General features: G+C 46.0%; 8 protein-coding genes across 24 annotated transcripts; 2 read left to right on the forward strand and 6 right to left on the reverse strand.

The window, feature by feature from the left end:
• Positions 1–1121: 1121 nt before the first annotated feature.
• Positions 1122–37469, reverse strand: LOC141925482 (UDP-glucuronosyltransferase 1A1-like). Of its 6 annotated transcripts, none has more exons than XM_074829829.1 (5): positions 36585–37469; positions 4931–5062; positions 4581–4668; positions 3553–3772; positions 1122–2163 (listed from the first exon to the last, which is right to left on the reverse strand). In XM_074829829.1, the coding sequence occupies exons 1-5, from the start codon at positions 37428–37430 to the stop codon at positions 1866–1868; spliced, it is 1584 nt and encodes a 527-aa protein (XP_074685930.1). In that variant the 5' UTR covers positions 37431–37469; the 3' UTR covers positions 1122–1865. The 6 variants fall into 6 exon arrangements, with proteins under 6 accessions (XP_074685930.1, XP_074685931.1, XP_074685935.1 ...); XM_074829830.1 differs by lacking the exon at positions 36585–37469 and adding an exon at positions 30475–31323; XM_074829834.1 differs by lacking the exon at positions 36585–37469 and adding an exon at positions 19439–20332.
• Positions 20650–22144, reverse strand: LOC141925011 (UDP-glucuronosyltransferase 1A1-like). Its single transcript, XM_074828343.1, has 2 exons — positions 21196–22144; positions 20650–20792 (listed from the first exon to the last, which is right to left on the reverse strand). Exons 1-2 carry the CDS (start codon positions 22109–22111, stop codon positions 20650–20652), a joined length of 1059 nt encoding a protein of 352 aa, XP_074684444.1. The 5' UTR covers positions 22112–22144.
• On the reverse strand, positions 22297–23951 carry LOC141925012 (UDP-glucuronosyltransferase 1A1-like). Its single transcript, XM_074828344.1, has 2 exons — positions 22960–23951; positions 22297–22564 (listed from the first exon to the last, which is right to left on the reverse strand). Exons 1-2 carry the CDS (start codon positions 23916–23918, stop codon positions 22297–22299), a joined length of 1227 nt encoding a protein of 408 aa, XP_074684445.1. The 5' UTR covers positions 23919–23951.
• LOC141925013 (UDP-glucuronosyltransferase 1A1-like) lies at positions 24280–25764 on the reverse strand. Its single transcript, XM_074828345.1, has 2 exons — positions 24868–25764; positions 24280–24375 (listed from the first exon to the last, which is right to left on the reverse strand). Exons 1-2 carry the CDS (start codon positions 25726–25728, stop codon positions 24280–24282), a joined length of 957 nt encoding a protein of 318 aa, XP_074684446.1. The 5' UTR covers positions 25729–25764.
• Positions 26954–28030, reverse strand: LOC141925014 (UDP-glucuronosyltransferase 1A1-like). The gene is made up of 2 exons (XM_074828346.1): positions 27167–28030; positions 26954–26983 (listed from the first exon to the last, which is right to left on the reverse strand). The coding sequence occupies exons 1-2, from the start codon at positions 28028–28030 to the stop codon at positions 26954–26956; spliced, it is 894 nt and encodes a 297-aa protein (XP_074684447.1).
• Positions 37470–41549: 4080 nt separating the features above from the next.
• USP40 (ubiquitin specific peptidase 40) lies at positions 41550–81780 on the forward strand. 8 transcript variants are annotated; one of them, XM_074829839.1, is made up of 32 exons: positions 41550–41691; positions 44572–44788; positions 45328–45395; positions 46413–46526; positions 47094–47258; positions 47839–47985; positions 53000–53143; positions 54090–54218; positions 54733–54834; positions 55185–55292; positions 57029–57350; positions 57872–57953; positions 58982–59153; positions 59966–60050; positions 61222–61292; positions 62447–62766; positions 63710–63836; positions 64587–64644; positions 65322–65375; positions 66873–66961; positions 67625–67711; positions 68500–68536; positions 70151–70215; positions 70807–70881; positions 74105–74231; positions 75340–75434; positions 76652–76770; positions 77163–77228; positions 77471–77681; positions 77821–77916; positions 78756–78850; positions 79256–81780. In XM_074829839.1, the coding sequence occupies exons 2-32, from the start codon at positions 44590–44592 to the stop codon at positions 79362–79364; spliced, it is 3738 nt and encodes a 1245-aa protein (XP_074685940.1). In that variant the 5' UTR covers positions 41550–41691; positions 44572–44589; the 3' UTR covers positions 79365–81780. The 8 variants fall into 8 exon arrangements, 5 of the variants coding, with proteins under 5 accessions (XP_074685940.1, XP_074685936.1, XP_074685937.1 ...); XR_012623874.1 differs by having other exon boundaries at positions 41562–42013; positions 78756–79141; positions 79256–79341; XM_074829835.1 differs by having other exon boundaries at positions 41562–42013.
• A 2563-nt stretch (positions 81781–84343) lies between these two features.
• On the forward strand, positions 84344–98710 carry LOC141925484 (fas-binding factor 1 homolog). 5 transcript variants are annotated; one of them, XM_074829840.1, is made up of 27 exons: positions 84344–84563; positions 84878–84905; positions 85488–85921; positions 86354–86414; positions 86951–87001; positions 87140–87227; positions 87789–87869; positions 88581–88694; positions 89566–89719; positions 89942–90078; positions 90444–90543; positions 90661–91056; positions 91727–91804; positions 92060–92154; positions 92861–92919; positions 93662–93796; positions 93999–94099; positions 94509–94682; positions 95194–95301; positions 95585–95724; positions 96024–96142; positions 96273–96395; positions 96743–96919; positions 97110–97247; positions 97353–97485; positions 97854–97963; positions 98562–98710. In XM_074829840.1, the coding sequence occupies exons 3-27, from the start codon at positions 85743–85745 to the stop codon at positions 98643–98645; spliced, it is 3135 nt and encodes a 1044-aa protein (XP_074685941.1). In that variant the 5' UTR covers positions 84344–84563; positions 84878–84905; positions 85488–85742; the 3' UTR covers positions 98646–98710. The 5 variants fall into 5 exon arrangements, with proteins under 5 accessions (XP_074685941.1, XP_074685943.1, XP_074685945.1 ...); XM_074829842.1 differs by having other exon boundaries at positions 90664–91056; XM_074829844.1 differs by lacking the exon at positions 92861–92919 and having other exon boundaries at positions 85488–85532; positions 85852–85921; positions 91989–92154.
• A 4342-nt stretch (positions 98711–103052) lies between these two features.
• LOC141924997 (anterior gradient protein 3-like) lies at positions 103053–109202 on the reverse strand. Its single transcript, XM_074828325.1, has 7 exons — positions 109073–109202; positions 107862–107925; positions 106820–106872; positions 105574–105650; positions 105017–105080; positions 104195–104278; positions 103053–103102 (listed from the first exon to the last, which is right to left on the reverse strand). Exons 1-7 carry the CDS (start codon positions 109200–109202, stop codon positions 103053–103055), a joined length of 522 nt encoding a protein of 173 aa, XP_074684426.1.
• Positions 109203–111976: the final 2774 nt, after the last annotated feature.

Below are 111976 nucleotides of genomic sequence, written 5' to 3' on the forward strand. Positions count from 1 at the left end.
GTGAGAGCTGCGTTTTAAAAGAAGGTCAGCTCTTATGCACCATGGGGACTCTGCATGTCCCAAAGCAGGGTTTCCTTCTATTTACCAGGGGCAGGAGGAGGGGAGGGAAAGGCAGAGGATGAAAAGCAACAGTCAGCATCGGTCCTGGACGGGTTGCAAGTGGAGTGCATGCCCATGAGAATCAGGCACTGCATGGGGACAGGCTGAGGAGAGGGACCGTCTTCTTGAACTTTCACTAAAGTACCCACCTTTTCAAACAGCAGTACAGAATAACAGCACCAGGTACTCAGAAGGACACCTGACGTACCCAAATGCCCCAGGCTGTTCTGAGCTCTGAAAATTAACTGAATCACAGAATCATCTCGGTTGGCAGAGACCTTGAAGCTCCTCCAGTCCAACCATGAACCTCACCCTGACCGTTCCCAACTCCACCAGATCTCTCAGCGCTGGGTCAACCCGACTCTTCAACCCCTCCAGGGATGGGGACTCCCCCCCTGCCCTGGGCAGCCCATTCCAACGCCCAACAACCCCTTCTGCAAAGAAATCCTTCCTAAGAGCCAGTCTGACCCTGCCCTGGCGCAGCTTGAGGCCATTCCCTCTTGTCCTGGCGCTTGTTCCTTGGCTCAAGAGACTCATCCCCCCTCTCTGCACCCTCCTTTCAGGGAGTTGTAGAGGGCGATGAGGTCTCCCCTCAGCCTCCTCTTCTCCAGACTAAACCCCCCCAGTTCCCTCAGCCGCTCCCCATCAGACCTGTGCTCCAGACCCTGCACCAGCTCCGTTGCCCTTCTCTGGACACGCTCGAGTCATTCAATGGCCTTTTTGGAGTGAGGGGCCCAAAACTGAACCCACTCATCGAGGGGCGGCCTCACCAGTGTAATGTTAAAGGCCTTTTCGTTCTTTTTCCATACGCAGTAGTGGGGCCTGTGGCAGCATCAGGATGTAACCTCTCAGCATGGACCAAGTCACCAAGCAGTGAGACAGTAATGCTTGAGAAATGGCTTTTGTGCATTGAGGTGGCTTTCACACCGTGGGGTACTGAATCTTCCCCTTCTCCAGCTGTCTCTCCATGATGGAGTAAGGGTCCAGCCCTGTATGTCTCAAGTCAGAAAACACAAGAGCCATTATTCTTAGTATCAGGGATTTATTTATAGGACTGGGGTTTGGGTCTTTCCCTGAACATCACTTACAGAGTAAATCAGTTGGGTTTTATAAACTTTGCTCACAAAGGTCTTATCACCTAATAGGTAAGCTCCAGATACAGCACTCTGCCTGATGGGGAACTTGGGTGAAACAGCAGTGGCTCTACAACCACTTCCCTGCTGAAACCTTAATTTTGTTCAGGGTATTGTATACACACACACAAAACCCATTTAAGATGTGCATCTAGCTTGGTTTATGTGACACGTGTTGTCAGTGAATAACATTTGCCTCTTCTATAACAACGGCTATACGAGGATTTCAAAGTGCTTGATAAACCTGACTGTCTTACACTGGAGCAAATGATTTTCCTAAAGCCCTTGAAGCAAAGGCTTATGAAATCCCCGTGTATCTCTATTGCATATAGAGGTAAAAAAAAAGTCACCATGAGTACTCCGTACACCAAGACATGGAAGCCAGGAGCCTTGGACTTCACACTAATATCTTCCCAAGTGACTGAAGCACTGCTATACAAATTATTTTAACAACCGATTCTTAATTAAAGGCAAAAATCATGTCAGTGAAACAATTCCTCCCATGGTGCTAGTTTAAAGGAATGCTATTATTTCTTGACTGAAAGTTGGCAATTGTTTTAGTGAAATGTGAGATGTTCTCTGATCCTTCTGGGCTGGAGCAGAGGCCTTATCTCCTACCACCGGTTTCATCTGCTAGTGGGACTTTGATTTGGTTGGCTTTTTTGTTCTTCCCTTCTTACAGCAGAGCCTGCGGCAGCAGAACAGGCAGCACTTCAGAGAAATGAAGAGGGAGAGGAGCACCACAGCGAGGAGGAAGGCGATGACATCCAGGGAGTGGTACTGGATCCAGTTCAGGTCATGGGCAGCGGGTCGCAGGTGTGGGGCCCCTTTGTGTCTCATTACAAACTCCACCCAGTGCACAGCCAGGTCCAGGGGGTGGATGGGTCTGTCGAGGTGAAGGTCTGAGAGACGCTTGATGTTCTCTTTGTACCTGTCAAGAAAAGTTGTTGGGTGTTTTCAATGACTTGTGCTTCTGAGACTGAGTCCCCAGAAAAAAAAAAGGATGCAGTGTCAGTTATCTGATGGCCCACTGGGGGCTTCTCTGGTGATGTTTCACCACCACCACCACCCCATGAGAGGGATAATGGCAAAGTTACAGGCCCAGAAAAGTGCCGTTTTCAATGAAAAAAAAAAAAAAAAAAAAGAAGGAAAACTATTAGAAAAGAATAAATAGAAAAAGCTTAGTTTGAGCTGTCAGCAAAATCTCTGGGGTGAAGGTATCTGGCTGAAATGTGAGACTGGGTGTAGAAAAGCTGTCCAGCTTTTCAAGATCAAGATGCATTATTATTATTATTATTAATGTTGTTATTATTACTGCTGTAAGAACAGTGGTTAAGAAACAATGGCTATAAGGTGCCATTTCTCAGAAACAGGATGGGGAAGAAGATGCCAAGGACTGAGAAGCCCTACTGACAACACAGAACGGGAGTGGGGAAGAGGAGGGTATGTCTTAAAGCTCCCCTTTGCTGTGATACCTTAAAACACCTTGGGCACGCTGACTGCAATACTGTGATGTCTAGTGTGGTTCCCTGTACTGCCTCAGCGTACGTCTGCATGTTCATCCTGCTCTGTGCTGGAATTGTCCAGCCTTGCTGAGCCAGCACAGCAGCTGACTGTGCTCATGTAGCTCCTTATGAGCGCTAGGGAGGAGGGAAATGACTGAGAAAATTAGTCTGTAAAATAAATGAGTGATAACAGCTATGTTTAGTAAACCCTGCCAGCTGGGAGGCAGTTCCTCCTGATGCACTACAGCCTCTGGACCATACTGAGGCACTGCCACTTGCTGCTGCGCAGACAGCATCTCTGGGCAACCCTCACGCAAAGAAAATCAGCCAGGCAGCTGAGCCTTTCAACCTTTTGTGGGTCCCCACTGATTCATGTCACCACTGATTTGGGGAACAAAAGCAGTTTGCCACATCTCCCTTCACCAATTGCCTTTTCTACCACATTGTGTCAAAGCCCTCAACATCACTGCCTGGTAAATTTGGTTTTGAGCAGGTGGCACATCTTTTGTCAATTTAATTTCTTCCATTGCACTTATACCCCATCTTCTGTGATACCTGCATCCTCTCCTATCAACCAGTTCTTGTCACCCTGGATTATAACCTTGTTTTTGACACCCTGGATTATAATCCCAGGCAGTGAGAAGGACGGTGCTGCTACAGGGACAGGATGAAGTTAACCCAGGGCAAGCTTCTCCATGAGGTAACTTTGATATAAGAAGGCATATAAGAACAGATTAGTATTCTGCTAAGATGGAAGCTAGAGTGCTGGCATTACACAACAGTAGAAGGAGAAAGGCTGTGCTTCTATTACTAACTTTTTATCATTAATAACTGCTTTCAGGGCAGTGGATATGTCCTTCGAAGTCATTTCGAGTATATTCAGTGTCAGTCCTGCTCCCCGTGACTCCACTCGCTTGGCGTTGTCCATCTGGTCTCCAAATAAAGGCATTAGTACCATTGGCACCGCATTGCATATGCCCTCGTAAACACCGTGTGAGCCTCCGTGGGTAATAAAGGCACGAGTCTTAGGGTGAGCTGTGGAGGAAAGCAAGACTTGCTTAGCTATTTGATTTCTTTAGTAACACAGCCCTGGGGAAAAACTTGCACAAAAATGGCACTGGTAGGTATAAATTGAGAACTTTGGACTGTCATGTGCATCACTACTTATGGACAGACTTAGGGCTGCAGAGAACAGGACATTACAGGGGATTGAACAAACTTTGAGTTGCAGAGCTCTGTCTTGGTTTGGGGCATCTCTGGAAAGCTTTGGATAATCCTCCAAAGCTTCTCAGATTTTAGGATGAAATCAGAGCCAAGGGAGGTTAAAGAGGATGTTACCATTGCTTACTTTTCTACCCTGTCTTCCATTTGCTGGTTTTGCAAATCTCCCACAGCTGAGCCCTGATGTCTAACTAACAAATTCACTCCTGGCAATAGCATGTACAATTTTACCACTTGAAAAGCTCAACGACCTCTCTGGAAATGATCACTTGAGGACCTCAAATTTTCTTTTCAGTCCAGTAGACAAAAACGTGACAAAAACCTATGGCTGGGTGTTGAGACTGGCTAGTGAGAGCTAAAGACACCCATCTGTGACAGTAAGGGTAGTCAAGTGTTGGAACACCTTTCCAAACAGAGTTGTTTCATAGTTCAGCAATTTTGAAGTTGCAATCAGATAAGTTTCTAAAAGACAAGCTCTGGTTCAAACAGCAAAGGCTGTAAGGAAGTTCTGTGACCCACAGTGACACAGCGAGTCAGCACAGATGGTGCTAATGGGGCCATACAGCAGCAGTATCAGATTAAAAGAAACACGCTGGTATCACTCAAGGTATCTCAGACCTACCTAGAAGATCATTCTGTGGCAGCCATTTGACAAGCTTTACGTTTTTCGGCAGGTTGGGGGGTGCCTCTCCCGTGTATCGCCACAAAACCTTTCAAAAGGAAACACAATGTCATTTCTCAGCAACCAGCCTCTTGCTGCTCCTCAGTGGGTTTGAAAAGCACAGCTAAAAACATCCATGGTGCACAAAACCTGCTTCCTCGTGCAGAGCCGCTGGAGTGATAGTTTCATCTGGCGTCAGGGAGAAGGAGAAAGAAGGGAGGACCAAGCACACTGAAAGCCGAAGGTAATCATGTACTGTATTTGAAAACAGTCTTGAATTGCTGTGCTGGAAGGGAAGAGGGAGACCATACCGTTTGAGGGACGGATCCCAAGGCATCTGCAATTTCTGTGGCTTTCTTCATAGGAATCTCAGAGACCATGGAGCCCAGCGAGAAGACAACAATGCCGTGTTCTCCAGAGGCATTCACAATAGCTTCAAATTCCTGCCAACACAAAGCACATCCTTAGTCAAAGTCCCTTCCACGTCATACGCTGTAATTTCTGTCACGTTCCCACAAAACTGTCTGGAAAGGCAATAAAACAAACAGTCAACACAACAAAATTATGATTAGGAAAATTAGTTACCTATATGAACATGAGTCCCAAAGGAAAAAAATGGGCACAGGTGGATGAACAAAGTTATGAAGGTGCATGAGTGCAGAATCGAAGCCCAAACCAAGATTCAGTATGAACATGAGAAAAAATTTACTTTAAAAACAGTCACGTAGCAAAGCCTGCCTGCTCAAAGACATCAGTTTCTGTGCAGCAAAAAAGATGCTGTACCAATTGAGATCAATTCATCATCACACTTTTCCTGGCAACCAATCCCCAGGTGAATACATTATGGTTTATTTTCACATTTATTGCAAGTCAGATGCTTTAGAGTTGATACTCTTCTTTCAAACTATGCAGCTGCAAGAGAGAATTAAGATTCTGAAAAGTGTTCTGACAGCAGTGTCTCTAATTTCTAATATCTGGATTTATTTGGTCTGCTTTGAGTATGATAATATTGAACCACTGCCAATTTTTATATGTATTGTTTGTTTGATTTAAATAAAAAGACTAGGAGATCTGTCACTGGAATCCAAGAACAAAAGGGTTCTGAAGAAGCATAAAACCAGCTGAAGGCTGGAGCAAAAATCCTGTGTGACAGGAAAATATTTGGTAAAGCCGGGGAAGGAAAGACAAAGCTGGAGGGAATTGCTGCGGACATCAGAGTTAAACGAGTGGAATAAAATGAACTAAATGTTCCTGTAAGTCTGGCAATTGAAATGTTATCTCTAGGGTCTGAGGGGATAACCAAGACTGACTCTCTCAGTTTATGCTCTGTTACGTCTTTGTGTGACTGACCAGAGTGCCATGGCCCTTCTCTTGGACTGGATCCCAAACAGAAGGAGCCACTGAAGGTTTGTGATAGCTGCACAATGAATAGCAGACCTGGTTCTCCTGGGGGCAAACAAGGTGAAACGTAACTGTCATTTCAGGGCTTGGTTCTGTCTTACCAGGTTTCTCTGAAGACGTGCTCTTCATTCAGGTGTCATAGATGTCTGGCTGGGAACTCGGGGCTCAGCTCTGTACAAACTCACAGACACCTGGTAGCTGCAAAATCCTCCCCAAATTACAAATGTGCTTTTGGTACAAAATTCTTCAGCAGTTTCTGATGCAGTGGAAGAGATACGGCTATTTTGGGGTGCATTTAGCCCTATTTATTTTCTAGTAAATGGGTCTAGTCACATCAGTTTTACTCTGTTCTTTAAATGGTTTTTTGTGCCAACATCTGACTCCCTGCTCAGAAATGCCACTACCATTATGAAACCATTATTTGCAGTCCTGCTTTGGGAATAGGTAGGTAGCATAAGAAACACATGGACCTGCTCGAGGGGGTCCAGAGGAGGCCACGAAGATGCTCAGGGGGCTGGAGCACCTCCCCTGTGAGGACAGGCTGAGAGAGTTGGGGGTGTTCAGCTGGAGAAGAGAAGGCTCTGGGGAGACCTTAGAGCAGCCTCCCAGGACTGAAAGGGGCTACAAGAAAGGTGGGGAGGGACTCTTGATCAGGGAATGTAGGGATATGACAAGGTGTAACAGGTTTAAACTGAAAGAGGGGAGATTTGGATTAGCTATAAGGAAGAAATTCTTCCCTGTGAGGGGGGTGAGGCCCTGGCACAGGTTGCCCAGAGAAGCTGTGGCTGCCCCCTCCCTGGAAGGGTTCAAGGCCAGGTTGGACGGGGCTTTGGGCAACCTGGGCTAGTGCAAGGTGTCCCTGCCCATGGCAGTGGGGTTGGAACTAGATGATCTTTAAGGTCCCTTCCAACCCAAACCATTCTGTGATTCTATGATTTTATTAAAGCCTTTTTAACCAGCAGCTGCTTGTATCGATGGGTGCTACACACGACCTTTATGAAATACCTGCAGTGGTCACTCACTGAAAAATAAGAGAAAGCGCTAAGAATTAAGAGGATTTCCTAGTGGAAAGTGGCAGATATCCCCTATTTAGGAAGTCTGGCATAGTTCAAGCAAAATACAGTTGCAGTCCAGATCTGGGACAGGGTATTTTACACAAAAGAAGCAGATCTCTTGCTGCTTCACTGAGTGGTGGGAATTTCATTCAGTTCTGCCACTGTCTGAAATTCCTGCAGAAATGGTCCTCTGCTCAAGGGCAGAGGACTAGGACGATTTGGCCTGCTGCATTACCCTAGCTTGCACCAAGTCTTGTAAACCGGTGTACAAAACAAAATTACTGGAAATAGGCAGCCAGAAGATACCTGGGGGAAGAAAATGGAAAAGCCCAGCTTTGTATGCATGCTTGTCTGGGAATCCGGAGTTATCCCACAAAGTAATGTACTCCTCGATGCACAAGGGATGGAAAGGGCAAAGTGCTTTCCTAGCCTTTCCCCTGGTATTATTTGTTACTGCCAGCAGCTCCATCTCCTGGTGAGAGCAAACAGTGCAGCCGTAGCTAAACTAAGGGAAAAAAAGGTTAACTAACCTGTGATAATGCTTTTTCCTGAGTGCAGCTTATGCCTCCGATCAAGACCATATTAGGCATTAGGGGCCTGGGGTACTCAAACACAAAGTCGTATTTCATGAGCCAAATAGACGTGTGGCTGAACAGCTCAAGCACTGTTGCCTCTTGTTGGAGGAATTCTTTGATCAAACCATCATATGGTGAATAAAGAAAGCTGCAAGCCAGGGAACTGCTCAGGCTAGCTATGAGATTGCCCACACGCTGGAGGAACGTCATGCGGTCCGTGTAGCGAGTGAAGAACCTCGGAATGTAAGAAGGAGGATTTGGACAGAGGGTAGCGTGGAAGTCTAGGCTGCACGGCAGTCCCCGTACGAGGTACACAGAAGGTAGGGAGAGATGTTCAGCCACTATTTGTCCACATGGAAAAAAAGGATCCATAAAGACAGCATCAAATTTGCTTTCTTCAAGGTATTTGATCAGCTCTTTGTTAGACAGAAGACGTTTGCAGGAATCAAAGAACATGGTTGTAATGTTTGCCAATTTTGAGAATTTTTCCAAGAAGGGCTGAGGTGTGAAACTCCTGTAGCCCATCTTTTTAAATTCTGCCTCCACATACTCCCTGGTGTAAGGCACAGAGTATGTTTTTATGGTATAATGCACAGACAAACCTATCCGCAAATTTATCTCTGGCGCAACCACCACGATTTCATGTCCCTTCTGTCTGAGCCGCTCCACAACCGGGCGCATGCTGAGCCAGTGACTGCCATCAATAGGTACAACCAAAAGCTTTCCACTTTCAGAAAAGGTCCACAGGAGCAGGAAAAACACAACCCAATAGGCAAGAGAATTCAATCCTGGATTTGAAGAAGCCATTTCCCTTGTGCTGTCAGCAAAGTTTTAAACAGCCGCAAAACTCTTGCAGGGGGCGAGGAGTGAATCATGGGGTACTTTGCACTTTAATCCTAACTAAGGTTAAGTGTTTAATTTTTAACGGACTGTATGTTTGTGGGCAGAAATGAGGGTAATTTTTAACTGTGGGTAACAGTTGGGTTTATCATTTGTGCACACGGTGAAGGGTTTAAGCAACTGGGTGCTGCAAGGTAAAGATGAATGCTTGAGTTAACATTAGAGGATTCAACTGCTTGAGGAAAAGTGTCATGCAATTGGCCATGTGTCGCACTGAAAGGCTGAACACAGTTATGAATGGGAGGTTCAACACCTGGCCAAGCAATCACTATCTTACTAACATCCAGTTAATGATGAACTCTCTGCCTTGAGTCTGCTCAGCTGATTGGACACAAAACTCAGAACAAAATCTGACCTTTGGATTACCTTGTGCTCTCAGAGCCTAAACAAGAAGCAATGATCGACAGAGATTTGATACACAGCCAGTTGATACAGTTTATCTTCAGATTTGTTTCTATATCATCGCAGTTATCAAAGAGAAAGCCCTGAGTCTACAGTAGTAAATGTGATGTAAGCTCAGTGATAACTTCTGCTATTGCACCACCGCCGTCTGAAAAACAGAATAAACTGACACCTGCACTATTTGCATTGCCCACTAGGGAGATTCAAACAAGCTGGGGGGGGGGGGGGTAGATAGTTATAAACCTGAAGGCTTCTTTTTTCTAATCATCCTCTTATATGCTATCTCACATTGCTTCTTACACAAATTCAGAGACAAAAGACCTCCCTCTACCATCTTTGATTGCATAGCCCTGGTTCTGGGGTATTCATCTGCATTACCAGTCTCTGTGGCACACTGTAAGTGCCTGGGCATATACAGAGTTAGTTTCACATTTCCATTTTTCATCCAATCAAGTCTCCTGCAATTAATCAGTATTTCACAAATGTTAGGGATATTAAATTGTATGACCTAGAATTATTTTGTCATTTATCTAGCTACAGCATATGTGCCACGACTGTCTAATATTATGGTGATATGCTTGCAACAAGCTAAGCTATACCTAGGCAGTTACATAGCTTAGACGACTTCACCTAAGGTCTTCCAGGGAGAAGCCCTTCAGCTGCTTGGAGTGCAGGTCTTGTGATCATCTCTAAGAGCCTGAGATTCCTACTTTCCCAATCATTCCATCCCGTATTGCCTCAAGCACAAATACTACTATAGGAAGCACTTAAAAAAGCAAATCTTAAATGTTAAATTGTTAAACAATGACAAACCTCCGATAATGGCTTCTTCTGCTCACAGTTGATGCCTCCAATATAGACCATATTTGGCATGATTGGGCGCGGATACTCAAAAACAAAGTCATATCTCATCAGCCAAATTGATGCTTTGCTAAATAGTTCCAGTACTGTTACTTCTCTGTGAAGCAACTCAGAAGCTAAGTTCTCGTATTTTAAATAAAACAGATAGCAAAGCAAAGGCTCTGAAAACCCAACCAGGAGGTTCTTCACACGCTCCATAAATGTCATGTGATCTGAAATGGATGTGAATGTCCTCGGCACATAAGAAAAAGGACTGGGACACTGGGTAGCTTTGTAGTCTAAGGTACATGGAAGACCACGCATGAAGTACACTGAAGGGAGAGAGAGATATTCAGCAACAATTGGTCCACAGGGCAACACAGGATCCATCATGATGGCATCAAATTTGCTGTCCTGGAGGTACTTCATTAGTTCTTCGTCATGTAAGAGATGCCGACAAGCAGAAGAGAACATGGTGGTCACTTCTGATATATTGCTGAATAAAATGGTAATTTTTTCTAGAAAGGGAGGGTTATCAAAACTTTTTTCACCAATGGACTGGTAGTGCCTATCCAAAAACTCCTGTGTGTAAGGCACAGAGTATTTTTTGATGGTGAAAGATTGTGAGCTTTTCATGAGCAAAGTGGCATCAGGAATCACTGCAACAATTTCATGCCCCCTCTCCCAGAGTTTCTCCAGAACCACACGCATGCTCAGCCAGTGACTTCCATCCTGAGGCAAGACCAAGAGCTTCCCACCTTCTGCAAAACTCCAGAAAGAAAGAAAAAGAACAAGCCCAGCATACATCTGGTACCTCCACATAACTGTCATGGGGCTGTCAGCAGGAAAATAAATTAACTGTTCCTCCGTATTTCTTCCAGGCAGCATATGAAAGCAACAAAGAGTTGTACCTTATTTATAACCTGACGGTCTTTAACCTTTACCTCTACAAAATGTTCACTAAGACAGGTTATTGGAGTTCAAAGATCATGTTTTAAACGGTGATAAAAACATTGATAAAGTGCTATCAAAGGATCTAAAGCAATAAGCATTTCCATGCATTTAAGTTATCTTAAATGATTCAGAACAATTAGCAGGGTCTTTGATTAGCAGAGGTAGCAGTTGTTTGCAGAGGGATTTTTCTGGGTCAGGGTTGTTTGCACTTGACTGTCCTGTGCCAGATTCGAGTCAGGAATCAAGTTTTATGGCCACTGAGCTTCTCCAGAGAGCTTATAATACAAGAAGCGTGTTGCACTATTGACATGAAAGACCTAAACCTCCAACTTTCTCTCTTATACCTTTGCCCAGAAAGGTACCTGGAGCTCACACAGGACATTTCTGCATGGTAAGCAGGAGCTGGCACACCAAGCAGCGGTGTCACCAAAGTTTGGGTAACATATTAACCAAACACCTTTTTATGTAAACAGTGATGCATCAGAATACGCAGCTCCTGCTCAAGAGAGGCCATAAGAGTTCATAGGTGGCTGGCTTGAGGCCAGATGTCCTTTTTAAAGCAATGATGCAGCAGAATATGCGGTTCTTGCTCAAGAGGGGCCATAAGAGTTCATAGGTGAGAGGCTACGGGTGAAACGTTTTTGAAAGAAGTTAGTAAGGCTTGGCTGTTGTATGAGCCAAGGGAAGGCCACACTTGTGTCCTATGCTTACCAGAAGAAGGGGAGAACAGTTTCTGAGCTGCTCTGCATGTGCTATGATAAGATTTTTAAGGCAAAAAAAGCTCAAAACTATGTTGGAAGTCCTGTTCTTTATAACACTTGACCACAGCTAATTGATGGGGAGTAACATTGATGATGGAGCCGAATTTTTCTGGGTAGCAGTAAATAGCATAATCAGGGCCACAAAGGGTAGTCTGAGAGATTTGGACTGAACATTTGGAAAAAGCTTTTTACCTCTGAGGTTTTGAAGGTTTGCCTGTCTAACATGGCTGACATGATCTGAGGTGGAAGACAGTCCCACTCCAAGGACTTGTTTAGATACCCAAATCAGGTTGATCTGAATGGGATTTAAGTGCCTAATTATTCTTGAGAACCTGGGTTGAAGCTGCAGCAAATGATGCAATGGAAACCCAGTTGAATCCAGATGAATGAAATAGGCACCTATAAACAAACTAATGACCTTAGACAGGGAGAACATGCAAAGGCACATGAAAATGTTTGAGATAAACTTAGAAAAGCAGATACCTGCAGTTTGTGTTTAAAAGAAGTGCCTGACCAAGCAGATATCATCTGCCATTATGGCATATTTCATGGAAAAGGAAAGGTGGATGCCAAAAGTTTGCGAGTTTATGAAAGCAAAACAAACTATAGGAATGGTAACTGAACAAGAGCAATTTTTTAGACCCCCCCCCCCAACCAAGCACACCTCATCAGAGAGAGCTCTGAACAATTTCTTCATGCTGTGCAGCAGCCTGGAAAGGTTGTCTTGGAGCAGGTAGGAGTGATGGGAAATCTGGTTCATGAAATGGCTACCTTTGCCAAAGTTACCTGGGGGTGATAAGCACATTCCAAGGCTAATACTAAGCGTTTCCTAAAAAGTTTATTTTGATAGGAGGTTCTCCATGTGGCATGTTAAAAAAAGTGATTCTCATAAGCCAGCAAGAGGGACTGTAATGTCTAAGGAACCTGCATTAAAGAGGAAGGGGTTTCAGACCCATACAGTCCCATTCTGCAGCCTGTTTAAGCAAAACTTTCTCTCTAGGTGACAGTCAGGTGATATTAAAAGACCAAAAACTAAAGGAGGTGGACAGAAGGCATTCTCATGTGCCAGAGAGTTAGTGGCAGTACCTATGTGTGCATTTTCACGTTTTCCTGATAAAGAGGAAAAGATGTCACCTAACAAGGCGATGCAGCATTACATATGCCCTAAGGTGGCAGTATACACTCAGGTAGTTAAGTTGCAGACGTACTGTTACCCAATGCTAACATATAACAGGACCTCAGATCTCATATTTGATAGAGTCACCTCCATGTAGTCTCTAAATTCTTCTAACACTTCAGTCAAACACGTATTATCTGTGTAACACTAATGCAAAATGCTATAAAACAACATTAAAGAGGTAAAAAACCCCAAACCAAACCCTAAAGTCTAACAGCATGTTCATAAGAGTTTAAAAGTTGTGTCACTGGATTTTGAGCAACACACAAACACCCTTTCACCTGTATATGAGTCCAGAGACTGAAGTCCACAAGTTTCAGCCCATTCCAAAGGCAAGGGTGAAAAGAGATATCAGGAGAAAGTAAAGCCAAAGTACAGAGTTGAGTGCAAAGGTTGAATGCTGGAAACAGTACAGTGAATATCCCCAGTTAGGGGAATCCATGATTACCTCTTTTGTAAGCCTACAAATCCTGGCAGTCAGAAAGTACCTCTTATTAACCCCCCAAATCCTTTTTAAGTTCATAGGTTTTGTCTACCAAAAAAATCTGGTGTTGAAAGGCAGATTTTCTATATTTTTGTGAATGGTGTGAAAAAATACTCCCTTTTGTTTGCTTTAAGCTTCCTGCCACCTCATTTCAGTGTTAGTCATAGGTCAAGTATTAGAAGAAACTGCATATCGGTTCCTCTTTCACCTTCACTGCATTTTCCAGGATTTTATAGACCTCTGTCGCAGTCCCTCTGTCATAGTTCTTTTCATAGGTTTAGCTATATGGTTTATTCCATCTCTGCTTTCCTAGACTGGGTGCCAAGTTTGAAACCTCTTAAAAATGCTTCATTTTTACTACATGAGATTCAGCTTTTTCTGAAAAATAAGCCCTATTTCACTGTTTTGCAAAGTCAATATCTGAAAAACTTACTTAACAGGAGTAGTTATTTCTAAAAGTAGAAGCTATGGTGTTATTCTGCAAACCACAAAATATATTTGAATATACATTTTTAAAAATCTTAAATAAATCCAACATTCATTTTATAAGAAAAAAGTAACCTAACTTACACTTTATTTTTATTATGCCAGTTGATACTTTAAATGAGGAGCATCACTGTCCTGGGATATGCAAGAAGAATGCCACAAGCTGGAGAAATGGGCCTACAGGAGCATCATGAATGTCAGCAAAGGCAGAAGCAAAGTTCTGCTGCTGGGATGGGATAACCCCAAGGCACAGGACAGGCTGCACTCCAGCTGGACAGACAGCAGCTCTGCAGAGAATGACCCAGGGTCCTGGCGGACAAAAAGCTGAGTATGAGTCAGCAGCGTGCCCTTGCAGCCACAGAGGCAATAGCATCCAGGGCTATAGGAGTAAGAGTGCAGCCAGCAGATTGAGAGAAGTGATCCTTCTCCTCTGTTTAGCACTTGGGATACATTTGAAAACATGTACACAGTTTGGGGCTCTCCAGTACAAGACAGACATTGATGTGCTGGAGCTCCAGCAAAAGTCAAGGGGTGGTTAGGAGCTGGGGAGCATGATGTACAAAAAAGGGGCTGAGAAAGATGAGCTTGCTCAGGATTCAGAAGAGAAGGCCATCAGGAGATCTTATCACTGTCTTTAAGTACCTTAATGGAAGGGCATAAAGAAGACAAAGCTGTACTCTTGCAAGAGCTTGACAGTGGCAGGACAAGAGGCAACAGACACAAGCTGCACATGGAAAATTCAAATTGGAGATAATAATAAATTGGATACAATAAAATGTTTTCACTATAAGGGTCATAGGAGATATTTGAAACTTGACAAGACATAGAATGGAACAACCTGAACTAACTGGACCTGCTTTGACTAGCAGGTTGGCTAAGAGGCCTGCAAATGCCCTTCCGACCTTAGTATTTTGAAGTCTATGACAATTCAAAACATAGAGAATCCTTCTTTAAAGATATAAAGACAGGAACGTAGAGGAAGTCAGTAGCAATAAGGCAGACCACAGGATGAGCAAAGGTCTCCTCAAATGAAACTCTGCCTTGCACCACATCAACAGTCCAGTGAAAAAAAAGGCTCTGAGCAACCTGCTCTAATGTCAAAACTGGCTTTGAGCAGAGTCACATGACCAATGGGAAGTTTCCCAGAGCTAAATTCACTTACAACATTTTCTCCACTTTTATACTGTGATATTTGGATGCCTTCACTGAAAGGAGTACTGGCACCTCTTTCCAAAGTAAAAGCAGGTTGAAATCCTTTTACCCACAGAAAAAGACATTTCTAACAAAACCTGTGTTACAACATTTCGGAGTATGTAAAAGCCTGCAAGAATGACAAGAAAAAGAGAGTATGACCCACCTGAGTTAGCTTCTTGTGTGCACAGTTTACTCCACTAACCATAATCATGTTGGGCATCAATGGTCTCGGGTAGTGTAAAACAAAGTCTAGCTTTATGAGCCAAATGGAAACCTGGCGTAAGAGATCCGGTACAGTCACGTCCCGCTGGAGAAACTCAGAAGCCAGTTTTGCATATGGTTGAAAGACAAAATCACAGAGAAAATAATGTGGGATGTCAAAGATTAGATTCTTCACCCGCTGGAAAAAGTTCATGCGGTCCGTAAGGTCTGTAAATGTCCTGGGGACATAAGAAGGGGGATTGGGACATTGAGTGGCTTCAAATTCTAAACCACATGGCATTTGCTGCAAAAAAACCACAGAAGGGACTGAAAGATGTTCAGCCAGTATCTGCCCGCAGGGTAGTATTGGATCTGTAAAGACAGCATCAAACTTACTCTCCTCAAGATATCTGACAAGCTCTTTGTTGTACAGTAAGTGTGCACAGGTAGACAGGTACATGGCAGAAATATTTTCCACTCTTTCATATGTTTTAAGAAATCTTTCCAGAAAAGATCCTTCTTCAAATACATCCTGGCTAGTTCTCCAGAAAGCTTGATGCACCTCTTCCTTTGTGAAAGGGATGGGATACATTTTCATAAGAAAACTCTTTGTTGGCTTTATGTGCAAACTGACTTCAGGTGCAACAACGACTATTTCATGTCCCTTCTGACTGAGAACCTCCAACACTTCCCGCATGCTGAGCCAATGACTCCCATCCACCGGCACCACCAGCAGCTTCCCACCAGCAGCCAAACTGAGCACGGACAGGAGCAGAACCAGCGCTGTCGTGACTTGTGGATGAGCACTGAGCACCGGGGCCATTTCTGATGAAATCTGGTGAGTGCTGCCCAGAAAGAAAACCACTGGTGGCACTGAAGCAACAGCTCCAGCTCCGTGCTTTTAAGCAATCTGTGCTACCACACAACTTTTGACCCTTGGAGCTATTTGCAGTGTGGTCAATATATAATCATTCAGTTGATAAAAGGCTGGATAACAAGTACTAAGTTCAACTAACTTCACAGGCTGGTGGTGTGTGGTGAATGCACCAGATAAGCTTCAACTGCTTCAATCAGAGGAACAGTAAAGAGTGTCCTAAGAAGGAGGCAGGGGTAGTTCTGGGTGGGACTGCATTTCAGATAGTCTCCCTCTGGCTGAACCTTTTGCAAGTGCAGGAGATTATGTCACATCCACATCTCCATTCAGCCTAGCTGAGGCTGCTCCCTTCCCCCAGGCAAAACCTGCCCCCTCCCACCCATCTCTCTGAACACTCATCTCTAGGAGGCTTATGGCCCCATAGCAGATATGGGAGAGCTGTTTGAGATTGTTTCTGGAGTGAGAAGACTGATGAAGATGGAAGTGTGACAAGAATTGTATGTTAAGCGTCAGTGAAATACTACAAGTTCCTGCAAAGGCAGGATTGAATGAGGATTTTAAGTTCCCCCATGAGATGTGTGACAGCCTGAAGAGCTGGACTCAGAATAACCCCTTGAGGCTGGTGCAGAAGTTGTGCTCTTTTGTTATACAATGACTGTGTCCACCCCCACCATGAAAGCTGGTGGAGTTGGAGGATAGAGCTGTTCCCTCCTCAGCCTGTTAAGACTTCTGGAATGACTTTTCCTCTGAGACCTCCTAGATGGGAAAGATCCATCAATGTCTTATTTTGGGACTACTGCTGGGTCCAACTCCTTCCTTTTCTCCCTGACGTTTAGTCGGAGACCTGTTCTTGCAGATGCAGGGCCAGCTATTTCACATCACTTCTTCCTGCACTCATCTGCAAGCACACAGAGCCACTGACTCCTACCTAGCTGCACCATCAAGCAGCTCCCGGTGTGGGACAAGGAGCCTCAAAGCGAATCGGGAATCGGCCCTGCAGTGATTTGAGTTTAGGGAAGAAAGTGGCACCTCCTCGACCAAATTGTGCTGAGGCATGCATAGATAAGCTCTTGTCAGTTCTTACTGTCAAGAAGTTAAGACCATTTATACTACAGTGACATAGCAGTGTTAATGCTTCCACTGAGGAGATTACTGGCCTAGGATAGGCAAAAAAAGGTAACATTTCCTCAGCCAAATAGAGGAATGACTGAAAAGCTGTGCATTGCCAAATCTGATAGAATTCATAAGATACACCGCTAACCTGTGACTATATCTATCTGCAAATCAAGCATTCTGGTTATTGATGACGCCTTTCCAACTAATGTATTTTTTGGGTCTACCAGATTCCAAACCACAGAAAAACCCTCTTAAAAGAAAAAAAAAATGCTGAGGAACGTGAGGAAATTCTGCAGGGATTGATCCATAAGGCAGAACAAAAGATCAGTAAAGGACTTCTCAAATGAATCTCTCTCTTGCAGAAGATGTTATCAAAAAGGCCCTGAGCAACCTGCTGCAATGGCAAACTTGCCCTGGTTTTGGGCAGAGAGTTTGGCCACATGCCCTCTTGAAGGCCCTTCTGGTATGAACTATTTGGTGTCTAATAAAACAAGAAAGTTCTTCATGTGCTGTCGTGCCTTCCCCAGAGTGGAAACTATCAAATGTACCTTAACCAACAGCCTGGAATTGCACATTCAGATCTCCCTGTATCCTGAGCTGTTACTGATTCTTCGCTCACTGGTGCCTGATGGTATTCTCATGAGAAAATTGTTCTCTGGCAGAAGATCAAGCGTTTCATGTCCCTTCAGGATGAGCAGCTCCACTGCCTGACTCATGCTGGGCCAGGGAATCCCATCCACTGGGTTTTGTAACAGGCTTCTCCATCCTTGGGAATGCTGAAGGAGTCCTGGTGCAACTGGGTCCCAAGGCTGAGAGAAAAAAACCTTCTCATCCATACCAGTGAAAACTAAGGATCTGCCATAAAGCAATAGAAAAACTGATTTTTCTGGAGGGTACTTGGCAGTGAAAGGTTACTACTTCAAAAGAAGATGTTTGCTGAAGCTCAGACACTCATCAGCTCCAGCAAGGCAAAATGCATTGTAAAAGTTAATGAGGATGCCACAGCTGAGACATAGCGGGTTCTGTCAAGGTGCTGTAAACCCGATAATGGAATTAAATGCCAGCACAGAACTTGTAGCTTAGATCCCAGAAACTAGATGCATGTCCATGGGCAATTCACACAAAGCAGAAACACAGTATGAGAAGCAAGTGTCCACAAGATCAGTGAGAGGAGGAGAACGTTCACAAAGCAAATGTTGCCATGGAGTCTTGCTGCTGCAGCAAGCAAAGAGAAGAATCTGCTGTAGGAAATTGGTTGTTCTCCTACCAGCAGACACTGAGAGAAAGCCCACAAGCACAGAGTTATCTTATAAGTAAAGACAAATGTGAAAGAGCAAACTCCAAGTTTCGTACGTGACTATAAACAGTGCTCTCAGGGATACCAAAATATCTTACGTCCTTCCCACCATCTTTTGTTTCTTCTAGCAATCTGTGCTACCACACACCTTTAGATCCTTGGAGCTATTTGCTGTGTGGTCAATGTATAATCATTCAGTTGATAAAAGGCTGGATAACAAGCACTGGAGTTCAGAAATCTACACAGGCAGTTGGTAAAGGTGCTGGATGCTCCAGATAAGCCCCATCTGTTTCTATTGGAAGTGCATAGGCAGCTCTATTGCCTTTGAGAAGGATCTGCCAAGCCAACATACCCCCTTAAGGCTCATGGAGATTGATTTTGTTCTCTGATGTCACATAGCCATCACCAAGGCAAAAATCTTCTGAGGCCTGCCTGTACACAGAGACGGTGCTTCTTAGCCTGAGCATCCACAGCCTGTGGCATTCCTCCCGATTCCAGCTTTGGAAAGAGCGTGTGGAGAAGCAGACAAATTCACTGACAAAGAAAGAAGTGGTAGGGCAGCACGGGTGCACCTGGACAGAAGTCTAACGTGCATTTCTCAGTAAATACCAGAGCCTACTACAACCATTTGCAAAGGTGTATGGATTACACCTCACTGCAAGGCTTTGACAGCCCCTAGACCTGCCTGCTGCTCTTCCATCACTCACTAACTGAGAAAGAGGGTACCAACTTACACAATGTTACACCTAATGGCTTCGAATATGCGTAATGGAAAAGGCATCCATGGAGCATACTTTATCAGTGAGAAGGTATAGCTGCTTACACAGAAAATGGAAAGTGAGGAAAAAAGTGAGAGAAAAATAATTTCTTTCATGAGTATTCATCTAGGTTGGAAAAGACCTTGAAGACCACCTAGTCCAAACATTAACCTAACATTGACATTTCTGAACTACACCATATCCCTAAGCGCACTGTCAACCCGCTAAGCGATGTGCCTAACCCATCCTAAATGGGAACTGGATTCCTCTTGACAACACAAAATTCCACCTTTGTGAACACAGAAATCTACCAGAGCATGACTTAAAAACAGAGCGTGACCCACCTGAGGTAGCTTCTTGTGAGCACAGTTTACGCCTCCAATTAAAATGATGTTGGGCATCAAAGGTCTTGGATAATCTAGCACAAAATCTAACCTCATGAGCCAAATGGAACCCTGGCGTAAGAGATCCTGCACAGTCACGTCCCGCTGGAGGAACTCAGAAGCCAGTTTCGCATATGGTTGAAAGGCAAAATCACAGAGAAAATAATTTGGGATGTCAACGATTAGATTCTTCACCCTCTGGAAAAAGTTCATGTGGTCCGTAAGGTCTGTAAATGCCCTGGGGACATAAGAAGGAGGATTGGGACATTGAGTGGCTTCAAAATCCAAACCACATGGTATTCCTCTTAAAAAAAACACAGAAGGAATTGAAAGATGCTCAGCCAGTATCTGCCCACAGGGTAGTACAGGGTCTGTAAGGACAGCGTCAAACCTGCCCTCCTCAAGGTATCTGACAAGCTCTTTGTTGTACAGTAAGTGTGTACAGCTGGAGATCGCCAAATCAGAGAGTCTTTTCATACCCTGATACACTTTAATAAATCTTTCCAGAAAAGATCCTTCTTGAAGTACATCTCGTAAAAATGCCTGTAAATTTTCCTCCATCTCTTCCTGTGTGAGAGGGCCTGGGTATATTTTCATAACAAAATTCTCTGTTGGCTTTAAGTACAAACTGGCTTCAGGTGCAACAACGACTATTTCATGTCCCTTCTGACTGAGAACGTCCAACACTTCCCGCATGCTGAGCCAATGACTCCCATCCACCGGCACCACCAGCAGCTTCCCACCAGCAGCCAAACTGAGCACGGACAGGAGCAGAACCAGCGCTGTCGTGACTTGCGGATGAGCACTGAGCACCGGGGCCATTTCTGATGAAATCTGGTGAGTGCTGCCCAGAAAGAAAACCACTGGTGGCACTGAAGCAACAGCTCCAGCTCCGTGCTTTTAAGCAATCTGTGCTACCACACAACTTTTGACCCTTGGAGCTATTTGCTGTGTGGTCAATGTATAATCATTCAGTTGATAAAAGGCTGGATAACAAGCACTGGAGTTCAGAAATCTACACTGGCAGTTGGTAAAGGTGCTGGATGCTCCCTCCAGATAAGCCCCACCTGTTTCTATCAGAAAAGCTTTGGCAAATCTATTGCCTTTGAGAAGGATCTGCCAAGCTCCCATAGCCCCTTCAGGTTCATGGAGATTGATTTTGTTCTCTGATCTCACATAGCCATCACCAAGGCAAAAATCTTCTGAAGCCTGCCTGTACACAGAGACGGTGCTTCTTGGCCTGAGCATCCACAGCCTGTGGCATTCCTCCCGATTCCAGCTTTGGAAAGAGCGTGTGGAGAAGCAGACAAATTCACTGACAAAGAAAGAAGTGGTAGGGCAGCACGGGTGCACCTGGACAGAAGTCTGACGTGCTTTTCTCAGTAAATACCAGAGCCTACTACAACCATTTGCAAAGGTGTATGGATTACACCTCACTGCAAGGCTTTGACAGCCCCTAGACCTGCCTGCTGCTCTTCCATCACTCACTAACTGAGAAAGAGGGTACCAAGTTACACAATGTTACACCAAATAGCTTCCAATACGCATAATGAAAAAGGCAAGCACGGAGCATACTTTATCAGTGAGAAGGTATAAGCTGCTTACACAGAAAATGGAAAGTGAGGAAAAAAGTGAGAGAAAAATAATTTCTTTCATGAGTATTTGCCTAACCCACCCTAAACGGGAACTGCATTCCTCTTGACAACACAAAATTCCACCTTTGTGAACACAGAAATCTACCAGAGCATGACTTAAAAACAGAGCGTGACCCACCTGAGGTAGCTTCTTGTGAGCACAGTTTACGCCTCCAATTGAAATGATGTTGGGCATCAAAGGTCTTGGATAATCTAGCACAAAATCTAACCTCATGAGCCAAATGGAACCCTGGCGTAAGAGATCCGGTACAGTCACGTCCCGCTGGAGGAACTTAGAAGCCAGTTTTGCGAATGGTTGAAAGGCAAAATCACAGAGAAAATAATTTGGGATGTCAACGATTATATTCTTCACCCTCTGGAAAAAGTTCATGCGATCTGAATGCTCTGTAAATGCCCTGGGGACATAAGAAGGAGGATTGGGACATTGAGTGGCTTCAAAATCCAAACCACATGGTATTCCTCTTAAAAAAAACACAGAAGGAATTGAAAGATGCTCAGCCAGTATCTGCCCACAGGGTAGTACAGGGTCTGTAAGGACAGCGTCAAACCTGCCCTCCTCAAGGTATCTGACAAGCTCTTTGTTGTACAGTAAGTGTGTACAGCTGGAGATCGCCAACTCAGAGATTCTTTTCGTACCTTGGTATGCTTTAAGAAATCTTTCCAGAAAAGATCCTTCTTGAAGTACATCTCGTACAAATGACTGGAAAATTTCCTCCATCTCTTCCTGTGTGAAAGGGATGGGGTACGTTTTCATAACAAAATTCTTTGTTGGCTTTATGTGCAAACTGACTTCAGGTGCAACAACGACTATTTCATGTCCCTTCTGACTGAGAACGTCCAACACTTCCCGCAGGCTGAGCCAAGGACTCCCATCCAACCCTACCACCAGCAGCTTCCCACCAGCAGCCAAACTGAGCACGGACAGGAGCAGAACCAGCGCTGTCGTGACTTGCGGATGAGCACTGAGCACCGGGGCCATTTCTGATGAAATCTGGTGAGTGCTGCCCAGAAAGAAAACCACTGGTGGCACTGAAGCAACAGCTCCAGCTCCGTGCTTTTAAGCAATCTGTGCTACCACACAACTTTTGACCCTTGGAGCTATTTGCTGTGTGGTCAATGTATAATCATTCAGTTGATAAAAGGCTGGATAACAAGCACTGGAGTTCAGAAATCTACACTGGCAGTTGGTAAAGGTGCTGGATGCTCCAGATAAGCCCCATCTGTTTCTATCAGAAAAGCTTTGGCAGTTCTATTGCCTTTGAGAAGGATCTGCCAAGCTCCCATAGCCCCTTCAGGCTCATGGAGATTGATTTTATTCTCTGATGTCACATAGCCATCACCAAGGCAAAAATCTTCTGAAGCCTGCCTGTACACAGAGACGGTGCTTCTTGGCCTGAGCATCCACAGCCTGTGGCATTCCTCCCGATTCCAGCTTTGGAAAGAGCGTGTGGAGAAGCAGACAAATTCACTGACAAAGAAAGAAGTGGTAAGGCAGCACGGGTGCACCTGGACAGAAGTCTGACGTGCTTTTCTCAGTAAATACCAGAGCCTACTACAACTATTTGCAAAGGTGTATGGATTACACCTCACTGCAAGGCTTTGACAGCCCCTAGACCTGCCTGCTGCTCTTCCATCACTCACTAACTGAGAAAGAGGGTACCAAGTTACACAATGTTACACCAAATAGCTTCCAATACGCATAATGAAAAAGGCAAGCACGGAGCATACTTTATCAGTGAGAAGGTATAGCTGCTTACACAGAAAATGGAAAGTGAGGAAAAAAGTGAGAGAAAAATAATTTCTTTCATGAGTATTTGCCTAACCCACCCTAAACGGGAACTGCATTCCTCTTGACAACACAAAATTCCACCTTTGTGAACACAGAAATCTACCAGAGCATGACTTAAAAACAGAGCGTGACCCACCTGAGGTAGCTTCTTGTGAGCACAGTTTACGCCTCCAATTGAAATGATGTTGGGCATCAAAGGTCTTGGATAATCTAGCACAAAATCTAACCTCATGAGCCAAATGGAACCCTGGCGTAAGAGATCCGGTACAGTCACGTCCCGCTGGAGGAACTCAGAAGCCAGTTTTCCATATGGTTGAAAGGCAAAATCACAGAGAAAATAATTTGGGATGTCAACGATTAAATTCTTCACCCGTTGGAAAAAGTTCATGCGATCTGAATGCTCTGTAAATGCCCTGGGGACATAAGAAGGAGGATTGGGACATTGAGTGGCTTCAAAATCCAAACCACATGGTATTCCTCTTAAAAAAAACACAGAAGGAATTGAAAGATGCTCAGCCAGTATCTGCCCACAGGGTAGTACAGGGTCTGTAAGGACAGCATCAAACCTGCCCTCCTCAAGGTATCTGACAAGCTCTTTGTTGTACAGTAAATGTGTACAGCTGGAGATCGCCAACTCAGAGGCTCTTTTCATACCTTGGTACACTTTAAGAAATCTTTCCAGAAAAGATCCTTCTTGAAGTACATCTCGTACAAATGACTGGAAAATTTCCTCCATCTCTTCCTGTGTGAAAGGGATGGGGTACGTTTTCATAATAAAATTCTTTGTTGGCTTTATGTGCAAACTGACTTCAGGTGCAACAACGACTATTTCATGTCCCTTCTGACTGAGAACGTCCAACACTTCCCGCATGCTGAGCCAATGACTCCCATCCACCGGCACCACCAGCAGCTTCCCACCAGCAGCCAAACTGAGCATGGACAGGAGCAGAACCAGCGCTGTCGTGACTTGCGGATGAGCACTGAGCACCGGGGCCATTTCTGATGAAATCTGGTGAGTGCTGCCCAGAAAGAAAACCATTGGTGGCACTGAAGCAACAGCTCCAGCTCCGTGCTTTTAAGCAATCTGTGCTACCACACAACTTTTGACCCTTGGAGCTATTTGCTGTGTGGTCAATGTATAATCATTCAGTTGATAAAAGGCTGGATAACAAGCACTGGAGTTCAGAAATCTACACTGGCAGTTGGTAAAGGTGCTGGATGCTCCCTCCAGATAAGCCCCACCTGTTTCTATCAGAAAAGCTTTGGCAAATCTATTGCCTTTGAGAAGGATCTGCCAAGCTCCCATAGCCCATTCAGGTTCATGGAGATTGATTTTGTTCTCTGATGTCACATAGCCATCACCAAGGCAAAAATCTTCTGAAGCCTGCCTGTACACAGAGATGGTGCTTCTTGGCCTGAGCATCCACAGCCCGTGGCATTCCTCCCGATTCCAGCTTTGGAAAGAGCGTGTGGAGAAGCAGACAAATTCACTGACAAAGAAAGAAGTGGTAGGGCAGCACGGGTGCACCTGGACAGAAGTCTGACATGCTTTTCTCAGTAAATACCAGAGCCTACTACAACCATTTGCAAAGGTGTATGGATTACACCTCACTGCAAGGCTTTGACAGCCCCTAGACCTGCCTGCTGCTCTTCCATCACTCACTAACTGAGAAAGAGGGTACCAAGTTACACAATGTTACACCAAATAGCTTCCAATACGCATAATGAAAAAGGCAAGCACGGAGCATACTTTATCAGTGAGAAGGTATAGCTGCTTACACAGAAAATGGAAAGTGAGGAAAAAAGTGAGAGAAAAATAATTTCTTTCATGAGTATTTGCCTAACCACCCTAAACAGGAACTGCATTCCTCTTGACAACACAAAATTCCACCTTTGTGAACACAGAAATCTACCAGAGCATGACTTAAAAACAGAGCGTGACCCACCTGAGGTAGCTTCTTGTGAGCACAGTTTACGCCTCCAATTAAAATGATGTTGGGCATCAAAGGTCTTGGATAATCTAGCACAAAATCTAACCTCATGAGCCAAATGGAACCCTGGCGTAAGAGATCCTGCACAGTCACGTCCCGCTGGAGGAACTCAGAAGCCAGTTTCGCATATGGTTGAAAGACAAAATCACAGAGAAAATAATTTGGGATGTCAACGATTAGATTCTTCACCCTCTGGAAAAAGTTCATGTGGTCCGTAAGGTCTGTAAATGCCCTGGGGACATAAGAAGGAGGATTGGGACATTGAGTGGCTTCAAAATCCAAACCACATGGTATTCCTCTTAAAAAAAACACAGAAGGAATTGAAAGATGCTCAGCCAGTATCTGCCCACAGGGTAGTACAGGGTCTGTAAGGACAGCGTCAAACCTGCCCTCCTCAAGGTATCTGACAAGCTCTTTGTTGTACAGTAAGTGTGCACACATGGAGATCACCAAATCGGAGACTCTTTTCATACCCTGGTACACTTTAATAAATCTTTCCAGAAAAGATCCTTCTTGAAGCACATCTCGTAAAAATGACTGGAAATTTGTATCCATCTCTTCCTGTTTGAAAGGGACTGAGTATATTTTCATAACAAAATTCTTTGTTGGCTTTATGTGCAGACTGACTTCAGGTGCAACAACGACTATTTCATGTCCCTTCTGACTGAGAACGTCCAACACTTCCCGCAGGCTGAGCCAAGGACTCCCATCCGCCGGCACCACCAGCAGCTTCCCACCAGCAGCCAAACTGAGCACGGACAGGAGCAGAACCAGCGCTGTCGTGACTTGCGGATGAGCACTGAGCACCGGGGCCATTTCTGATGAAATCTGGTGAGTGCTGCCCAGAAAGAATATCCCCAGCTCCACAGTTTTAAGCAATCCGTGCTGTGGTTCTCCTGGTGATCTTTAGACTTATTTGCTCTGTGGTAAATCTATAATGATGGGTATGGCAAAACTGGATAAGAGGTGTTAAAGTTCAGCTAATTTGGCAAATAGTAATCAGAGCAACAGCTAGACTGGGAAACACCCACCTCTCTATTAGGGGAATACTGGGTTTTAAGGAAATGAGGGATCCTTCAACAAGTGGTCTGCTCAAAAGTGCAGATTAACAGATCATTCATTTTCCATACAAGAATTTTGAGTATAAGAAATTTCCTCCCCTCCCTACAGTCCAAATCATTTTCTATTTGTAAAAGATTAGAAAAATATTAATGCTTCCCATGGGAAATCATCTGGTTTCTTTACCAGTTTTATATCTTGACACTGCAATGAAAATGGAAAATTGGCTATGAAAGTTCATTTCACTGAAAGGCCTCTTTTTGGAAGGATGAAGTAGGGGCTGGAAGAAGGAAAGAGAAGGGCATGTTTTTTGCCACATATATTTAAACTGGATTAACAACTCAGAAATACTGTTCTGGATCAATCAGAGAAGAGCACGCCCCAGGGCCATGAAACAAAACAACACTAATGCATACACAAGATTCGCAGTCAGCCCTAATTTTGAAAATTATTGCATAGAAGTAGTTTTGACCATACAGTAATTTACTATGGAGGTTGATATCATGCACCAGAATTTTTTAAAGGACATTTAACGAACTACTGAATTTCTAGGTACACCCTTTGTAGGGAAACTTTTCAGATGGCAGCTTAAGCTGTTGCAGACAGCTGAGTGCTAGCTAGCAGCTACAAAAACCCCCATCAGTTTTGCAGAAAATTGTGTAAAGAATCCATCCAGTGAAAGGATAAGCCTAGACTGAAAAAGCAACCAGCACATTACCTACCAACTGATGAGTTACAATATTTTATTTCTACATTATGAAAGGATGATTCTATTAACTGAAAAGATTCATTATTTTTAAAAATAAATTGTGACAGTAAAACAAATCGTTTCAGGTAATAATACCGATCTGGCAAATATCAGCAGCAGATCTGCCTGCTAAGATGGGGATCACCCTCACTGGTAGCTGTGTGCCTCGTTAGCAAGAGTACAGTGATAAACCACTTCTACTTAGCCCAAAGAAAACTGTGTAAGCAAAAATGCTTAGATCCTGCTAATGCTGTAGAAGAGTACCTGCAGGAGTGGGTGAGAATTAAAATCAGCCCAATTTTTCACCTATTTTCTTTGTCTTTACAGTACACCTTACTGCACATATAAATCCCACAAACTCATGTATACAATTATATGCACACAAAGCATTTGCAAACAGCATTCTCCCTTCAAACATTAATATATTTTATCAAGGAAATCACTGACCTGAGATAATGGCTTTTTCTTTCCACAGTTTATACCTCCAATGAAAACTATGTTGGGCATCACTGGCATGGGATATTCAAAAACAAAATCCATTCTTTTAAGCCAAATGGATCCATGGCTTAAGAGCTCCTTCATTGTTACTGGTCTGTGGAGAACATCTGAGGCCATAAGTTCAAATGGCAAATAGGCAAAATTGCAAAGAAAGGATTCTGATGACTTGAGAAATAAGTTTTCCACACGTTGGATAAATGTCATGTGGTCTGAGTTGTCTGTAAATGTTCTTGGGATGTAGGAAGGCGGGTCTGGACACTGGGTAGCCTGCAAATCAAAACTGCAGGGGAGTCCCCGTAAAAAGAAAACAGATGGGACAGAGAGATGCAGAGCCAGTATTTGTCCGCATGGTACAACAGGATCTGTGAGAACAGCATCAAATTTACTCCCTTCGAGATACTGCATCAGATCCTTATTGTGCAGTAAACTGGTACAGGAGGAGGCGTAGAGACCAGAGATGACTTGAACTTTTTCATAAAGCGCAGCAATTCTTTGAAGAAAAGGTCTTCTCTCAAAAAGATCATTTGCAAATGAATGCATACTTGCTCCCAGTTCTTCCCTCGTTAAAGGTACTGGATATGTTTTCAAAGTGTAATATTCAGATGCCTTCACGTTCAAGTTTACTTCTGGTGCGACAACAACAATTTCGTGCTCTTTCTGGCTGAGGGCTGCCAGCAGCAAGCGCATGCTGAGCCAGTGACTCCCATCCATTGGCACCACCAACAGCTTTCCACCATCAGCCAAACAAAACAGAGACAGGAAAACCAAAACCCCCGCAGAAACTAAGTAATTGTATTTACTTACATAAGCCATGTTCCTAGAAATCCAAGGTCTGTTCATCTGCCCAGACCCAACAGATTTTAAGTAGTACCACAGCCCCCTGCCAGATTCTCACATTCCCCCTTAACGATCCAGCTTTTCCAGCAAAACCAGTCACCAGTAACCATTCAAGGCATTGATGAATCATTTAAGGAATGTGATAAATCAACTTGGGTTGGGCAGAACTGGGCTTGGTATCTGAGTCTCCCTTCAGATGGGTCCTTTCTGGTTGATCCCCTGTGCTGATTAACGTTAGACTGAAAATAAAATCAGACTTTGCAAAAACAAAATCCCAAGTCTCTGAATAGTGCTGGCACTTGGAAGTAACTGGGCTTGCTGAAAGCAGGTACTAAAATGCTTTCTTGCTTTCCTTCTTTTCATTCTTTCTTTCTTCTTGATAAGCTGTTCTGAAATGCTTGTCCAGTTTATGTTTAAAAAGGTAGAATTATGCCACGATACAGCACAACATCTGTGCAATTCCTAAGGAGAAGGCTCTGTGATTTACATATAGCTCAGCACTGGGGCCAGGTACAACACCAGGTACAAATTTATTACAATAAGCAGCACTGCGTCAGGGGCTTGCATCAGTGAAGGAAAAACCACCAAATCTGTGCTGCCATGCACAACACTTCTTTGTTCTGATCCTGACCTATTTCTCTGTGCATTTCTCAATCATTTTCTTCTTCCAGGAGCAATAGGAAGGAAAAGTCTGTAACAGCCATCTGGTTTCAGGCCAGGAATTTATTTTAAATGATAAGAGGTGGTGTTATTACTTCAGATGAAACACTAGAAGTAAGATACCATGTCTGAGCAGTTAACAAGTACTTGTGATAAGCTTGCCAACCTTTATATTATATATATATTTTGCCGTTAGATGTAACTGTGTGATTCAGAGGCATAGTCAGAAAAGAAGAAATCAGACTGAAGAATTAGTACTTTTGCAATAAATATTGCTGCTGAACTATGATCTTTAGCCCCTGAGCAAGATGAGCGTGAGAGTGAGATTTGTCTTCAGAGGCAAGTCTGATTTTAAGCTGGAGCTGCCACATGGCCTTGCCTCCAGGCAGGTTCGCTTGCTGCCTTCCCAGAGGATCTGCCTGGCTTTGTCCCTGAGGAGCCATTAAGCAACTCTGATGGACAGAACAGATAGGAAAAAGCACTGCCCTAATAAAAGGGGCCATGTGGAGGGCTGACAGCAATTTGAAAGAGACTTTTGGGAAAAAATAGTTCTGAACACTAGCAGCTCAACAGAAATAAACAGTACTTTCAAGGGGAAGCATCAGGTGAAGTACCGGAAGGAGTAAAGCAAAGCCTGAGGGCAGTTAAGGTTGGCCCTGGGGAAGATGTGCCAGGCTTCTAAAATGCAAACCCATTTTCTTGTTAAGTTTCACTCATTCGTGTTCACAAAGGCCTATGAATTTGAGGGAAGAATAAGAGTGGTGATAGGCAGGAGGAATCCATTCCCTAAGACTGGGGAAAGCTGGCAAGTGAAAAAAAGTTAAAAGGAAGAATAGAGGAGAGTGTTTATTTTTAAGTAACATTCACAAAGGATAAAACTTTATCCTTTCTAGGAAACAATGTGATTTATTACTGAAACAGCTGGATGACACTAACTACAGATTCATCATCTGCTGAGGAGAGCTGTCTCCTCCTGTAGCTCCCTTTCCACTTAATCTCTGGCTTCACATGAGGCTGTTCTACTTAACAGCACAAGCAAGCAAGAATATACATCACACACAGCAACAAGCTAATGTACGTCATGAGCACCAACAAGCTAACATACATCACATGCATGCCTTTATCAAGTACTTTTTAGATCACAGATGCTCAAGCAACCACCCATCATCATTTCCCAATCCAAACTGGATGTCTCCTGAAAATGCAGTTGAGAATTCAGCTGTCTAGTTTTTGTGATGGAAGATGTTGTTAGATGAAAACCTTCACCATAAAATATTAGCTTTCGACTCAAACACAAGACTGCTGTTACAGAAAAGAGCACATGATGCTACTGCATGAGTTATTTTTCTAACTGGATAAGTAGCTAATGCTCTTGAAGAAATACTCTACTGCCTCTTATGCGAGGCAAAGAATTTTTGGAAGAGCCGTTTATAATTCACTTGCCCTTTTTGCATTAATTCCTTGGCAAGATGATGTTTGTGTACCTGACTTCAGCTGGAATTAAACACAGCATAGCACATGATCCCCTCACCAAACAAAATCCCCATGTTGGGCAGACCCAAGGAAAGGAGGTAGAGTCACATCTTGTTCTCCTGGTCTGTTTTTCATGTGGATTAGCTATACAGAAATTGCTAATCTAAATTATGTCTTTAGGTAAGAAACACCCATATCAAACATGCTATTAAACCTCACCCAGATCATGCAGGTGTATGACTGCCAGAACTTTTCCCTTGTTACACCTTTCCCAGCCCATCACTGACCTGAGATAATGGTTTCTTCTGTCCACAGTTTATGCCTCCAATGAAAATCATATTGGGCATTACAGGCATGGGGTAGTCAAAGACAAAGTCGAGTCTCTTCAGCCAAATGGATCCATGACTTAAAAGCTGTGTCATTGTCATTGGCTTTTGGAGAAAGTCTGAGGCCAAGCTTTCAAATGGTGAAAAGATTATACTGCAGGTAAAATACTCTGAAATGCTAATCAGGAAGTTTTTCACTCTCTGAGAGAACGTCATATGATCTGTATTGACTGAGAGCATTCGTGGGACGTAGGATGGTGGGTCTGGACTCTGAGCAGCGTGAATGTCTATAGCGCATGGGACACCCCGCAAGAAGAAAACAGTAGGGATAGAAAAGTGCAAAGCAATGATCTGACCACAGGGTGTCAGAGGATCTGTGAAGATGGCATCAAATTTGCTTTCTTCAATGTATTTCATCATCTCTTTGTTGTACAGTAAGGAGCTGCAGGAAGATTGAAACATGGCAGAACTCTTTCGGAAATTATCCCAAATATTCAAAAATCGGACCAGGAAAGACTCTTCGCTAAAACAGTCTGCACTAAGTGAGTGTATAAGTTCTTGCATCTCTTCCTTTTTGAAAGGTACAGGATACGTTTTCATTTCATATATCCCTGAAGAATCTATCACCATTTTGCTGTCTGGTGCGATAACAACTATTTCATGGCCTCTCTTGCTCAGCTCAGCCAGCACTTCCTTCATACTCAGCCAGTGACTGCCTTCCATCGGGATCACCAGCAGTTTCCCAGCAGCGGCAGGACTCAGGCAGCACAAGAAGAGGAGCAGCACCGCCACCAGCATGTTGCGAGCTGGACAGACAGAAACCCATGCACAAGAGAGGCCAGGGGTGGTTCACAAGCTTTTGTAGCTTTGCTCCACCTATGCAAACACACCACTTGGCAATGCTTTCTTATGATACCTCTGCCCTTTTGACTCACCTCACATTTCAGGCAGTCACAAGTTTGCACGCAATGGAGTCATGGTAGATGATTAATGATTATGTTTGTACTTCAAAAGCGGGTCTGCACGAGCACAAGAAAGGGGTTGTTGTTTCCTATCATACACTTTGCCTGCCCAAGCTGAGACTACAACTCAATGCTTCACCCTCTCTTCTTCTTCCTACAGTAGGACCACAGCCTCATGACACTTCTAACCATCAGCAACCCAGCAACTTTTGCTGACATTTACTGACAACACGCTCTAAGTTGCACAGGAATCCACGAAAGACATGTATACAGAGTGGATGGACAGAATCACTGCTGACCCCACATGGTAGTACTGGGTCTGTAACGAGCACACTAAAATCACTCTTTTCCATCTGCTGTTGGAGTTCTTTATGCCACTGAAGGCTGACAGAGTTGTCACAGAGTGCAGTAATTTGGTATTTTTTTATAAGTATTTTATTTTCCCATTAAGCTGAGGCAAGCTGTGCAGTGGAACATAACTTACAGTAAAGTTAAATATGAGAAATCAATGTTAAAGTACCTGGGGTTTGTTTTTTGCTTTTTTTTTTTTTTAGATAACCAAATTCTGTTGGTACAACTGAGAAAAATTAATTCTTTTTTTCATTGATGCAAACATGCATTTTTTTTGAAGATAAGTAGCCAACAGAAAATCTTTCCCTGTCTCCACATTTAACTTCCATCTAACCTCTTACCCCATCAGGTGTAAAACTAAGTTACAAAACAGCAATTCACCGTTGTACCTCAGATAACATAAACCAGCAAACATTTCTAATTCATGAACTCACGAGTTCACGGCCAATGTCAGTTCAGTTCATGACTGTAACAGTTCATCAACTCTGTGGGTCCAGGTCCTTCTTGGTTGTACATTGCTGGGTTTTTCAATATTGGTGTTTTAATTTGCAATAAACTGCAATAAATGGTGTTCAATTTGCAATAAACTGCTTATCTCTGAGTTGGACTGGTTGTGATGTGTGGATTTCTTCTAACCTGGGTAGCAAACAGTGAGAGAAGAGGATAGCAAATGGGTACCTCAGCAGCTACTTGTTATATGAGCAGCACTAAAACTAGAACTAAAATGTTTGTTGAGGCAGCCTGAAAGTTTTGGTTTTGTCTACTGGATTTGTTTCCCTGTTGTTAGATGGAAGTGCTCACCCCCTTATGCTCTGGGTCTTGCAAGAAGGAGAAGGTTGCTCAAATGCAAGAGTGTGTGGATGATGTGATTTGATTTCCCAGCTTTCTGGATGATGGATCAGGCTTATACATTTTGTCAGCAGGAATCCTTGTGTAATTGAACTCAGTCCCTTTTTGATGCTAAACAGTGTCAGGCAAAAGGATTACAGTAAACAATGCGGATTGATAGCTGCTAACAGGAACCTGCCTGATTGCTCCCTTACACAGCTATGGAGATACACTGGCATTCGCCTGCACAGGATGAGTTTGGCTAGCATGACTTCAGAGGAAAAACAACCCATGAAAGTGATGACTGCAAGTTGGAAAGTAACCTTACTCTTAAGTCTTTGCGGTAGCAAGAAGCAGCAGACAGCTAAGCAAATCACAGAACACAGATAATTTCTAGGGCAGCTCTCTCCTACACAGTGAATCGAAATCATATGAAAATGATTGTATGTGATCCTGAAATTAATGACTGTATCCTAACAGAAAGTCAGGTGACATTTAAGTCTGCCCAGGTAACTGTAATTGGAATATTTCCTAACTTTTGTTGGGCCATGTGTTTGATATTTGTAAATTTAATACTCTTATAGCGTTTCTAGACTTGCACAGACCTCTGTCAAATACTGACTCATGTTAGAGAAGGTGTTTTAATTTAACCAGAAGACAAACTTCCCACAGAAAGGGAAGCTAAGGCAGTAGATACATCTGATATGAGGGAATTTTTTGTTGAAAGAACTGTGGTTTACAGCTTCCTTCAATATCTCTTCCTCAAAATATGGGAGGCAAAGGAATGTGGACAAGAGCAAACTGAGGAGGACAATGAGATGTTTGGTTAGAGCAGCCATTTCAGGTTGATACGTACTGTGCATTTGAAGATGTACAATGCATGATGGTTAAACTTTCTTTTTCAAAAAGAAAGTTCAAAATTAGAGCTGCTTTTACTTGCCTGATGTGTTGTGTATTTTGGCACTGTAATATAAGGCAGATATGAACATTATTGTCTGCTTTAAAGGTGCTCAACATCCTTTACAAAAGCATAATAAACAGATGCTGACATGGGATCAGGCTCCTCTGAACCACCACTAGGTTCATCAACACCTTGAATATTGCACAGAAAAAACGACCCAAGTGTTTGGTTCATGAACAGAGTGATGATTACTGCTTCAGTGCTGAAAATAGAAGAGTTCCCCTATAGCTGTACTAATTTAGCTACCCATGTTAGCAAATTAACAGAACCCGCAGACATGACGGGATCCCTTCTGAGGTCACACAAAGTGATGTTTGGGTTGTGCAGGCTTTTGAAAAGTGTGTCGCTGTGTACCAGGTATGTGTGGGCGCTTTGGTACTGCTTACTGTATTCTCTGGCTTCTTGCCAAAGTCTTTGATTTCCACTTTAATTGCATACTTCAGAGGAGCAGTTAGAAACGTCTCCTTATCAGAGCTTCCCAGATGCTGCTGGCTCTGGCAGGAGGGTTTCAGAACGGCACCTGTTTTCTTAATCCTTGTGCTGGAGGGACAAATGACAGGGTCTTTATTCAGTTACACTTCTCCTTTACTTGAGTAGCTACCAACTGAAATCTGGGGTTATTTTAATGTTTTAAGTTAACCAGTTGTTTAAGTAAGTAATGGTATGTTAGGTTAAAAAAACCATGAACAACTTTAAAAGGTTGCTCTAGCTTACATTTCTGAACTTTGCTTTGATCAAATCATGAGCTTTGTTTTTACGAGCTGCCCAAAAAAAGCAACTTTGCATTAACTTTGGCTAAAGAGGAGATCTTCATCAAAGTGTCTCAGGGCTCACAGTCTGAGTTCATTTGCGATGTCCCCCTAATGAGGGACCACTTACCATGCCAGCCTTCAGGTACTTCTGGAGTCATTAGAGGATGACACTGGCACAGGACCTCTGCTCAGTCAAGGTACTGGGTTTGATTTCCTGCAAGCCTTGTCTAAAATCTCCAGACACATTAGGACTTGGCGACTGGATTTATGTGTCTGTTAATGAATATGTAATTGCTACGGAGACAGATGTCTGTGCAAAGTGCAGGGCAAGAGGAAATGCAGCCTGAGGCAGCCAGTGAGGTTATTTTAGTCAATGAGTAAGTGCAGCCTGTGTTCCCTCAGGCCCAGTCCTGTGGTCCCATGTTCTCCCACTCCCTCTGAGACTGCAGGCTGTGGACGACGCTTATGGCTCAGGAGGGTCAGGGAATTTGGAATTTAATTCTCAGCTCTGTTCTGGATAAGATCATATGCCCAGTTCTGCAAAAGCATGAGCTCCTCAGCACCCTGATGCCTTCGGGGACTCCGCGGGCCCACAGCAGAAACGGCAGAAAGGAGCCCTCTTCTGGAATGAGGCCACAATGCCGGATTTCTCTGTGGAAAACTATGGCAAGGGGTGTAACAGAAGGGTCTGTGGCTTAAGCTCCTCGTCTGAAAAAAGAAACCACATTTTGAATCTCTTGTGCTCTTTCCCTTTCCTAGTCATCCTAATTTTTTGTTTTCTTGTCTGTTGAGCAATGAGCTACCGGGTTTCGGAGAACTATCTACTCTTATCATATGGTTGTATTTCTGAACAGTAATGATCAACCCAGGTCTTACCACTGTGTATGGATAGGTAGATTTTTTTCTCTCATATGACTCACTCCACATTTGTTTACACTCTACTGCATTATTGCCTTGTTGCCGCGCTCTGTTCAAAGTCAAATAGGAGAAATTCTTCTGCTCTCTGTAGAAAATGTAGCTATAAAAAGCGGGCTGAGGGTAGGAGGAATACACAAGTTTTTTCCAGGTTTGAAACATGTGATTTCCATCAAATGACAAATTTCAGTGTGAAGACAGAAGATGGTAGGTATAAAATGAGGGCAGAATGACTCTACCCTTCTAACAAGGTTACAAACTGCAGCTCCGAGACCTTCAAGATATAGAAGTGAAGACTTACATCATGCAACCAGCAAGAATTTGCCTCTTAAATCTCAGACTATGAAGTGCCACTCTCTTGAGCCTAACATTTATATTATTATTCTAATATTCTAATTTATAATATTACTTTTTATTTGCCTTATTCTTTACTTAGTGGACTCTGCATAAGCCTGTCAAAGAGTATAAAAGAAATCTGAAAGAAGAAAGAAAAAAACCCTTCATCTCAAAAATATTTTACTGCAATTGTGCAGTGATAGTGTGTGACCACAATTCAAAAGTGAGGGAGTAATCTCATAGGAAAGAGATTTGTGTCCTGCTTTGTGCCTAGAAAGATGTAGTGCTCTTAATTCATTTAGAGACTATACAGTAACTATCAAGACAGACTTAAATCTCTAGATTAGCTTTAAAAACCCTGCAGAACAATTCTGGTAAAAGCAAATGTCAAGAAATAGGTATGAAAACTTATCTGAGTTTTGCATACAAGTGTCACCAAATACAATAATTTAGATTAATTCTTCCCATTTCAACATGACATTTATGGTTCACTATGATCTACAAACGGAAGTAACTTAACATAGACAGCCAGTTTGGAAACTATATGTTATGAAAACACAACCAAAGCAAATTAACTGACTTTGAGCCTAGAGTTAAGAACAAAAGATGACTCTCAGAGCATGGTCTTTGGGATTTTGGTCAGGTGAAAGAAATATACGCCAGACTCCATGAAAATGAAATCAAAACTGCATCTGGTTGGTGAATAATACACATTCACCGAGGACAGTAATTTGTAGCTGGCAAATGAAGTCCATTTTTTGTTGGACTTGCCAGAAAATCCTCATTAATCCAAGTCATCTGCCTCCATCAAGGTAATTTGATTTCAGCCTGTGGAAAACAACTGCCAAAACCTGATTGTATTAAACCATTACCAGAAATAAAAAAAATTCAATAGCACTAAACTTCCAGAAACAATGTAATCACATTTCATTGGAAAATGTGTAATTTGGAGGAAAAAGAACATACCTTAGACAGTGGTTTCCTCTGAGCACAGTTTATACCTCCAATAAAGACCATATTGGGCATCACTGGTCTGACGTACTCAAACACAAAGTCAAATCTCAGAAGCCAAACGGAAGCAGAGTTCAGGAGGTCGAGCGGGGATATATCTCTCTGAAGAACTTCAGAGGAAAACTTTATTGCTTCTTCATACAAACCGTTACAGTACCCAAGCTCCAGGAGGGAAACCAGTGCATTTTCCACTCTCTGGAAAAAAGTCATGTGGTCTGAGTTGAAGGTAAATAGTCTCGGGATGTAGGACAGAGGACTTGGGCACTGCGGTGCTTTGTAGTGTAAGTTGCAAGGAAATCCTCTCATGAAGAACACAAACGGAAGAGAAAAATACTTAGCGAGTGTTGCTCCGCACATAAAAACGGGGTCTGTTAGGACAGCATCAAAGCCACTTTGATTCAAGTACTGCAGGGTCTCCTTGCTGCTGAACAGGTCCTTGCACTGAACAAAGAACGTACGGAAAACATGCACTGAGCTGTTGTATAGTGCTAGAGTGTTCAGTGGGAAAGGCAGGTCCTTCAGGTGAGTGGCAACGTACTCACGAAAGGCATTATCCAGCTCTTCTAACGTGTAAGACACAGGGTATGTTTTCACCGTGTATGCCTGTGTTGTTTCCATCTGCCAGTTTACTTCTGGTACAACCACCACCACTTCGTGTCCTCTCTCGACGAGCTTTTCAACCACGGGCTGCATGCTAAGCCAGTGGCTTCCAGCCATGGGCACCACCAGGAGTTTCCCTCCATCTGAGAGGCCAGGAAGGAGGAGGATAAAAATCCAGGCACAGCAAAGCCTCAGAGTCATGTTCCTGTGGTCAGAGTACAGACTGTGGAAGAGGATTCTTCAGGCTGTAGCCTGAAGAAGCTTTTGAAAGAAGCTGATGGGTTTATCAGCTGCGTTGTGCTGCTCTGTCATAATCTTCTAGTTAATGATTCACTGCTTTGGACTGTGGGTGCTTTGCTGGGTTTTTTTTGTTGTTGTTTCCTCCTTGCTTGTAAAGCCAGATGTGGTGACCTTTTCCTGTGCTGAGTCATCAGAGTTCCTCAGTGTTCAACAGCGAACTAGCTCCTCAACATGCCAGTCAGATTTCTTAGGACTTCTCTCTTGGTTGTTGATGTGTCCTTGGCCAGGACCAAGGAAGGTAAGTCTGGTGTGAACAACTCCAACACCACAGTAACAAACGAGAACACCGTCAACAAATTTCATTGTGGTTGGAGACATGGATGTTCAGATAATTTCTCTGAGGACAGAACAGTAGACCCTCAGGATAAGGGGAGAGGGCAGAGGAACCAACTCTTCTGAGCTAGCAAGAATCTCCAGAGTCTACAGACACCAAGAAGAGACATTGAGAGAGGCTGACCTGGCAGCTGAGGCAGAGATCTGTGAAGCTGAAGCCCAGGTTCTTGCTTCAGAGCAGCAATGCAGTTGTTTCACAGCCTACAAGATGGCCCTCTCAGGCAGCTGAAAACTCCTCACCACTTGCCTATACATCAAGTAGAGGCCAGACATAAGACTAAATGTGTTTTAAGGACTACTACTCCTCATGTGGCTTGGACTGCTCAGTAGAGCCTCGGGTGTTGTGAGAGACTGGAATGTCCTATGAGTGTCTCAAAGATTGCTTGTGTCTGTGCAAACCTCCAAGAGAAGCTGCTGTGGCCTGTGAATTGGTCTGGGGGATGTCGCCCAGAGAAGCGGGAGTGTATTGAAGGATGCACCCCCCCACTCCTTTGCTGTTGCGTTGTCCAGACTCTTCAGACAGCCTCAAAGGGGCAGACCTGTGCTGAGTTGACCCCATCCTGTAGCCATTTGTGGCTCTATTGTGTAGGCCAGACCCCATGCCTGCATTGCTAATGAACTGACAAGAGGCAATGTTCCTGCCCTGAAGCCAGATGCAACAAAACCTGTGGGACCAGAGAAAAAAAACCTAGAGGTGAGCAGATATGCTAATCAGCAGATAGGATGAATTTAAAAAGGCAGCAGAAAATTTTGCTCAGTGTGCATCTACCATCGAAGCCAGATCCGTGTGCACCCATCACCGAAGAACTGAAGACTGAGGACCAACGGGACGCCGCTGGATCCATGGTGGTGACTATTCTTGCAGCCCTATCCCGCATCCTTGCTTTATTTCTGTCTTTTCCTTCCATTCTGTCCTATTGCTACCTCTCTCCACTTCTTTCATAATAAAAACCTGTTTTGGGTATATGGCATTTGACCTCGTTTGTGTCTTAATCTCGCTCTTGGGATCGCATCGCAACCTCCCCTGACATTGGATCGGGACAGGTGTGAGCCCAGGTATCGGACCTGACTTACCTAACAAGCAGCTTCAGGCACAAGCATGGGTTTGCAAGAGCCATCAGCTTCACAGCACTGCTTTTGATGTTATTGATCTGAAAAGATTAGATGCCTAAATGGCACTGTGACATGGAAAAATAATGAAACATAGAATATTTAGAGCCATGCAGCCTCTGTCCCTCAGGCACACTTCTTTTCTCTCCTGTACTGTGGTCAACTAATTATGTATCGTTTTCTGCATGTTTTCCTATCAGTCTTTTTATTTCTTTTTGCCACTTTACCAATGCCTGTAACTTTTTTCTTGTGTAGGGAAACTACTGAGTAAGTGGCAAAACGCAGTTTTCTTTCAGCCACTTGATAACTTTTCTGAAAACAAAATATTTGAACTTCAGAACAGGGGGAGAAGGTCTGAGGGAAAAGTGAAAAAATACTCTCGGAATCTTCTATGCTATTATAAACTGTAAGGAAAATAAAAAGGAGTAATAACTAAAACATGTTATTATTTCCAGCTTTATATAAACTGCACTTAAATATGATAATTGGAAAAATGACCGGTTTAGTAAACAGCATTTTCTCACAAAAAGGTTGATTTTAATTTTTTTTATAATGGTTTTTTTTTTGGCATCCTCCCATTTGCTGAAGAGGGGTAAGCAGACATCTGTCAGGGAAATGTCCTGCCCTCCCCTCCCTTCTGCAGCAGAACAAATTTGCCATCCAAACCTTCCAGCACTCTTAACATGAAAGAAGTGGGTGCAAAAGCAAGCGCAGCTCAGGCGAAGTTAATCAGTACCTTAGAGGCGTTTTTGAGTGAGAGTTTGCTCAGTTGGCTTGGCTATCTGGCAAGGGTTTCCTGATGAGTTAAACTTTGCTGGGTTCAAGGGAGTGCAAGATAGAGTTGCTTACCTCTCACATGTGGTCACCGGTGCAAGAAGACAGTGGGAACTCTGAACTTGGGTAAGAAGTCACACAGCTGAGGGATGCCGGGGTATACGTGGACAACCAACCCCAAGACAGAGGGGCTATGCTGGATGGCTGCAGCGGGAAGGAGGGACGTTGTGCTGGCATGACTGCTGCCTGTGGCTCTGTGGCCATGTTGGCACAATACATATGATCACAGCAAAACTATAGTGAGAGTCACTGCTGGCAGCAAGTGAGGTGCCAACTGAGTCACTTGACTTGGTGGCAGCATTAGAAAGGCAGAAGTGAACACCTCCTTGTTTTCAAAGAGGGTGTTGGTCTTCTCTGATTACTGGCCAGGCTCAGCTGTATTTGAAATCCCAACGGCGGTACAAGCCCTGGCCTGCACCTGATGGGGCCACACAACCTCAGGGAGGGAACTGGACCAGAAGGGGCAGGAGAAGAAGCAGCCGCACCCTCTCTGAGGGCTCTTCCTTGCAGCAAGTCCCTTGTGCTACAAGGCTGGTACATTGAGCTTCATCCCTGGCTATGTTTTTCAGAAAGCTTCAGCAGGGCCTGGCCTATGGTGGTGGCCTGAGAGGTCTGAGTCATGGCAGAGATGTGTTTCTCTCCTCTTCTGTCAGGTCCACCACCAGGCAGAAGCTGGGCCTGGGCAGGTTGGGCCTCCAGGACAAGAGGGAATGGACTCAAGCTGCGCCAGGGCAGGGTCAGACTGGCTCTTAGGAAGTATTTCTTTGCAGAAGGGGTTGTTGGGCGTTGGAATGGGCTGCCCAGGGCAGGGGGGGAGTCCCCATCCCTGGAGGACTCTTCAGAGTCGGGTTGACCCAGCGCTGCGGGATCTGGTGGAGTTGAGAACGGTCAGTGTGAGGCTCATGGTTGGACTGGAGGATCTTCAAGGTCTTTTCCAACCGAGATGATTCTGTGATTCCTCCTGATGCCTGCTAGTTGATGCCTGCAAGCAGTTGTTAATTGCTGTAAGGGGCCTCAGATAAGAATGCACCCAAGGACATAATTTTTGCAACTGTGATGGGTACATCCTGGGGAGGGCAGAGAAACCAGCAGACACCTGTGGTAGTCAAAGATAAGAAAGCTGAGAAACTTTACAGACAGAGCAATGAGCCGACACCTTATATGAAAAAAACCCTCAGAGTTCATGGAAAGGACACTAAGAGACACCTCTTCAACCACCACTAGGGACCACCATAGACCACCAAAGACCCCCATGGAAGCCCCTCAGAGACCCTTCCCCAGATTTTAGTACGCTTGCACAATGTATTAACATATGCATTAGATCCTCTGGAAATAGGTGTGTACTTCTTGGAAATTATATGAATATTCATTTCTTTTATTGTATATAGTAAGTGTGCTTTTGTCTTTCGGCATGCATGTTAGGTGGAGCGATCCCCTGTGCATCCGTGCTACAATAAAGAATGCCCGGCTTCTAAAACTTCAAACTAAGCCTGAGGGGGTTCTTTTGAGACCGAATTTATGGTAACACTCCAGGCCCTCGGGCTGGCGAGGCAGCGCAGGCCGCGGGGTCTCCATGGCAACCCTTGCCGCCGTCCCCCCCGCCACCAGCAGGCCGACTCCCAGTATGCACCGCGGCCGGCGGGAAACTACATCCCCCAGAAGGCCTTGCGGGGAGCCACGCCCTCCCGGCGGGCAGCGCGGCTCCCCCCGCCGGCGCCGTGACGCCGCACTACCACTCCCGGCAGGCCCCGGGGCCGCGGGGTCGCTCGGGCTGCGGTTAATATCGGCGCCCGTCCCCGGCGCTTCCTTCCCGCCCTTTGCGGGAGGCGTCCCTGGCTCTGTGGAGCGAGGGGGCGCCGCTGGTCTCTCGCCGGGTCTTCGCCAGGTGCGTGAAGTCCCGGAGCCGCGGCGGCCTTTAGGTCCCAGCGTGCTTTGCGCGGCGCCACAACAAACGTGGCGGCGGCCGCGGGGCCGTGGCGGTAGGCGCTGGCCCGGCTCCATGTGCTGTCTCTGAGCGGTGAGTCCGGCTAGGAGGCGGCGGGGGACCGTGCCCCTTCAGCCCCCCGCGCTGTGGGCCGCTCGGGGGGCGGGCGGCAGGCCCAGGGCACCGCTCCTCGTCTTCTCTTCGGTACCGGTGAGATTGCGTCTGAAGACTGGGCTCAGCTCCGTGGGGCTCCGGGGCCGGAGCATATGGGAGGGGGAGCCGGGTGAGTTCGTCCTGGAGGCGAGGTGGAGACCTTACTGCTGTCGGGAGGGCATAGCTGCAGTCTGGTTCTTGCAGGGGGTGCGCTGAGGTAGGATGAGAGGTGTGAGATCCGAGTTACAACATGGGAGGTTCCCATCAGAGATCGGAATATAGGGCAGGGACTTGAAAGGGTTTGGGGATCTCCTTTCTTGGAGTTATTCCAACTTTGGCAGGACAAGGCCCTAATAAGCGATGTGCTCTAAGTTGATCCTGCTTTGTGAGGGCATTGGACCAGAGACATCATCCAGAGATTTGCTCTAATCTATATTACTGTATGATTTTTAAGGGAAGGAAGCTGCTAAGCAGCAGAGCTTTGAGAATTGAGAAATAAGGAGCGAGGGAGGATTTGGCACTGTCCTGCTAAAGTGCTTCTCTAGAGTGGTGGGTGGGTACAGCAGACTGTTAGTAAGATGATTGCTGTCTCCTAGATATGTGCTTTTTTATGGTGAACTAACCTATTAGAAGCAAGCTGTTGTGCATTTGGATGAGGAAAACAGGAAGGGTCATAATCTTTGGATGGCTAAATACTAAAGTGCAGCAGGTCTAGCTGGAAAAATGAATGAAGGCTGCGAGACAGTTTGGGAAGAGTGCTAAACCTAGTAATTTTGTCTGAAGCATGGGAAGTGGGACCTTTACAAACTTGTTTTTTTTAGGCAGTCAAGGTATAAGAGCTAGACAAGTCTAATGCAAAGAGATCAACATTATTTCTTTCCTATCTTTGTTCATTGAGAAGTATCCCCAGCCGTGTTATTTCATTTTGTGGGGGTTTATGAGGGCATATCTATTGTATGAAGTGCTGAAGAAGCATTATAGAACAAGCAGAGTGAACGCTGCTATGCTGCTTCATAGTCAGCTGCTCTGAGCGTAGCCTTTTGCCTAAAAACTGCTCTACTGTGGGAAGGACTAAAATGGGCTTAATGTAATGTTATTTTATAAAAAGAGTTTAGGAGCTGCCTGATGAACTACCAGTTGGTTGAACAGGGAGCTATCAACTACATTCAGATTTTCAAGAGGCATTCAACAAGGTTTGGCACTGAAAGCTCTTAAAGAAATTAAACTGACACAGGAGAAGAAATTTGTTGCTTGATTCAATAATTAGCTAAAAGATAGGAAACAGAAGCTCAACTGTCACAGAGGTGAGGGAGGGAGAGTTTCTTTGTATTTTCACTAGGGCCTGCATTCAAGCGTATAATAAATACCAGAAATAAACAGTGAATGATTAGATGATTAATTTTTCTTGTGAAATTGGCTGATATATTGCCGTAAAGGCAAGTGCCATCAGTGAAGCTTTAAAGTCTTTATGCTAACAGGCAGCTGAATGAAGCAATAGCAGGTGAGTCCAAAGAGGGGTAGCATGGGGGCAGAGATGATCACAGCTTTACGGTTATATATACACACACACACACATGTGTATTTCTGTAAAGTGCATATATAGCGGTGAGGTTTGAAGAGAACATACAGGAGTGAGACCTTGGTGTAATAATAAACATTGCTTAAAAAAAAGGTAGTTTAGTGCTTAGCGGTTGTACAAAAAGAGAATAAACCAGAGCATTATTATTTAGCTATAGATGGCCATGGTTTGTGTGCATCTTGAATATTATAAGTAGATGTGGTCCTCTGATCTCAGAAACAGGTAAAGGAGAAGTTTAAGGGGTTTGGAGGAGGTAGATAATCGACGATAGGAAGCAAGTTCAGTTGTAGGAATGAATGTGTCTTTGGAAGCTTTTCTTTGGAAGAGATATCTGAGTGGAATGTAATAAAGATCTGTAAAATTGCACACGTAATGAGGGTGAATAAGGGATAATTCACTGCTTCAGTATAACTCCTTGATTACTCACTGCTAATGCAAGAACTACAGCATCCCAAATGAAATTATGGGGTGACAAGTACAAAACAAAAAGGAGCTAGTTTTGGGAGTCCTGGCACATGCTGAGAGGTTGCAAGGCTTCCAGAAAGGACTGACAAACTTTCCATAGGAATAATTAATTGCCATTGAGCTTCTGGCTCAAACATCTGGAAACAAAGATAATATTTTCATAAAATACCACTGTAGTTTTGACTATTTAATACACTTCCCACCTGAACTGGCCAATATGAGAGACAAGGTACTTGTGCACATGGGTTTGTTGAGTGACAGTGCAGAGATTTGGATGAGTTTGAGAGGCTTTACATACCTTTCCTGCAGGAAGCTGGGCAACTTGAGCACTAGTTAATTATAGGCGTTTAGGAGGATCTATTTATTTTGCTGTGCGTCTTTTTGCTTATGCAAAATTAAAATGATGTATTTGATTCTAGTTAAAAGTCTGTTCAGACTTGTACTAACATAAATGCTTTTAATTCACCCTTATGTTAGTGCACACTTTTTCTGTGGATCTGACATTTTTAGAATGAACAGAATAAGAGGAAAAAAGTTATGAACAAATGCTTCAGTCAGGGTTGAAAGGGTCATCTTGGAGGATTAGAGGTGGGTGGATTGATTTGCATTTTTAATAATAAATAGATTATTTTGTACTTTTAAAGGACTATTTTGCCTTCACAATGTTTGGGAACTTATTTGAAGAGGATTTTTCCTTTATTTCGAACAATCATTGTGAAAAAGGGAAGAAATCAAAGCCCAGAGATTCTGAGCCTCCAGCTCCCAGGGATTTCACCAACCTAAGTGGTATCAAAAATCAGGGTGGGACCTGCTACCTCAATTCCCTTCTGCAGACTCTACTTTTCACACCTGAATTTAGAGGTAATGTGTTCAGAATCATCTTAAAGTAATACTGGAGTTGATATTTTACAGTGACTTGCATTTCTAGTTATTTATTAAAGAAGCACCACAAACAGATTGTTTTCAGGAATAGTTTATTTGAGTTCGCTTCAAATAAGTTATTACACGTTATTACGTGGAGCTGTTGGTCTGTAAAATTAGTATCATCACTTCTGCACTAAATGTAAGTATTGTAAACATTAGCTTTTCTTACAGGTGGACAGTTACAGTTTGTGTAAGTAAGAGAGGTTATTGCTGTCTAAAGTGTCCTTTGTTTTTTTTTAATGCAACCCTTACAATTCCTGAAAAAAATATTTTGCCACCTAAAGACTTTAATGATTACTTCTGCTTTATTGTTATAGCTTGAACCAGTTGCAAGGATGAATGATGTTCAGAAATGTTGTTTAATGTCTTAATTTGCCAAAAGAATAGCATCATAAGGCTTGACAGTTAAAATACACTAAATCTTTAAAGGGGGATATTGTCTTTTTTTAAATAGTCATTTTTCTTTACAATTACAGAGGCGCTGTTCTCTCTAGGACCTGAAGAACTTGGGTCTCTGGATAATAGCAGTAAACCAGATGCAAAGGTATTTAAAATTTCCTTGTCATTAGTAATTGCTGAATGTTGATTTGGAAGAATATTGTTTCAGTTCACATGAAACTTCTCATGAGAATGAAGGAAAGCCTAACTTTGATACTGAAAGACAGTTTGGTTGGCCAATGCTTGATTTTTTTCACACAGTTGTAAGTTTTCAGTGCCATAAGCTTTTGCTTCAGAAGTAAGATATTGAGCCTGTTTCTGCTGAAATTTATAGCAGAGATCATTTTGTTTTTAAGAGGAGCAGGAACAATCTCAAATTCTGTACTGTCCTTTTTTAGATTTCTCTTTCATAATTGAAGCTACAGTGCTTCGATTGACTTATCACCAGAAAAAAAAAAAAAAAAGTAAATATGTGCAGCCTAGATGACTGCAGTGAGGCTCTCTGAAGGTTTAGCAGCCCACCCATGCACAAGATGGTATGGGACTGGAATTTAATCTTTGTTTAAAAAGTGCTTATTAAAGTTGACTACAGAATTTCATTCTTTAGTTGTCGGGTTCAAGTGACACACTGGTTACTTGGAAAATTTTTTTCTTTGTAAGTCAAAAATGAATATAGGTAGCTGATCAAGCTTGTTGACATTAACCATTCTCTTTCCCATCTTGTTCCACCCAACCACCAAACCCTTTACTGAGCAAGGAGTAGCACATGTTAGATCTGTACGTTATGATGTCTTGTAGCTGAGTTCTTAGGGTTTAATGTTATGGAAAAGATCAGAGAAAATTGTCCTTTTTTACTATGGTGATAGCTTAATTTTAATCTGTACAGTTTTCCTTTATCACAAAATGTATGTTGCATGACTGCATTTGGCTGAGTAAGGTAAGGCAGTGTAGATTTTTGGGAACCAAGTCTGACGGATGTTTGGTGTGAATTGAGCAACCTGTGTTATGAAAGTCATAGACAGCGGTGGTTTATTATAGGCTTTGTACTAAATTGTTTTTATTTAAATGATTAGTTTGAAGACTGTTTCTAATCCGTTGGGTATATTTTGTTTTTTATTTCTAGGTTCGAATAATTCCATTACAACTTCAACGGTTATTTGCTCAGCTTCTGCTCTTGGACCAGCAGGCTGCATCTACAACAGACCTTACCGAGAGCTTCGGGTGGAACAGCCATGAGGTACTAATTGCCATCAGTGACACCATCATTCCTAACCTTTTTCCTGAATGGAGAAGATTTTTTTGAAGTCTGACATTTAAGACGTATCTTAAAGTACTTCAAGCTGTGGAGATAGCATTGAATTGGGTCAGCTATTGTTGTATACTACTGTATCTCCATGTGAAATACATGCCATTTATTTACAGCGATTAACAGAAGAAAATTGTTCTGTTAGATTTTTCTTTGTTTTTACAGGAATGTTTTTCCAACAGTAATTAGGTTTTTGTCCTCAAATACGTAGATTCTTACCTAAATTGAACTGTGTAACTCATCTTAAGAGTTTAGTCTAAATCTACCCAAGTGAAAGTGTCTTATGTGGGTTATAGTTTATGTACTTCTAGCTACTCGGAGAGCATAGCTAAATTAAGAATAACAAATAATAAAGGTAGTAATTTACTACTTAAGGTAGTAAATATATGGGTAGTCATCAAGGCAGCTGTCTTTGTCACACTTAATATACTGTTGTTTTTAAGCAGTAAGCAAAGCAGGTGGCACTTTTATTTTTTCGTTTTTTTTTTTATCATGCAGGAAATGAGGCAGCATGATGTGCAGGAATTAAATCGGATTCTGTTCAGTGCTTTGGAAAGTTCCCTTGTGGGGACTTCGGGTCATGATCTTATTAACCGATTGTACCATGGGATTGTTGTCAACCAGATTGTTTGTAAAGAATGCAAGAATATCAGTGAGAGACAGGTAAAGCCAGATGATTTTCCAGGATACGTTTCTGTTCAGTCTGATAAAGATACTTTAAATGTTTTGTTTTGTTTTTAAACTCCAAAAATAATGGTATCTTTCTTGAGTGTCACTGGTGACCTTGTTGAATCTAGGTTGTGTGTATTGGCTAGGGTGCTGTAGACTTGAAAACATGAAAATTATGCATGACTTTGTTGTTAAGTCTTGGCTGACATTTTCTAAACCACCTACATCAGTCTGTGACTCAGAGGTAAAAAAACAAGTGTTATTGCATCTTCTGAGTTGGCAAGCATTGCCTTTAGTAGATGCAGTTAGCAGAGAGCTAACCAGTGGGTTAACAACAGTAAGACATACCTTTACAGTCTTTTATGCTCTCTGTAATTTTAAAAAAAGTTGGGTTTTTTCTTTTTTTTTTTAAATTAATTTCTATTCTGTGGATGTATGGGGGTTTTTCCCCATCAGCAATGAAAGCAAAATGAATGCTTACATCTGCTGTGGTGAATGGGTTGAGTATCTTTCTAATGTACTGTGAACTTACGCCACTTACTACGTTATTTCTTTTTGTTGTACTTCTGCATAGGAAGATTTCTTAGACCTAACAGTGGCAGTAAAAGGTGTTGCTGGCTTGGAGGAGGCCCTGTGGAACATGTATGTAGAAGAAGAATACTTTGAAAATGAGAACTTGTATCGATGCGGAGCCTGTGATAAACTTGTTGAAGCTTCAAAGGTAATGAATTGGTGATTTTCAGTGTTTAGTTTGCTGACAGGAACTTTGTTTACGTTGCTGTGTCTGCCCTCTAACTCCAAAATAAAAAAAATCTTTAATCAGATGGTATAACAAGAGAATGCCAAAATCTGACCTGTTTTTTAAACCTCAGCGACTATGTCAAGAAAAGCTCATGTGACTCTTTCTTGACTTCAGTGTTGTTGCAGTCTTTAATCTAGCCAATGGTGAATGGGATGGTGTGTAGTTTTGAGAATATTGCCTCATTCACACACCTCTACGGGTACCTGGCTTTGAGTATTTCAGAGGATAGGCTAAAAGGTAAGCTAGAGCATGAAGAAAAAATAAACATATCCATGTAATGAAGTAAAGCATGGAAATTCTCTCAGGAACCCAAATGGGAGACAAGAATAATGAACAACTGTTACTCTGCACAGGGAAATGGAATCTGTTGATCCAGGTATTGCACTGTTTCCCTGAGGCTGAACACATTCTTGCAGTGATGAGTTAACACGTTAGTAGGTGTTTTCAGTATGTTCTGTAGTGCCTTCGTGTTGAGGACAAATGTATTCATGCCAGGAACCATCCAGTTCTTGTAACGTGTAAGACACAGGGTATGTTTTCACCGTGTATGCCTGTGTTGTTTCCATCTGCCAGTTTACTTCTGGTACAACCACCACCACTTCGTGTCCTCTCTCGGTGAGCTTTTCAACCACTTGCTGCATGCTAAGCCAGTGGCTTCCAACCATGGGCACCACCAGGAGTTTCCCTCCATCTGAGAGGCCAGGAAAAAAAAAAAATCCAGGCACAGCAAAACCTTAGAGTCATGTTCCTGTGATCAGAGTACAGTCGTGTATGTGACCCCGAGTGCTTTGTTAAATGGTGGGGTTGCTGATAACATTGGTCGCTGTCAGCGTAGGCAGCAGCATCCTTGTGCTGACAACTTGTCCCTGTTTGGTATATGACAGTTCAGACTGGTTTCCCCAACATAGAAATCAAATTAAAGACTTATTTGTCTTCTCATCCATCCCGTTAGCCAGGGCCAGGGAAGGGCAGCCCAGTGAGAGCTTTACAATACTTGTAGGTCTTTGAGTTGCATTTTTCTAGAACGATACAGAGTGGTGTTTGGTTTTCTTCTTTCATGTTTTAAGTTTTTTATAAAAAGTTGCTCCTTTTTCCTGTTATTCCCACTGGTTTTTGTAAAGGGAACAGCTATTAGTACACTCTGATATGTTCTGCCATCTTCACAACAGCAAAGCTCTCTGGCCTGCTGTGGTCACTCTCCTCTGCAGCAGGATGAGTTCAATCCAAACCTTGCAGCAGCCTTAATGTGGAAGGGAGTGGGTGAAAGGCAAGCTGAGGGCAGGTGAAGTTAATCAGTGATTTGGGAGAACATTTGCCAGTGCCTCATGTGGCTTGTTCTGAGTTAAACTTTGCTGGGTTCAAGGGAGTGCAAGATAAGAGTTGCTTACCTCTCACACATGGTCATTCATGCAAGAAGACAGTGGAAACTCTGAACTTGGGTAAGAAGTCACACAGCTGGGGGATGCAGGGGGGTGCATTGACAACCCTAAGAGAGAGGGGCTGTGCTGGCATGACTGCTGCCTGTGGCTCTGTGGCGCTGCTGGCATGATGCTCGTGATCACAGCAGACCACAGTGAGAGTCACTGCTGGCAGCAAGTGAGGTGCCAGCTGAGTCACTCTAGACTTGGTGGCAGCATTAGGAAGGCAGCTGCCTAACAACGTGCCCACCTTCCCCACACCTAGCCAGTTTCAAAGACAAGATGGCCCATATCTATCCACACCATTCCTCCCTCCCTTCAGTACTCTGTGAGTATTTGTATGTTATTCTTCCCCCTGTTGTGTCTTGCCCTCTAGAGATGTTAGTGGTTGAAGAATCTCATGTTCCAGATCTTTATCAAATTCTAATGGTACAGTCTGATTTTCACCCTAAACTTGGCAGAACATGCAAAATCCTTTGTGCCACTAAGCTCTCCAACATAGTTTTCACAACTGATACAGATGGAATACCTGCTTCAGGGTTTTTTTTAAACCATGTGTGTGTTCTTGTGTCCTGGTTTAAGCCCAGAGGGCATCTGCGGTCACCCCTCCACCTTCAGGAATAGGAAGGAGAGAATAAAGCAAAAGGCTCAGGAATCGAGATACAGTCAGGGAGGGATGATTCACCCATTACGGTCACAGGCAAAAGACAGACTCAGATTCAAACAGTAACAACAACATTAATATGCAGAGTAAGACAGTGAGAAGTATAATCCCATCTTAAAAACACCTTCACCCCACCTCTCACTTCTTCCCAGGCTCAGTTTTGTTTCTAATTTCTCTATCTCTTCCCCCACTCCAGCGACATGGGGGCAGGAGATGAGGTTGCAGTCAGTTCATCACCCGTTGTCTCTGCTGCTCCTTCCTCCTTGTGCTCTTCCTCTCCTCCAGTGTGGGGTCCCTCCCATGGGAGACAGTCCTCCACCAGCTTTCTCCAGTGTGTGTCCTTCCCACAGGGTGCAGCTCTTCCCAAGCTGCTCTGGCATGGGTCCCTCCTGCATGTTGCAGTCTTCCCAGCGCCAAACTGCAACAGGGGCCTTCCCACAGAGTCCTGTCCTTCACAGAATCATCTCGGTTGGCAGAGACCTTGAAGCTCCTCCAGTCCAACCATTAACCTCACACTGACTGTTCTCAACTCCACCAGATCCCTCAGTACTGCGTCAACCTGACTCTTCAACCCCTCCAGGGATGGGGACTCCCCCCCTGCCCTGGGCAGCCCATTCCAACGCCCAACAACCCCTTCTGCAAAGAAATCCTTCCTAAGAGCCAGTCTGACCCTGCCCTGGCGCAGCTTGAGGCCATTCCCTCTTGTCCTGGTGCTTGTTCCTTGGCTCAAGAGACTCATCCCCCCTCTCTGCACCCTCCTTTCAGGGAGTTGTAGAGGGCCATGAGGTCTCCCCTCAGCCTCCTCTTCTCCAGACTAAACCCCCCCAGTTCCCTCAGCCGCTCCCCATCAGACCTGTGCTCCAGACCCTGCACCAGCTCCGTTGCCCTTCTCTGGACACGCTCGAGTCATTCAATGGCCTTTTTGGAGTGGGGGGCCCAAAACTGAACCCAGTCATCGAGGGGCTGCCTAACCAGTGCCAAGTCCAGGGGTAAGATCCCTTCCCTGTCCCTGCTGGCCATGCTATTGCTGATACACACTTCTTTGGGTGCAGCCCCTTGCTCTGCTGTGGGGTCCTCTGCAGGTCAGCATCTGCTCCACTGGTGACCTCGATGGGTGCAGGGCACAGTCTGCTCTCTCACTATGGGCTGCAGGGGGTCTCTGTTCCAGTGTGCCTCCCTTTCCTCCTCCTTTTCTTCAACTGAGTGTTTGCAGAGGTATCTCCCTTGCAACTCCTCGCAACTCCCACTCTTCCTCCCATGTTCCCTTTCTTATATATGTTATCACAGAGGTGTGGCCACCATTGCTAACTGGCGCAGCCTTGGCCAGAGGCGGGTCCCACTTGGAGCCAGGGGAGCCTTGAGAAGCTTCTCAAAGGGAGTCACTGCTGTAGCCTCCTCCCCCCCTACCAAGACCCCGCCACACAAAGCCAGCACACCCTGGGAAGCTCTCGGTTACGGTTACGGCTCTGCAACGGGAGCATTTGATGGAGACATGGCAAAGGCTCAGAATCATGTCTCCTTTATCTACGCTTGCATTCGGAGGTGCTACAGGATGGTTCGTTTTGCTTTCCACAAAGTTGTTCAATGTTGATTAATGTTTTGCCTTAATGGATTGTGTTGGCTTCCTGCCTTGAAGGTCCTCCCCTGTATAAATGAGGGTGACTTTAACCCTTGCTTGTCTGTAGGGTCTTCCAGGATACACTTACTCCATGCTGTTCAGGCACAGCACTGTGCTCATTTACGGCAGCCCACAGATCTTAGTCAAGGCCCTTTTCTTCAAGCAGCCTGACATCTTAAGCAAAATACCACTGTGATATATTCTGGTGACATTTTTCAGACCATTTCTGTTGCACTTGGGGGCAGCTCAGCAGTCACTCAGCAGCAGGCTGCAAAACACATGTGGGAGTGATCTCTTTTTCTGGACAATATACACCTATCGGGGCTACTTATGTTACAGATAGGTTCATTTCTGACTTCCACATTTGGAAACACTGTGCCTGTACGAGCTCTGACCCATACTTGGGGTCATACAACCTCAGACAAAACTTCTTAAAGGTCATTGAAAGAAACCTCAGGTGTTGTACAGATGCTGTGTTTGGAGGAGATGACCAGGAGGAGCCAGAAAAGTAGTAGCCCCAGTCTTAGTTGAGCTCCTTTCCTTGCAGCAGAAGCAAGCACGTAGGCTGTGTTTGTAGTTTGAGCTTCGTTTGCAGCTCCTCTTTTTTTTTTTTTTTTTTTTTTTTCCTGGGTGGCTTCAAGGCCTGTGCCAGATGCTGAGTGCCCAACTGTTCATAGGAGAACGGCAAAGCTACCACGTATTGCTTTTCTGCTGTGCCTGCTGTTCAGCAGCAGTTCAGTGTGCTTTTTCCTCTGGGCTCCCAGGGTCTGTGTGGGTGGTGGCAAGTCCTCTGCAAGGGGCTGAGAGCAAAGATGCTGGGAAGATGCTGTACTTCATGCGTAAGCACAGACCCAGGGATTTGAAGCAGTTGCTTCTTACTATACAATTCAAGATCCTCTCACAAAGAACATGAGGGCTATGGAGATGTAATTACTGACTAGAATTTCAGCAATGTCCTCCTTTGTTTTCTGTAGCAGGATGAAGTATGGGAGTGGTGATCGCTGTTCAATGAAGGTGTAGGGCTTAACAGAGGAGAAAGATCTTGATTGCTTTCAGGATGTCTAGTTGGTAGGGAAATTGAGAATTAGGGAAGACATTTTAAAAATGGAGACACTGGTCATGTCTGTCCGATTGTAACAAAGCTTTGGTGGAAAGAAAAGAGTTGACCATAGCAAAGTGGAAACACTATTCTGCATAACTGTGTGCTTACAACTTTTTAAAATCATTTTACAGTCTGCTAAACTACGCAAGTTGCCACCCTTTCTCACCATTTCTCTCCTGAGATTTAACTTTGACTTTGAGAAGTGCGAACGATACAAGGAAACAAGCTGCTATACGTTCCCTATCCAGATAAATCTGAGGCCTTTTTGTGAGCAGGTTTGTACTGTTACATTTGTTAAAGTTTCTATATGCTCAGCAGAGAACTGATATCTCAAGTACAAGTTAGCTTTTATTTTGCATTTTGTCAGGGCAAAGTATTGGAGAAACTTTATGGGGTTCTCCTCTGTCTCCAGTTCCAAATTTTTAAAATTCCATTTTGTTTCCAAGAGACCGCTTTCTGCGTGGGAAATACCCTGTAGCTATACAGGAAGAAAGGGTATGATAATGACGTAAAACTTAATCTGATATTTGTTTGAGAGGAAGATTATCGCCTGGAAATTGAAATTTATTTTTATATTGTCATTGTCTGATAACATCATATATAAATTTAGCTATACATGTTTTCTGTGCCTGCAATTATTTCATTTTTCTTAGGAATCTCTTTGCATTCATATATATATATTTTGTTTATAAACTGAGCTATACCAGTGCTTGATGCCAATTTTTGATCCTTAAAATATGTAAAGAATCTACTCAGTAGAGGCACTGTTATTGAAAAAGACATGTTTCTTACTGAAATATTGCAGTGCAAGCTTGGAAATTTCTCAGTGTTTGCAATTGAGGAAGCCTTTTTATCCCCTTGGTTTGTGTATATAAACACGTTGCTTGTTTTTTCTCTAGTCTTTTAAACAAAATAAGCCAGGTGACGAACAAACAGGGTTGAGCTGTTCTATTTATTTGCATCAATATTTCATTATTTTAAATTTTGAATTTCTAATATTGTTCAGAATTATGCTTTAAAAGTTGCTTAATAAGCCTGTGCCTTGGTACGTGGTTTGTGTCAGTCCATACTTGTGTTCCCCAGCAATGAAAAGCCATTTCAATCTCTGCATGTGCAAATGTACACTGAGAAATATTTGAGGCTATGCTGATGGTGTAAAACTGTCCTTGTGTGATTTACTGATATATGTTATTGTTACTATTATTGTTTTTCTTTTTAAAGACTGAAATGGATGATTCAGAGTACATGTATGAGCTCTTCTCTGTTATTATACATAAAGGTGGCTGCTACGGAGGACACTATCATGTTTATATCAGAGATGTGGATGAATTAGGAAACTGGCAATTAAAAGTAAGTCCTAAAGATTTTTCTTCCTTGCTTGATAGATCTCATTTTTCAGAAGAGTATTAAGAACTAGTGGATGAAATATATATCCAAGCTAATGAATATTTTAGTGAGGCATTTGGTCTCTTACCTCATTGAGAAGGCCAGTTTTCCACAGTGTGTGATCTCTATCAAGATTTTGAAGGAATTCTTAGCTTTCCAATCTGCTGTGCTATCTCTTGGTACTGGGCTCACTTTTTCTTTCCCAAATGAATTAATATCTTTACTCAAGACTAGCACAGTCATTTAGTGGATGACTCTGGCTGGCTGTTTGTAAACATTGCAAATGCCTCTTCCTTTAAAAAAGCTGATAGTGGATATTCTGTATGACAATATACGGTCTGTAGCGGGTGGCAGGGGCAGCTTATCTGAACTTCCTTCACATTTCTAAATTGTGCATGCTAGTGTTAGTACAGACTATAAAACTGCTAGTTGTGTGTGAAATGGCAGTATTTGTGAGTCTCTTACTTTTCTTACACAGGAAGAAGAGGATGGGCTGATTGAAGATGAGGCTTTAGGAGATACTGAAAATGCCAAAGTAGTAGAAAATCCATTGGTGGTGTTGAAAGGGATTTTATCAGAGGTATGGTATGTAAGGAGTTTATTGCTTTGATTTTGATGCCAGGGAACCTAGAAGAAGGGGTTAGTGTATGTAAGAGTGGGTGGGTTTAAGTGTAGAGAACTCTTCTGAACTTACTGTGAAGCAGATGGAACTTGTAACTTAACCTGACTTAAAACTAATAGTGCCTCTTCATACAGAAAATGGCCCTTTTTGAGTATTTCTTAAGTTGCTTACCTAAGCTGTTGCACAAGGTGATGTTACATTGGCTTATTAACAAACAGGAGTGATTTAAGCACTTCATAATTGGCTTCTTTGTGTTGATGCCTTGACTTTTGTAGCCTTCATTATCCTAGTTTTTCATTTCTCTTTAGGAAGAATCTAAACAAATTCCCGTGGATCAGTTAGGGCAGAAATTATTGGAGAAAAAAGGGGTGTCCTGGAATAAGAAGTACCGAAAAGAATATGGAGCATTACGAAAGGTAATATGCATGTATGTTAATTTTGTTCTTTACTGTTAAGATAAATTTACATTTATATTCCTATTGAACAGCCAGGAGGATGGTAATTGAAAATACTGGCCCTTGGACTAGCAAGATAAAGCGTGTGTAAGAGTGGTTTGTAAGATATAATTAGTAGGCTGGGGAGCACAGACAAGATTCTCAAGGGATTGTCTTACTGAAAACATGTCTCTTTTTTTCACATCTATATGGCTGGCCTATAAAAGAATTAACCTTACCTACTGAACCTTGGTTCACTTGTGTCTGTGGATGAAGCTGCAGCAACACTACTACCACTTGAACATAAAAGCACTGATGAGAATTAAAGAAGAAATACAGTACCTCTTCACAGTCATAACAAAAATGAGGTTTTGAAAATGTGTGCCACTTTTCGGTTGATTAGGGCACATCCATAAAATTAACACTTCCAGTAAAATCTTGTTTATTGAGTTGGTTACTGTATTTTCTAATGCTTTAAGGAAAATACTTCAGTGTTTGTGTTACAGATACATGGAAAATTCATGTTTGAATGTTTTTTGTGTAGAAATGCAGTTTTCACAATAATTATTTAAAAGTAGTTGTGAAATCTGAATGTCAGCCTTCCGCGGAGGTAGATGCTTTTCTGACTTTGGTGGAGAATTGATGGAAACAAACTGTGAGCAACCCTGTATATAACCATTTCAAAATTTGAGTGCTGACTAAACCAGAGCTGACTTTTCACAAGTGCTGGAACTACACCAAAAGCACATTGATCAGTGCAGGACTTGCCTTACTGAAATAGCTGAATTTTTTACACTTTTTGAAGTATCAAATGAGGTTTTGATTATGATTGAAATAGAAATTCAGATTTTGGGGGCTTGTTTTTGTTTGCTTTTTGGGTTTTTTTTTGTGGGGGGGAGTTGGGTGATTCTTTAAGTTTTGTGGGGGGGATGGGAGTGTGGTAGGTGTCCACGCCCCCCTGCCCCATCCCTCAAAAGCCACAATTTTATTTTGTGTAATTTGGACACCAAGCTTGTTTGAAGTATCTGCATATTGCTAAAATGAAAGTAGAGAACAGAATGGATAAGCTGGGCAAAATGGAACGAGTAGCTTTTAAGTTCTTGAGATGCCACAGTGGGCAGCGTTAATTTGAGTGAGGTACAACTCAGCAGCCCAGAGTGGAGCTCAAGATCCCGGTTGTAAATACAGAAGGGAGCAATTCCGCAGAGACTAGAGGGTGGAAAGTGCCAATGTTGGAGGGCTAAACTAGTTGGGGTGGTACTCTGTGTGTCTGATAAAGCAGAAGCTTTTTGATTGCCTGTAGAGTATCACTCCCTATGCTACCTTTCCAGGGACAGAGAGTATGCACTTGTGAGAAGCGTTTTAAAAGGACTCCAGTGTCTCGAGCAATCCTTGAAATTCAGAAGTTGCTCTGATTTAATTCTTAGTGATGCATGTATGCTGAAAACAATTCTTTTGCAATTTCTTGCACAGTAGTTTGAAGTTATAGAAGAAATGAAGCCAGCAATAGCATATAAAAAATCAGGCAGATAAGTGGTGGTAGGAAAATTATATTTTTCTGTCTAAACCAAGGAAATATGTGAGGAAGCATCATAAAGCCAAGTTCGAAGGGATGGGGTTTGTGTATCAATTTGAGAATGAATTGGGTGAAGTACTAATGAAGTCTGCTGTGTTTAAAACCGGTTATCTACTTCATCTTGTCCTTGCTTTCCTTTCAGTATTTGCAGAATCATCCTCATATATTTCAGTTCAGTCCTGATGAAAATAAGGTTGGTCTGAAGGAAAAACACAAGCTCCTGTTTAAGTCAGATTCTCAAGGACAAGATCTCCAAAGCCCTCCTCAGAAGAATGATGTCCAGTGGAATTCAGAAAAAAACCCAACAAGGCTAAGGGACACTTCTGCTGGTTGCCATTGGTTTGATCTGAATGATTCAAAAGTCCAGCCGATCAAGGAAAAGGATATTGAGAAACAGTTTCAGGGTAAAGAGAGTGCCTACATGCTGTTTTATCGAAAATCTCAGTTAAAAAGACCACCTGAAGGTACACAAAGCTCATCTTGATATTCTGGGGGCTTCCTTCATTGGCAGTTTGTTTTCTGGAGGGCAAAGGCTGTTGGGCATTTCTGTCTTTTCCGAGCACTGAAGATACGGTTTTCCTTCTAGCGATCATTTGAGAAAAGGGTTCACTGAAGGTACACAGAGGTTACCTCCAAGGAGGTAGTGACCAGTTAATTTGCTATAGCTGACATTAAGAGTTTTTTCTAGTATGCTTCACAAATACTAAGAGAACATCTCCTACTGAAGCAAATGCAAGTTGTTGCTAACGGCATTCATGTATCAGTTTCCCTTAGGGAAAGATTTTGATGGGAAGAAGTAAAAACACTTGTTTGTTCTTTGTATCATCTTGCAGTTTAATTTTCTCTATTATGAAAGGATGCAACATTATTGCTCTGAATTTTCAATGATTACCGTACTGTAATGTCTCATCTTGATCACTTTTCTTGTTTGCCAAAACACATTTTAAGCAGCTGAGGCCAAACTAGCCTATATTATTTGTTGCAGCGCGAGGAAATCCAAGGTACCAAATTCCTGAACACCTTCTGAATGAAATGAATGCTGCTAATACTGAGCTGCAAAAAAAGAGGTATATTAATGTAACTACCAATCTCTTAAACAGCATTCTTAATCTGCAGATCTCCAAAGTGATTTAAAATGAAAGAAACTCCCTGAGTAGAGCCAGATGCTAAAATGATTCAATGTCGTAGAGGTTAATTGAGGAATACAACTTGTATGTCCAGATTCTGCCTTCTGCTAGTTCCCTGCTTCCCTGTTAGTGGTGTAACTAGGCATTCTTCAGAATTTCAAGGGAAACTTACAGTTTAAAATTGTACCAGTTTTTTGTGAAAATTGGCGCAATTCTGGAAGAAGAATGGAACACATTATCTCAATTATGTTTATAGAGGGAGTTCTCCACTGGGAGAAGGGGGAATGACTTTCTTTACTGTGAAATAAATGGTATCCTTTGCCAGAAACATAGAGGAAAGGGCTAGTGGTATTCAGTTGGTTGAAACTTTTCCTTCTGTTGAGGAACACACAGAACTGCTGATACACCTGGTTAAGCTACCAAAATATAGATACACACAAGAGATGCCAAGTCTTGCGTGGTATCTCTGTACTGTGCAAATTTCATTCTGTTAATGTTTTAAATGGTGTATTTGCTGCTACATTTAGCTAATAGAACTGGATACAGGTATAAAGGAGAAAGGCATGGCTGTGTCTGTCCAGACACAAGTTTCCCTGCAGTTTTTCTGTCTCTACATTTCAACAGAGTACTGATCTGGAACACAGCCTGAAAAAAACTACAATCTCCACATCCCTAAAGATGAAGTTTGTCATTCTGTTTAGAAAGGTAGAAGCAAGGTGTAGAAACACACAGAACGTACTGTTACTTACGTGGAGGATGTCTGTGCTAGCTCTGTATTGTACAACGTGTAAATCACTGTCATCTTTGAACACTTCTTAGCATACCCCTTGATGGAGGGGGGAATGTGACAGTGAGTTTAGCCATGAGGGTATCAGTTCCAGGACAACTGCACAGAAGCATCTCTGAGTTAAGCTAGCCATGTGTAGGTGTTAAATTTACCGGTTTATTATTGTGTTATTCTTCCAAAGAGCGGAATGTGACTCAGCAAACAATGGCATTGATTTACATCTCCATTTGAGCTCATGTTATAAATTTCACAATGGGGCTTTGCATCCTTCGCTTACTTGGAAAGAGAGTGTTGTGGACTTGACTATTGATAGAAGAAAAACACTAGGAGACCTTCGACAATCAGTGTTCCAGGTATTTGCTATATTAAAAGAGCTCAAGCGCTGCATTTTTACTTGAGCCACAACAACATTTGCAAATGTATTTATGCCACAATTTTTATCCCAATGAGAAATTTTCAACAGTAAAGGTAGTTTTAGGGGGCTAAAAACTATATGGGCTTACACATAAGGAAGCATTGGTTTGAGGTCTGTTCTCAAAAAGAAGCCTTGAAATCGATGAAGCTTTAACCATGTAGACTTTAAAGCTCTCATAAATTAATTGTTTATACTTGGGCAGCATGTACATGGGCATGGATTGACACTTGGCAGAACTCGAGGCTTATTCTTAACATTTCAGTTTGTGACAGATTTGTCTTTGACTTTTTAAGGAGCTAGCTGGCCTTAAAAGGAAATAATCAGAGTAGTTTAAGAAAAAAGAAAATTAGTTAAATATTTAGCTTAACTATTGAATGTGGTATCTTTGCATTTATTTTCTACTGTGTTAAAGGAATATGTCAATTTGTAAAATGCTCCTTCATAGACATCTAAATCAAAGCTAACTTAAGTGTCAGGAAACACTGTTTGCTTTGCCTGTACCTCACAATCTTTGATTAGTGTCCAGTTGAAACTTTATTTTCGTCTATCTGGTGACTAGTCTGAAAGGCCAAATCCTAATTGCTTGACTGTTTTCTGTGTTACTAGGCTTGTTGAAGTAAATAGCTGTGACTTGTTCAGTGTCAAAGTGAGTTTGGTAGCCAGGCTGTAACAGCTTTCAGCAAAGTTACAATTCTGAGGTATTGCTTGCTGGTGTTTCATATAATTTTTTTTTTTATTCTTCCTGATTAGATGTTGGAATCTTGGGAAGGAGACATGATTCTCAGTATTGCCAAACCTTTACCAGCAGGACTGCATCTTTACCAGATACTTGATGGTAAGACTACTACATACAAGGCTTCTGTGTTATTTATCTGTTGCATTTACTGCAGAGGTTGAGGATTTCATATGTAAAACATCTTGGGAGACATTTATTACTGAACACTCTTCAGACTCAAACTTACATGCAAGTCCACTGCTGTTAAGTTGTTTAGGATGCTCTTATTAGTGAAATGAAGGTTTTTGAGACCTTTATATGTAATTTTTGTTGTGGAATAAGTCTGCAGATCTGATGCAAGTTAAACACATTTGCTGACAAAAACATATCAGTTTGTATTTTGACCTAGATTTGCTTATGGATGTTTGTTTTCATAGTGTTTACCTACTAGGTGGAGCAGAGGATAGAAGAGAGGAGCCAGGGTGACATCAAAGAAGAATGTAGATTAGACTTAAGCCGAAGTTGGAATTTTGTAAAGCAAAATTCTTGCATGAAGAGTGTATTATTATTAAGAGTACATTAGTATTTTTAAAATCATGAGTTCTGTCTCCAGGTTTGCATTGTTATGCAATTCTAACTGTTAGTCTTCAAAAGCCAATTCAGCCATTTTAAAATTTTGTAGTCTTTTTGGTCTGTTTCAAAAAAGGAGGGTACTACCACAACATAACCCAACTTTCCATGATGTTGACATTAAAATACAGAGGCACTCATAGCTGCTGTAAATATTCCTCCACATGCTAATACAGTTCTTTAAATTACAATGACTTTCAAAAAATCTGAATCTGACGGTAGGAAGGTGAAAAAAACTACAGCATGAGCATTAGTATTTTGAAGAATGGGCTTGGAATGTACAGTATGTAACTCATTTATTAAATCCAACCTTTTTGTTTTGAATCTGTTGATTCCTTGTTGAATACCCTGTAGATAATCCTGACCAAGCAGCTTTGCCAAGTGCTAACTTGGGCCTTGGTTTGCAAGGGAAATTGAATTGAAACCTTCATGCTTCGGCTCTCTTTACTCAGTGAGAGTGCTGTAGGGGTGTGTTATCACTTGTGTTGCTCTTGCTACATGAGTGAACCCTAACTTACCACCATAAATGCTGACCACACAGCGCCTTTTGTCATGATACACTTGAGCCAGAGTGGAACGCGCCAACATGTTTGAATTTACCAGCTGACCCTGCTTGTCTGTTTTGTGGGGGCCAAGAACTTGATGATTTGCTCCTTTTTAGGAGATGAGCTGACACTGGATGGCATTGGGCTGGCTGATGGAGCAGATGTCTTTGTGTGGAATGGGAAAGAGGTAAAAAAACCAAATGCCCTCTCTCCTTGTTAGTTCTGAAGGGATAAGACACATTCTCCAGACGCGTTTTTGGAAACGTCAGTCTGTTCTGCAGGTGTGCTGCTGACATACCAACGTTGGCTTTGGGGACACCTTTTCAGCCTCGTCTAGGATACTGTGTTTTTACAGCTTGTCAGTATATCCTGAATGTTGTACAGTGTGCTGCTTGATAAAATTATAAATAGAATTAAACTATGCAGAATGCAATATGGTCAGATTGATAGATGCCTGTAGATATCCAATGCCGGTTACATTGGAGTATATTTTGAAAACATCTGGTGCCTCTTGGAAGGAGGTCAGTTGATAGTGATGCAATAACAAAAACTTATGCCCTGTAGTAAATCCTTTCACATATAAAATTAGACCTGTCAATGACTACTACTGTGTATGGTCTCCCTGAAATACCGTGCTGTTTTCTAGTGTTGCGTCTTCCTTAAGGCTTCTGCTTAACTTACAAATGCTTGCCTCCATGGTTATGTAACACAACATTTTATTCCATCTCTGTAATGGAATAAAATACTACTTAAAAGATTTTTGTTGTAAAAGTATGCATTTTCTTTCTGATTTATCAAAAAAGAAAACCAAACGCAACTTGAAACCAAAAGAAGACATCTATTAACAGTGTCATTCTTGTCTTGGTTGTACTTTTTGGTATGGTCTTTGCTACTCCAGCTTCCTGCATGATTAAATTGTCTTTGGCAAGGAACTATATTCTTTGCCTAGGTTGAATATGAGAAAGGCCAGATTTTAAAATCCAACTCTTTAGATCTGACTCAGTCACACTTTTGGATCGTTCTTTAATATCCTGGGGGACTAAATTCTTCTATTCTTAATCTGATGGAGACCAAGTGTCCACTGGTTTCCCTACTACTGTTACCCATATGTTTACTATACATGCAGGCTTGGAACAGACCTTAGCATTATGCTTTCTCTTCCCAACATCTTTGAGTTACTCTGATTGTTTATTCAGTAGGCATTTAGTCAAAGGTGGTTAATTTCTAATGAGGAGAGAAGGTCCATCTTTTTGTCTCAATAATTTTATTATTGTCATTTATTGCTGTCCAGTCTTTTCTGTGTTGATCACCACTGCATAAATCTTGCATTCCTTACTTCAGGTTGGTGGTACAAAGGTGATGACAGGCCCTGATCACGCACCCGTGGTTGTAAATGTTCTTCGTTTAGCAGAGTATAACGAAGGAGGGAAGGGTCAGCATTTCACAGAATCGCAGCACGTCTTTTCGTGCAGCACAAAGCTGGGTGATTTGCGCAGAGCCCTAGCACCATTAGGAGGAATCATTCTCAAGAATGGCTCAGGACCAGATAAAGAAGCCAAGAACTGGGAGGTTTTTCTTGAAGAAGATATGAAGGAAACAGTCAAAAGTGTTGGCCTGACAGATGGATGCTCAGTACTAATCTTAGACAGCCATGACCAGAGGTAACCATTTTGATTACAAGAATAATTACACAGGAAGGCAATTTTGGCAAAATCTGATTAGATAAAATTATGCTAGCTATATATATTCTTTTAATTAATTGTCACTTCGAGCTTTTTAATTCAAGATAATGTAATCTTAAGTTTTGGAGATCAGGTACTTAACAACTATTAGGTATTTCTTTGCTCTTGAAGTGCAGATGCAGTCACATCCTTTGACTGACACGTGGAAAAACCTAGCGAGAACAACTTGTGCCCGTTCTGGCAAATCTTTGGCATAACCTGAATTTCTGAGGTTTGAGTTGTGTGGTTCTCTAAGGGACTTGGTGGGATGAGAGAACAGAACAGTATCAGAAGAGTATGCAGCTCTGCTGAATCTCCCACTTGAATCTGAAGTTGCCAGGGGGAAATTTCTGGTTTTATTTCATTTCCCAGTTTATAGCTCTGAGGTTAAGTTCCCATTTTCAGACACGTGTATGTGCTTGTTACATAAATTCTGACTTCCTAGTTGAAACAGTACTGAAAAATTGAGGTGAAATCAAGCAGTGAGAGGGCTCTTCACCAAGAACTATTGCTGTGTTTGTGTACAGTAGCAGACAGAGAAAATCTCAAATTTTTGTTATGACTAGGGATGCTTTTACAATATTTTTCCCAGAAACCTTAAATCCAGCCTCAGAAAGTGACTTAGACTCTGAAGTGCTTTCAGAAGCTTAAGTCCCATTGAAAGCCAGTTACCAAAACATAGTTTTTACTGGTTTGTTCAGTAACCTGCCCAAAGGTGTCTGGATGCTGTCTGAGGCCTCTGACTCTTACTCTGTGACATGCCATCACTACTAATGACCTGGGCATTACCGGTTTATTTGAGGGCTTTGGTATGTAGTGATTTAGCCCAGACAATGTGTAGTTTTCCTGTCCTTGACCGTCTTTGCACTGCTCATTTTTACAGCTTCGTGAATGTGTCAAGTGGCAATCTGACTGCATTTACATATGACATCAGCTGGCTCCAAGTTAAAAACTACTGCAGAACAGAAGAGGAGGAGAAACACGTTAAAATTACTGCCACTATTGAAACAGTAAGGAGACTAATTGTTCAGGGATATAACACAGGCAGTTTCCCTGAAAAGCTTGTCCAGTGCACTTAGGCTGGTTAATAAGGAGTGGATTCAGCCTTAGGGCTGAAGTTTTTCTGTGATGAAAATAGTGTGTGACTCAGAGTTACCATTACTGGGATACTTTGCTGTGTAATAAGACTGTAATGCAGGTAATGTAAACCAGTACCATCTACATGAGTGTGTTTCAGTGTTGAAACAATTTTCTTTTTGGACCATCCTGTAAATGTATGTTTGGTGAGGCTATGTCAGTAAAGAAAAGCTAAAAGAGAAGGAAAATATTATTTCTTGCTTTCAACGTAGGATAGGAGAAAATGCAGGTTTTCCCTAAGGGGTGGGTTTCTCTGGTATGTTTTCTGCCTTTAAAATTATTTCCTGTTATAGAAAATATGAAATACTCGTTCGTTTTGCTCACAAAATTACTTTGTGAAATAATAGTCTTTTGATAAATCAGAAAATTAAACACCACTTTATTTTCTTTGGAATACTGTTTTTAAGGAAAATTTCCACAAATGCGTTGCAATATCAGTACATTTATTATATATATTTAGTATGATGATAAAGAAGTGTTTTCTCAGCTGTGTGTAGTGTTAACAGGAGTAAGAATATAACTAGGATGCCTTTCAAGTGAAGGCTGCCTTTTGGACTGGCATTTGAGCAGCAGGTGTGTTACTGGCACTCTGTATTAGAGGTGTTAATATTGCTTTCTTTTAGGTGATGTCAGATATCAAAATGAAAGCAATACAGGAGCTTCAGCTAGAGGAGGAACTAGGTAAGTCTTCAGGTGCTTTACTTTGGGATCTGATAATGTTAGAATTTACTGCCTAGCTTCCTGCTTTTTGCATCAGTGTATTCAAAACAGCAGATCCACTGCTGTTACTAGTTTTGGGGGGAAGCAAGGGGGTGAAAGGACTTAAAATTAATCTAATTTTGAATAAAATTACTATTTTTTCCTAGCTTAAAACAAATCAGTGTAAGTCTTGATTAAAATACATTTTACGAAACTCTTATTTTTCAGAAGCTGTTTGAGTAGGAATAACCATGTCATCTTACTAAAGTATTACACTAAGAATTGAAGAAGATTTTTTTTTTTTACCTTACTCATTTTAAGACACTCCAGTTTTCTTTCTTTAAAGCTTTTGTGATGCCTTTACCTTTGGAAGCACGTGGTCAGTTCTGTATATTTTACTGATTGTGGCTAACAGCTGGCTTCATAAGAGAAAGTAATCTTTCACTGAAAGGATAAAAACTTGAGACTGTTCATGAAGTCTCTAGAAATATCTCTCCAACTGGACTTTTGATGTGATACCTCCAGAGAGAGGTGTCCAAGATAAACCTGTTGTTGTCATTAATCTTAAGTATGTTACCTGTCTAAGCTTCTGAGCCAAATTTCTTCTTATTTGAATTATGTAATATATCTATCTGTCTTTCCTGCCCTTCTTGTTACAGCAAATGATAGCTGTCTTAGACCCGTTAGCGGAAATGGGAAACTTCTTTCTCCAGGTAAATTTATTTATTTAATCATCATTCTTTAAGAAGTTCCATTGGGAGACTTTAAGTTTCCCTTTATCCTTTCCTGGGAGAAGTACACACACGCAACTCCAGTAATTTCCAGGCTTAACTGAAGCAGTTGTGTGGGGTTTATTTTCCAGTTTTACTGTTTATTAACAGTACTGATACAAAGCTAGAGGTTAAACCCAAGCTGAACATTTAAGTTTATTACTCGCACCCCTGATGAGTAAAACTGATTAGCATACCTGCTGTTTTTTGACCACTGGCCATATGCTTCGAGGCTTTGGGAATTAACAGAAAGTTGTTTCCCATACTTATTTTATAAATTGAAAAGTCTCTAAATGATCTGTTTTGAATCATATTTAATACATTTACAGAGCAAGTTTATAGATGTTCCAGGAAGGAGAGTCATTGTTCCATGTCTTTCTAACTGCTATTTCCTGAAACAAAATGGACTAAATGTATTTGTTAGGGTGCTGATGCGCAAGGCTGGATTTCAGAACAGCTTGAGCAGCAAAGTTGAGCGCTGTAGTGATGGAGGAAGCACTGTTAGGTTCCTGTTTACTGTGAGAAAGCAGCTTGTGTCTGTGGTGTATGAAGCACACGGAATAACATGAGAATTTCCGCTTCCATAAGAGTGGAGGAACGTGTTCATGCCATAGCCTGCTCTTCGATTTAGATAAGCATGCAGTACCACCTGTCACTATATAACTGTGCTCCTGATGGGCAGTGTTCACCAGAAAAGGACGCCCAGCTTTGCTTTTGCCGTTGTTGGGGCAGTGGTGAGAAACTGAGTGGGGATCAGCTTTGTGCTTGCTGGGAAACATTTTCTGTGTCTCTACTATTTTGCTAATATATTGCCGTAGTAAAACACAGCCAGGATGCCAAAGAGAGATTAATTCCCCTCCATTCAGCACTTGTCAGACAACATCTGGAGTATTGTGTCCATTGTGGGGGCTCCCCAGCATGAGAAAGGAGCCCTTACAAACTAGAGCCAGTCCAAAGGAGAGCACCCAGGAAGGATGGTCTGGGAACTGGAACATATGAGAGAGGAGGGAAAGCTGGGTTCTTCCAGCCTGAAGAGGAAGAGGCTTGAGGGGAGGAGAGGTAATTGCTACCTTTAACTCCTTAACATGGACCTATAGAGAAGGGAGAGCCAGATTCTTCTCAGAGGAGCACATGGAAAGGATCAGAGGCAGCAGACAAGCTTCAGCGAGGGAAATTCCAGCTGTATGGTTGGGGAGGAAAGAGAATTCACATTGGGAGTGGTCAAACAACAGATAGGGGTGGTGGGGAGGAACTTTTATACAAATATTGCTTTTCTCTTGTCATAGGAGGTTTACAGATCTGATGTCAACACTGTGAAAGTGAGGTTCTCTTAAGTGTCACTGAACATTTTTATCTTACTCTAAAGAGTAGCATAATAGAAGGGATATTTTCAGAAAGCAGAAGCTTATGATGTTCTCCATGTTTTTGTGCTCCCTGAAGTGCCTGAGGATTATACTGTCAAGGAAGCAGAACTGAAAATGGGAAGCTTGCTAGGGCTGTGTCGTGGGAAAGCTCCAACTTCCACTCAGGTATAGTAGTACTGTGACTGAAGAGAATCTCATGCTGCTTTTATGTTTTGTATATTTGCATTTCCCAGTATTTCATGTAGTCCTCTTTTTACTCTTGTAATGGTTCTAAATGGCACGGAAAAAGATGCTTGGTGACACTGAGTTATACATATCAGCATGAAGGGTCACACCATTTATCTCGGTTGCAGAAGGCCAAGAGCATATACACGACCAGTTAATATAGCTCATATGACTAATGGTAAATCATTTATCATTTGTCTGTTTGTGGTTGCCCAACTTCTGTGCTCTGATGTGCATATATTTTTGCAAAAAAGCATAAAGAAAGAAAAGGGGGATATTGCTCTTGATACCTGTAAGTTGTAAAAATGGAAGAGAAGAAATAGTTGTATATTTTTAAAGATCAGAGTGCTAGCAGGTTATATCTCTCATTAGCAGCAGACACGTACAGATGGTTAGTGAAGCTGTACTGATGGCCATAACTCAATTGCGTGTGCTCCTCTATTTGCCTTGCTTAGATTGTTTGCTTTAGTCTAAAGTAGTTTCAGTGCTGTTCGACTGATGGCAAGCTTGCAATAGTTGGTATATATCTGCATTAGGGGGTGTTATTTCACAGTATTTCCATACTTAAATATGCATTCTGATAGCTTATACTTGCTTTTTTAGCTCTTCTTATATTTTATTGTTGGGAGTGACCAGAATGGAAGCCCTGAGATGGAGATAGTTGTGGAAGAGACTGCCTCAGTCAAAGAGGTAAGTCTAGGTGCTTTTAAAAGCTTTTGTCATGCCTGGGTCAGGTCTGCTGCTCCTGGAGAACTTTGCCTTATGCCTGTGCATCACTTCAAGAGTCACTGAGGCCAGGGAAGAGTTTCAGCTCCCAAAGGCCAGCAGGGAAGAATGCCTTGATCTTTCACCAAGTAGTAAAGAGACATCCTTGCTTTTTCCTGAGAATGAACATAGCCCAACTGCTTTGTGCATGGCTAGCCATTCCTTTTATACACAGCAGTCCTCAGCATCATACACAATTGTGGCAGAGCCTGCCACAGTTCTCTTGTAGTTCTTCAAACTCTGAATGCACAGAGTTGGAGCAAGAGGAGTCAGGAAGAGCTGTACACAGAGCAGAGCAGTTGGTGGGACTGCCAAGCTGGGCTTCTGGCACAGATTGCCAATGTTGACAAGTAGTGGCTGGAAAGTATTGAGTTTGCAGGTTTGATTTCTAAAAGGTGCATCTTCAAACTCTGGGACAAAACTTTTTCAAGTAAGGCAACAAACTGACAGCACAGATTTTGTTTTTTGTCACAGTTTGTAAAAGCTAACTCACCTGATGTAGTAAATTTCTTCCCTGAAAACAATCTCATACTTGAAGGGTTTAATATATAGCTCAAATACATCATGTCTGTATAATTGTATTGTCTTTAGGAATTGACCAGGAATCAGTCACTCAGTTTTCATGTTAGAAACTTCTAGTGTAGATTTGCTGAAAACTTTTTATTTCCCAACCTATGCATTGAGACAAGTCTAACCATATTTCTTTTTTTCAGTGTCTAAATTTAATGCTGGAAAAATCTGGATTATCAGGTTAGTTGTATTGTATTGTTATTTAATGATTTTTTAAAATGGATTTCCAGATTTCTAAGACAGTTCTTGCTACCCAAAAACTTACAAGTTATATGTTTGTCACAATGATCTATGTGTCATTGTAATGTGGGGAGGCGAAAGAGTTATAAATGTGCAGTCTTGTTCTGATAAATGCAGGCTGTGCAGTTGCTCTTGAAAATCAGTTTTCAAGCTTTCTATTTAATCATAATATAGCAAAATCCACAGTTCATAGACTGTTTGCTTGTCTCGTAGACTGTTTGCTTGTCTGTAGGTTTGGCTGCTTTCACAAGTAGTGGCAACCACTGCATGAGATTAACTGTAAAAAATAATTTTTGGTCAGTTTGCAAAAACAAGTTATTCAAAATGAGATCACGGTTTGGCCATTATGTGGGAATCTGAGTGGTAGCAGTTACTGGTTACTAAGCTTTTACATGAGGATTAAGGAGAAGATATAGACAGCACCAGCATGACACATGAATTTCCTGGCTGAACATCTCTTTCCGTTGATGCTGATAGGAACGAGGAGAAGAGACTTGGAGTGGCGTTGTTTCTAGCTTTCATTCTAAATGTTCATTGAATACAGAATTTGTGTTACAGTGGAGTGATGGCTGCAAGTTCAGCCATGCTCCAAAAAACACAAAAAGTTCACCTGAAAGACATTACTGTCAGAAAATACATTGAGTAGCCCAAATGAAAATTAAATGTTTGTGCCCATATGTTCATGTATGTGTGAGTTGAAGTAGTTAATAATGTCTTGAAATAAACTTAACCTTTTTCATTTCCCTAGAGTGTAGGTTTATTGTCAAGAAACAATGGTTCTGTTTTTATTGCTTTATTCTATATTGCCATTTTTGAACAACTAAATTTGGCCTTGTGTAGAGATTCATGGTCTGACTGCTCTCATTCAAAGAAATGTCAGACTTCAGTGGATTTTGATGTTCCTATTCTTTAAAAAGACTGCAAGGTGGGTTTTTTTTCCCCACAGAATTTAATGATGAGATTCCTTCTGGGCTTGGGTCTTTTTAGTTACAAAAACCAAATTTTGTGCCTTGCAAAGAGTAAAGTGTATTCTCATCAGTTGTTTTGGTCAAATTAAAAAGTTCAATTGTATTTGTTACTTCTGTACCTGATGCACTTTATATATACGTGCTAAATCTAAAGTATTGCAGTTTCTGGACTACATAATCTTTTTTTTTTCCTCCAATGTGAAGTCTTGTAGACAGCTGGAGAGGGGCAGTTGGATTTTTCCTTATACTATAGTTTTCATTTTAATGAGCCTGTCATTGATTCAAATGGTAAATTGTCATGGGAATTCCTTTGCTTTCCTCTTAAACCAGGGAAATGAATCAGGTAGGTGAGAAGGAGACATTTATGCAAATAAGAGAAGACCAGCAAAAGTGTTTCTAGGGTCTAAACAGCAAAGTGTTTCTAGGGTCTGGGGAAGGACATGAAGGCGGTATTTCATTCGATTTGTCAGAGTTGTGTTTAAAAACCAAACAAACAAACACTAACACTTAAGAGTTTTGGTATGTTTTTCTGAAACAGCATTGCTGTTACTTAGTTTTCCATATGTATGTTTCTGTTTTTCGGTAGGTGACAACTGGCATTTGAGAAGGATTGACTGGTGCTATGAAGCAGGGGAAGCATTAAGTCAGGAAGTAAGAGGATCCTATTTTTGACTTGAATCATGCGGTAGTTTACTCCATTTTTCCGTAGAGACTTTGGCTGAAGAGAGCTGCATTACAGCAAATCCACGGTGGTTTTGTGTGTGCTACGTTAGTACACACACTGTTTTATTTTCACAGGGCCTTACGAAGACAGTGCTGGGGTACCTGTGGTTAAATGTCAATTCTGTGCACCTGCCGCTTATTTTCAGAGACTAGGATTAAGCTATATCCACATAGTTTTTCCTAAAGTCTAGGCTTACAATACCTTAAAGATACATCTTCAAAGAAGCATGAGGGGTCAGTTGGTCAGCTGCAGAGGTGCAGACATAATCCACGGCTTGCCAGGGTGCTCTGGAAGGGCTCCTGCAGAGCAGGCTCCTGTAGGTGCAATACTTGTGTGCTGCTGCAAAGCTGTCTCCAAGCAGTGGGTGTTAAATGGGTATTTCTGTGCTCTTTGGTGGGAAAGCAAAACACCTCGGACCTTTGACAAGCATGGCTTAAAAAAACACCAACATATACTTTAGGAAACAAAGCTCAAGAACATGTGAACTTACAAGCGTGCTGTGCTTTCTCTTCCCACAGAATGCCACTCTGAAGGAACTTAATGTTTGCAGAGGAGATACTTTGGTTATAGCTGAAGGAAAGCTTCCACCAAAGGTAAAGCAAGAGAGATTGTGTTCTTTGGTCAGTTGACAGTGTCTGGAGACTTGAATATGATAGTCGTTTCTTTTTTTTCTCTTGCTCTAAAAATATTTCAGTTGAAAAATTCTGGTCACCCATAATGGATAATGCCTTTTGTAGTTTTACAGCTTTTTTGATTTAAATCAACATTTATCATATTCTTAGTCCATCTATATTTATTCTTCTTTCAACTTCTCTAGTAAAAAGTTTGCCCATTGCAGCTTCTTTGCCTAGAAGTGTGTTAAGGCTAACAGATCTGGAGGAAATCAGTATTTCTGGCATACAAGGTTCTTGCAAAGGCACAACTCATATGCTACTACTTCTGCACAGAATGATAAAAATAGAGGAACTTAAGTGTTTGCCTTCAGTCCAGATTTGCACTGAGGATGGCCTTTGAACATGGAAGGCCCTACTGGGAGACCCTGTTGCCAGTGATGGTTATACAAATGGAAGCATTCTTTGCTAACAAAACTTCAAGCAATATCTTAAGATGGTTTGGGTTGAAAGGGACCTTTAAAGATCACCTCGTTCTGATTTTTCACTTGACTGGGTTGCTCAAAGCCCCGTCTAACCTGACCTTGACCTCTTGCAGTGATGGGGCATCCACAACTTTTCTGGGCAACCTGCCCCAGGGTCTCTCACCTGGTGACCAGATGCAGTTCCCTCAGCCTGCCCTCACCATCTCCACGGCCCTGGGCTGGGCCCACACCCCACCCATCAGTGTCTTCTTTCCTGGACTGGGGAGACCAGGAGGGGACAGAGGAGTCCAGGTGCAGTTGCCCGAGTACCAAATAAGAGAGGAGGAAAGCATCTTTACTGTTCTTTTTCTTGTTTTGTTGGGATTTTAAAAATTAGGCAATAAACAATCTTGAGCTCCCAATGAAGCAGCTGGAAGGGACCTTAATGCTGAAGGATAGCACTTCTTCCAGCAGACCTGTGGTCTTCTGCTTCCCCAGGGGAACAGCTGTCTCTCACTTCTCTGCTTGACCTGTTGCTGTTCTTTGTGCACTGCCACAGAGGGTCTGGCTTCATGTTCAACCACCCTTGTCCTCAGAGTGAAGAAACCCCACCTCCAGGCCCCAGGGACCTCAGTGGCTCCCTGAGGGACAACTCCTGTCACCTTGGCACAGCAGCTGGGCAGAAGCCAGGTTGCCTGGTCCCCTTTTCTTGGGGCTCAGGGCAGAGGAGATGGCACCCCTTCAGGAGGGGAGAGAGGAGTGGAATGGGAGACCAGGGCTCACACTACCCATGGCAATCAACAAAATAATTGCTGATTGCCGGGAGGTGGAATGGGTGAGCCCACAGGATGGCTGGGTGTGGTGGCTGGGCTGATGGTGGAGTGCTGGCTGGAACAGAAAGCAGTGAGGTAGCTTATAACATCAGGAGGCCACTGTGATAGTGATGCATGTGGTTAAATATGGCTGCTTCGAGAGCTGGGGGGCCTGTGGCCTGAAAGATGTGGGAGAAGGAGGAGGGTCGTGGGGGCTAAGGGCCCATTTCCTGGGGTTCACTCCCCTGTGCTATTCTGCTGCCCCTTGGGCCCAGGGACTGCTCTCCACCTCCCTTTGTTTACCCTGGGCTCCAGCTCCCTCCTCATCCCCTGCCTGGGATGGCCTGGGTGAGACCGTGGCAACAGTGTTCCAGAAAGGTTGGGGGTCCTCAGTGACACCCCACCCCCCTACCCCCATCTCCCTGCAAGTGGTGCAGCCCCCCATGTCAGGTTGAGATGGGGCAGAGCATCCAGGCATCCCACAGGTGGGAAGGGGAGGCGCAGCCGCCCTGTGCGAGGTCTCCCAGCACTCCCTAAAAGAACTTCCAATTGCCAAGTCTTGTGTGGGCCCTTCTTCCCCAGCCCTGCACCCAGGAGAGGTGCCATCTCTTCTGCACTGAAGCCCGAGGGAGAGGGGAGGAAAGGGCCTGGCATCCTTGGGGCTGTGGTGGAGGGATTCTTTGTGAGTGAACATCTTCAAAAATAACATCAGTCAGGTCCTAGGACAAACCTGAACTGTTGCACATTGCCCAGAGGTATCTTCCAGGTATGGTTGTAGGGGGAGTTATGGGAGGCCACCGACATGGATTATTCCTGGAGACACATTATAGGAGTAGCTACAGTCCTAATCTAGTTTGACAGCTGTGCTATGCCTGTCTCCATTTCCATCAGCCCCTTCCCTCTGAACTTGTGTTTTCAAATAGATTGTGCTTTTGTGGTTCTCATGCCAAACCTTTTCTGCAGAGACACAGTGTTACAAGATTTCCTGTTTATCCAGCAAATTTTGGAGTGCTTCACGAATATTGTTCATAAAACATCTGATCTTTACCCCCTGTATAGATTATGTAAAGCTCAGATTTTTGCCCTGCATAGAAAAAATCTCGTATAAGTGGCTGTCATCATACCCTGGCACATTTTCCTCAGACTGTGACCCAGCTATGGCTGTGGAGAGAAGGGAAAGAAATAAGCACAGTTGCTGTCTTAATGAGCAAATCCAGGTTGTATTGGAAAATATGGGTCTGTACCGTGCTCTGTCTCCAGAAGTATAGGGCATTGTAAGCTGACACAGAAGACTAAAAGACTTTGTAAAACCAGTGGGCAGACAATGTGGATCTTAGCAAGTGTGTGGTGAAGAAAGCTTCATAAATGAAAACTGGATATTTTTAATATCCCACATTTTTATTCTGAGAAGAATTAAGACCTTACGGCAGCAGTGCAGTGGGTGTTAATATCCCAGTTCAGAGCTGCGTCTGAAAGAAAAGCAAGTCTCTCCTGCTCAAGAAAGGAGAGAGGTATCAACTTAAGTGTTCCTTTCTGGCCATGCAGAGCAGGTAAGAAAATCAGGAGTTTCTGAAGCAGCAGAACAGCATTGAAGTTGGTGAGCTTAGATAAACCCAGCTTCCTCTGGCAGGGTCATATCTGTGTCCAAATCTTCAGACAACAGTGTCACCCCATTGCATCTGTAACATTAGATGCCATGACAGCAGAGCCAGAATGGTGAGGTTAAGCTGTGTGAGGCTGGACTCTTTTCACTCTTGTCCCTGTAAAAGTAGGAAGTGAGAGTTGATGGTGTGTGATCCTAGATGAATGCCTTTGCCTTTACAAAAGCTCAGATTTGAACAAGTCTTGTCCTTCTTTCTGAGGCGAAGGTGAAATTTTTCATTGCATTGGAACACCTAAGGTACCTGGTACTTTCTGTTCACTTTTCAGGGTTTCCTGAAAATACCCATCTGGTGGTTCAAGTCTTCAAGTCATAAGAAACACGGAGAGAATGCACAAGAGCAAGTGAATGGGGTGACCTGCAAAATGGAGGCTTTGCAGGTGTCTCCTGCAGGAGGTGAGCTTGATCAGTTTTTGAAAGGCCTGATTGCACCGTGGTCTTCGAGTCAAAACCAAAATTTTAATCCAAAGCCTTAAAATCCTTCTGAAACCTATGAGTGACTGTACAAGTTTCAGCAAGTTTATGGTGAAGGGAGGCACTTAGGAGACAGATGCAATTCTCTACAAGACCATGAATGCTGGATGGTACTGTTCTGATGTTCCTTAGCTATATTTGGTAAAGGGTAAGACCTCCACTAAATTTTGAAGCAGGGGCTCTTTACTTGTCAGTAAGTAAAATGGCTTCTCCATACCTGAAGGCAGTGGCATTATTGTAAAGTATCAACAGAATGAGCGTAGATGTGATTGGCTTCAAATGCCAGACTCCTAATATCACATTTAATTTACTTCAAGCTACGTTGCTTTTTGAGAAGCTATAAAAGAAGTGATGAGTAGGTGTTACATAGCTTAAAAGATGTTACATACAGTATGTAATAAACCTCCCTTTGTTCTTCTAAAGGTCAAATCCAAATCAAAAACCAGCTAGAGTAGGAAAATCAAGTGAGGATTGAGAAGGAAGAAGAAAATGAAGTGGGGACAACTGTGAATTGGAAAATGGGAAACAAACTGATTTGCCTTTCTACAGAATGAATAATATTCTTCCTTTGCTATTGAGTTATGTTGCAGAGCAGGACCTCTCTCCTTTTAGAAGGTTTGAGAGAAAAGGAGAAAAATGCAAATAAACTTTTTCTGAGTTTTACTTTCTCCCCCGATGATTACAGTAGCATAGGTAAAAGCAGATTTAACTTCCATTGCAACACACTCTGCATTTCAGAGTCATAACTAATAATTAATACTAGTTACAGATGTGAGTAACTGGTCTTAGTTTTAAAATTTACAGTATACAGTCAGTTGTAATTCTTCCTGTTTGGCAACTAACAGAATGTATTTCATCGACTGTATGTTACATTTCTTGAACTGCCCTCCAAAAAATAAATGAGGTCAGGTCCTTTCTCTAAGTGAAATCTCACCTTGAAGTGTCTGTTATCTCTTAGGATGATAAACAAAGTCATGTTGACTCTTGTGTTGTTTGTTTCTTCTGCCCCCCTCTTCCCCCCCATCTAAAGATTCACCAGAATACATCCACAGAGACATGGATCTTTGTTATGCTGGCAGTATAGAAATAGCAGGAGAAGCTTCTTTGGAAGATCTGAAGATGCAGGTTAGAAGTTCTCCTGTATTGGAAATGTACAGCAACACTGTGATTAATTGATCTCTATTAATACCTATTTTTTATTTCCTTTTCCCTTGTCTCCAGTATGTTCTGATATGGCATTTGCTTATATGCCATGTTCAGTGGTAAGTACCAAGAGGCAGTTGGAGCATGTAGCTCAGATACTTCCTTAGTATGTCCCCTGCAGTTGCCATTCTACCTGTCATGTGTCCTGACCTGCAAAAGCCTTGTTGCACTTCATCTGGAACTTTGGCTTGCCAGCCCTATCTTTATTTCACAATGTAAAAATTCTTCATGAGAAGCACACACATACAAGCACTTCCTAAAAAGCCACTTTCCATTTCCACATTGTTCCTGTATCGGTTTTCTACGTTGTTTTTTTTTTTTTTTTTTTGTATGTTGAATCTAATGAATAAAGAATTCCTTTGATGCACAGAAGGCCATGTTTGTCTATCAGGAAGGTATAGCTTAGTTTCTTTGATCAGAAACTAAGGTGCCTTTTTATGCTTTTTTTAACCATAAAAGTATGTTTTAATACACTAAAAAACCCAAACCAAACAAACAGCAAAAAAAAATAAAAACCCAACCAAAAAAATCCAACCCCAAAACCACAAAAAGGCATAAAACAATCCTATCATAAGGCTCTTTATTGTTTAGCCAGTTGGTTATTCTACTTAAACTGCATGGGGAGGGATGTCTCATCTGATTCTGATCCATACCAACTCTTCTGGGTATGACTTCAGTTTCAGTCTCTGCCAAACTACTGCTATGCAAAACTGACCGTTTGCATCTTGTGAACAAGGAGAATTGTCTTAGCATGGAAAGGGTATTGTGGCCTTGATAAAAGGGCATAAAGGAGCTTGCTCAGCACTTGGCTAGAGACTGGGGCAATGATTGTCAGCCTCGTTCCTTCCCAGTTGTTCAAATTTTGGTTAAAAAAAGAAATTTGGTACTTTTGAAATGTAAGTTAAGTTGAGAAATGTTGGGAGGGAGTGAAGTCTAACTTGCTTTGAGGTTGAAAAGCGAGTGTGTCAATCCTAGCCATTACCTGTAAGTCACAAGCAACAGTTGGTGTGGAATAAATCTAAATACCTTTCCCTATTTCTGATTGCTTCAGTATTGCATTGAGAATTAATCAATTAGTTTTATTTTTTTCCAAGGAGTCTGGCTGCTAGAATTATTGAAGAAATGTTTCTTTTTTTCAGGCTATGACCTTACCATGCTTCCAGGAGCAGATTGTGCCACTGCCCTCATTTCTCAGAGCATGGACAGTAGACAGTAAGCGCCCAGGCAAACTTTTACGAAACAACAAGCAGCAACTCAAGTAGGTTTCCAATTGAACATGCAAGTAGCATTGCAACAGACTGGATTGTGGGATGGATTGGTGGAGAAATAATCAGTTCAGTCAAATGTCAACAGAAGGCTCATTTCTGGTTACTTCATTTTTTTGCCAAGCATGTTTTTTTAACTTGAGAGCTGTGGAAGGGTGAGGTGTGAGCATAAGTAGATCATACCGTGCTTATTTTGCTAAGCTTTATTTTAGGTGTTTTTAAATGCCGTTTTTGTACTTTTCTGGGTTTTTCATTTCTGTCCTGATAGCCTCTTGCTTTGGGTTTCCAGATAAGCACAGGTCTACTTGACTAAAAGAGTGACTTTTCTACTCAGGAACATGGAATATATGACTGGAAATGTATATAATATTTGTGTCATTTTCAGTGACTATAAGCTGGGTGCCAGAGTGGAAATCTGCATAGAACCTTTGCAAAAAGAAGAAAATTTGGGGTAAGATCTCAAGATATTAATTTCTTACAGCAATGCATTTGAGATGAGACTTAATTGAGCAGCTTTTAACTTCAGTACTATCTGTCAGGGTTGCAGATGTCAGTATGCGAGAAGACTTTGGAGCTTATTTTTTGTTTTCCACAAACAAAAATAAAGGAGGGCAGGAGAGAGTGAAAACTGGGAATTCTGGCTTCTGAAAGCATGACTCACGAGAACAGTGTCTTTTCTCTTCCTGATGACAGACCCCATGAACTGCTGCTTCGAGTCCAGATGGGCATACCAGGGGAGAGGGACTACTATGACTCCACGGATTTGGTGTGGGATATCTCCAAAGAATGCACAGCCTGGGCACTGAGGCAACGAGTGGCTTCTCACTATTTTCTCCCTATAGATAAAATTGAAATAGCCAAATACTTCGCTGAAAAATTTGAGTGGCTGCCAATATCTAGCTGGGTAAGATCTGGAATGACAAAAGACAACTGTTGTTTTGACAGAAGTATGTGTTGGTTTGTGCTGCAGTTCTTGAGCGTACGTATTTAAGCAGATCTCCAAAATCTGCCATGTATGAATCTTCTGCTTTGATTTTATTCAGACCCAACAAATTTCAAAGAGGAAACGGAAGAAAAAACAGGAGAGTTTACAGTCAGCACCTTATCACCTGAAAGATGGAGATATCATTGGGGTGAAGGTAAATTAACTTGGCTTTAGTCGTTGCACGAGGATTAGGTTCAGGCGTTGTCCTCTTTGCATTATCTTAATTTCTCCCTGATTTTCCTGCATCCTGCTACATCTCTATGAAAGTACTGGTATGTGAATCTGGGCAACACGTTGTGTGGATAAGAAATTTGTTGCTACCGGTGCTTTTTCTTAATTTTCTCCTGTTCTTAACCAACCTGGTGGAAGTTTCATGCTTTTTCCCTTGCGTGTCAGTACTGGGACTAGAGGGCAATAACTTAGATGCTCTTGTGCAGCTCTTTTTCCGCTCTACGCTTGAACACCATCCAGGATAAACCAAATCTTCTTCCTTGCCCTCATTTTATTGACTGTTTGTTTGGGGTTTTTTTTTCCAAATCTGAGTGAAATCCAAGAGCAGTGCCCTTTAAAAAAATCATATTGTAAATTTAAACCCATCACATTTTCCAAAGAATTAGTACAGATTTATTTATTTCTTTAAAAAAGAATTACGCAGCAGCATGTTGAGCTCTGAATTAGCAATAAGGCTTATTTAGGAGACCTCTGAAAGAATATAACTCCCTGGGTTTACAAGCAGTAGGGAAAAAGTCTCATGTCCTATCCTGATGCATTAGACTATGGAGAAAAATCTCTGAATAAGGCTAATTCACTGTTAAATGCAAAAACTAGAGAGAGGAGTTGAAAAAAACTTTTTTGAATCTTTTCCACTTAGTTAACTTAATTACTATAAAATTAGTTAGAGGAAATGCTCTGAAAATTAAGTGTGTAAACTGAGCAACGTGGGAAATATTTTGAGTTTATAATTTTCATCTACCAAATCCTTTTTCACAACAGAATCTTCTCCTTGATGACACTAAGGACTTCAGCACAGTAAGAGATGATGTTGGAAAAGAGAAACAAAGGCAGCTTGCATTCGAAAAAAGGAAAAGGTATTGAGTGTTTACATTTATTTTTCTTTAAAATATGCAAACTGTTCTTTGCCGCTTTTCAGACTAGCTTGATACCTGGATAATTTTTTGGGACTGTGCTAGCTGGGTGCTCTCAGAACACACAGTTCCAGTGGTCCTGAAGGAAGTGCTCAGGTAATTCAAACTCCTGGCTTTAAGTGCCATGTTCCTACACTGAGCCTCTGTTTTTTTCTCTTGCAACACACTGAACATTTGTCCCTGCCTCTGGAGATGAAAAATGAGCTCCTTGGCTGCACTGGCCCTGCACAGGTTGTAAGTGTGACCTTGCAACTGGGTGGAAATCGGGTTCCAGTCCAGGCTCATGCTGCTTTTGGTGCTAAGGCTCGACACTAATACTAAGCATCTTAATTTTCTTTTTTTCAATAGTCGGCAAACCGAGCGCTTACAGGACCATGTTTTCTCTGAGGAAAAGCTGAATATTAAGCACCGTAAACCAGAAGTGGCTCTTTCTATCAATGTGGGTGTTTTCAGATAGCACCAGGATATGATTTGCTGACCAGACCCTACTACCGATGTACTAAATTGGTATGGAGTACCTCAGCTGGACCAGCAAAGAGGGTCTTTCCCGAAGTGTCTTCAAGAATCACCAAGACAAACTGGATATAGGATTCAGGATAACTGATTTTCTTCTAATCTCTCTTGGGGAAATGCTTTGCCATCCCTTTATCAATGTGGTACTTATTCTCAGGCTAGGAAAATGCACTTTATCCATGAGAAAACGGATTAATATATTGTATAACCTTTTGGTGACTGTTTTGTAATCACCCTAAATGCTTTTTTTTTGGTCAGATGCTGATGTTTTGCACCATCACTACAGAGTTTGCTGGTTTTTTCATGCAGTTATAATCATCTCTTTTTTTAGAATTTTTTTCCATCTCTCATCACTGAAGTTACTAGCGATAACCAGAATTGGCTTTTGTCTCTTTATATAGAAACTGAAGTCTGTAGTAGCTCAAGTCAGATTTCAGGAATGAAGGAAATGTGGAAATCTCTGGACAAAGTGTCTCTAAAAAGAGCAAGTTCAGAATTTGTCGAGCTCTAAAACCTGAAGATATTTTGTGATATGGAACAACAGTGCGGTAACCTTATATTTTAATGTTTCTAGGGCTTTTTCTGTTGTCCATAAGTTTCATTAACAAAAGGGATAGAAAAAATTGGCAGATCTGATGTTTGGTCCTAATTGGGTTTTATTGTACTCAGGAAAAAGGCTTGTATTTATTTTCAGTACTCTTATTCAGAGGACTTTCCCTCATTTCTTACCTTTTAAATTGTTCTACTATTCTTTGTTACCTTTGAGAAAAAGAAAATGTTTCTGTTGGTGTCAGAGAGCTGATTTACAGCCTCCCTAACAGAAGGGGATGTATGCGGCTGACTACTAGGTGAACTGGGTATCAAAAGTTAAGTAGAATGTTTACCAGATGCTTGTGAGATTGAATCTCAAGGTTGAGAATGCGTGTACTAGCTGATGAGAGAGCATATTTTTCTTACCCCTGAGGCTGGGAATCGGGGTTTACTAGAAGTTGAGGTTTCAGCATCTTTTATCAAAACTTTTCTAACAGTTAAGCAGTACTTAAACTGTGTTTCCCCCACTGGACATGACTATTCATAACTTAATTTCCCATCAGGTTCAGAATTTTCTTTGAGCACAGCTAGTACTGACAGATTAACCCAAACTCTCAATGGAGTTTATTGTTTATAATCAGATTCTAAGTGTTTTGAATGATAAGGTGAGAGTGGAACGGTGGAAGATAACACACACGTCTGCTATCAAACACACTACAGAGCCCTGTTGAACTGCACAAATGTCCAGAAACCTGTTCTGAAATGTGCAAAGCAGTTGTTCAAAAAGAGCTTTTGAACGTAGCCTGATGTACCCTTAACTAAATCAGTGATAATGAGAGGAATTCAAGTCACTTTTGGGGACTACCAGAAATGTTTAATTTGTTTCGTGTATGCGTAGAAGATTTTGTAGAAGATGCCAGTACAGCAGACTCCTAAAATTTCGGCTAATGTGAGAAGATCTCTCATAGGCTTAACAATATTCTGGTATTCCAGACAGCTTCCATACAAAAACTGACACTCTCAGCTATCAGGGGGGAAAAAAAAAAGTCAAAAGCACCTTGAAGCATATTATTATTATTTATTTCTGTGCATATCTTTAAAATTCAGCAGGTGCTTCAGTTCTTTCTTAGGCCAATTCATTCAAGAAGGGGGTATTGTCATTTCCTTACTGTTTTGGTTGTAGGTGGGCTTCGCTTGAATCTTGAACTCCTAGTTTTATGGGTAGATTTTCTGACTGAGGTGAGGCAGCCAATTGCTTTCCCCATCTTACTTTGCATCACTTTCTTCCATATCCACAAGCGTTCTTGCGAGCCAGAAGTGATCGCACATGCTGATTACCAAGGTAAGCAAGGAAGGTTTGTGTTTGCAGATTGTTCCACTGCATTGCACTTCCTTTGCTGTCACTTGAATTCCTCCAGCTCCTTGCTGGAGAGCTGTGCTGAGTTCAACCTTCCCACCTACCTTTAATAACTCGAGTCTCTTCTTGAAAACACAAAGTTTGGAGAAATCGAAATATGGATTCCACGTACTAACGTGGGGATTTTAGTATGTGCCTTTGTTAAAGTGTAATGTAGCAGCGCCTGCACTGAACCAATCTTGGATTATTTCTAATGTTGGCTCAAAATGCATATTTTTCCTTAAAACTATTGTGGGTCATTCCACAATGAGAGAATTCATTAAAAATGGGGGTGGGGAGAGGGAACACCTTTATAAAATGGAGTCTTTGTGATTCCACAATTTATGATGGTTATATTCCAAAGCCTGAAAAAGCTTTCATCTTTATTTTTCAAGTGGTCTTCACAAAATAAAGAGCCATTTATATATGTCTAGTTGAATTGTCTGTGTATGTCTCACCCATACATTGATTGGGAACGGCATGAATTCATTTCTAACGTTGGACGGGGCACAACCTTCATTAAGCTTTAATTTCCCAATCTGTTCCTAAATCAGTATTCCGATCTCTGCGAGAAGTTTCCCCAACCCGGCTGGGGTTGCACCATGCAAGGACCTGGCTTCAGGTGGAGGACTGAGATTTTGATGCAAGTTAAAGTGATTTCTAGCTTGCGTTTTTCCTCTTTTTCAGAAAGCGTGGTCTAGTATTTACTGTCCGTTATTTCAACTCTGTATTTGTGCACAAATATATTAATCTAATGTATTTTTTAAGGGAATGAGCATAAATCATCTTGAGGAGCGTGGCTATGCATAGAGTAAGAAACATGGATTGCCTGTTTCTGCTCGAATCTGCTCCTGGCGCAGCCCTTGTAAAGGAACAAGTGTTCAGCTTTGGGAATCTTACTATGAGAAAATTGTGTGTTTTCTTTTTCTCTTCCCCGTAACTCATTCCAATTTGCCTAATTGCATGTGGAGCAGGAGGAAGTGGCCCGTTTACAAAGTGAAATCCTTTTCACTCATTTTAATTCTCCCTCAGCGGGCAGTGAACAGAGCTGTTGTGTTCTGCAGGTACAAACCCCAAGCAGGAGGAGCAGTGGTGTGGGGGGACGGAGCTGGGGTACGGTGATGATCCAGCGCTTTCCACTGAAACAGAGAAATGCACTCAACAGTCAGAATCCAACGGAACCGTTCAGCAGGAATTCTTGATTAGCAGCGCTGGGGTCGCCCTGGGGATTCTCCACTATAAGGGCTCCCAGGATCTAGCAAGGGACATCAGTTTACGTACACACAAATTATTCATGAGATTTCTTGGAAAGGGGTGTCTTATGGTAATGAGTTCCCGGAATTAATTTCCATACTCCGAGCATGCGTAGTGAAAATAAGGTGAGGGTCTTCAGTGGTCGAGGGAAGAAGTACTTGGTTTTCTTCACGGTGTCTGCTCTTTCCAGAGCACACGCTGTGAAGTAAAGTCCAGGCACCTTCTTCCTAAACCAGCGAGATCACCTGCCCTAGATTGTTACCTCTGTGTCCTTTTGTTCCAGTTCCCCTCAGCTTAGTTTGCCCAAGTGCCCATTAAGGGCTTTGAGTCTGCTCTCAGTGAGTGAAACAGGGAGCGTTTTACTTTTGTCTACACAAAGAGGCCGAGGGGAAACACCTGAGGAGTCCTTGGGAAACACAAGCAAAAGTGGTGGAGTCCCCATCCCTGGAGGGGTTGAAGAGTCGGGTTGACCCAGCGCTGAGGGATCTGGTGGAGTTGGGAACGGTCAGGGTGAGGTTCATGGTTGGACTGGAGGATCTTCAAGGGCTTTTCCAGCTGAGATGATTCTGCGATTCTGTGAAGCTGTGCTGGGACACACAGGGACTTGTGCCCGATCCCAAGACACCCCCTGAGTGCAGGGGCAGTCTGGGGGGTGGCTTCAGGTCTGGCTGTGACTCGGCAACGGCTCCAACCCCCCAGCCCCCCACCGGTGAGCACCCCAGCTGCAGCACAGGCCTCCTCCCCGCTTGCCCTCGCCCGGCAGGTGACAGCAAAGCCGCGTGTGTGGGGTCTGCAGAACCGTTGTCACCCGAGGCCGTCCTGGCAGCGTTCAGCTGCCTGGGAGGGTGTGCGCCAGCCCGTCTGCGAGGGGAAGGAGGTGAGGTTTGGGCTGGAAGGGTGGGAGCTTTTTCTCCTGGAACTGAGCTGTGTGAAGACAAGGCGAAGGCAGGCGCTGCCCAGACACCGCAGTCCCCTCCGGGCAGAGGAGTCCCCCTGCCACCCGCGCAGGGACTGGCTGCCCAGATGACATCTTTGCTGCGTGTGGGAGCGCTGGTGTGCGCGGGTGTCGCCCCGCAGCAGGAGGAGCGGCGGGTGGGTGAAGGGGCATGTGCGGAGAGCAGGAGCTGTCCTTTGGCAGGGAAAGGTGCGGGAGCGGGACGCGGCCCTGGCTGGCCGCTGGCCCGTGTGCCAGCCCTCGTCGCTGCAGAGGGAGGTGACGCGTGGCTGCAGCAGCGGTGGGTGCCCCTCTCTGCTGGCTCCCAGGCTGGCAGCTGCCGGGAGCACCGTGCTGAGGTCTCTGTGCCCCGCTCTGCTCGGGGACCCAGCCCTGGCAGCGGGGAGGACGCCAGGGAGTTCCCCCCAAGGGCGCGAAAGGAGCGAAATCAAATCCCCGCCGGCGGGTGTCCCCGCGCGAAGCCCTTCCCGGGCACGGGCGATGCTCTGAGCCCCGCCAGCCTCTGGCGTGTGTCTCGTCCTCTGCAGGGTCTGCTGCCGCGCTTCGCAGCCCCCCGGTGCTGGGGGGAGCGGCTGCAGCCCCCCCCGCCGCCTCCGCGGCCCGCGGCTGAGGGGGTCTGTCTCGTGAAGAGCCGCGCGGGCGGGCAGCGCGCGCCGCGCGGCGGGTGCGGAGAGGCGGCGGTTGGGCCGTTGGGCGCCCGGCGGCGGCGAGGTGGGGGCTCCCCGGGGCGGCGGCGGCGGCGGCGGCGGCGGCGGGCGGGACTCGCTCCCTGCGGGGCTCTTGTGCAGCGCCGGAGCCTTGTGGCGAGCGGCCGGGCGAGGCGGAGCAGCGCGGAGCCGGCCGGGCGGCCGGCAGGAGCAGGAGATCGCGTGGGCCAGAGGTAACGGGGGGTGCCGCGGGCCGGGCCGGCCGCTGAGGAGACCCTTGTGTCCCTGCAGGGAGCGGCGGAGAGCGGGAGCAGCCGGGAAGGCGGCGGGAGAGCAGGGGAAGGCCGGGGCGCCGCGATGGTGAGTGCGGGGGGTGCTGAGGCGGGCCCGGGCAATGCGGCTGTGCCGCTCCGGCCCCTCTGGGGGGGGCAGAGGGACCCCGCGGGGGGCGGGCGGGGCTGTGCTCGCCGCTGCCGCTGCAGGTGGGAATGTCTCGGGGTTCCGGCGGTTCAGGGGCCGTTTCCCGACCGGCGGGGCCGGGAGGGGGGCGGGGGGGCTTCGCTGTTGCTTGTGGGGTGCTGTGGAGAACCCTGCCCCTGGCTCCGGCGGGGTTGGAGCAGGACCCGGCCAGCCCCGCGCCGTTTTCTCCTGAGGGAACTTGTCTCTCCCCGCAGGCTGCAGCCCCCCCGAGCAGTTTCGGCGGTACGTAGCCTGGGGCGCGTCCCCTTCGCTGTCCGTAGGTGCTTTGTTCTGCGGGAACGCGGGGCCGGAGGCGGGGGGGCAGCGGGATCAGGTGGGGGGGTCCTGGCTGCGGCGGTGGTTGCGGGGCCTTGGCCGAGAGCTGCAGCTGCGGCGTCGTCTCATCCCTGAGGCAGAGACACGCGCCCGCCTCTGCCAGCGAGGGGCTTTGCTTATGGGGCTCCTCCAGCCCTTTCCTGCGGGCTTTCCCCAGCCCAGGGCAGAATCGATGCCCTTAGTTCAGTTCTTCCCCTCCCCTAACGCCCAGGTGCCTGTTTGGGGGCCTCTTGCAGCCCCGGACACTGACGCTGGCTCCTTGGTAGAGAGATCTCCGTTCTGGCTAAGTGAAGCGAAACCGTTTCTGCCCCCAATACTGGGTCAGGTCCTGGCAGTTCTCTCTAGGAAGGCCTTACGCTGATGGTGCGTGAGCCCAAACCTGTATGCTTGGGGGGTTTCAGGAGAGCAAGGCATGCTGAAACTGGGAGCTTGTCTGCACCTGCGTGCTGAGCTCCGCTGCCTCAGCGCCTTTAATGTGTCTGGTTTCAGGGTCTGTGGATGACCTGCTTGGCGACCTCCTGGGATACGAGGACGGTAAAAGGAACCTTCTTTGCAGCTGAAAGGGCAGCATCCTTGTCCTCTTCCTCCCCTGCTGGGAGCGGGAGGTGCTGGTGCAACAGCCAGTGGTCTCCGAGGGGGCTCCAGCGGTGAGGGGGAGGAAGCAGCAAGCAGGGTTTCCCAGAGTCAGAGGCCGTTGAAGAGGCTGGACGTCGGCTTGGGGAGGCCGAGTGAAGTTCATCTCTGATGAAAAGCCTCTGTGTCCCTTGGGGAGACAGCAAATCCCCCTTTGGGGTGCCCAGGTCAGGAATATGCCCGTGTCCGTCGTCCTCACGTCTCCCTGTCTTGTTTCCAGACGAAAGCCCCGTGAATTCTGCAAGGACTTCGCGGCTGGCCAGGGGCAGCAGCTTGCCGGCCAGCCAGAAGTGAGTGCCTTTCAGAGCCTCTCGTCTTGGAGATCTCTCTGTGCTCCCCAAGTCCTTGTGACCTGCCCCGTCCTCGGCTTCTCCCCCTCGCTCCCTGCCCCGAGAGCGATTGCCCGGGAAGGCGAGTTACCGGCCATGCCTTTGGGAACTGGGAGCCCAGAGCCTGAAGCTTTCCAGCGGGAGCTGGGTGCGCCCAGCCCTGTGCATCTCCTGTACATCTGCCTTAGGAGAGTTGCTCGCTTAACTGCAGCAGTCCCAGCACTCCCATCTTTTATGCGGGTGCTATTTTCACCTCCTTTTCTGTTGCACGCCGTGGCTGCCGCGGTGTGCCCGTGCGGTCCCCTCCGCCTGCCGCCACCTGGCCTGGCTGTCCCCAACGTGCCCTTGCCGAGCTCACGGGTGCTGCTGCTGACCCCCAGGCTTGTGTCGCAGGTCCCGTGTAGCGGAGGATTTCTTCAACGGATTCCCTGTAGAGGATGTGGAAGCTGCGGAGGTGAGCCCGAATTTTGGGAGAGAGCCTGGGTACCCCGAGGGCTGGGACTGAGACAGGCCAGGCTTGTCCCTGGTGTCACCCCAGGCAAGTCAGCAGTGGGATATCGGGGGGAACCGTGAGGTCTGGCTGAAGAGGTGACCCCTCTGTGGCGTGGCTGCAGGGGAGCTGGGCCGGGGGAGCGGGTGGATGGTGGGAGAAGGGCTTGCGGGTGCCCTGGGTGAGCTGGAGCAAAGCCAGGGGGGCACGTCGTGCTGCAGCCCAGCCCTGCTGGGTGCTCTTGGGAGGAAGCGTCACAGGAAGGACCCTCACCCAAAGCACCAGCCTGGGTGTTGCTGACGCTTCTCCCAGAGGCAGTAGGATGTCAGCAAAGGAATCAAGGCACAGGGGGTTTCCAGTGAGGGGCACCCCAGGAGGAGCTGGGCATGCGTTCTCCCATTCCAAACAATGAGGAAAAGTGGGGGCTGGAGCATGGAAGCGAGGGGTGAGGAGTTTCCAAAGTCTACTTGTCTCTGATCTCTGCCCTCCTTGGCACGCAGGGCTCCAGTGCCTCCGGTGGAGAGCCCCAAGCTCTGCTGCAGAGCCTGAAGGTCAGTGCAGAAATACCCTTGGTCTGAGCTCCGCGTGGGCTGCAGCCGTGGCCTCCAGCACCAACCTCCGAAGGGAGAAGCAGCGCTGAGCAGGAGTAGCGCTCGCCCTGCTCCTGTCGCCGTCCTGTTGCTTTCCAGGACTTGGACGACCTGGAAGCTGATCTGCTGGGAGCGTCGAGACCCGGTTCTGCGCCAGGGAAGACAACCGTGAAAGGCCCTGGGAAAGGTGAAAAGGAGATTGTGCTCTTGTCGTAGCCTCGTTCCAGACGAGCAGGGCATATTTTCTTCTGCGATAGGGAATGAAAAGTGGATTTGTTCCCTAAAATGTTTTTTGGGGCTGTCCCAGCCGCCGAGTGTCATTCTGGCTGTGTGTTGTCCCTTGGTTGATCCCTGGCCCGGCCTCTTGTCGTGCTGTGATAACATCACTGCCATCAGCCGCCCCAACAGCCGCGCTGCCGCCTCCCACCAAACCCCACTTGGCTGTTGCCTGGTGCAGGTCAAAGAGCAGGGATCTGCCTGGTCTGCGTGGAAGGAGAGCCAGGGGGGTGCATTTAAGACGTGCCTGTCCCCAACCTGTCCTGCTCTTCCCCAAGCCCTTTTCTCCTTCTCTGCCTGCAAGGAGGCCCCTCCAGAGAGATTCCCACCCCCCAGGGCCGTGAGGGGACTGACTGTGTGTCCCAGGATGTGCTTTTAGGGGGCTGCCACCAGAGAAGTGACCTTCAGCCAGGGTGGGAGAGGGCCATCTCCGCAGTACCTTGTCTGTGAGAGCTGTGGCCTCTCTTTGCAGGAGAGTCTGGACCTGTGATGGAGAAGAAGCCGCTGTCATCCTTCGCTGCTTCCCGACAGTACAGGAAATTCGACTTGGAAGGTAGGATGTCGCTTCCCTTCAGCACATGGATGTGTGGGGGCAGCTGAGGACTCTGTCCTTGCTCTTTGCCCGTAGCTTGCCTCTTCTGTCACCCAAAGGCTTGGCTGGTTAATGACATAGAGCATCCTTCACCCCTGCGATGCCCGTGCAAAGCTCATCCCTTAGAGGTGACCAAAGGAAAAAAAAAAAAGACTGCTCAGTGTTGGAAGCCCTCCCCAGGGTGGGGCTGGGAGAGGATTCCTGAGGGCGTTTGCTTTTTGAGCCGTGCTTTGGTTTTTAGTGCCTGTCTGTAGCACTTGGAGACCCTTGTATCGGGGAGGGGGGGATTCTGTCCCCCTTCCAAAGAGGGGGGCTGGTTTCCTGGCACAGCTGAGATCTGGCTGTCAGAGCCTGCGCTTTAACCGAGGTCAGCATCTGTTCCAGTCACTAACTGGCTTTAGGTGATTTAGGTGGGCTTTGTCCTCCCCTTTGTCATTGCCTAAAGAGTGGTCAAGCGTTAAAGCAGCCCAGTTTTGAGATACTCATGGGTGTCCCAGGTCTGTGCAGAGTCTGCGTTCGTGGCTTTGGGCAGAGATGATCTCCTGTCCCCACGTGCACATGGTGGGGAGGAGTGTTTGGCTTAGCACAGAGGCGTTGTTCTCAATAACCTTGGTTTTGTTGTTTTGTTTGTTTTTATTGTTTTATTTTCTGCCCCTACGGGGTAATTGCCAGATTTAGATGATCCTCTGTCGGGGCTCTTGTCTGATGAGGAGCAGGATGCACCCAAGAAGCCATCTCCGACAGTCACTAAAAGCATCCCTGAGGAAAAACAGAGCAAGGAGAAAGGTAAGCGGCATTGCTTGATGCATCCTCTTTGTATTAAATGAATCAGCAGCCTGGCTGAGTTTGTGTCATGTCCAAACGTTAAATGAAAGCCAGTTAGTGGCATCTCTTGTTAACCAGTACGGCCCTTTACGGAGCAACTTGGTAGCGGGGTTACAGCTGGTAACAGCTCCCTGAGTGCTCAATATTTGCAGTGTGCTAGAGGTTACAGAACTGACTTTTCGTTTCTGGGAATGGAGTCTCAAATCTTCCCTTGGACTCATGCAGCCTGTTCTGCACGCGGCCAGAGGAGAACCGGGGTTGTGGGTCAGGATTTGGGTGGCTGAGGGCCTCGCTGGTCCACCCCAAAGCACAGTTGCACCTCTGGGTGGGATCCAGCTGCACTGTGACCGTGTTACAGGCACTCGCCTCTCTTGTTGCTGCAGCAGGGATGCCAATGGGTCTGGTAGTCCCCTCAAACCTCCTTTCACCCTGAAAAATCCCCTCTGGGCACGAGTAGCAGCTGGTGGGTTGGGGCAAGGACTAAGGTGCAGGGGTGGAAGAGGGACTTTGGGTGAAGGTGGGGAGGAATTCTCTGAGTGGAAACTTGCAAAGCTGAAGAAGCTGCTGGTGTCCGCCAGAGCTGGAAACCCCAGTGTGTCAGTGACACCAGCAATGTCCCATCAGTGGCCACGGACCAGGCAGTAGCGCGTTGCCACTTTGTCACTTGCTGTGAGATTTGGTCACTGAAAAGAGCTATTTAAAAGTGTCTCTGTAAACGGTCCTGAGAGAGAAGAGCAGGCAGGGCTGCTCTGATCTCTTGTTGGAAAAAAAAAAAAAAAAAAAAGAGACAAGCCCAGCTCAAACCTCCTACGATGTGTGATCCCACCCCCAGAGCCACCCGCAGCCCAGACGCCCCTGCGCACCGCGGCCCCAGTGCAGAGGAGGAAGGAGATCACCTTTGAAGACGACGGCGACGACCTGCTAGATGCACTGGGCCTTGGCAGTAGCCCAGGAAGAGATGGCAAGCAGGGCAAGAAGGCAGAAAAGTAAGGGCCGTGAAGGGGCGGTGGGAGTAAAGGAGGGGGATGGCTTGTGTCTTGAGATGGTGCCACCATGGTGGGTGGGGGATGCCGAGCTTGTGCCTGTGGGTCCCTGAAAGGGGCAGGAGCAGCCTTGTGTGGCAGAGAAGAGGCAGAGCAGGCTGGCAAGGCTGTGTGCGGAGGACCAGCCCTGCCTCTGGGAGAAACCCATCTGCCGCTGTGCCCCAGCAGAGAGGAGGTCCGGCCAGCCCGCGCTGTGCTGGACGAGTTACTGGGACGAGGCTCCGTGGCCAGAACCCTGGAAGAGCCAGGCCTGGGAGAGCGCCGGGAGGTCACACAGGAGGCGAAGTCCCAAAAGCAGCCAGGTGAGCACAGCCAGGGACGCTGGGGAGGGCTGCAGAGGTGGCAGCGTTGGCTTGGGCGAGCGAGATTGATTTCTACTGCCCTTGCAGGGGAAATGCCCTTTCTGCCCTCGCGGCAGCCTGGCAGCATTTGCACAGGAGCTGTAACTCGGCTGCCTTTGGCCGTGGGCTGATTCCCAACAAAAGTTTTTCGCAGCCACTCCGAGGAGGCCCCTTGCTCACCGGTTTCTGGGCAAGACATTTCCAGCAGTGTTTTCCCAGAGGCAGCAACGTCAGTGGGAATTGCAGGGGGGGAGGAGGAGGAGGGCTGGAGTCTTTGCAGCTGGCTGCTCCTCTGGGCGCTGACTCAAGGCCGCTTGTCTGCACAGAGAAGGAAGAGGGTCGGCGCAAGGATTTTGTCTTTGGAGCGTACGAGCCCTCGGTGGCCTCCACAGCCAAGGGCCGGCCGGCGAGAAGGCAGCCTCTGAGGTATTGTGTTCTCTGTGTGTCTGTAGCTCCAGCCACCGGCCACGCTGTCCCTGAGCGGAGCGGGCAGGGTCCCCGGTGTCCCTTCGCAGGCAGGGATGTGACTGCTTCTCCTCACAGCAGGTTTTCAGCCGAGAAGAACAGTGAACTTAAAGCAGAGCCCCTCTCCAAAGCTCCTCCGACAGCCAGCCAGAGCCCCGCGCGGGGCCGCAGGAATAGAGGTGCCTGGCTGGGCTTGAAAGATGAAGATTTTTTGGATTTGGAGCTGTCATCTCCATCGAAGGCCAGTCCTGCAGGGAGCTCCCCCAGCCCTGCCGCAGCTGGGCGGCCCAGCCCCGCCAGACAGCTCCCGGCTGCAGAGGAGGCAGCCACTAAAACCGACCCAGTGGAGGAGGAGGACTGGCTGAGCGCTGCCTTACGACGCAAAAAAGCCCAAGCCCAGGCGAAGGCCCAGGAGGGGAATGCCAAGCCCTCGGAGGCCCCAGTTGAAGGGCTGCCTCCCCGCTCTCCTGTCAGGTAAAGACATGGTTGATGGCCGCAGTGCTCCCGTCTGCTCCGCGTGTAGCTGCTCCAGCAGGAGCTCTCAGAAACCCTGGGCTCCGATCTGAGAAATTAATTTTAAGCACTGTCTTGTCTCAGGGTGGGGTAATAGTGTGGGGCTGTGTCCCACTGATCCAGCCCACAGTCCCCTCACACCTCTGGGCTCTCCTGCCAGTTGTAGCCAAGAGGGCACACAGTGCCGTGGGTCCGGCGGAGCTGTCCTGGATCAGCACACCCCCACCAGCTCCCCGCCCCGTGCTCCTCGTTCCTGCCTTCATTCCCCTTCCTTCCTCCTAGTTGAGGCAAAGCACCTCCTCCAGCTGAGTTGACACGGACCCAGGTCTGGACTCGTGCCACTGAAGGGGACTGGGATGCGAACTGCAGACAGAGAGCCCTGTGGCGTGGGCAGGGCTGTGTTAGCTGGGGCTGGTGCTGCCCAGGGGAAGGGGGTGGATGCAGCAAGGAGGAACAGCGGCGAGGGAGGTTTTGAGGTGTCTTTGCTCCCCCTGCAGCCCAAAGGCTGAATCCTGCCGCAGCTGAGTGGGACAGACGCTTTCCCTGCCAGGCAGGAACTGGTGTTGGGGGAGAGGATCTTGTCTTTCCTCGCCTCCTTGGCTCTCCCACATCGGATGCTTTTTGCTTGCAGCCGGCCAGCAGCCTCCCCAGGAGCACAGCCGCAGGCAGCCGCCGTGCAGGACGAGGCAGCGAGCACAGACAGCTCCAGGTAAGGCCGCCTTTGCCTTACAGGCGTCCTCCACGGGAGGGGTGTCCTGCAGAAAGCAGCTGCGTGTGGGAGATGGGGCAACGGGGAGGGCTAGTAGCCAGCGGGGATCAGACTGCCCTGGCACCTCTGTAAGCGGGAGGGCAGGCGGCTCTGAAGTTTAAAAACTCCCCGAAATGCCGAGCAGGAGAATGTCTGCGCGCCTCTCCCTGAGCTGCGGCGCTGCTGTGCATCACTCGTGTCTCTGTGCCCACGCAGGCCACCAGTCCCCTGGCTCAGCACTGCGAAACAAGCCTCAGCTCACCCGTCGGAGGCTGCACAGGGGGATCCTTCCAGAGACGCCAGCGCCCCGGGTGCGTTTCATGTGGTTGTCTGCTTTGGGCAGCAGGATGCAGAGAGGGTCCCCCCGGCCCTGCAAAAACAACCAGCCCCAAAAAGGCAGGAGCCGCAGCATCGCCCTTGTCCGTGTGAACGCTGCCCGGGCTTTGCCCAGCCGTTGCTGGAGGGGGCTGCCAGGCTGCAGGATCCCACCATCCCCGTGTCGTGGCGCGTTGGGGACATGGTGCTGGGGCGCGCTGAGCTCCGCAGTGCTGCCTGTGGGGTTTCAGAGGGCTGCCGGGGACTTGCTCTGTCTGAGCAATGGGTGGGCCTAAGTTCGTGCTGTCCCTTCTCTCTCCCTCTTCCCTCCTGCTGCCCCAACACTCGTCCCACTAGCTCTGTGTGCAGGCAGACCCCCTGTTGCCCTAGGCTGAGGCTGAGCGCCACTTCAGAGGCCACTGAAAGTGGCTGAGGGGACCCAGCCTCCTCCCTAGTGGATGGAGATGGAGGAGGAGCCGTGCTTTGCCCCCCAGACTTCCTCTGCAGAGTCCCCGCCGCTGTGCGTGGGGTGGGGTAGGGGTGCGGGTCTGGACACGCCTGTCTGAGCGTCCATCCCCATCCCCAACTGCCAGAGCAGGGCAGGATCCTTCTCGCTCTGCCGAGGAGACCCAGGCCCTCGTCCTTCTGGGAGGGAATGGTTCCCCTTGGCCAGTCTGCATCACAGACTTGTTGAATTTTCAGTCCCCGCAGCCTTGTTCCCGGGAGAGCAGGAGACGCAGGGCCCTGCCCCGCTGGCTCAGGTAGGTCTGCTGGGCCTGTGCCCCCGAGAGGTGCAGGATCGGGGTGGTGATCGTGAGCCCTCCCCTGCCAACTCAGGGTCACCCAGCTCTGCCCGTGCTCCCTGGGCAGGAGGATGGCTGTGCCCCGCTTTGCAGCCCTGGGAGCCTGTGTTCATGGAGGCAAAGGCTTTGGAGAGCCCCGAGGTGCCACGAGTTGTATTTGTCGGGCCAAAGCGTGTGTGCTGTGGCTGCTTTGTAAATCGTGTGCAGTGAGAGCCCTGCATTGCCTGAGCAGTGTTGACAGAGTTCCCCAGGCATCTCTGTATCCTATTAATGAGACATCAGAGGCTTGCTTGGTCACATCGAGCTGGGCCTCGTGGCCCAGCCCTGGTGGCAGGACACACGCTGTCTCCCAGAGGCCTCGCAAGGCCTTATCCTCGAGTCTGTCCCCAGAGAAGGAAGAGCCCCGCATGCTTGTGTCTGGGGTAGGGGCTGCCGAGTGTCACCTGGGCAGCAGCAGGGTTGGGCTGGAGATGTGTAGAGGAGGGACTGCAGGAGGCTGGGGCTGGGTCGCCATTCCCGGGCTGGGAGGAGATGCTCTCCCCAGGGCTTTACCTCCCCGAGAGCGTCCCTGTGTCTCCGCAGGTTTGCACAGCCATGGCACAGCTGCAGGGGAGGCACGTGCCTGCCTTTGGGGGCCGATGGCCGCACCACAAAGCCCCTGATCCTGAAGGGCCTGGGTCTTGTCTCTCTGTCCCCGTAGGCAGAGTCCCCAGGCCTGGGCTTGCTGCATGAGAGGAGTCTGGGGGCTCCCACTGCCCAGCCCCACGAGGATGTGACAGGCTGTCAGGCAGCGCTGCTCCGTGTCCAGGCCCGTGTGGCAGAGCTGGAGAGCCAGGTGAGCCCCATCGCCTGCTGGACGGGGGAGCAGGGGTGAGCCGGGGCAGGAGCAGGGGCCATGCCTGCTCCCAATGGCATCAGGGGGGCCGGGGCAGAGAGGAGGAAGCTGCCTGTCCAGAGAAGCCTGCGGCCAGCAAGTGCTGCTGTGGGAGCTCTGTCCCCTGGGCGGCACAAGGACCTTCTCCCCGGGTGGCCGGCAGGTGCGGACGCTGGAGCTGGCACGGGCCGAGGACAGACTCTTGCTGGAGAGCCTCCGGCAGCGGCACCAGGAGGACCTGGATCTCCTCGAGAGCACCCACAGGTACCCACAGGCGAGAGCACGTGCTCCCCTGCTCTGCCAGGGCCTTGCCTGCAGCCCTGTCCCTCTCCGCGGGGGTGGGAGCACTGGGGCGCTGCCCAGATCCGTCCCTGGGGCGGGCCGGCCCACAGCCATGTGGGTGTGGAGCTGGTGGGGGCAGAGAGGAGCCCCACTGGTGAGCCAAGGGGGGGTCTGCTCTCACGGACACCGTCTGTGGGGCAGAAGGAGGAGGAGCCGGTCCCAGGGCCAGCACGTCCCCAGCCAGGGCTCACGGGCTGAGGAGAGTCGCGTGTTTCCCCACGCCCCCAGCGCCGCCGCTCTGCTCCGAAATCCCTGCGTGCGCTGTGGGTGGAGAGGGCCGGCTACTGCCCTGAAAGTAACACTTCTTCCTGGCCGTGACCTCTGCGGGCAGGAGCCAGGTGAAGGTGCTGGAGGAGACCTGCAGGCAGCGGGAGCAGAGGCTGCAGCAGGAGAAGGAGCAGCTGGCGGCTCAGCTCCTGGGGCAGAGGCAGGAGGCGGAGCAGGCGCGGGCAGAGCTGGAGCAGCGGAGCGCGCTGGAGCTGGAGCGGCTGCGAGAGCTGCAGAGGTGAGAGCGGCACGAGCGGCGCACGCGTGGGGCCGGTGCTGCTGGTTGTGGCAGAGGAATTGGGGAGTGGTTTGGGGACACAGTGACAGGAGAAAGGAGACTCCAGAAGCACTGGGCTGTGGGCAGTCGGGCGGCTTTTGGAATGGGGATTTGCTTTGTAGCCGGACAGAGGGAGATGTGGCTGGAGACGTCCTTCCCGAGTGAAGGCATTGTATTTTGCAAGGTGCTGAGCCCAGTGTTTTATCTCCCCCAAACCCCTGTCATCCAGGTCAGTGAGTCACTGATGTCCACAGAGTGGGGGTCAATTGGAAATCTGTTTTTGGTGGAGAAGCCCGTCCCCCCAGCTGTGGTCCATGCCCAATGCGGATGCCTGTCAGTGGATGCCCTGGGACAGAGCCCCGTGCCAGCTCAGCTCCTGGGACCTGGTTCCCAGGCCCTTGAGCAAGCCTCGTCCTCGCTGCCCGTCACGGGGAGCCCCGGTTTGTAACAGCCCGTGGCGGGCTCCTTGCAGGGTGTCCGTGCAGGAGCTGCGCAGAGAGCACGACGAGCAGCTCCAGCGGCTGAAGCAGATGAAGGACCAGGAGGTCGAGGCGGTGACCAGCGCCACTTTGCACAGCAGGTACCGATGGCCGGCATCGTGTCCCCGCGTTGGTCCCTGGCCACGGTGTTCCCTGTCCTCCGGGGAAGCAGCCTCGGACTGTGGCACCAGGGGCCATCCCCTCTCCCAGCCCCTGCCTCCAGGGACGCTGAGCTCTGCCGATGCAGGAATACTGCTCTGCTCTGCCCCAGAGAGGTTCGGGGCAGGGCTGCCCGGCCTTTGGCCCACCACAGGTCCCCCTCTCCATCGTGGGGAGATGAAGTGTGTCCCCCCGGGGTGACCCTCCCCTCGCTGCTCTCCGCAGGACTCTCAACGGCGTCATGGATCGGATGGAGAAGTTCTTCAGCGACCTGCGTGACTTCTTACAGAAGATGGAGGCCACACAGCAGAGCACCTCCCGGGAGCTGGCCATGGGGGCACAGACGCAGGAGAAGCAGCTCAAGGGTACGTCTGCCGTTCCTCTGTGCCTAAATGGCCGCGGGGTCCCCACTGGGGCTGGGGACACCCAGGAAACGGGGAGAAGGTGCTCCGAGTCAGCCAGAGGCTGGGAGCCAAGGCTGGTGGAGCCTTGCCTGCCTTGGTCCCTGGGCATCTCGGGGTCTTTCCTTTGCCAAACGGTGTCCTGGGGGGATGTGCCAAAGGTGCTGAGCACAAACGCGTGCAGTTTTTCTGTGAATATGGGATGGACAGAGCGGGGCTTCCCTCTTCATGCTGCTCACGGCCCCGCTGCTGCCTCTCCCCAGTGCTCCAGGACAGCTTATTGCAGCAGCAGAGGGACGCGGAGGAGGAGCGGCGCCGTTTCCAGGCAGTGGTGGCCAAAATGGAGGCCAGGCTGGACGAGCAGACTCGGCTGCTGGAGCAGGTGAGCCCACCCTGTGTCCTCTGTCCGGCTCAGCCCTCCTGTCTGGGCATGGGCCGTAGGTCTCGCCCACTGGCGGTCCCTGGCCTGGAGCCTGCGAATGGCATCTGTGTCTCCTCTGTGTCTGAACCAGGAGCGACAGAGGGCATTGGCGGAGCGCTCCAGAGCGAAATCACTGCAGCACTCGCTGGAGGAGGAGCAGCGAGCTGTGACCCAGCAGCTCTCTGTGGAGCGAGTGGAGCTGGAGAGGGCGAAGGTGAGGTGGGGCGGAGATCTCCAGGTGCTTTTCACATGTCCTGTGAGTGTGAGCAGGGCTGCGCTGTGGTGTGTGGTGGAGGAAAGAGCTGGGTGCTGGGCTGCAGCATCCTTCCTCTGCCTCCTCAGTGCCACACCCAGCTGCGCGGTGAATCGCCCTCAGACCAAGCCTCTGGCACACGGGTGCGAGAGGCTGCTGTGTGCATGCACGGTGCTGCAGCTTCTCGGGGAGCCTGGGGCCAGAGCTTTCCGTGCAGGGTTCCGGCCAGGCGCCGGGGGCTTGAAGCAGCCTCTGGGTGTTGGCCGGGGTTCAGTGGCAGAGATGGGTTTCCCCTGTGCCCATCCTAGGAGCGGGCAGAGATGAAGATGCAGGTCCACACGCTGAGAGCCAGGGAGGAGCAGCTGGCGAGGGAGAAAGAGCTGCTGGACAAGTCCTGGCAGGAGCTGAAGGCGGAGAGGGAGAAGGTGAATGGGGCTGCGCTGCGCGTCCGGCAGCAGGAGGAGGAGCTGAAAAGCGTGACCGAGGTAAGCGGAGCATCTGCGCTGCCGTTCCCAGCTGCACATGGGCTGGCAGCAAAGCTGGGCTTTCACAGCCCTGCCAAAGCAGGGACAGAAATCCTGTCCTGGAAGGGGAAGGAGGGGATGCCCAAAGGAGTCCTGCCCCAGGGCAGCGCGGGTCCCTGTCCCCAGCCTCCCCAGCCGCTCTGCCTTGCAGCTCTCCTCCCAGAAGTACGAGGAAGGGCAGCGAGCCCTGCGGGAGGCAATCAGGGTCGACTCGCAGCACCCGTCGAGGCTGCAGGCCCTGCAGCAGCAGTTGGAGCAGCTCAGGCAGCAGGAAGAGCGTCTGCACCAGGCAAATACCCCCTCGCCTTCCCTTCTGGGCCTGGGGCCGCCGTGCCAAGGGCCCGAACCTTTGCCAACAGCTTCTCTCTCTCCCTTTCTCCTCGGGACGGGGCAGGACCGGCTGAGCATGGCTCAGCAGAGGAGCCAGCTTCAACAGCTGCGCCAGGAGCTGCCCAACAGCCCCACGATGCTGCGGATCGCAGGCCGGGACTCCAGTGTCCCTGCGAGTGGCTTCTCCAGCACGCTGCGTAAGGCTTTGTGCTTGCTGCCGGTGGGAAGGGACGTGCTGGGGCGCAGCTGCACTTGTATTCCACTTCTCGGGAGGCTTGGGCTGTTGCTGGGGGCTGTTTTAGTTCCCCTGTGTATCAACCTCAGATGGGAGTTGGCCTCCTCGTCCTCTGAAGGAGCTCAGCGAAGCTCTGAGCCAGGGCAGTGCCAGGAGAGGGCAGAGGGGCCAGGAAGGGAGAGGCTGGTGGGTTAAAGCCCCTTTGCACTGGGAGCGTGGGGAGGACCCTGCTGCAGGGACACGCAGGCAGCACCCAAAGGGATGCTGTGTCGTCTGCGTCTGCGGTTCCTCTGACGGCGGCAGCATCACACAGTCGGGCTTCTGTTCCAGGCTTTCCACCTCCCATCGGCAGCCCGGGAGGTATCCAGGAACTCCTGGCCAGGGCCAGCTCCGCCGAGCTCAGCGCCACGCTGGCGATGATGAAGTTCCGAGCCCTGCAGGTGAGATGATGGGAGACCGGGGAGGGAAGGGGCTTCAAACCCGCTGGGTGGGAGCAGGGCTGGGTGAAGCCTGGTTTGAGCCTGGTAGGAGACAGCCCAGGCTGTGGCTCAGATCATTACTGAGCTGTGGGGCTGGGCGGGCTTGTAGAAGCCCTGGGCACCTAGAGGAGTGATGCCAGAAGCAAGGACGGGTGGATCCTCACAGCTGGTCTCAGGCTCATGGACAACATCCTCGGCTCCGTGGGGTTGCCCTTGTCCTCGCCCTGTCCCTGGGTGGGAGAAGCCAGCTCTGCTGGCCTCTGGCTTCACGATGTCCCCGTCCTCTGCCGTCAGCCCCGGATTCCCTGCTGGGTCCTTCGCCAGGTGGGGCTGCTCTTTGAGGCTTCCGCTGTGGGTCTTGCTCAGAGTGTGAGGTTGTGGGCTCGGGGCGGGGGGAGCCCCCACACCCCAGGGGGTACCACGGATGGGTACCTGCCCCCTGCTCACTACAGGAAGGAGGGTTTGGGATGCTTCTCTCCCTCATGAGTGACACTCGGGACTGTGAGCCCCCTTCTGTGGCACTCTCTGATACCTCTTCCATCCATCCCTCTCTTCTCAGGACCATTATTACCTAGACAACGAGCAGCTCTTCCTGGAGTCCCTGAAGAAAGCACCATACAACGTTGCTTCTCTGCCAGGCTGAAGGGGTGGCGTCCCCATGCCGTGCCCAGGGGATGGCTGCTCAATAAACCCCCCTTCACACGCTCACCAGAGTTACTGTACTTATTGAGGCCTGGGCGCTCGGGGGACTTTTCCACACACCAAGCACAGCAACAGCAGGTTTTTGTGCTGCTTTTATACACAAAAATCAGAGGCTTTTCCACATACGCCTATTGGATACAGATTGGTTAGTGATGAACATACTTCACGCTTCTACTACTACGTGTGCTCAGGGAAAGGGTCTCAACCTGGGCAGCGTCTTCTGAACCTCTGTGTGTGTGTGTGTGTTTTAGTATTATAACGAGGGTAGTTCACTTCCAGGACACTCAGAAGTTAGTTTCATTGCCACGTGAATGAATCGGTTGTTCACTGTGCCAGGTTGTCCAATATTTCATCCTCAGCACAATCCCAGACCTTCTCTTTATGATCCAGGGTGTTCCACTTGTTTTCTAGGGTTTGGAGATCAAAGTCTATCCTTGATGAATTTCTCATCACTAGTGCAGGTTGTCTTGACCAGGCTTCAAAGTCCCACTTGCCCGAGCTTCAAACCCTCGTACTTGTTCCCCTCGGTGCGGTACCTGTAGCCCCTGGCATGATCCTTAACCACGGCTGCGAGCAGATGTGAAGTAGACGGTAGCAAGAGCCACAGTTTGTCTGCCCTCCATCTCTCTCCCCTGTCAGAGAGGGACCTGGGGGTGTTGATTGCCAGCCGGCTGAACAGGAGCCAGCAGTGTGCCCAGGTGGCCAAGAAGGCCAATGGTATCCTGACTTGTATCAGCACTAGCGTGGCCAGCAGGGACAGGGAAGGGATCTGACCCCTGTGCTCGGCACTGGTGAGGCCGCCCCTCGATGAGTGGGTTCAGTTTTGGGCCCCTCACTCCAAAAAGGCCATTGAATGACTCGAGCGTGTCCAGAGAAGGGCAACGGAGCTGGTGCAGGGTCTGGAGCACAGGTCTGATGGGGAGCGGCTGCGGGAACTGGGGGGGTTTAGTCTGGAGAAGAGGAGGCTGAGGGGAGACCTCATGGCCCTCTACAACTCCCTGAAAGGAGGGTGCAGAGAGGGGGGATGAGTCTCTTGAGCCAAGGAACAAGCGCCAGGACAAGAGGGAATGGCCTCAAGCTGCGCCAGGGCAGGGTCAGACTGGCTCTTAGGAAGGATTTCTGTGCAGAAGGGGTTGTTGGGCGTTGGAATGGGCTGCCCAGGGCAGGGGGGGAGTCCCCATCCCTGGAGGGGTTGAAGAGTTGGGTTGACCCAGCGCTGAGGGGTCTGGTGGAGTTGGGAATGGTCAGTGCTAGGTTAATGGTTGGACTGGAGGAGCTTCAAGGGCTTTTCCAGCCAAGGTGTTTCTGTGAAAACTTTCATGCATCACAGTTTAGTCTTAATCAGAAATTCATTGGTTTGAGCCCTTTCACCCCAGATCTTTATTGTAGCCTGGCGGTGGAGACCCGTCAGCTGTGTTTATTGAATGGAGTTTGCACTTACCACTGCTCCTGTGTGATCCAGGCGTTTGTGCCTTGTAAGAGCATCGATCTTGCTACTTTGTGGGTTTCTTCCTAAGAGAGAGTATCAGTCCTGTGGTTAACAATCTATAACTTCCTGCATGACGAAGCTTTCCCATAAACTTTAACTGCAGCCCAAACAGATTTTGATTCTGTTGTTTGTATTCAGATTGTGATCAGCAGGGCTTAAACACCTGCTTTTGCTAAAATTTCCTTGCTAATCACTGGGGAGAAAGGTATTTAGAAGAAAGAAAACAAAACTGGCCTTAGGAAGTTGGGCTCGCTTCCTTGCTGACAAGTTTTACTGGAGTTACGTAGCGTGTTACTTGTTCCAGGGATTAACTGTGTTTAATTTCCTGCGTGCGTTTACTCTAGGGTAGGATGGGAGCCCTGGGGCAGGTGTTGCTGGGCTCTGAGGTGCCTCCAGCCCCTCCGTGCTGGCAGCCTCCTGTTTTGCTGATTAAGGATACCTATTAAACTCGGACACCAGAGTGAAAAGAGTAGGTGTATTTTACTGGTGATAACTAAATAATGTAACAGAGTAATAAGGCAACATGCAGTAAGAAAAGACAGACTAATGCACTTAAAGCAAACAAGTAGGGAAATACAGGGTAATGCATCAAATCATTGCTACATAAGCAGGAGAATAGTGATAAAGAAAGATCCATCACCACTTGCATACGTTACCAACATCCAGACCCGCAGGCGCTGGGCAGCCCTGGTTGCAGCGAGGATTTCTTGAGCCTTTCCCAGCAAGTGGGAAGTCCTACATGGTGTGTCCACCCGTAGGTGAGGCATCCGAAGTCCCTGTGAGCGGGTCCAGCCTTATATACCAAAAATTAGCAAGCCAGAATAACTAGCACCTTTGTTTTGAGCAGAGAATATCTGGTTTCATTCTCCTGTTGGATTCCACCCAAAGCCTGGCCAGGGCTTGGGGCAGGGACCAAGGGGGTTTCTAACAAGGCCAAACACTTGTGTTCCCAGTCTTGAACAAGGCTGAGAAAGGAAAGTTGGATACATTCTCTCAGCATTTCATCCTCACTACCGATTATATTCTGTCTAAGCTGTGTCTTTCACTAGTGAGCATACATACTTCCTTAATGATTACATACGAAGTCAGCAGCTTCGGCTCGGGGCCTGTTGTTCAGGCCTCAATACTTCAACACTTTAGCACTTTTTACATCAGCATAGGTGGTGTGTTATAACTTAGCACAATACCTACTAGCACGGTGGTTATCAGTTATAAAATATACAGGGTTCATCTATAGGTCAGCTCTGGCTCGGGCCTGTTGTCCAAGCCTTAGCACTTCACCTCCCTCACGCAGGAGCCCGCCAGGACCCACTGCCCCGGGGCCTGTGGCAGTGGCGGCCAGTCCCTGTCCTCTCTGAACTGCTCCTGCCTCTGCTCTGAGCTCCTCCCAGCCCTCCTGTCTCTGCTGGGTGACCCGAGGTCGCTCCTCTCCCCTACACCTGATCCCTCTCTTTATTAGCCCCTTTTATTTGCTCAATCTGCTGCAGGCCTTGTCTTCAAATTCCTCTTTCATTTCCCTTTTCCTGGCGATCACAGGGAATTGCTGACCACTTCTGAACAGGCCCAACCTGAGAAGCTGCTGAGATCGACGTGTAATTCTGCTGCCAGACCCGACTCCTCTGGCTGCCCTCGCTGGCCAGAGCCACGTCTTGACTGTAAGTCCGGGCCAGCAGCCCCTGCTCATGGAACAGTCCCCACAGGTCTTCTGAATTACACCTCTGTCCTTCATGCCTAAGGACGCTTAACCCTCCTCCCACCCACCCACCTTCTCTTTTTTGCTCGTAAAGAGAAGGGTATTTGTTAGCTGGCGTGGTTGGTTTGATTCCTGTTGAATGCTCAGGGCAAGGACAGGTTGTGATGGATTTGGGGTTTTTTTGCGTTGTAAGTAGGCACAGCCACCATAGTTTCTGTTAAACTGACAACTGTTTGTCTAATTTGGCTAATGAATTTAGTATTATTACTGCAGAAAGAACACGTCTGTAGGTATAACGTACACGTGGAGCGTATCTTCCTTTGGGGTGGTGTATAGGTCCGTTGAAGATTCCCCAGCCAGGATTTACTTGTGGTGCTACACAGATTCTTGATTTTTCACATCACAGACTGAGTGTGCGCAGCCGGTGGCCGAATGCACTTGATTAGTGACCAGGTTGTGGCAAGAGGGACTTGCTCAGTTCTGCAGAGTATCAATTTTTTTAGTATGGCCATGCCCATAAAATAATGTGGAGAACGAGGGAAGGAAAACTGGAAAGGAAGCAGGCTGATCCTTAATTTTTGTTGTTTGAATTATACAGCAAAAGTTTTAACAAATAATAAGACGATTTTCTGAAATTCACTTTAGTAAGCATGGCAATTCATAAAGCAATACAAATACAAAACCTATCTTTTAGACTATAATCGCATGCTTTTCTTCCTTACTATGCTAACAGGCTTTCAAACTAAAAGACTTATAGCTTTAAAAAAGAATTAAAAAAAAAAGACAAATAGTGCTGTGGAAAAATGACCAAGTATAGGGTAGCTAGGCACACACCCAAACTTGGAAAATGTATTTATAATCTAAGTGTCCTTTCCAGAATTCTGCTAATTGGAGTAAAGAAAAGCTTGTAAACGCTACAAAAGGAAATTCTTCCCTATTAATGATAATTATAAAGTCATTAAGATAAACTGCTACCTAAAACTGAGTGGGCAGTGCCTCATTCTGGGTATCTACCACACCGTGGGGTGCACTGAGTTCTCGTGACTGTGGCTCCTCTGCACAGGTCTGCGAGGGAAGGCGTGAGGACGGCGCGTGCGTGCTGCGTCTCCCGGCGCTCCCGGGGCTGTCGGCTCAGTCAGTGTGCACGGGTCAGTGCTGCCCTGGGCTCAGAGCTCGGTGTGCAGAACCAGCTTTGCTTGGCTCATGTTTTCAATCACTGCAGAGAAAGCACTAAAGATACTAGAGGTGGCAGGGAAGATTCCTGAAGCTACACAGCTTAAGGACAGAAATTAAATCTAGTCTGGATAGCTAAACTTCTAAAAAGTCTTTAAAATTATGGTTTTTCAGTTTTGATGAGTAGTTTTGACTAGTTATTTTGCCTCAGCAACAGTTTTTGACTGGCCACTAGTTTGGGAGAAGAAAATTTTTCCTTTTGGACTATTTTGCTAACTCATCTTGGTAGCAGAAGTATCTATAACGTTATGTTTTAATAAGTGCTGCAGCGACAGAGTGCCATGCAAATACACAAAAGTTCATCAGCTGGAGTTCATGGGCGGCACCGGCGCTCTCTTCTGCATTCTGCAGGCATCCTGTGAGATTCGAGGCTTTGAGTGTCAGACAAAAGTGTGTGCTGCTGAAGTGGAAAAACCAGAAAAGAGGCCTGCGAACCCAAATTGCAGTATTGTTGTTAGCCTCCTTGTCTGTGGGAAGGGGTTTGTTCTGTGACCCTTAGCTTTTGAATCTGGCTCATCCCAACTTGCTCTGGCGTGGGGATCAAGCCCTTGGAAAAATACAGTCCCCTAAGTGTTATTAAAGTGGGCAGCCAGGAGAGGGGAGTGCAGAGACACCAACCCTTAGGAATTAATTCCAGCCCTCACAGAAAATGTGTGTTTTAAACTTTGGTTACCCCTGGGGCAAGAGCTATTGGAACAGCTTCTGTGGTTTGGGTTAGGAAGCAGAGAAGTGGTGCACTGAAATCTGCACATGCCTTGAACCAAAGTGGTGGAGTTTTGGGGCCAAATGTACACAGCGTTTGGAAACTCCACCAGCAGGTTTCAGACACTGAGGACAATTCTCCCCATACTTTACTGCCCAGTTTTTCAGAAATATTCAGCAATGTTTTTTTCCCAGAAGGTGCTTACACTAAATTTACTTCGTTCATGTTTTAAAGGGCTTTGAGCAGATTTTACTGCAGAAACAGATCCAGCATTTCTCAAGATTCTCTTATACCCTCTTCCTTGAACCACATTTGTCTTGTGTAAACTTGAGATGGCTAAAAAGGGATCAGTAAAGGGCCCATTTCACTCACAGATTGCAATATCTTCTGGTTCGTAAGTGTACATCCTGTTCTCGTATTTGCCAGTTAGATCAGCTCGAACTGTCATTGAAGGATCTTGAGGGGAAATAAAAAGTACAAGATATTAGCAACAATGGGTTTGTGAAGTGAGGCAGTGGTGAACAATTTTGTGAGGATAAAAGCCTTTTAAAATCGTGTTGATTGGCCTTTTTATGGTTGGAAAGACTCATCCTGAAGCACCAGGCTCTCGGCAGCTGTAAGTTAATGAAAGAAGTCTCTTCTGAAACCCATCCTCTACATACAAGCCTCATCCTGTGGCTCAAGATTGGTGCACATCATCCCCTTCGTACCCAGCAGTTTGATGGTAAGTTTGCCTTTTGTACAGCTCTTGGTCACGGCTGGTGATGGGCCTTTGCTCTGCTCTTGGGCAGAGCTTTTGTCGTTCATCTGAGGGCAGGCTTGGAGGGTTCAGGACAGGCTGTATTCAGGTGGTGTGCCATGGCGTCATGTAGGCAGGACCAAACTCTCAGAGCATGTATATTAGCTGTTAATAGTGATGTGCTGTCCTTTCCCACTAGTAGAATGTCAGTCCTGTCTTTAAAAATATGGCATTGGTTTTGGATGCCTGACTTTAGGTCTGATTGCTAAGCAAGTACTCTGAAATAGGGCTGAGTTTGGGTTTTTCTCCTTAGGCTGTTCCCTTTGAAAGCCTGGGTTATTCCTACAGCTTCACTGCTCAAAAGGACATGAGCTATTACTTGGAGCAACATGAATTCAATGGGGACCATACAGAAAAAATGCTGCCCTGATATTCCCCTGACCCCAGAGACTCACCCACAAAGAGGATCCGAGGGACGTAATGGCCATCGGGCGCCATGTTGTCATCGCTGCTGGAATGCTGTCAGGAGTTAGATAGCCTCTTAGTGATGGATAACTCTCTGAGCGCTAGAAATGGACTGAGTTTGCCTCATCTACCAACAACTAACAATGCCATTGTGCTCAAGTACAGGTTTTCCCTGTTCTGTCCAAGCTGTCCCCTGCTAGGTGCTTGGGGATGAGGACAGAAGCCCCAGGCAAGTAACTCATAAAGCCTGATGACTGGGTATTTTTGTCTTGTATCAGAGTGCTACCTGTGGATGGAATATACAAAATGGTACTTCCATACCAATAAGTATGTCCATGTCTGTATGGAAGTGTCTCCCTGCCCCCTCTCCAAGGAGAAACTGTGGCAGAGTTTTGCAAACCCTGTTGTACATCCCCAGAGAAAGTGGGAGAAAAAAGAGAATTTCAAATACTGCTTCAAAGCTGTCTGAAGTGAATCAATTTCTGCTTCTAATGTGGCTTATTCCACTCCCCAGTAAACATTTCAATATTTTAAAATACAAACTTACCACCAGATTGAGCATGATAAAGTCCTCCTGAGCCACCTGCTGGATTTCTGGGCTAGAAGCAAATGCTTTCCTTAAAGCTAAAAGCAAGAGAAACAAATTGTTTGGGTGGGAAAAAAAAAATCTGGATCACTGTTTTTCATGGTTTTGCATCATCTTATATTGATTCTAAATACACCAGTAAACAACCAGCACTACCTTCTGATGTGCGTATGGCACACGAAGTTTGGAGGACTTAATTCTCATAAAGTAAAATGCAAAAGACCTTTAGTCCTTGAGAAACTGAAATGCTGGTGTACATGTTTCCTTCCCAGTGGCTGAACAGGTTACGAAATGCATACGGCTTGGCTTTATTTGGCCATCTGTGTCCCTGCACTACAAACTGCAGGAGTCACCTGCACAATTTATGTTGTACACATTTGGGGTAGCAAATACAGAAGTTTCGTAGGAAATGGTGGGGGCAGACTTCGCCGACAAACCTCGCTTTGTTCTCGATAACCGAGGAGGTTATCAAGTGATAGTGAGTCTGACACACTCTTTGGTAGGAGGACTCCTAAGAGTAAGGGAAAGTGTATAAAACAGATGGTAGCAGATGCTCTCACAGGCCAGAAGGTGATCTGAGCTGTAAACTATTGATTGCAATTCTAAGGTTTTTGTCTGCAGATGAAAATATGCCACTAAAGGCATGTTGCAGTCCCTGTGAATCAGTGTATATGAGGCTATAAAGATAATTTTCCCAGTGTCTGACTCTTCCTGCTTGCAGGATACCCATAACTTCAAAGCCACTGTATAGAACGATGCAATGGAGGCAGCACGATGGCTGACCTCTCTGACTTGGCACGGGCCTCTTTCTGGGGGGATACATCTTCCCCAGGCTTTAATCACATGTGTCGATGATTTCCATGCTTGCTGGGTCCCGGGCCTGGAGTTGGGAGTAGGCAGGAAGGAGAATTGACAGGAGATCAGGAGCGGGAAAGAGGATAAAGGAGGAAAGCTTACCTGCCTGTTTCATAGCCATGTGTCTGCCATGCAAGTTTTGACCTAGAGCATGTTACTGCCCAGAAAAACTTTACAACTGTTTTATTCCCCAGCTCTTCTCAAGGGTCCCCAGTGGGTTTTCTGTCTCTCTGTCTTTCCTTGCATGTGCTGGAAAGGCTTCACACCAAGTGCTCAAATGCTGTGTGAGGAATGAGCACTGACAGGAAGACTTTGATCCACCAGGTTGTTTGGAAGGGTTTGCTTTGCTCACCTTGGCTGTAAGGACACTCTTCCAAGTGGTGAATAACCATCAGTGGCTTCTTGCTGAAATGACATTGCAGGAAAGGAGTGGGGAGGCAATTCGGACCTTTTATAGACTGCACTTGCAAAGTGTTAAGGCACTGAGTTGCTCCAGGGATGTGTTTACATTGCGAGGAGCAATAGCAAATGGGCTAGCAGAGAGGTGGGGACACAGCCACGTCCAGAGGGCTGCATCACTGAGAAGGTAGTGCTGGAGACACTGCAAGGGTGTTTGCTCATCTCCCAGGAGGTGAGCTCTCACCAAAATCTTGTTCAGCCTCTGTACCATACAGAAAAACTCAATTTGTATCTTGCTTGCGAGATACAAGGCACAGCCTGAGCATATGTTAGAGCAGAGCTTTGTTTTGTGCAGTTAAACGTATGAACCAGCAGAATCACAGAATCATCTCGGTTGGAAAAGACCTTGAAGATCCTCCAGTCCAACCATGAACCTCACACTGACCGTTCCCAACTCCACCAGATCTCTCAGCGCTGGGTCAACCCGATTCTTAAACCCCTCCAGGGATGGGGACTCCCCCCCTGCCCTGGGCAGCCCATTCCAACGCCCAACAACCCCTTCTGCAAAGAAATACTTCCTAAGAGCCAGTCTGACCCTGCCCTGGTGCAGATTGAGGCCATTCCCTCTCATCCTGGCGCTTGTTCCTTGGTTCAAGAGACTCATCCCCCCTCTCTGCACCCTCCTTTCAGGGAGTTGTAGAGGGCCATGAGGTCTCCCCTCAGCCTCCTCTTCTCCAGACTAAACCCCCCCAGTTCCCTCAGCCGCTCCCCATCAGACCTGTGCTCCAGACCCTGCACCAGCTCCGTTGCCCTTCTCTGGACACGCTCGAGTCATTCAATGCCCTTTTTGGAGTGAGGGGCCCAAAACTGAACCCAGTCATCGAGGGGCTGCATCACCAGTGCCGAGTCCAGGGGTAAGATCCCTTCCCTGTCCCTGCTGGCCACGCTATTGCTGATACAAGCCATAACAAGACATAACAAGAATTGAGGATTACCTGTGTTTTGATTGTGCTAAACCTTCTTCGTATGTCTGCACCCATTCAATGTCATCGCCCCAGCCTGTTGAGAGCACCCTTAGTTAATTTTCTGGTCAGTATGGATGAGGATGTTCTGCTGAAAAGGGAGCCAGAGCAACACATGTAATGGGGTGGCACAAATTAGGCACCTTCCCTCAGGGTGTCCAGAACCTCAGGGTGGTTTGCGGGTACCAGGAGAGCCCTGAGCAGAAACAGGCAAAGAAACAGATGATAAGGAATGGGGGTGAACCCCCAGCCTTGCTAGGGTTCACCTGATGGATTAGGTTTACAGAAACCCCAGCCTTGCTACGGCTCACCTGATGGATTAGGTTTACAGAAACCCCAGCCTTGCTAGGGCTCAGCTGGTGGATTAGGTTTACAGAAACCCCAGCCTTGCTAGGGCTCAGCTGGTGGATTAGGTTTACAAACAGGTGTTTCCAGCCACTCGAAAGCTGGAGCCCAGAGTTCCTCCCTGAACCTGTCCACCCTCCCAGAGAGCCAAACCAGGCTTGCTGCTGGCGTACGGTTTTCTGCAATAAGGGAATAAGGGGTTGCTGGACAGGCTGGGGGCTGGGGAGGGTAGAGATGCAAGACTGTTCTTTGGTGTGAGGTGCCTGGATCTTACCTGATGGAGCAAAGCTTAGACCTGAGTCTGGAGCCCCTTCCAATGGCTACAGCACCCTGCTCATGCCCTGCACCACCCAAAAGAGACCCCAGGGAGGGAGAGGATGTATCTGCTGCCCGTGCCTGAGCTGCAGTGCCAGCAGGAAACCTGAGAGCAGAGGGTTGAGATGGCTGCAGCTTGACTGTGTGACTACGGTCACAGCATGCCTTTGCAGGGGCAGGGCCCGCTGGTGGGCTCCCTATTGAGTTCAGCCTCTGCAAAGCAGTGTGACAGCCTGGTTCTTGGCTCCGTCCCCAGCCCAGGTTTGGAGCAAAGTTCCCAAGCACAGAGCATGAGGACTTCTCCCCTGCTCAGTGCACGGGTGCTCTCGGCCACGGTGGGGGTGGCACCTCTCAAAGGTAGGTTTGGGCTTCGGCTTCAGAATGGGAACACAGGGAGGGGATCTCCCTGCCGCTGCTCTCAGACGTTTGCCTGCCTGGATATATGGGTGGAGGTGCACACTAGCCACCGTGACAGAGGGAAATGGGGGTGTTCCAGGCTGGCCTCAAGCATCCCAGTCACTCGCCTCGAGAGAGAGTCTGCGGGGTCCGTATCTGAGTTGGGCTTTCTTTCTCTTCATCAGGGAGCTGCTTCTGTGGAGCCACCATTATGCCATTGCAGAGAAGGAGGGAACACAGTAACGGAAAGGCGTGCATGCTTCTGGCTGGAAAAAATTGAGAGAGAAAGGATCAACCTGGGAAGGCAGGACTTGACAAATGCCCAAAAGCTTCAGGCAAAGAGAGGCCCATGAAACACTCATCTCCCTGTCAAAAATGGGTTGACTTCAAGGTTGGCACTTGAGCAGAAGCTTGGGGAGCCTCTGGAGCGACTCTAAGAGTTTGTCTCACTGGCTGATCTCCTCAAGAAAAAACAGCTCTATCTGTTTGCACTTACCTCCGCAGGTTGTCTTGCAGCTGAATTGCAACATTTGTTTCCTACCATTCACTGAGACACAGAGATAAACTGCTCAATCCACTATGAAGTGGTTTATATTTTCAACCAAGCATTGGTAAGCTGGAGGTCCAGTTAGGTTTGATGAGAGATAAGGTGGCAGAGAAGCAATGCAGATCAGGTCATCTCTGTCTGGGGCCTGAATGCATTTGGAGCCCGGTAGGTGACTTGGAAAATGCAGGCTGAAGTAGCCATGTGGCAGCGGGTACTCTCTGTCCCATCAGCAGCCCCTCTCATCGTGTGAGATCTCTATGCATGGCAGTTGCTTTGGCCATGCAGTCCTCCTCACGTGGGTTCAGTTCAGTGGTGTAACAACCAGCAGCCACAGCTAGCAAAAGCCCACCCACAAAGAGCAGGTACCCCGGCAGCAAAGAAATGCCTGGTTCTCCTCTGAGACAAGATGGTTTTCTAAAGAGCCACTTACATGGAACTGGTCTCTCACCTGGCAGCTCCTGCTGACGCCTCAACAGGGGTGTCCTGGCTGAAGCCTCTCCCCTCTATCCCAGGTAAGCCAAGGTCTCTTTATACCTCTGTATTTGCACAATAGCTGGGTATGGGCGTCAGCTGAAATTCCAGGATATCCTGTTCCTGCCAAGGTGCAGAACAACCTTTTTACAAAAGCTTTCTTCAATCAGCCAGCAACATGCATGTTTTTATCGAGGTATATTGATTTATGAAAGCATTCATGCAGAGTTTAAGCTAGGCACACCTAGCTCCTTGGGGGTGGACTGTGGGTCTCCAGGTACAGTGAAGTCTCCCAGAGTCAAACCAAGAGATACAGAGAGGTGCATACGCCTCTCTTGACACCCTTCACACCAAGAGTGGTGCAGAATTCATGGCACTTTGAAGAGGTTTAGCACATTTCTGTAAGAAAACAAAAATTAAAATAAGAAATCACAATGTAAACAACATGGTATGAACTGAACCATGTCACAGTAACAGGAAACAGCAGCATAATGAGAGGGCCATGCAAGGATAAGGGGCATAACTAAGGGATAAACAGGACTTGTGTAACAGCCTAAGGATATTGTCTTCTTTCATCATAAATTTTAAGGAAATTAAACACCATCTTTCCATAGAAAGCTTCTGCAGTATCAAGTGAAAAAGTCCATAACTTCTGTTGTGGAACCAGCCACTGGCCTGTTAGGAAATCCTAGCTCTGCTTCTGTACACAGTCATATTGTGTGTGGTCTTTGCTTCTATCAGCTCTGTTCTGCTGAGCAAGAGAGGGGTTCCTTGAGAGAACCCCCTTCTTGTGTCCTATAGGGTGAGCTTTAGTGTATCCTATGGTCCTGGGGGGTCAAAGTAGGGTTTTAGAAGAGCTGGAAATAGCGTCCCCTGTGTTTCTAGTGCTTGGTTACTCAACCAGAGGAATGCTTGTTCTAACGCTGTGTGAACACCTTTCCTTGGCACTTCGTGAAGAAACACCATTTACCTGTATTTAAGGCCCAGCAGGACTTGGAGTTTCAAATTTAGCGCTTGCTTCTGTTGCCTGCATGACAAGGAGCAACAGCCCTGAGAGGTTTCCCAGCTAGACCTTGGAGCTGGCAATGGCTCTGCACATAGAAGGGAGGCATCTTCATCTTTGGAGTCCTTAGTGTGAAAGGAGGGGTTGGAGCCAGCACAGATCATGGGAAAGGAGAGACCCCTTCTTTCTTTTGACTCACCTCCTCATACCTTTTCATTGAGCCAGTGAACTGGCTCTCAGGGGTGGAGGATCATATATATACGCATTCTCATACACCACCAGTGGTTCTTAATCTATCTCCAGTTCACTTGCCTGGTGAAGTGGCGGTATCCAGACCTGGAGCATCACAAAGCAAGCTCAGGAGCACAGCCAGTAACTTACAGCACATTGCTAGCTCAAGGCTGAGCTAGTGGATATGCTGAAATGTTCAAACATCACACGTTTCTTTAACCAGAATGGTACCGCATAGAATCTGGATATAAATTGCATGGGGAGGTTGAGTTGTGCAGGGGAAAGATGGATGGTCATTTCAGTAAAATTCAAAAGCTCTGCTTATTTGCAAAACTAGACTATAAAAATGGAAGTATGCTGCTGTGCTCTGAATGACAAGCTTTTCTAGTCACAAGAGAAATAAAAGCCAGCTTTAGTAGAGGTTGGTGAAAGGAAAACTAGCACACAGTCAAAATTTAAAGAAAAAAAAGGGGGTTGGATCCAGAGAAACGAAGTGACACTTTGTAGAGAGCCAGCTCTCATGAAAGTTACTGCTTTCAATTTCAGTTATGGCAGGACAGAACAAATAGATCTGTGGGCATGACAGTTTGGTCAGAGAGTGGAATAGGCTGCCCAGGGAGGGGGTGCAGTCACCATCCCTGGGTGTGTTTAAGGGTCATTTAGATGAGCTGTTGGGGGATGTGGTGTAGGGGAGAACTTTGTAGAGTCGGGCTGATGGTTGGACTCGATGATCCCAAGGGTCTTTTCCAGCCTGAATGGTTCTGTGATTCTGTGACATAT

This window comes from Strix aluco, chromosome 6 (genome assembly GCF_031877795.1).
Source record: "Strix aluco isolate bStrAlu1 chromosome 6, bStrAlu1.hap1, whole genome shotgun sequence".
Classification (NCBI taxonomy): Eukaryota; Metazoa; Chordata; class Aves; order Strigiformes; family Strigidae; genus Strix; species Strix aluco.

Excerpts from the sequence above, each read along its gene's own strand:
- LOC141925014 (XM_074828346.1), bottom strand. The coding sequence starts at position 28,030 with ATGGCTTATGTAAGTAAATACAATTACTTAGTTTCTGCGGGGGTTTTG. Across the intron at positions 26,984-27,166 it reads AGAAAAAGCCATTATCTCAG|GTACTCTTCTACAGCATTAG; the intron begins GTCAGTGATTTC and ends CCACTCCTGCAG.
- LOC141924997 (XM_074828325.1), bottom strand. The coding sequence starts at position 109,202 with ATGCACGCCTTTCCGTTACTGTGTTCCCTCCTTCTCTGCAATGGCATA. Across the intron at positions 106,873-107,861 it reads TTAGCACAATCAAAACACAG|CAAGAAGCCACTGATGGTTA; the intron begins GTAATCCTCAAT and ends ATGTCATTTCAG. Across the intron at positions 105,651-106,819 it reads AGAGTGTCCTTACAGCCAAG|CTTTAAGGAAAGCATTTGCT; the intron begins GTGAGCAAAGCA and ends TCTTGCTTTTAG.
- LOC141925484 (XM_074829840.1), top strand. The coding sequence starts at position 85,743 with ATGAAAAGCCTCTGTGTCCCTTGGGGAGACAGCAAATCCCCCTTTGGG. Across the intron at positions 95,302-95,584 it reads AGCGCCACTTTGCACAGCAG|GACTCTCAACGGCGTCATGG; the intron begins GTACCGATGGCC and ends TGCTCTCCGCAG. Across the intron at positions 96,920-97,109 it reads AGCTGAAAAGCGTGACCGAG|CTCTCCTCCCAGAAGTACGA; the intron begins GTAAGCGGAGCA and ends TCTGCCTTGCAG.
- LOC141925011 (XM_074828343.1), bottom strand. The coding sequence starts at position 22,111 with ATGGCCCCGGTGCTCAGTGCTCATCCGCAAGTCACGACAGCGCTGGTT. Across the intron at positions 20,793-21,195 it reads AGATTTCTGTGTTCACAAAG|TGAATTTGTCTGCTTCTCCA; the intron begins GTGGAATTTTGT and ends TTTCTTTGTCAG.
- USP40 (XM_074829839.1), top strand. The coding sequence starts at position 44,590 with ATGTTTGGGAACTTATTTGAAGAGGATTTTTCCTTTATTTCGAACAAT. Across the intron at positions 53,144-54,089 it reads TGAGGCCTTTTTGTGAGCAG|ACTGAAATGGATGATTCAGA; the intron begins GTTTGTACTGTT and ends TTCTTTTTAAAG. Across the intron at positions 62,767-63,709 it reads TTAGACAGCCATGACCAGAG|CTTCGTGAATGTGTCAAGTG; the intron begins GTAACCATTTTG and ends TCATTTTTACAG.
- LOC141925012 (XM_074828344.1), bottom strand. The coding sequence starts at position 23,918 with ATGGCCCCGGTGCTCAGTGCTCATCCGCAAGTCACGACAGCGCTGGTT. Across the intron at positions 22,565-22,959 it reads GAATGCAGTTCCCGTTTAGG|CTGGAATCGGGAGGAATGCC; the intron begins GTGGGTTAGGCA and ends CTCTTTCCAAAG.
- LOC141925013 (XM_074828345.1), bottom strand. The coding sequence starts at position 25,728 with ATGGCCCCGGTGCTCAGTGCTCATCCGCAAGTCACGACAGCGCTGGTT. Across the intron at positions 24,376-24,867 it reads CTCACAAGAAGCTACCTCAG|CTGGAATCGGGAGGAATGCC; the intron begins GTGGGTCACGCT and ends CTCTTTCCAAAG.
- LOC141925482 (XM_074829834.1), bottom strand. The coding sequence starts at position 20,299 with ATGGCCCCGGTGCTCAGTGCTCATCCGCAAGTCACGACAGCGCTGGTT. Across the intron at positions 5,063-19,438 it reads CTCACAAGAAGCTACCTCAG|GAATTTGAAGCTATTGTGAA; the intron begins GTGGGTCACGCT and ends TTGTGTTGGCAG. Across the intron at positions 2,164-3,552 it reads GCAGTTATTAATGATAAAAA|GTACAAAGAGAACATCAAGC; the intron begins GTTAGTAATAGA and ends TTTTCTTGACAG.